Raw genomic sequence first — 144,179 nt, 5'->3', positions numbered from 1 at the left:
ACACACACAAAAAAAAAAAAAAAAAAAAAAAAAAAAAAAAAAAAAAAAAAAACACACACAATTTAGAACATAAGAAAATAAAAAATAGAACATAACTTATTAGCTCTAATTTGTACTTTTGTAGTGAATATATGCTAAAACCTATAAGCTCAATTGGTAGAGCACTATGCAAATGCATAGAGGATGTAGGTTCGATTCCTACATAGATTATCTCTAAAAAAAACTAAAAAAAAGTTTAAAAAAATGTTCTAAAGTGTATTTATTATGTGCGAAAGTATGTTTCTTATGTTCTAAAGTATGTTTACTATGTTCAAAGAAGTCTAATATGCTAAAAAAAAAAGTCTAGTTTGTTCTAAAGTATATCTAATCCATTATGCTTCTTATATTATAAAATTATGATCTTACGTTATGTTCTAAAGTAGGGGAAAAATTTAGAACATATGTAGAAAAAATTTAGAACATAGGTTAAAATTTAGAACATAAGAAAAACATATAGAACATAGGAAAGAAATTAGAACAGATGAAAAAAAAAATGAAAAATAGGGTTAGAATATAGGAAAAAATTAGTACATAGATAAAAAAAAAAAAAAAATTAGGAAATAGGAAATTAATTTAGAACATAGTAAAATAAAATTTAACTTAGGCTAATATTTAGAACACGAAAAAAAAGACTAAATGTATAAAATATATATATATATATATATATATATATATATATATATATATATATATATATATATATATATATATATATATATATATATATATATATATATATATATATATATATATATATATATATATATATATATATTAGCTTGTGTTTTAAATTTTTTAGCTAAATTTTTTTAGCTGACGTTCTAATTTATTTTTTTTCTTTATATGTTCTAAAAATTTTACCTTATGTTCTAATTTTTTTTTTGGAAAATTTGTCAGAAACAACCTTTTAAAGTGTCCATTTTATTTAAAACAACCTTTTAAATTTTTTTTTGCAATTTCAGACCACATTATAAATTTTTTTTATCAAAGACAACCAAATGCTACTTTCTGGCGTTTGACTCTATTTGTCCCGATGTTAACCACTAGTGTGCAACGCACATGAACTCGTATATTGCTTAATACACCAATTTTCACTCCAATTCACTCGTACTAAAAGAGGGCTGAAAGAGAAGCAGAAGTTTTAATAGGAGTTAATTGGAGGAAAAAAGGGGTATATTAAGCAATGTAGGAGGTCACGTGACTCGCACACTCGTGGTCAACATCGGCAAAAATTGAGTCAACGCCGGAAAGTAACATTTGGTTATCTTTGATAAAAAAATTTTATAATGTGGTCTTAAATTGCAAAAAAAAATTTAAAAGGTTGTTTTAAATAAAGTGGACACTTTAAAAGGTTGTTTTTGACAAATTTTCCTTTTTTTTTCTATGTTCTAAATATTTTTAGATATTTTTCTAAACGTTTGTCCAGTGTTCTAATTTTTTTTTCCTTATGTTCTAAATTTTTGTTCCTATGTTCTAAAATTTTTTAGCTTATGCTCTTAAGTTTTGTCCAATGTTCTAAATTTTTTTCCTTATGTTTTAAATGTTTCATGCTTATGGTCGAATACTTTTGTTTCCCTATGTTCTAATTTTTTTCTGTTTATGTTCAATATATTCCTATGTAAAAAAGGCTTAAATGATTAATGAATATGTGACAATTTTATTACAACTAAACTCTCATGCAAACTCTTGTCTCCAATTCTCCAAATTACACAAATAATGAACTTACATGGGATTCGAACCCACATCTTTTGTGCATTTGCACAGTGCTCTACCCGTTGAGCTAGTAGGCTAATAAAATATACAAAAGAATATAAAACTCGAATTTACCTACTATATAAAATATAAACACATAAATTAGTTCCCATAAGATTGTCATATGTTGAATCCCAAAGGAATTACAATACGCACACGAAACACATAACATACATCAGTTAGTGGTAAAAGCATCCATTGAATACCAAAAGTAAATAATATACATCAAGTGCAGGAAAAAAAATAGATGAAATCAAATAATTTCCCCATCTTAAGCTCAAAAATACTTCAGACTATCATGCATCGATCTTTTGTTTCCATTCCACATTCATCAGATTCCTTAGTAGTGAGCTGGTGACTGGTGAGTGGAAAGAGAGGCATAATAATAATTACACCAGCAATGTAGCATGCATCTTAAATCTTTATACTTAAATCACATTTATTAAAGAATCACTATTAGTTACTAATTAAAGGATGACACACTCTGCACAAGTCCATAATTTTTGCAAATATACAAAGATGGAATTGGAGTGAATTGAATGATGGCATCAGTCCAATTATATCTAACCGCTGACAAAGCTCCTATGTCATCTTACTTGTACAATTACACAGATAAATTTACCAAATTTTCTACTTATATCCCTGTTTATTTTAGCATTTGAAAAATCTGCTCATGTTCTAATTAAAGCTATTTCTCCTCAAACACAACCCAAACAAGTTAAATTGAACAATTTATATAGAAAAAAAAACATACATCAGCCCTAGATTTCACAATACTAAATGGTTGCAGCTGATTCAAACAAATCAACTTTTGACATGAAAACATTCATTTAGTTAATGCAAAGAGCACTATATTAAGGACTCGACTTCGGAATCAATACTACGTAGTACGTACTACGTAGTCCACTAGTCCTTGCTAGAAAATGCTTAACAACCACAGAGCTAGATAAATATTTATAACATAAAGATCAAACTTTTAAACATGGAGAGAAATTTTAGAACATTCTTAATAAACTTTGGAACATACATAATAAACTTTGGAACATACATGTACAATTACATTCCTCAGATACGAAGAAAACAAGAGCCGAGAACAAACTAGCATCAAAATCGTATCAAAATTGCATAAATAATCGATCAAAATAACATCAAAATCGCAAAAGAAAATCAAACAAAACAAAATCAAAATTAGAGCAGAAAAATCGAACAATCAAACTGATAAATAATCGAACAAAATAAATATAAATCGAATAGAAATCGCCAAAAAAAAAAAATCGATCGAAAATCGAACCAAAAATCGCCAAAAAAATCGTTAAATATCGCAAAATGATTGACGAAAACCTTAATTTATGAAGAATTCGCACAAAATTCGTGAGTTTAAGCAAATTTAAATGAACAATTTGATGAATCTTGCTTTAAAAGCTTTGAATAATCAAAAAAGAGTTGTAAAATTGGAGAAGAACTTTAGAGAGAGGAAAAGGTTGCACTAAAGAGAGAGAAAGAGCTAACTAATTTTCTAAAGTATCTATTATACCATAAAAAGTTCATTAATTTACAATACTGCCATTATTTTGATCCGGGTAAATGTAGAGCGTTAGATCTAAATTGATCCAATGGCTGAAAATGTTTCTTATATATAATGGGTTCTTATATAAAGGAGGGTTATTATATACTTCCCCCGTTTTCTTTTACTTGCAACACACCTTTTAGGCATGCAGTTTTAGGAGATGATTAGTGAGGGTAAACGAGCGATTTTATCAATATGATTTTTACACGAAGATTAGAATAGGGTTAAGTATCATTAGTAAAAATTATAATTAATAATTTATCTGTTTACATTACATAAACCCGACCTCAAAACACGTGCCACAAGGCTGTGTTGCAAGTAAATAGAAACGGAGGAAGTATATCGAAGAGTGTCCCACAACATTCCTAATTCCTTCTATCAAGTGCAATATGCTCCGATAAAATATACTACAATACCTCTGTTTTACATTAATTGCAAACCAAACGGACATTTTTACAAGATATAAAAAATTTCTTTATTGCAATGACAAATGTGAAACGGATAAAGTAATATATTTTTCATATCATTCTCACTTCCTTCTATCCAAGTAAGCTAACTTAATTATTGATTTTCCATTAGTTTATCCTTACTAATCACTATAGGTAATTATAATTTTTCTCCTAATTGTCTTTTTTGGTTGTACATCTGTCGCTGTTGTACATCTGTCTTTGACTCTATTCTTGGTACAGAAGTAGTGGTTTTGGCTCATTTGGGGAAGGGCTATTCTTGTGGACACCTCCTGAAACCACTTCTTATATAAGTGTAATTATAGGTAGTTTATTACAATTATTAATCAGATATTCGTTGATCTAGATATGGGACAATGCATTTAGCACAAAGTACATAAAAAACTTGTACTATAAATAATAATATTACGGAGTGATCAAATTTTTATTAGTGTTATACTTCCTAATGTTGTTAGAGAAAACACTATCACATGATACGTATTATATTCGTCTAATTATAAACTTGATCAATTTTTATTTATTTTTCAAAGAAATTAAATACATTGAAATTCATATACGGAGTAGTAAATTAGTAACTAGCTCAATTGTATTGATAATTTTTTCTTCCTACTTACAAAAAGTATCTCATACATAATCTGAAATTTGTAATTAAAAAATTACTCTCTCCGTCCTAAAATACATGAGACATTGAACTTTTTTCACTATTCATACATTAGCTTTAACCATAATTTTTTTACTAATATAATAAAATATATTTTATCATAAAATATATTGTTAGATAGATATAATATAAAGTTTCATAATATAATTTTTTTAAAAAAAATTATTAATATTTAATTACGTAATATATAAAAATAAAATCAAACTAGTACATTGACATATGTGTAAATGTATAATGTTAACTGTGTCATGTATCGTGGGACAGGGAAAATACAATTTTTACAAGACTAAGAAATGGGTTGGGCAGTTGGGCCCATGGTTGTTCAACTGTATAGCATAGTTTGTTTTTTTCGTCGACCACTCTGTAAATTGCAACTTGCATAATTTGTGGGACGTAAAACTATGACAAGTCGGTAGTCTCTCGGTACATGTTACCTTTGTTTTTCAAGTTGTCATATAATACCATACAGTATATTAGTATTATTCTTTGTATTATACTTCGTACTCCGTACTATTAGCAGTACCAATAACCATCAATTCAGTGTACTCCCTCATTTGGCAAATAGTTCATATTTCTTGATCATGTCATTGACCATTAATTTACAAATTACTCCAAGTATAATCATTAATTAGTTGGTAAATGTGAGGGTAAAAGTTATCTAGACGACTTGTGTTTCTTTCTTTCTCAAAATGATTAGTTATTTGGTTTAACTCAAATGTAAATTCATGCATGAGACATTTTAATATCATTGAGATGGAAAATGTCATATCATCTCTCATAAGTAGGTCAAAGTTACATCTGGCTTTTTTTTTTTTTTTTAAAAAAAAAACCCGTTAAGGTGTCATTATATTGATAATTTGTCCATCAATACATACGGAGAAACCTCACAAGGGCTATGGTTCTCCCAAATTTGTTATATACCAAAAGGCGTTAAACGGGCTAAATTATGAGCAATAACATTACCGTCCTGTTTAACATGACACCAAATAACGAAATTAAAAGCACAACAAGAAGCTAAAATATCATCAAGAACATTATCAAGATCAGTGAAGAAAATCGAAGCCTTGGATAGTCGGTTAATGAACATTATAAAGTTACATCTGGTTAGTTGTATGTAAATTTACATGATACCGGGTAAACAAACAACCTAATTTAAAGTGCTTTTTATCACATTACAATGTCGTGCTTTTATTTCTTTTCGATTGTTGTTTATGTGTTTCTATCTATTATCAATGTGCTTTTATGATAATATTTATGCTTATATTATAAATATCATGTTCTTTGTTCTGTAAATGTGTGCTTTTATTGCAACAAAGTGCATGCAATTGGATGTATATTCTGGTATAAGTCATTCGTATTTTGTATGTCTGAGATTGATCAATTTCATGTTAAGATATACCTATCTCAAATGTTAAGATATACCTTAACATCATTTTAGGAGTACAAGTACAATCGAGCGTCAATAATATACATTAAAGAGCTCAAATAGTTAGTCTACAATTAATGACATTTTGTAATTCCTCTATATATCTATTTAAAACTAAATATTGTAATGATTGTTAAGTTTTTTTCACATTAATTTGCACAGCAATAATATTGAATAAATTAATTATACAATCAATGCAAAAAAAAAAAAAAAAAAAAAAAAAACTCAAGTTGTCTAAAGTAAATAAAAATCACTATCAATTATCAAACCATATGTCAGTGTATTGATATCAATATATATGCTGCATATATCGCGTGCATATAGAACTAGCCAGCTAGCTTAATATTCATTAATAAAAATTGTCATTAGATTCTTTAATTTTAAGGTACTAGAAATCGTAATAAATAAGTGGTCATTTTTATTGTTACCTAAGAACAATTCTAACCCAATGTGATTTTTACTAGTTTTAATATAAATAAGATAAATTCTTCATACCCAACTACAATAATTGGGTAGCCATTATATTTCAAAGATAAATTCTTCATAATTTAATTTTATACATGGCATTAAATTGATTTTCACTACTCGTAAAATTTACGGATTAAGATTGACTTGGTTGAATATTATTTGTAGAGTGGATAGGGTTTAGCCATATTATATTATTACCCTTTGCAAATTAAATGATTCTTTGCACCTGAAAATGTAATCCATGTAGAACATAAAAAATAAAATAATAAATAAATTAAATAAAAAGCCTCCTTTTTCAGTCATAAGTACATGATTTATATCAAATTGGAGATTGTGGGCAAAAGGTATTTTAATGTCTGCTATGGAGTACTTCCTAAAGTTCCTAAGGATAAGGTGAAATTGTGAAATTTTCTGAAAATGCCCACTGTTTTTCTAGACAACTTATGACCAGCCAATGTATTTTATTTGGAGCCCCTAGATTTACAATTATATATCCTCGATTGTATAAAATAAAATTTAATAAAATTATTTTAATAATAATTTCATATCACATAAGAATATAAGATAAGGTAAAGCCGAACTAAACATAGTCTCATAATTACTCATGTAAGTATAAATATTCGTCTAGATTAAAGACTATTAATCTAAATCAAGGTTAATGTATTAGGATATAAATCATACTTGTACTGTAATTATTAAATATATTGACTGATTGCTTAACTATAATTAATATTCATATCATACTTTAATATCTTCAACTCAACATAAGATAAACTTACAAGTTTATTTAAAGCTAAGATTAATAGATAGAGATCAGACAAGTAGGTTTTGATTAATTTTATCATATTATGGATACCAATAAGCTCTATTAAAAGTCCTGTCATTTTACATTAATATTTTGTACAGTGCACTAGCTGCTGGCTAGCTGCCATGGTGTCCCTCCAATTTATCAAGAGTTGGAATAAGGAGTTCGTGTCTCTTTTACATGACCCAACAATCCAACCAACTTGTACACTTCTTGACTCCTCATTCTCCAACCTTTTAGGCTTTAGAAAGTTCTGTATTTTCCTTCACAAAAATATGAGAAAATAAGACAAAATTAATTAAGATTATGATTTTTTTTTTATTTTTCTTTTTCTTTTTGGTGCTCATTGTAACATAATAATACATTGGTGAGAATTTGGATTTTTGTCCTACATTGAAGTGATGAATTACTTACTTTATTTATTAATTTTTCGCTATTGCATATAATTTTAGATGTTTATTAGACTTACACGGAGTATGTAGTTAAATATGTAGTCAATATAATTCGATCCCGAATCTTGAAAATTAACCCTAGAACTTTTAACTAACCCACTTGACATCGAGTATTCTTAATTTCTTATACAAGTATTCTATATTACAAATTTTAACAACATTTGTCGCTTCTTTCAAGTTTTAATAACATCAAAATTCCGATATTTTGAAAGTGGTTGATATGACAAACAATAATAGTCTATATAATTATTGCTCCATAAATTTTGTACGGAGTATTATTTGTCTCTATGGATAATGCTAATCGATGCACTTAAAGCTTTTAAAGTAACACGTTAAAGGGTAATCATGATAAAACTAGGTGTACAATAGAAATTTAAATTACTCTTCATTGAGACTTGGATTATTTTTAATACAACAAAACATTAAATAATACAGTAATACTTTAAGTGATTAAAAATATGAAATGAAATTAGCTAGTTAAGTGGTGAGATAATTTAGAATGAAGTACACTTAATTCTTTGAAAAATATTATTAACTTATATTCAAAGTAAGTAATTATTGTATATAAAAAAAAAAAAAAAAAAAAAAAAAAAAAAAAAAAAAAAAAAAAAAATTAAAAAAAAAAAAAAAACAAAGTAATATACAAGTCAAAAGCTTCTATATAAAGCTTAAAATATCTATTCTTGAATCTTCTTGATAAAGATGGAAACCAATGACCACATCATGGTGATCATGTGATACTTCCAAGTTCTCAGAAGTGCGCTGTTTAATGCTAATAATATATTAAGATAGAAAGATTATGTCTTATTAGTTTAACAATGTATCAATCTCAAAGCTCAAGTTGATGTATGTAAATCATATTACTAATTAAGTAATTAAAGATTAAAACAATGACAACATTGTCTTCTCCAATGCAGTGTAAATGACATTAGAAATATCAACTTGAATAGCTTATTAGTAGAAAACCTTATCCATATCTAATGTGCAACAAAGTGCATGCTAAGATAATGAAGAATAATTATAACAACAAAGATTATTACTTCAATTAACCAAAAGATGGATCACCTAATATGTACATTACACTAGAATATATACAATATTCCAAGCTTTGAGGTACACTTTTTATTCATTTCCTCTATTATAAGAAAAAGTAAAGCTTGGAAAAATCCTAATCTAATCAAACTAAAGTTAATTAGCTTGGTGTTTTGTAGACAATCTCTTAAGCAACTCATAGGTAGTGACCATAGTAGCAGCAGACATAGACATTGAAGCCCATCTTGGACCCAACCCTCTATAACAAGCTGCAAACCCTCCTTCCTTGACCAAATCCCTAACCGTCTGCGCCACCGTAGGCGGCCGGCCTCGGCTGTTTCGGTCGGCTTCCAAGACTTGCAACCTAGTCTTGATGGTGTCAAGTGGCATGGTAAACAATGCTGAAAACCCACTAGCTAATGCAGCGCTTACACCTTGAACACCTACCATACACAAAGGATTTGGGTCTAAAATCTTGCCATTTTCACAATTTTTCTCATCATTTTTCCACTTACATTTGTAACAACTAATTCCATCCCAAATTAACCTGTAAGAAACAGAGTAAGAACCCCACCAAACTGCACTAGAAGGTGCATATGTTAGAGCAGATATACCAAATCCTCTGTATAACCCTCTAATTCCATCAACACTTAAAATTTTTCTAAATGCATCTAACCCATTTGAGTAATTTGAAGTGGGTGAACATGAAAACCCATTTTTGGGAAATTTTCCTTGAACCATGAGTCTTTGGCTCACAACATCAACTGGGGTCCAAACTAGTTGAGCAGCCATTGATGCACTTAAACCAGCTGCAGCATTAGCAATAGTAGCTGATGAAGTTTCAGAGAATCCAACTCTAATACTTGCTTTCCCAATATTACTCTTGGTTACTTCAAGGGCAGCCATGTATAAAGCTCGAGCCGGGATCGTACCCATTAGAGAGGTTCCAAACCCCCTGTAGAATGATCGAGGGCCTTCCTGTCTAAACATCAGGAAGGCCATCTTTGAACATGGTATCGGAGCCAGATTGACCTGCTGTCGGGTTTTTAACACGACAGCAGGATACAGAGCCGCTGATACCCCTGAAAAAAGGGCGGCTCCTAAAACGAAGAACCTAGATTTGTCAAGCATGTGCCAATCTACATCAGCTGGCAAGCGGATTTCCCTAGATTCCTCTTCAACTGCTCCTAAACTCATCTTTGAAAATACCCCACTTAGCTCAATTCAAGTAAACCAAGAATAAATCAAATCTCAATCTCACGATGCTTGAAATCAACAAATTTTGAATAAATCTGAACTGGGTATTGGAAAAAAAAAAAATTCTTTGAGGAAATTTATCAAACAATTGGAAGGCAATAAGATTAAACACTAAAAACACCCCAGAAAATCAAGAATGAAACGAGAAAAAAGAAATTTGATTCAAATTAATCTCATTTTTTAGATGAATGATATGCTAATTTGGGGATCTGAGTATTGAAGGTTGAATCTGAGGAGAGAGAAAGTGATGATTGAAGAAAGAAAGGAAGATGATAAGGAATTGGCGTCAGCTGAGAGCATGAAAGTGAGCTGAAAAAAGTGGCTTTCAAGGAAGGATTTTATAGAAAGTGGATAAATACGTGTAGGTTGATGTTTGGAAATACTTCACTACTCTGTAATTAAAAAATTAAAATTAAAATAAATCCAAAATTTGCCTGTGGAATGGGAAGACCTGTGGTACCAAGTTTTAGTGGTTTTTTAGTTCTCAATTATGAACCATTGGGCAGAGCAATTGGGTATTTAAATTCATAAATACTACCTCCGTTACATATTAGTTGCAACTTTCAGCTTGGCACGGATTCTAAGACAAAATTTCATAATAGTGGATTAATGAATTAAAGAATAGGTAATTAAGTAAGGGAGGAGAGAGAAAGTGAAGGTAATTAATAAATTACCCACCACCATCAACAACACCTACCCCACCACCGTCGGCCAGCAGCAGCCATCCCACCACCGTCGGCCAGCAACAGCCACCCCACTGCCATTGGCCAGCAACAGCCACCCCACCACCGTCGGCCAGTTGCAGCCACCCTGAAACCACCCAATCTCAACCCGAACCACCTGAAACCATCCTATTTCAACCCTAACCACTCTAAAACAAACCCCCTTCTCAGGCCGACCACCCATAAACCACCCTCCAGCACCCCCGAACAACCCTAAAACCACCGCTGCAGCCCTGAACAACCCCTAAACCAACCCAAAATCACCCACACTCAACCCAAACGACACCAAAACCACCCCTACAGCCCGTAAAACCCCTAAAACCACCCCTGCAGCCCGAACAACCCCAAATGACACCGAAATCACCCCCTCTCAACTCTAACCACACCGAACCATCCTTACCTTGAATCACACCAAAACCACCCAGAACCAACCTTAAACCACCCCAAACTAGCCCAATCAGCCCTCAAACCATCAGATCTAAACGATTCAAAAAGAGAAAGAAGAGTGAGAAAGGAATTCTGGAGAAGGAGGCGATGACGACTCAAATATGGTGGTTAGATGAGCAGCGTCGATGATGACGGTGGTGGTAGATGAGCAAGTCGATGATGACGGTGGTGGTATATGCGACGGCGACGTTGACAATGGTGGTTAGATGCGCCGGCGATGTTGAGAAGTGCGGTGTTCTTACAATTCGTGGGAGTTGATTTAGTTGAATGATTTTTAGAAATGAATTGTTTTTTTAAATTAAGTTTTAGATGAGTTATATTAGGTGAAAATATTATCTTAATAAGTTAGATTAGGAATTTAATTAAATCTGATATAGGTTGATAATTGTGTTTATGAGTTCTTAAGTAAGGGTATTTTTGTACTTTCATTTAAAAAAACTTACTAAAATAGGAAAAAAAGGGAAAGTTGCAACTAATATGTAGCACCCCGTTTTGGCAAAAGTTGCAACTAATATGTAACGGAGGTAGTAAATGTTTTGGATTTTAACTATCACCATTATATGCACTTTTTTTTAAATAAAATAAAATAATTACTTCCTCCATTTTTAAATGCTCCCTCCGTTGGTTTCATTTTTTTTTTTTTTTTTTTTTTTGTATTACTTTGGATTACACAAATTTTTAGGAGAGTAATATAATACTGTGAGTGGATGAATAAATTATTATAATAAAAGTAAGATAGGGACCATGAAAGAGAAAATATGTGAGAGAAGATAGATATTTTTATTATTTTATAGTGGGGCCATTAAAGAGAAAGAAATGATAAAATAAATTTAGTAGAGTTTAAAGTAAGAGAGAGAAATGATAAAATATAGTATGAAGTTACCAAATATAAAAGTGATGCATTTAAAAAAAAACCCAATACAAAAGTGATGCAAATAAAAAAAATGTAGGGAGTACTTGTTTCATTTCTCTATGCGCGAAATTTTAGGAAAAAAGTTGAAGAAAGTAATAAAATATGGAGATAGTGGGGTTGGTGAAAGAATAAAAAATTGTAAAAAGCAAAAGTAGGGGAGAGAATTGAAGGAGAAAGAATATAAAATTAATAAAATATAATTTATGTTGAGTTCTTAGTTGAGAGCAATGAATTAAATATTGTAAAAGCTTTCTACCTAAGGAAATAGAACAAGTATTTAAAAATGGCTGAAAATAAAAAGTAGAGGCTAGAGCAAGTATTTAAAAACAGAAGGAGTAATAGAGTGCTTCGTATAAGGAGTGAATATACGGTACGTAAAATTCTTTGTCATAATTTACTTGCAATTTTTTTTAGAGTAGCAATTGCTGACATGGTACAACAACACAATTAAATATCAAGACTATAAGCACGAAATTATTGAAAGAAAACATGAAGATAATATAATACAAAATCAACTTGAACAAGACCTGTTTTGATAACTTATTCAAATTATGCAATTATCTTACTTTTTACAACGAAATTTTAGACTAAATTTGTTTAGGAGGAAAATCTTTTTTTTTTTTTTTTTTTTTTGCATGTGCATCTAGTGATCTAGACGATCACATGTTCTTTCCTCCCTTATGTTCCTCTCATTTTAACAACCCTCATTTTTCATTTCACTCTGATTAACGATGACAATAGGTCGTGTTGGCAAGTTGGTTAGTAATAGAACACTCAATTTCTTAATTTCCGAAATTCCCGTAAAATATTAAAAATGAGCACGTTAATAAGGGACGGAGGAAGACACCATAGTGAAATGGTGTCATATTGGGTTATAGCGTTGAATTTGCCTTATCAAGTTATATAGAGCCAAAGGCATGGCTCAAGTTTTGCTTGTGCTTTCTTAACCTGATAAAAATATGGAACAAGCACAACCTTAGCCTCAAGGCCCTCAACACATGCAATGTGCTAATGTCATGCCTAAGCCAAGCCAAACCAAATTCATATTCATCTCAATGCCTTATCGCACGATTGATGCTATGATGTTATATTTTAGAAATGGATCCTAATAGAGCTAATAACAAAATCCTAGCATGAACTCTACATATGCAGCTCAACTGCAGCAACAGTGCCAATCAGGAGATGTTGGTGCTAACATTGTAGTTTATGGATCATAATAGGCCCGCAATTTCAAACTTCGGATGCTACAGTGAGTGCTCTATTAAGCGAAGATTATCTTAATTTCAAATACTACACTCTCATCTGAAAACTATTCTTAAAAGACACGAACAAAAACAACCTTTTCGTGATTTGAACCACAATGAGTTCTCTCTTGAGTTAGTAACATTATCATGAATTCAAAAACCACAACCTTGTCTAAATAATCGACTTACACAACCAAACTTGTGATCTTACTAAACTCCAAGAACTAATCTCATCAACATGAACACTTCGAATGAAGCTGGTATATAATTTATCAAATTCAATTTTCTAAATATGACCTATTTAACAAACTTTATCTTAGACTAACAATTGAGAGTTCGAATTCCATATAGTTAATCATGCATAGCTAATAGTGGAAGACACAATTACCATGACCCTGAAACACTGAGGAAAACAGAAACAAACAATCAAGTACCCTTTTGGATTATTGACTTATCGTACGATAGATGCTATGATGTTATATTTTAGAAATTGATCCTAATAAAGCTAATAACAAAATCCCAGCATGAACTCTGCATATGCAGCTCAACTGCAGCAGTAGTGCCAATCAGGAGATGCTTGTGCTAACATTGTAGTTTAATGGATCCTAATAGGCCCACAATTTCAAACTTCGGATGCTACTGGGACATCCTCAACAACCATGGTTTGTTCTCTTCAGACCAATTACAAACTTCTCTATCATTCAGAGCATTCACATAATTATAGCATTAATATTTCACTACAAACAAAGAGCATTCACACAAGTATAGCATTAATATTTCACTACAAACAAAGAGCATTCACATAATTATAGCATAATATTTCAATACACAGAACAAATACTCAATCACTACAAGAAATAAGATCAAAGAGGGCAACTTTAATCGCCCTCTTAGAGCCAAATTTTGCCATTTGCAAAGAGGGCGACTTTTAAATTGTCGTAAAGTCGCCCTCTTAGCCTGTTTCAACACTCATCTGCATAATATCTCATTAGACAAACACACATTGGTAATTTGGCTGCAGCTTGCTCATATGGCTTGCCATTGTCCCAAGTCTCAAGGGCAGCTATCTCATCAGTATGCTACTCAATGACTCTAGAGCAGTTGAATATATAACACTTTAGCCTGTTCAAAAATTGCAATTTACACACATCAATTTTCAAATTCCAAGACCAATATTAACAAGAAATATGCTACTTAAATTTTAAATTGTTAAACTCAACCAAACTGATAGAAAATTGGTCATTCATAACCAATTTGTTGTATAAAAGCAGATTCACAATTATATTAAGAAAAAAAATAATTCAGCTGAACAAATCTTAGATTATAGAAATGTATAATGAAAAAAATAAACAATTAATTGAAAAAACAACAAATTATTTAAATAATACCAGAATTTAGTGACTTGACTAAGGAATTTGAGCAGCGAACCAAACTAATTGTGTTTCAAACCCTAAATTAAATATAATGAGACAATCAATTAGCAGTAAATCCTAGATTGTGAGATTGAAATTTGATAATTTAACACATTACCTAAGGTGTGTCAATAGAGGAAATTGCTTCGGCAGAGGAAAAAGCTTAAAGGCTGCTTCAATGGAGGAGAAAGCTCAGAACTCGTTGCAATCACGACAATCAAAAGCTTAACTCCATAAATTTCGCATGATATGCAACAAATTTCAAGTCATAACAACAATTTATATTCCAATAACAACAAAAATTCGAACAAATTAACTAGTGGTAAACCCTAGATTTTGAAATTGATATATTCGATAATTTAAGAAATACTACTTGATTAACTGATTTGATGGATGAGCTACTTCAATTGGAGGAGAAAGCTCATAAGGTGCTTCAATGGAGAAGAGAGCATGAAAATCGCTTCAATGAAGAAGAACCCTAATTTGACTAAACCGACAATTAAATCAACGATAGAGTGAAACTAAACCCTACGATTTTTGACCAATAAAACTATCATAATAGACATTAAAAATAATTTTAATATTTACAAAAGCTTTAAATTGTCGCAAATTACGACAGTTTAAAAAACCGTCGTAATTTGCGACAGTTTAAAGCTGTCGCAGCAAAAAAAAAACATACGGGTATTTAAATACCCCAAAATCCCACACCAAACCCTAATAATGTATTGTCCGCTGTTTCATTTCTCCTCTCCCTATTATTTTCTCTCTCCTCTTTCATTTCCTTTCTCTTCTCTCTTTCTCAGATCATCTCCCTTCTTCTCCTCTCCTTTTCTTTCTCCTCTCTCTTTCTCGTCCTCCATTCTTTTCTTTCTCGTACTCCTCTTTCTTTCTTATTAATGCTGAGGTTTTTTTTTCGTAAAATTCATGTTTTTAAGGTTCAATATCGTGATGGTGAGGTTTTTTTTAGCTAAATTCGACCATAAAAATTCCAGATCTGGAGTTTCTATGGTCGAATTTGACCCTTAAAACCCAAAGAAGAGGAAACTTTTGAAGGCATGTTAATTATTTTCGTTCATCTTCATTTGATTTTTGTTTAATTTGTTTGATCTTGTTATTTTGTCATTTATTTTCGTTTGATTTTTTGTGGCATTTTTGTTTGAATTTTGTACTATTTTTGATAATTTCTGTTATTTCATTAACTTTTTTGTTTGATTTATTCTTGGTTTATGATTATATGATGTATATTTTGTATTTCTTGTTTGATGTTTATTACTTTTATGTATTTTTGTTTTATATTTTCATTTATCTTTGGTTATTATGTTGGGCTTTTTCTTTGACTTTTTGTTTGTTGGGGTTTAATTTTTAGATCTTCATGTTTTTTTTTTGGGTGCAAGGTTAGGGTGTTGTCGGTGGTGGTGCTAATTGGTAAGGGGGAATTGTTGGATTTTAGATTTTTTTGGTTTAATTTCAGATCTAGGGTTGTTTGTGGGTTTATGTGTTTTCTGGGTTTAATTTGGTGGTTTTGGGTGGCGGTGGAAAGTGTGTAGCGGCGCTAGGTAGTTTGTAATGGCTGGGCTATTGTGGGTGAAAGGGTTAAAGAAGGGATGTGGCTGGGTGGAGGGGTTTCCTTTTTTTTTTTTTTTTTTTTTTTGCGACGGCTTTTAATTGTCGTTAAAGTTGGTTTTTGCGACAGTTTTCATAGCCGTCGTAGTTTGCGACGGTTTTTAGTTGTCGCAGATTAATTATAACGACAAAAAATGAAACTGTCGCTGAAATTAGTAAAACCGTCGTAAAAAAAGGTTTACGACAGTCAAACTGTCGCAAAAATAAAATTTTACGACAACTGTGATTGCGACAAACGGTTTACGACGGTTTTTGCTATTTTTGCGACAAATTTTGGCTGTCGCAAAATAGCTTATTTCTTGTAGTGTTCTCAATTATTCAAGTAATGTTTCACACTTTCCTTTTATTTCATTGTTTATTGTATTTGTTTACAAGTTTTAGTTAAATGCAATTAACATAATTAAGGTGTAAATTAGGGATTCGGATTAGGGTTTATGGGTTTTAGTGATTCGGATTAGGTTTACCAAGTTTTAGTGGTTTTTAGCTCTCAATTATGAACCATTGGGCAGAGCAATTGGGTTTTTTTATTCATAAATGTTTTGGATTTTAACTATCACCATTATATGCATTTTAAAAAATAAAATAAAATTAATCTCTCTATTTTTAAATGCTTGCTCTAATTCTCTTTGCGTGATATTTTAGGAAAAGTCGAAGAAAGTAATAATATACTTCGTATGTAGGTAGTGGCATTGGTGCAAGAATAAAAAAAATTGTAAAAACCAAAAGTATGTGAGAGAATTGGAGGAGATAGAATATGAAATTAATAAAATATGATTTATGTTAGGACCATTAGTTAAGTAGAATTAGTGTTATAAACCTGGGTGTACAGTACACTCAGGGTTATTATTGTCATTTCACTCGTCATTGCTTGTACACGTGATACCTTGTTCACGCTTTACTCTTTTTTTTGTTCTTGTTCTTTATTTTCTCTCTCTTCCTTCTTTCTTTCTGGTCTTCAATTTCCAGAATTTTGTTTCTTAGTCTTCACTTTCTTTATCTACATTTTCCAGATTTTGCTTAGAATTGCTTCTAGTTGTTACAATGGAGGAATCTAGATAAATTCCCCCCTCTCTCTCTCTCTTTTTTCAATTTTTGTTTGTGTTTTTGGTTACATAATGATTAATTTCATGAATTTTTGTTCAATTATACTTCGAGTAATGTTTCATGTATTTTTGTGTGATTAATTATACTTCATATAAACTTTTTGTGCTCAATTTTTCAGGAATTTTTGCTCAATTATAATTCGTATAAAATTTTGTGCTCAATTTTCATTTTGTTTAATTTCATACGGAATATTAATTATACTTCTTAAGTTTCGTGTATTTTTGTTTCAATTTCTTTTTTATTTTCATAATGTGTCATTCATTGTGTTTAATTTATGTTTAAATTTCACTAATGTGTCATTAATTGCTCTTTTTGCTCATTTTTTTTGGTGGAATTGTTTTCCTTTTATGTGTGATTAATTGCTCATGTTGCTCAAATTTTTGTATAATTTCTGTTTTATGTTTGCTCATTTTTCCTATGTTTGTTCATTTTATGATTTTTTTGCTCATTTTGTGTTTTTTTGCTCATTTATATTTTTGTTCTCATTTTGTGTTTTTTTGCTCATTTATACATCTTTTTTCCTTATGCAACGACATTATATCACTAGTAGAAAGTACTAAATGGCAAGCGGTTCAAACCCCCTAATGGGAAGCGGTTTTGAACCGCATGCGCTTGGGGGCTTGCCATTGGCCTTTTAAATGGCAAACGGTTCAAAACCGCTTGTCATTTGTAGTGAAAGGGCAGCGGTTTTGGCGCCAAACCGTTGCCCATTATGGCTATAAAAAATAATTTTTTTTTCTTTTTTTTTTCTTTTTTCACTTAAATTGAAATATAAATACTAAACATACATAATAACATAAATATTTTCATTAATCAATTGTTATAATATTACATTTTCATAAAAAAAAATTTTAATAATTAAAAAAATCTGTAACTGCATAACAGCAAAAATTATACATCTCAATATAATTAAAAATTACAATTATATTTGATAAAAAAAAAAAACTAGATCTAAATTACAATAATACATCTCAAAATAATTAAAAATTACAATTATAAAATTATACATCTCAATATAAAAACATACAAGAGATTAAAATCTGAAATTTGATATAAACTTTTTTTTTAAAAAAAAAAACTAGATCTAAATACTTGGAGCGAGGAAGTGTTGTTGTTGTTGGTGGTGCTTACCACTATAATCGGACAACCACCGTAAATCAAACCAAAACCTCATGAAATCTGAAGCTAAACCCATGAAATCGAACTCCAAAAATCTGCATCAAAACCCCAAAATCTGAACCCACAAAATCGAACTCCAAAAAAACTGCATCAAAACCCCAAAAATCTGAACCCAAAAATCGAAACCCACAAAATCGAATCCATCAAAACCCCAAAAATTGAAACCCATCAAAACCCCAAAAATCTGAACCCAAAAATTGAAATCCACAAAATCGAAACCCAAAAAATTTAAATTGTTGTTGCTCGGTGAATCGGTGACAAACGGTGGTTTGCTGTGGTGGGGGTTGCTTGGTGAGTCAGTTTTGGTGGGGGTTGCTCGGTGAGTTGGTTTTGGTCGGTTTTGGTGGGGGTTGCTTGGTGGGTTTACTGTCGGTGAGAAGAAGGAGATGAGAATGGAGAGAGAAATGAGAGGTGCGTGAGAAGGAGAGGTGATGTGTGAGAAGGAGAGAGAAAGGAGAAGATGAGAAGAGAGAGTAAGGGAATGCGTGTGTAGGGAATATTGCAAACATCCCACACATGAGCCCCACTGTGATCATACACTTAAGTATAGTGGCGTCCAAAGGGAAGGAAGCTAGAGCAAAAGAGTCGCCAACAAGTTTTAGGAACTTGTAAACCGTTCACAGGGTGAAGGTTACACCCCTTCACGATCCATGAGACGCTAACTCTATAGTGGTCTGGAACCATGACTGGATATTCGGGAATGAAGGTACAAATCTAACCTAAAAAAGATTGAACCTACCCTAAAAATAGGCCTGTACTTTAATATTCTCATATTCATGTGCGCTTTCTGACTAACATACAATCAATATATTAATCCTAAACCTGTTTAATCTATGTTGGTTGAATATTAATGCACAAACAAATCTATTATTGGCGATCACTTGAATTATAATCCTATTAGCCTAAATAAGATTATTAATTATCTTATTAAGCGTGATTACAAGTACAAATTCCCTTTAATTCTGCAAGAGAGGGCGTGATCAAGCAATAACAATAAATATCAAGCAACATAATCATAACAACAATTCATCATCGTCATAACAATAATATTCTCAAAGCATAATAATATTAGCAAGATCCTAGGCATGATACTAACAAGATTAATAGCAAATCCTAGCATGTCACTAAACATTAAAGATCAAAGCTTTATTCCTAACATGATACCAACATGATAGAAGAAATAGGAAGCAACCTAAACATGATACTAGAAAGCAATAAAGACATCCTAACATGATACTAGGAATTAAAATAATCTAAGCATGATTTCTATATCAAAAGAATAATTAAGCAATTAAATTACTTACTTCGATGCCTCGTATCTCTTTCTATCAAAATAATACACACGTTAGTAACTTCAAGGAAAATATTAAATAAAACAATTAATTTAAATAATTAAAATAGGGATTTGGGACCAAACCCTCATAAATTATCAACCTTTCACGTCTGGGCGAAGGAAACTTCGAGCTTGGCTAGGTGTGTCTAGAACTCGTGAATACGGTATTTTAATTTGAAAAGGGAAAGCTTAGAAAGAGGGAGAAAGAAAAGCTATTAGCTCGAGAGAGAAAAGAAAGATGATTGTTGATGATTGTGAATGATTGTTGATGATTAAAAACGGGAAAATACGACCCTATTTATAGAGAAAATAGCCCGAAAACGATCAGAAAAAGACCGAATCCCATTAGGAGTAAAACTACCTCTGTCACAGAACGACAGATTCCAGCGCGATAAGACAGACCTGTCGCTGTGTGACAGGCTTGTCGTTCAGCGCCAGCTTTGTCGTTCCGCGTTGATTCACGCGTTTTCTAAAAAACTTGTACTGAATCCTTAATCTAATCAAATTCGATTAACAATGTCTGTACTTATCTTTAAAAATCAGATTTAATCTCCTTTACACATTTGTTCTAATCCAAATAGAATTCTTTGTTTTCATAAAAGATATAATTATTACTCCTAACCCCATTAGAATTCAAAACAACCTTCTAGATTATTCTAGAAGAATAAAATCAATCCTAATATATTTAGGAATATTAATTAATGGGCCCTCCACTGGATTATTGGGTCATAAAACCATTTCAGGCCCAATTTAGTATTTTGGCCATAACTTCCTCATTATTCATCGAAATTGGGCTTATAATATATCGTTGGAAAGCTCTTTTCGAGCCCAATCCAACTACACCATTATTGGACCCCTATCATGGACTAAACTAAATTAGACTGGACATTTTCAATAAATAGAGTTCATTTTCGAAAACAGAAAGAAAGATATTTAAAACAACCGCATCACAAGACTTTCCACACTTTCACTTCGTTCGATAATCAAATGACGTGAAAGGTACTCATCACTGGGTTTGGTTTTTAGGGAGACACAATTAGGTGTCTACAGAAGCCCCCACTTTGACTCAGTTTGGAGAAACGCATGTTTCGAAAACAAAAGTCAAAGTATCGATAGGGACGGAGAATGATTCAGAACGTTCTGCGATCCTAAATCTCTCTTGTTACGCCGATACCTGCAAACTAGCGTTAGTTAAACAGATAAAAGAGTTAAGAAACGCGTATCTTACACCGTCGAGCACACGTCTCTAGGGGTAACTGTAGGGAATATTTCAAGCATCCCACACTTGAGCCCCACTGTGATCATACACTTAAGTATGGTGGCGTCCAAAGGGAAGGAAGCTAGAGCAAAAAAGTCGCCAACAAGTTTTAGGAACTTGTAAATCGTTCACAGGGTGAAGGTTACAACCCTTCACGATCCATGAGATCGCTAACTCCATAGTGGTCTGGAACCATGACTGGATATTCGGGGATGAAGGTACAAATCCAACCTAAAAGTGATTGAACCTGCCCTAAAAATAGGCCTGTAATTTATTCTTCTCATATTCATGTGCGCTTTCTGACTAACATACAATCAATATATTAATCCTAAACTTGTTTAATCTATGTTGGTTGAATATTAATGCACAAACAAAACTATTATTGGCGATCACTTGAATTATAATCTGTAGGGAATATTTTAAGCATTATCCCAAACTTGAACCCCACTGTGATCATACACTTAAGCATGGTGGCGTCCAAAGGGAAAGAAGCTAGAGCAAAAGAGTCGGCAACAAGTTTAAGGAACTTGTAAACCGTTCACAAGGTGAAGATTACACCACTTAACGATACATGAGATCGTCAACTTCAAAAGGTCTTGAACCAAATAGGGTTCGGGGATGAAGGTACAAATCCAACCTAAAAGAGATTGAACCTGCCCTAAAAAGGCCTCTACTTCATTCTTCCCGTATTCATGTGCGCTTCTGACTAACATGCAATCAACAGATTAACCCTAAACCTGTTTATCTATGTTGGTTGAATTGTTGATGATTGATGATTGAAAACGGAGGTTTAGGAGCCTATTTATAAGAAAACAGTCCGGAAATAGGTAGAATTTGATAAGGAATAAAACTCCACGCTGTCGCCGCAAAACTGACCTTGTTGCCAGGCGACAGGGTTTGTCGCATGGCGACATGCCTATCGTTTGGCGACAGCCTGGATTCCTACGCGCTTTCAAACACGGAGTCCACATACGAATCAAAATCGATTTGTAAATTCCGTATGAAAACTGAAATCGTATTTTTCATAAAATAATATTTTATTCCAAATAAAACTTATCAAAATATGATTATTAATTCTAATTCTATTAGGACTAAAGAGAACCTTCTAGAGAACTCTAGAAGACTATAATTAATTATAATAACTTTAGGAATAATAATTATCATTGGGCCCTCCCCTAGATCATTGGGCCGCATGTAAAGATCAAACCGGGCCTAGTTTAGTATTTTGGCCATAACTTCCTCATTATTCATCGAAATTGGGCTTATAACATATCGTTGGAAAGCTCTTTGCAAGCCCCATCCAACTACACTTTTATTGGATCCTTTTCGTGGACCAAACTAAGCTATATTGGCTGTTTTCATAAAATAGAGTTGTTTTTCGAAAACAGAAAGAAAGAATTTTTAATAAAAACCAACCGCAACACTAGATCTTTCACACTTTCACCTTGTTCGATTATCATTCGACGCAAAAGGTATTTATCACTGGGTTTGGTTTTGGGGAGACACATTTGGGTGTCTACAGAAGCCCCCACTTTGACTGAGTTTGGAGAAACGCAAGTTTCGAAAACGAAAGTCAAAGTAGCGATAGGGACGGAGAATGATTCAGAACGTTTTGCGATCCTAAATCATTCTTGTAACGCCGATACCTGCAAACTAGCGTTAGTTAAAACAGATAAGAGAGTTAAGAAACACGTATCTTGCACCGTCGAGCACACGTCTCTGAAGTAACCGGTTTGCTGCATTTTGTTGAAGTTCGCTCTACTTGTAGCTGCCTCCTATTTCATCGAAGATGACTCTGCTTGTAGTCATTCTCCACCGCTTGTGACCATCTTCCACATCCTAGGGAACATCGTCGAAAATAACTCTGCTTGTAGCCATCTTTAGTTGTTTGTGACAACCCTCCACAAGCTAGGGAACGCCATCTTGCTGTTTTGAAGTTCACTCGTCTCTGAACAATAGAGCTTTTTTTGACATGTTCACGCGCCTCTGAACAAAGAGCTTTGATAGAAATGTCCACGCGTCTCTAAACAAAAGAGCTTGAAAAGAAATGTTCACGCGTCTCTGAACAAGAGAGCTTGAAAAGGATACTTGAATGTTTGTTGCGATAATTTTCCGAAGAAAACTTCCGAAGACCAACACTTGTCGATCTTTAAAGCTCGCTTGAACTTTGCTTCCGCTATGCCAGTACGTCGGCGCTTTTGCTGCTTGTGAACCATTATGTCGGTGCCTCTGTTGTTTATGAACCAGTATGTCGGTGTCTTGCGATGAGCCAATGTTTAGGCGCTTTAAGCTAAGTGAGACAATCTTTCGTCAGGTCGATCACTTATTGCGATTGTAATCAAGCCGACTACTTAATCATGTCAAATTGCTTATAGGGGCTAACCGGCGTACCAAGGAACCCGAAATTGCTGAAAGAGGTTGAAATAATTGCTCTGAGTGGTTGAGCGTTCTGTCGCCGCTGCAATGCCTCTGGCGCCGCGATTTGGCTCTGTCGCCAGGCGTTGTGATCTAGCGCCAGGCGCTGAAATCTGTTGCCAGACGCTAGATGTTGTCGTCTGGCGCCGGAGTAGGGTCTTCCCTATTCTGCTCTTGCTGCCGCTGGGATGCACCTGTATTTATCTTTGACTATAGGACTTTGCTAATTTCTTTAATTATTTTAGGGTTGACCTAAGGTTTAATGTCGCTTGACTCATTGACTTGGCACGACCCAAGTTATAAACTTGACTCGCTGTGATTGACTCGAGGTTGACTCGACTCGAAGTGAAATGACACGTGTGACTCATGACCCGTGTGTGCATTGTATTGTGAAAAGCAAAAATTTTCCGTCATTTTTGTGGAGGGTACTGACTTTCTCCTGAAAAAGAAAGACGCGAAAAATAATCGAAGTGAAGTTTTTAAAGGTGCATGTTGAATGAGCTTAATCCGTTAATGTTGTCTCTCACAGTACAAGGATTGTAACATCTTAGACTATCCTACTTGACTCGATAATGAAAGTATTTAGGTAACTTAGGCGCGGAAGCTAAGTGATTTATACTTTGTGATGTAATGATGATTATGATTGATGAGTGATGTTGATATGAAAAGGCATGCTTCAGCATTGTGTTAAGATTTTATGACAAAGGGTTCCTAAAGGTAGGATTATTTGGTCATGTATCTGTAATGTGTGTGATAGTGACACTAAAGTTAGGCCACAAGGGCTAAGTGTGTGGAAAAATATATTGAAAAGAGTCAAATGGTGGTGACTCTTAGGCTAGGTAGGCTAATAATGTAAGGATCAAGCCCCCAAGTCTAGCTCTAAATGGAAAAGGATGAGCATTGGAAATTCCTTGATATGATCATGGTGTGAGTGTGTGAATGTGAATATGAATGCATGTTTATTGCGGCCGCACCCCAATGTGAGGTTGCCTACGTATCCGTTAGGAATCAGGCCGAACGTAGCTCTAGCCGAACCTCGCACAAGTATGTGTATACCTCAAAGAGGTCTTTTGAGGGTTGTAACGTGGTTAGGCTAAAGGTTAAAGAAGAAAGGGATAAAGGCTCAAGACCCTAGGTAAGCCCCCAAGGTGTGCAACCTTGCTTTTGAATCTTTGTATTTTTATGCTTGAGTGTTTTAACTCTTTTTTCTTTTTTTTTGCTTTTGCATTTTTTTATTTTTATAAATGTGGGCAATCCCGATCATGCGGTCTATCACTCACTTGGCATTCATGTTTCTCAGGCACGGTACCGAGCACTCGATAAGAAACGCAATCCGAGACGTGTTCATATCAAAGACATTGGAACACTTGCCCTTTTGTACACTTTTATTGTTTTTGCTATTTTAATCTTTTGATTCACTCAAGCTTTTGTTCTTTGAAAATTGCATAAGTTGCACACCATCCCATCCCAAGGTTAGGTAGATATGGGTTGAAAAATGAAGGTCTATCGTTAGACGAGGCTCAAAGTGGCTTGTCAAGAAAGGATTATTTATTTGAAGGGTGAAAGGTGATATGATGTGGCTACAAGGGGTGCCTCAAATCATTGGTATATCTTGTGCTTAGTTTGACATGAATTTTTTTTTTTATTTTTTTTAATGTGATGTAATGAAATGATCATATGCAAGAAAATAAATGCTTATTTTATTATAGGGAAAAAGAAAAAACCTACAAAATAAATCTAAGAAAGGGGCCTATGCTAGACTTATTGGGGAAAGGAAAAAATGAAAAAGAAATAGAAAAAGAGGTCATGAAATCTTGTCGTTGACGTTCGCCCTTTGTCTTGTGTTGTTTGCTTCAACATCACCCAGTCTTCTCGCTAGCTAGAGGCAATGGGATCTTGTTTGCTTCTATGAGATCTTGAATGAGATTTTGAAATCTGTAGCATTCATCGGTGGTATGACCATTTCCTTGATGGTACTTACAATAGGAATTGGGATCCCATCTTGAAGATCGCTTTTCTGGCGTTGGATCCTCGGTAGGGCCAATGGGTTTGATTAATCCTCGATCGTAGAGACGATCGAAAGCAGCATCGTAGGTCATTCCAATGGGTGTGAACTCTCTCCTGGGTTTCTTTTTATATCCTTGATTATCCATAGCTAAGACACCGTTATTGTCAAAGGTGCTAACATTGTTACTAGAGTGGGCGTTTCCTGAAGAAAAAGGATTGTCGTTCTTCTTTCCTTTCCAGCCACTGTGGTTACTATTGTTAGTAGCTTTTTTTCTTTGCGAGGTCATCTTTGATTTCAATATTGATATCATAGACGGCCTAGAAAGTATTTATGTTCATACTTTAAATGTTTTGAATACTTCTCTTGGAGGTTCTTGATAAACATCCTCACAGATTCTTTTTCGGAGGGCACCTCAATCATCTTAGCGGAAGTTTTCCTCCACTTATTAAAGAAAGAAGTAAAGCCTTCATTCTCTTTTTGTCTTAGCATCTCAAGTTGTCTATAATCGGTTTCGACTTGAATATTACATTTATATCTATTAATGAAAGCGCTTACAATAGCATCCCAATTAGAGGTTTTCTCTTTATCAAGAGAAAAGTACCATTGCTGACAAACAGTTTCTAAATATAGGGAAAACACAGAATGAAAAGCTTTCTTATCTATTCCCTTAATATTCATTACAGTTTCAAAGGCTCTTAAATGAAAATAAGGGTTATTCATTGCCTTGAATTTCAGGGTGTCGTTGCCATTGAACTTCTGCGGAAGAAGATCCTTGTCCAGCGAGACCCCTTGTGAGCTAATGCCCTGGAATCTATAGTCATTGGATAATTTGCTCAAATTTTCCTGGATGAGCTCCATTTGCTATTGTCTCACAGGGTCATTGATTTGGAAAGTCAGATTCTTCAACATTTCAGCAATGTTATCCACTTGTCCCTTGAGTTCGTTGACTTCTTCCTGACTTGCCATTATCTTCTTGGCTTTCCTTTTTCGACCGATTGGCTTATCAAAAAGTTGAACTTGAATAAAGGTGTTGTCTTTGATTAATCGTCCTTCTCTCCTTGACCAAGTACTGTGGAAAGGGAAATTAAGGGATATTCATTGTTAATTATTTGACTCAACTCTATTCAATATGCAATGGATGGAAGAAGGTAGGAAGAATGAATATTGTGACATGGGGAAAGCATGTAGAGAATGGAAAGATGATGTAGATGGAGAGATATGAAAAAATTAGGAATAGAATGTACCCCCAATTCAAATGACGAAAAAAACCGACTCATGCATGAACCTAAGACATGGTCATGGTGACATATACAAAGTGTGTGCTAAGACTAGTGAGTGTAGGTGACATGTTAAGACTCGTGTCATGACCATGTGGCCAAACTATGTGACTAGACTCAAGCAAAACTAAGTTAAGACCTCACATATATGCATTAAACTGGACAGGCTGTGGTATTTTAGTAATAACTTTTGATCTGTGACTTTGATTGGGACGAAACCAACGGAAAATGAAAGATAAAACTCGGGGCTACAGATCCATAGTTTATACGACTCGTAACTCTTCCTAGAACTCTGGCTATGACCAAAAAAAGTTGACGTTTGTGCAGTATACGGGAATAAAAATCCGAGTTGACTTAAAGGAACTATGACTCGATTTTGGACATATTTATTAGCCAAATTAATTAACTAATTAATTAAGCAAAGTCTTTTAGTCTTTGGTTAGTTTATTTAGACTTAAACGCAAGTCAAACAAACGGTTAGCACATATAGGGTATGCACAAGCAAAGAATGCACAAATAGTTCAAATAGTCACAATATGATGCAATGAATTTGCAACCTAACCATGGCTCTAGTTCTCTAAAGTTCAAGGATATGGGTTAGTCAAATAGGGTCCATGGTTATGAGTCTGGATGCATCGCGCGGAAGCCTTACCTTTGGAAGGATTGGCGCGTATGGATGGGACCCTGCAAGTTAAAAACTTGCTTCCACGGTTTGGTGGATTCACAAACTCGGATGTACCCGTCGTTGCCAGGAGCGTTCGATTGGGTAGATGGAGCGTGAACTCCCAGAGGGTTATGTCCATATGTAGAACACATATGGGTTTCAGAAAAGTGAGAAAAACTCAATCAGGAAATAGAATCGAGCCAACAGTGCTAGAAACGGTCAAAACAAGAAGGTAGAGTTCTGGCTCTGTATTGGAAGAACTTGGCGCCAGACTAAAGGGACTGTTGCCGCAAAAGTACCCCTGTCGCCAAGCGACAGAACTGTCGCCAGGCGATAGAAGCACTTTACAAGCGACAAGCCCTGTTTTCTAGACGCTAGTTCCTACATGCCTCAGCAGGTATCTACGTTCTTAGAATTTTCCAGATTTCGCAGTATTGTTTCAATTCTAGTTGTGAAAGATATTTCTCAAGTTTCCTACGTGTAAAAATCCTATGTTTTTGACTCATTTCGGATGGTCTATCCAATGAGGACCTTTTTTATGCATATGACAATAATGCTAATCAAAATTACGCACATGAAATACTTAGAACTTTTCGAGTCTCATCCACTCATTCTAAATCATTGCCGAAATAAATTTCAGGAATTAAAATAGAAATCCTCCCTAGTGGAGTCGCTAAAAACTGTAGGGAACATTTCAATCATTACCCTAAACTTGAACCCCACTGTGATCATACACTTAAGCATGGTGGCGTCCAAAGGGAAAGAAGCTAGAGCAAAAGAGTCGCCAACAAGTTTAAGGAACTTGTAAACCGTTCACAAGGTGAAGATTACACCCCTTAACGATACATGAGATCGTCAACTCCAAAAGGTCTTGAACCAAATAGGGTTCGGGGATGAAGGTACAAATCCAACCTAAAAGAGATTGAACCTGCCCTAAAAAGGCCTCTACTTCATTCTTCCCGTATTCATGTGCGCTTCTGACTAACATGCAATCAACAGATTAACCCTAAACCTGTTTATCTATGTTGGTTGAATTGTTGATGATTGATGATTGAAAACGGAGGTTTAGGACCCTATTTATAAGAAAACAGTCCGGAAATAGGTAGAATTTGATAAGGAATAAAACTCCACGCTGTCGCCGCAAAACCGACCTTGTCGCCAGGGTTAATAGGCGACAGGGTCTGTCGCGTGGCGACAGCTTAGATTCCTACGCGCTTTCAAACACGGAGTCCACATACGAATCAAAATCGATTTGTAAATTCCGTATGAAAACTTAAATCGTATTTTTCATAAAATAATATTTTATTCCAAATAAAACTTATTAATTCTAATTCTATTAGGACTAAAGAGAACCTTCTAGAGAACTCTAGAAGACTATAATTAATTCTAATAACTTTAGGAATAATAATTATAATTGGGCCCTCCCCTATATCATTGGGCCGCATGTAAAGATCAAACCGGGCCTAGTTTAGTATTTTGGCCATAACTTCCTCATTATTCATCGGAATTGGGCTTATAACATGTCGTTGGAAGGCTCTTTGCAAGCCCCATCCAACTACGCTATTATTGGATCCTTGTCGTGGACCAAACTAAGCTAGATTGACTGTTTTCATAAAATAGAGTTGTTTTTCGAAAACAGAAAGAAAGAATTTTTAATAAAAATCAACCGCAACACTAGATCTTTCACACTTTCACCTTGTTCGATTATCATTCGACGCAAAAGGTATTCATCACTGGGTTTGGTTTTGGGGAGACATATTTGGGTGTCTACATAATCACATTAGCCTAAACAAGATTATTAATGATCTTATTAAGCGTGATTACAAGTACAAATTCCCTTTAATCCTGCAAGAGAGGGCGTGATCAAGCAATAACAATAAATATCAAGCAACATAATAACAACAATCATCATCATCAAGATCTCAATCTCATGAAAGCATAATAATATTAGCAAGATCCTAGGCATGATACTAACAAGATTAATAACAAATCCTAGCATGTCACTAAACAATAAAGATCAAAGCTTTAGCCCTAACATGATAGTAACATGGTAGAAGAGAATAGGAAGCAACCTAAACATGATACTAGAAACATGCATGATATTAGAAATATTAGTTATTACCCTAAACATGATACTAGGATTCATAAAGAAATCCTAACATGATACTAGGAATTAAAATAATATAAACATGATTTCTATATCAAAAGAATAAACAATTAAATTACTTACTTTGATGCCTCGTATCTCTTTCTATCAAAACAATACACACGTTAGTAACTTCAAGGAAAATATTAAATAATAAATCTAATTAAAGAATTGAAATAAGATTTGGGACCAAACCCTCAGAAATTATCAACCTTTCATGTCTAGGGCGAAGGCAACTTCGAGCTTGGCTAGGTGTGTCTAGAACTCGTGAATGCGGTATTGTATTTGTAAAAGGTTAGGCTTAGAAAAAGGGAAAAAGAAAAGCTATTAGCTTGAGAGAGAAGAAAGATGATTATTGTTGATGATTGTTAATGATTGTTGATCAATAAAAATGGGGAAATACGACCCTACTTATAGAGAAAACAGCCTGAAAACGATCAGAAAAGACCGACTCCTATTAGGAGTAAAACTACCTCTATCGCCGAATGAAAAAGTCCGGCGCGATGCGACAAACCTGTCGCTTGTGCGACAGACTTGTCGTTCAGCGCTGGTGTTGTCATTTCGTGCTGATTCACGCGTTTTCTAAAAACTCGTACGGAATCCTTAATCTAATTAAATTCTATTGACAATATCCGTACTTATCTTTGAAGATCAGATTTAATCTTTTGAAAAACACTTGTTTTAATCCAAATAGAATTCTTATTTTGATAAAAGATATAATTATTAATCCTAATCCTATTAGAACAACAACCTCCTAGATTATTCTAGAAGATTAAAATCAATCCTAATAAATTTAGGAATATTAATTAATGGGCCCTCCACTAGATCATTGGTCCATAAAACCATTTGAGGCTCAATTTAGTATTTTAGCCATAACTTCCTCATTATTCATCGGAATTGTGCTTATAATATATCGTTGGAAAGCTCTTTTCGAGCCCAACCCAACTACACCATTATTGAACCTTTATCATGGACCAAACTAAATTAGACTGGACATTTTCAATAAATAAGGTACATTTTTGAAAACAGGAAGAAGAGTTATTTTACTAAAACAACCACATCACAAGACTTTTCACATTTTCACTTCGTTCGAATAATCAAATGACGCGAAAGATACTCATCACTGGGTTTAGTTTTGGGGAGACACACTTAGGTGTCTACAGTAACCGATTTTGTTGATGCATTTGTGACGACCTCCACAAGCTAGGGGACATCGCCTGAAGGCTGCTCTGCTTGTAGCTGCCTTCAATTTCCGCTGTGACAGTTCCCACAAGCTAGGGAACACCATCGAAGATTGCTCTGCTTGTAGCACTGTTCTGCCGCTTTGTGACCATCTTCCGTAAGCCAGGGAACACGATCGAAGATAACTCTCCTTGTAGTCATCCTCAGATTTTTTGACATTTCTCACATCTTAGGAAATATTATTGAAGACAGCTCTGCTTGTAACCATCTTCATCCTTTATGACGATTTTCCACATCTTAGGGATTATCGTCGAAGATTACTCTGCTTGTAGCAATCCTCTATTTGGCGTGATAACTTTCCTTAGAAAGCTATCGAACATCACTGCTTGTTGATCCTCTGTTTGCTGGTGCTTTTTTGTAATGCTTGCTGTGCTGTTGTTTGTATTTTTCTGTGCTTTTGATGTTTGCGTTTGCTATTTGCGTTTGCTGTTTGCTTTATGAACCAATATCTTGGTGCTTGCGATGACCCAATGCTTAGGCGCTTAAGTGAGACGATTGTCATCAGGTCGATCACTTACTGTGATTGTAACCGAGCCAACTACTAATCATGTCAATTTGCTTATAGGGGCTAACTAGCGCACCAAGGAACCCAAAATTGCTGCATGAGGTCCGTATAAACCAATATGGGGGCCACAAATTATGTCGCTGAGGAAAGGAATCCAGCGCGAGCCTTACGCACTATCGCAGCGTGACATGCTTGTCGTTTCGTGCTGGAGACGGGTTTTCCGGATTTAAACCCCTGCTTCTTCATTTTGTTGTTCGTGTTTATTGTTTTCGCATTTCGCTCGAAATCTTGCCTTTGCTCGTTCTCCTTTGTTTGTCAACGAAATTCACTCAAGTTTTTTGCAAATCGAAGCTTGTGTTCTCTAGTTTGCCGATCTATGTAAGTTTTGCTCAAACTCACTCTGTTTTATGCGAATTTCTTGCTTGTTTGCTCGCGGTTTTCCGGAAAAATCAAGAATTATTTCGCTCAATTTGCTTTGTTTGTCAAATTTTATGCCATGAATTTGCTTGTTTATGTTTGTATATCACCTTAGGAGTGTTTTGAGACTTGTTTGACTCAATTTGGTGGTGAAATGAGCGATTTTTCATTGTTGAAGTCCTTGAGTTCGTGAGAACAATGTGACTTGTTCTTCATATTTTTGCTAGCTATTCATGCTCAATTTGTCACAATATTTGTCCTAGTATTGCAAGAAATTGTTTGACTGCTTGAAAACGCTATTTTTCCTGAAATTGAAATCATGCTCTATTTTAGTACTACGTACTCTGTTTTTGACGAACACAGTATCATGCAGTTAGGCGAACGTTAGATACTATAGAACCTTTGATTTACTGTTTGCTTGCATAACTAGCATGTCTCGACGACGCGGTTCTGGCTCACGCTCTCGTGGGGCTCACCGAGAGGACGAGCTCATTGATGTCGATGAGGGTACTTCCACAAGTTTGGGGGAGTTCCCCGAGTGGGATGGGCGTACTTTCACATCTCGAAGCGAGTTCGCCGCGGGATAACTGACGAGCGAGTTCGTTGCCATGGCTCGAGCAACGACACTATCGGACAACTGTACGAGTCCTACTTCCTCAAAAATGAGGAGTTGTGTGGGCTGTGGGAGTCTTGTGGTCTGACTCCACTGTTGCAGGCCACTCAGGCTCTCTATTCTTCATCCTCGAGTTGTTTTCTAATTCGAGTTTTGGTGGAGTTCTTTTGGGACACCACCAACACTTTCCACTTTCCTTGGGGTGAGATGACTATCACTCCTGTCGACTTTTCTCCGATCACCGGACTCGAGTTCCAGACTGTTGCGGTTCCATTTAGCAGCGATATCATTGTTTTCTCTCCCGAGGTAGAGGAACTACTCGGTCCTATCGCTATTCGAGCTCACGGCGAGGCTCGGCCGATGCAGATTAGTAGCCGATGTATTCGGCGGTCTATGCTCGTGGAGGCCTTTCGAGATGGTGCAACCACCCCGGAGCAGCGGGTGCGCATCTTTGTTCTGATTCTTTTGTCAGGGACTTTCTCTCCTAACAAGGGTAGCCGAGTATTACTCTACTACTTGTCTGCTCTTCGCGACCTTCATATGGTCAAGACATATGATTGGGCCAGCTGGCCTATGCTGACTTCCTACTTGGATTGCGACTCGCTTGTCGCCATCGCAAGTTTGAGGAGGAGGTCACTCTTTCAAGCTTCTGGAGGGTCGTAGAGGTATACCTTGTTTCTCTTGCTAAAGCTTATTTTAGACATGTGCTAGCACTCGCTGATACTTCTCTGTCATTTATTGGTCTGGTCCTACGAGTACTTCCCGTCTCTTTCACCAGCGAGACCTTCGCCTCATGGGCTCCCCGTTGCTGCTAGTTGGGGAGGTCGTTACAATGACCAGACTGCTACTGCCTGTGTTCGAGAGTTGATTCTCTCGGTATGCCTTGCTTAACATTTTTATTTTTTGTTGTTTAGTGGGATTCTATCTCATGGATGTTCATTTTGTAGGGTCTTGAGGTCCAACTTCGGCCCTGGGCCGATTTCGACCTTCCTGTACGGGCTATCCGGTATACAGCAGCGTCGCTATTTCCAGGGGACGTATGACATTGTGGTGTATCTAGGTGAGAGATTCGCGATTCAGAACTCTACCGAGTCTTTTGTGGTTCCTGCTCGTCCCCCACGGCATATGACGGACATGAGAGTCCATTTCGGTGGGTCGCCAGCTGGTACGTATTGGCAGTGTCACATCCATTCGAGCCGGAGTTATGGCGAGAGTCACATGCCGCGTTTGGCTCCACCTCCTTGTATATCGGAGGAGGCGCAGGTACATTTCGTACCTTTGATTTATTCTCTTGATAACCCCCTAGCAAATTTTTAATCACCTAGACTTTGTTTTGATAGGCTACAGCAGCGGCTAGGGATTTTGTGCCTCCGCCGGTGTCTATATTACCTATCAGGGGTTTTTTGGCCTGGTTGAGGAGATGATTCCTCTGGCCCCTTGTGGTACCTGGTTTTTAGTGGACAAAAATTAGTCTATAAAGGTTCCACTTAAGTGTCTGATAAGACTTATAAACAAAACTTAGAGTCGCCACCTTATTTTTATCAGAATAAGGACGGATTTTAAAACAGTCAATTTTAAGAAATAAAACTAAAAAAAATCAACTGTTAACTCCATAAAGATAAATAAGGCATAGGGTTCGGGGTTTAGGTTAAGAGAATCGAACGTCTGGAACTCGTCTTCCCTTCCGTTCTAAGGAACGGGCTCTTACTATTGCGTTGTTAAAAATCAAGTTTTAAGACATGTTAATCACAAAAAAAATGATATAATAATTAATATAAGGTAGGTTTGAGCATCAAATTTGCACTACGTACCGATCATAGTGAGATTTTGAATTCACTCACGGATCAAAACCTTCGTAGTTCGGACAGATGCCATGTTTTAAATAACCAATTCCATTGGGTTTTTAATTTGGGTAGTTAACACAAACGTCATTTTGTAAGTGGGATTTTAGTGATCTTTGACAGATTCACTTATAAAAATAAAATGAACCACTTTAGTTGAGGAAAATCACCCCGATTAGTGATCACCGGAAATGTCATTTGAACAAGACAATTCAACAAATGCGTCCCAATTGATGACTTTTTAGTGGGTCAAGGTATTTTTTTTGAGTGAAGCTGTAAGGGTTCACTATATAATCTCACTTCGGGTTTAAAAACACTCAAGGGTAATTTTTGTAAGGTTTTAAGGGTTATGTGTTTAGGCTTAATGGAATTGACCAAGTAAAACACGACACATGTCAAGGTCTTACTTCCAAATAAAAGGGAACAATAAACTATTTAATTATATCCGATTGTCAATTTATCCATCGGGTAATTATAATGGGATATTATGGAGATGGATAATTGTTACAACCTTATACAACTAAATAATTAACCTTAACTTCATGTTTGGAAATGAGGCCATAACCTTATATTAACTATCATTAATTATTAGAAATAAACAAGCAATGTTACGATTCATTCTTGTGTCACAAAAGAGTTTGAAATAAGAAGGTTTACAAAATTATAAAAGAAAATAATGTTTGTTAAAACTTTTATTTTTAAGCCATCTTAAAATAAAATTAAAGTCCTTAAGACATCACTTATTTCGAAAATCATCTTTGAAATAGGATTAAAGATTTTTAAAACAACAACATTTAGAATTAAAATTTGTCAAAAACTCTTATTTCAAAAGTCATCTTTAAAATAAGATTAAAGTTTCTTAAAACAACACTTAGAATTAAAAACTCTTATTTCTAAAGTCATCTCTAGATAAAAAGAAGACATCTTAATTTAAACTCCATAAGTTAAGAAGTATAGATGTAATATAAAGTGACATGGGTTTCATACCACCATTAGCTTCTTAAAAATAAATTAATACAATTTTTTAAAAAAATTAAGAGAAAAACGTGCATATTTCATCTCTTTGATAGCTTTAACTAAAAAAATCATTAAAAATCATAGGAAAATCGAAAAAATTATTGTGAGATACGGTTGGAATGCTCTTGAAAAGTTCTATCAATTGAGCTAAAGAAATGGAACTGCTTCTGGTCGTAAGGGTTGTTTCATAGGCAATCTTTGGGACGTGGTAAGTAATTTTTTACTCTTGAACATTCTTTACACAAACTCTTAATTCATTAGGTCTTTAAGCTTAATTTAAGAAATAAATCATTCTTAAAAATACAATTTAGGCAGACACATGAATGTATTAACCTTTTAAATTTAAATGCATTAGAAAAAGATGCAATGCAAAATGCAATTACTCCCCTATTTATAACCTATCACCTCACCAATAGGCTTGGCTTTCTAATGCGGAGTAATGAAAGATTTGGGGCTAATTTAGCACCTAATATCGTCATTACCCCTATTGGTATCATCACATGGAAACAAACACATAATAATAATTAAGGAAATTAAGAAAGGAATAAAGATAATACTTTGAGCTAGATGTAGCAATTTTTTGGATAACCCTTCTTACTTATCAAGGATGAAAAGATGATCACTCCTTAATTAAAGTGCAATAACAGAGACTAAGTGATTTTTTTGGGGTTTTGAGATATTAAAAGAAATTAGTGCAAAATAAAGCTAATGAACTTTTTTTTGATTTTTGATTATAGAAAATAAACTTGAAAAATAAAAATAAATCTTAAGAAATAAACTTTTTTTTTAGTTTTAATATAGAATAGGAACACTTAAATAATTAACTAATTTTTTAACAAAGATGAAAATAACAACAATACTTGAACTTGAAATATATTTTTTTTTATAAGGAATTGAAGATAATAACAATACTTAAATAAAAATAATAATAAAAATAACAACTTAATTATATGATGCTTTTTATAAGCTAATAACTTAAAAATAAATCTAAATTAGAGAGATTTTTACTAAAGCAAAATATTAGAGGAGAATTTTTTAGAGAGAATTTTTAGAGAGAATTTGTAGGAAATTTTTTGGTGTGTTAAAATGAGAAAATTAGGGGGGTTATTTATAGGAAAATAAAGGGGTTAATTTGTAAATAAAAAAAGTAAATAAAATATAATTCAAGGATTATTTTGGTAAATATCAAGATTTTGGTAATAATGAGAATCTTGATATTAAATTCTTTCGTTTTATATGTAACAAACTTACTTCATCTGTTTTGCAACATTTAAACTGATAAAATAAAGAAAACCGTAATAAAATCAACTCTAATATTCACATAATAAAAAGGTTCTAAAATGCCATGGTATTAAAAAAAAAAAAAGAAAATATATGACCAAGTCATGTCACAACTCAAAAATAATACTCACATGGTATACGATAACAGAATGCCTAAATTTATTTAGTGACTATTATACTCACCAAGTTACTAAAACAACACTTATAAAATAAATATCAGCTCTGAGATGTCAGCTCTGAAAATTACACAAAGACATTAGGTTACAATACTAGTAGGGTTGGACATAATATTTCAGAGTTTATATAAAAAAGTAACAAAAAAAATTACCCCCGCCCTTATTAGATAGTACATATAAATTTACTCAAGAACATCTAAACATACGACAAAACCTTATAAATACGAGCATTTCAAATAATAACCCTTACTAAAAGTATAAAGTAAGGTAAATCATATAAAATCATAAGATTGGCATGGTCAAAGTGAAAATAAACCATATAAAATCATATAATATTAAGTCATACAACATAAATTTAAGGTAGTCAAGAGTAAAATATATTCCCTTAACCGAATGACCCTTAAAAAAATGAACTCTTATCTTGCCTCATTCTACTAAAACACAAATTTATACTTATCATAGTCATAAAAAAAAAAGATAAAAGATACAAAACTAGATCAAAACAACAGGAAAACAAATAAAACAGAAGACCAAATTCACGTCGGCAACGCAAATTAACGTAACGGAAAATACTATTTGAATAGTGTCAAATAGTGTTTGAATAGTGAAATGCAAAATGTGATGCATATGAAATCCATTTGTCCCAATTAGCGTCAGATAAATATTGATGCAATTGGTCCAAATTGAAATTTATTGGATACAAGATTAACCGCGGGGGATAAAAAAAAAAGATAACGTTTTTTCACTCTTGACAATGTTTATCAAAATTGACGAGGGAATACACAAACTAGACTAAATAAGCAAAACAGAATGATTGGAAAAGAAAGGAAAAAAAAAAAGAAAAAAAAAAGAATGGCAGAGCCATTATGTTGCTGTGAACGAAACAAGGGGAAGCTAACAAAACTAAAGTAAGGATAAGACAAAACATCATTGCACACAATAACAGAAACTTAAGTTAAACGCACACGATCCGAATTCTACGCCAACTTCACTATTCACACATACTTATTACTACGCGTTGTATTCACAAGTATTTCCCTTTTACTCTCGTCCATACAATACTCAATTATCCTTAGATAAATATCGATGGGTTTGGTCCGAACTTATATTTATCGGATCAAGTTTTAACTGCGGGACAAAACAAAAATATTTTAACAAGTGTACATAAAAGGAGGTTCCTTTAGCACTACAACATGTAGTACCTATTTAGATGTGGGAATGTTTGTCATTTCCTTACATTGGTTGGGCATGAGTCTTTAGAGTAGTGGAGTTTTATAGGTACACTGGTCATATAATAGGGTATTGCACAAATGGCAAGAGTCACTAGATAAAATAAAAAATAATAAAAAAAATGCTCTAACAATCTAAGTGAACATACTAATATACTTAATATACTCTAAAGGAGTAAATAATGCTTGTTTATAAAGAAAACGACATATTCCCCTGGCGAGACAAAAAAATATTGTACTTTATACTATACGATTATTATACATATACGTATAAAAATACGACCTAAAATACCTACTTTTTACTATAAAAAGAAATTACCCTTATCCAAAATCTCCACTCACCACTTAATTCTTATCTTCTGCCATCTTCCTCCTTACCCGAAAAAACCAAACAAAAAAACCACCATTAAACTCGGCCACCATGTTTCAAGAAAACCAGGAAGATCAGCCTCTCTTCACCTTTGAGGAAGACATGAGGATGATAAGGGTATACTTCATGTACATTGTGGGGCTAGTGGTCCTCCTAATGGCTGTATTAATTTACTTGCTAATCCACAAGTAAAAGCCCGAAAATTACTTCGGTGGAGCAGGGTAAAAATACATGTAGTGTTAGTTGTACTTCAATATTTTGTAATTTAGTAGTTTAGAAGTACAAATTGTAACATGTATTTTGGAAATTATAAATAAAAATCATTAGTATTACTTGTTTTCTTCGTTTTAAATAATAAAACAAGCGTCATTAAGTTTATAAAAATATTTAGCAAAATAATAATTATTATTTGCAAAAAACGATAACTATAATGATAAGAGATAATTAATAATGATAACTACAAAAGTAGGATCAAAAGTTGGTGTCTACACCCTTGAGCCCTGGCTGTTGATAGAGGAGTCGATACCTCGCCACAAGACCTGGGTAAGTCTTTCATCATTATTTTGTTCGCGTAGATGTTCTTCGATTATTTCTGACTTTATTAGTTGATAGTTCTCCCGTGAGGTGATTACGAGGATGGCGAGAGGCATGGACGCTTTTCGGTATCAGCTCGTGAGGTTGAGTCACCGAGCTAGGTGTAACACCCCCAAATCTCCCTCTACGGAAATACTAGTTTAATACGTATAATTATACCGTAGAGATAGATTTAGGCATATTACCGCCGCGTGATTACGCAAGGCTACTCAAACTTACCAACCAAACCAATACTTTGCAGCGGAAACTTCAAAACTCTTCTTTATTTAACCAAAAATAGTAACCATTGTCATGAGTACTCAAAATAAACACAAGACCAACATTTCCTAATCTAGGTGAAACCATTCCCGGGACTCCATATGCTCAATTATTGACTCCACCTGAAATTAGTCAACACTGCTTACCATTAAGGTAAACAGGGCGAACCAAAACAAAATAAGAAATACGGATTAACAAAATATGCTAAGTACGATAAGTGCAAGATAATTAAACTCAATTTATTAGCAAACATGCTTTTGAAATCAATTCCATCATTTCCAATGATTTGACCAATAATTCCAACTCAAAATTCCAAAACCAATTTCAATAACCAATATCAATAGTCAATTTAATAAAACCAATTCCTCTTTAAAATCCAATTCTTTTAAAACCAATTCCTCACCTAAGTGTGCACACCCCCCAAGCTAGTCTCCTTATATTACAAGGCTATTCTTGAGGAAAGACCCGGTCATACAAAGTCCAAGGCCTTATCAATAAACCAAATCCGCATAGTGGGATTACCAACATGCTTGTAAAGCATTAATAATAATAATTCAATAAATCCTCTTTAAATCCAATAATTCCAACCTTTAATAATAATAATAATTCAAACTCCCTTTTTATTTAAATCCATATACTTTCAAAATCAAACCCTTTAAACATGAATAATAATTTTAATTATTCAAAACATGATATAAAATCAATAATCCAATTTATTTATCAAAACCAATTTATTTAAACATGCTTTTATTTCATAAATCACAATTCAATTCAATTTAATTCAATCATCATAAAATCATTCAAATATGCTTATTCAAACCAATCACTTTCAAGGTATTTAGCTACCTAACGCACCTTGATCCTTGCTTAGCAAAATCACACAAAAAGAACCTCAAGAATCTTGATCGAACACACCCTACAAATAAATATAACCTTAATCAATATAAGGTTAACAAATAATCACAATAATTAAATTAAAACCCCTAACTACATGTACATGAACCTTTTAAATTAATTTTCATAAACATCATTAAAAATCCAATTTTATATAATTAAAACTACTCATAATAATTTTTTATAAATCCCCCATAATAATAATAATAATAATAATAATAATAATAATAATTGAATAAGAGAAGAGAAGAAGAAAAGATAAGGAACCCAGGAAAAGAGAAGAATTGGATTCACGTTGGAAAGAATAGGCAGAACTTGCAGAGGCTGTAACTCCTTCGATATAACTCTGAATTGGGTGATTCTTGAGCCTAACCTCAAGGATTTTTCGAGAGAAACAATCTTCTGTGAAATGTCAATACCCCAAAAAATGACCAGAAGTGCCCGAAAATTGGCTTCAAAGATGTGTAAAAAGAGGAGAAGAAAAGAAGAGAATTGGTGTGAAGAATGTGAGAGGTATGGAGGGGTATTTATGGGCTAGCTCATGCAAGAATTATAACAAGAGAATGTGGGAAGAATTATGGCAAGTAGGGTTTAAGGGATTTCTTGGAGAAGTGAGTAAAAGAATTAAGGAAAGTTTGGATATTAAGGTGATTGTGTATAATTGAATATGGAATGTATGTATGTCATGAAAAATAATAAGGAAATTGGAATTACTTGGGGAATAATTAAGAAGAATGAATGGCAAGAAAATATGATGATTAGATATTAAAAAGATGGAGAATTAGAATTAAGGAAAATAAGAGATTTTGGGAGATAATTAAAAATATAATTTTACCAATTAAATTCCCCCAAAATAATTCAATAGGGCCGAAAATATTGAGCTTACCATAGCTCAATTTTCGGATTCCTCTAGATATATTTAGGAAGATTTTGCTCGGTTTTTAAGGAATAAAATAATTGTGTAAATAATATAGAATAAATAATTAAATAATTAATTAATTAATTACCAATTATTTACCAATAAATAATCAAGAAAAATCAGGTTTTCCATACATGGAAAATCCGAAAATCCTAGCTAATTATTGGAAAATTTCGGCCATAATAAAATAATTAATAAAATATTATTTTGCTTTAATTAAAATATCCGAAATATGTAAATAATCTAATTTTTAAAATAAGATAAATGGATAATAAATCTTATCCAAAATAATGATTAGTTTTCAAAATACTTTTGGCGCCAAAATTCAAATATTATTTTGGCTCCAAATAATAATTTTTACTAAAATACCCTTTTATAAAATAATTCCTAATTAATTAATTAGAAAATACGTATGAAAATACGGGGTATTACACTAGGTGTCGTGGAGACGATGGCACGTAGGTATTTCTTTTGACCTTATTGCTTACTTTACTTATTTATTTTGCCATGCTTGACTTGATTTGTTCTTTCTATTTCAGCCTGTTCCTCCGGCGCGTACTCTTTTGAGACCTGAGACTCAAAGGGAGAGATCCGGATCTCGCTCGAGGTGTCGACGTACTTCGGTAGGGAGCAAAGGTGGTCGAGCGGAGTCGGACCACACCATAGCATTGGAGGATTCGGGCTCTTCGCCTGAGGGTGCTTCGAAGAGGACGACTGGCCAAGGAGGCGCGACATCAGCTCTTTCAACGGGTGGTGGGACATATGAGGTTGGCTCATCGTCGCAGCAACCATAGCAAACTCAACAATTGGGAGTGTAGCCGCAGGGTGAGGCAGGATGGACTGGCCCCATTCTTTCGATCCCGGCCACCATCGATCCTAATGTTGGCGAGGGGTTGACTCCACGGACTACACAGTTTTTTGATACATTTGGGGTTTCTCCACATTTGCGTCCTCCGCCATCATAGTTGTACCTGTATATATTTTATTTTGACTTTGTAGGACTTTGCTTATTTTGACCTGACATTCGTGTTGGACACTTTGTATATATATCCTATGATTATTATGTCTACTTTATCTCTGCATTTTTATTTTTCATTTTGTGTGCATATGAGTATGTGAAGAAATGTGACTAATTTTTGCGCAAAAATTTCCGTCATTTTTATTATTAATGGAGGGTATTCGACTTTCTCCCCTAAAAAGAAAAAAATGAAAAATAAAGTCGAATTTGATTAAAAATGAGCTTAAATTTAATTAAACTCAGAATAATCAAATATGGGATAAGTGTTTGGATAATATTTGCAAAAAAAAAAGAATAATGTTTGGATTAGGCTTTGAAAAGCATCAAAACCGTACGGTCAAAGTACAAATCCGAGTCAAGGTCGGATAACATATGGTCAACGAAATGCGTAATGTTGATGCGAGAAAAAACAAATTTGTCGCGGTGCGACAGGCTTGTCGCGGCGCGCCGACCCCTGTTGCGGCGCGCTGGATTTATTTTTCTGAATCCTTTCGGGATTCGGTTTGCATCAGCTCTGTTAATAAATAGCCCCCAAATCCGTCTATTTTCGTACAATTCGAACTGAAAATAATCTCCTCTTTAATCTTTCATCATGTCTAAGAGTTTTAGCGATTTTACTCGTGAGTTTTGCCGGACTTTGACTGCTAAAGAGAGAAAAAAGCTTGACTTTTTTTCACTTGGGGGGTTTGCTTGGGATTAAAGGGGTAGATCTTGACATAGACTTTATTCATACCGCCTTAGAGTATTGGGACCTAGACACCCATTGCTTTAGACTAGGTCATGATGAAATTTGCCCTTTACCGGAAGAATTGGCGCCATCCTTGGTTTCTTGTTTTTAAATCTTGCGGTAATTCCTAAAGTTAAAAAATATTATTATAAAGATTTTGACCGTTTCCTTAACCTTAGGGATAGGGAGTTAAAAGATATAGTGTATGGGAATGTGGTTAATTTGAAAGAATTTGCACGCTTTTATTTTGATAGACCACGCTCGGAGTCTTTTCATGTTTATAAGAGAATAGCTTTTTTTTTTTGCATGTTTAGCCAATATCTCCTCACTAGTGGTAATATTCGTGAGGGTCAAGCAATATTAGTGTCTGTCATGGAACAAATTGAATCAGGGAGAAATCCAATGCCATTAATTGTTGGAGAAAAAATGCTTAGCTTAGATGAGCTAAAAAGAGATCCAAAAGCACCTCTTCAAGGCTCTCCAATTTTATTACAGGTAGAAAATTGATATTTTTAATTGTAGAAATCAAAAATATAATTTTGTATAGTAATACTAACTATTTGTATTGAATTTTTGCAGGTATGGCTGATGGAGAGACTTGAATTAATCAGTCCTGTTGACAATATTGAAAAATATACACCAAATTGCTTTGTAAGACGGAAGAAACGCTTTTCCATAAAGATGGGCCGCCGGGAGTGGAGTAGAATCTTTGAAACCTGCGACTTTGCCATTAAGTGGGTTGTTCCTTGGTGGAAGATTGAGAAGATGGTTGGTGTCAATAGCCAACCTTTTTGTCGTCTTCCTAGCTTGTCCAAATTGACCTTTTATTACCCTTCTAAAATACGAACTTGCTTAAACCATTCCCTCCGGAGATCTTCGTCGCCCTTATGAATTCCCGGTTTCACAAGACATAGAGAGGTTTGATGACTATTGGTGTGCTAGCCCTTTGTGGGAAGTAGTTACCCAAAAGGTTCCTCCTTTATCTAGGGATGTGAAGCAATGGTTAATTGGTAGATCTCAAAAGGACAAGAACAAAGCCCGGAAGTTGAGTAAGACCAATGTGAAAGATCGCCTAGGAGACAAGAAAATTCCTCCTAAGAAGTGCTTAGGTGAGAGAGTTGAATTCAAGACCCATGTTATGCCTAAGAAGAAAAGTACTACAAGGGGCAAGGAGAAAAGAAAGACAGACTCTGCAGAAAAGAAAATATGGGTTGAAAAGAAGCAAGGTGTAATGGCTATTGGAGAAACTATCAACTCCAAGATTGTGTGCAGGTCTTCTAAGGGGTCCTTATTGGTGAAAGAGATGAATGATGAAGAAGAAGCAGAGAAAAATTGGAAGAGGGCCAGAAAAGAGAAGACAAATTAGAGCATTGCTTTTGCTATCAATTTATTAGCTACTTTTATTTTCGAGTCAATTTATTTTTAAGCCTTTATCTTTAATTTCCATCAATAATGTAATTTTATTATTATTAATGCAATTTTCAGCTTTTTAGATTAAATTGACTTTTTATTATTGAATTAATTATTTAAAGCAATGAAAACAATTTGAATAAATTTCGAAAATTGTTCGAGTATGGAAGTCGAAAATTCTCAAAATACACCGAAATTCGCCTAGATTGACGAAAAATTACTTGGCGCTGGACTTTTGAACTTGTCGCAGCGCGACGATCCTGTCGCGGTGCACTGGATCTGTCGTTGTGCGACGGATGATGTCGTGCAACGCTGAACTTAAACTCTGTGCACCGTTTGTTCTTCATTGATGTACTGATGTGGGGATGCAAGATTTGTAAAAATTAAAGTGGCCGCACCCTGTAAAGGGTTGCCTACGTATCCTTTCCTAAGGAATCAGGACAAACGTAGCTCTCTTGAGTATGTTACTCAAGTTATTATGGGTAGAACTTTTTAAGTTGGCCAAGATTTGTCATATTTGAGAATTCATTACCATCAATATTAGTTAATTTTGCCGCACCTCTTGATAGGATAGTTTTGACAATGTATGGTTCAGACCAATTAGAGCTAAATTTGCCTTTTGGGTCTAGAACATTTTTCCTTAATGCTTTTAACACCAAGTCTCCCACTTTAATGTTTCTTGTCTTGACCTTTTTGTTAAAGTGTCTAGCCATGCGAGTTTGATAGCATTGAGTATGATGTAGAGCTTCTAGTCGTTTTTCATCAAGTAGAATTAGCTCCTCATACTTTGATCTAGTCCATTCGACTTCATCGAGTTCACTTTCCAACGCAATGCGTAGAGAAGGTATTTCTAGCTCTACAGGTTGTACGTCCTCCATTCCATAGACTAGGGAGAATGGCGTATTTCTTGTGGATAAGCGAATTGACGTGCGATAACCCCAAAGAGCAAAATGGAGTTTGTCAGGCTAATCCTTGTAATTTTCTATCATTTTCTCGATGATAGTCTTTAAGTTCTTATTAAATGCTTCTACTGCACTATTTGCTTGAGGCCTATATGGGGATGAATGACGATGTTGAATACCATACTTTTGAAGCACTTCTTCACATTTCGCTTGAAAGTGAGTTCCATTGTCACTTATCATTTCACGTGGGACTCCATACCGACATATTATGTTTCTTTCGATAAAGAGTGCTACATGTTTTGCGATGAGTTTTGCATGTGATGCTGCTTCGACCCATTTTGTGAAGTAATCAATTGCCACTAAGATGTATTCATGACCTCCTGTCCCAGAGGGGTGATTTTTCCAATAATATCTATACCCCATTTTGAGAATGGCCATGGTGATGTATAGGTGTAAAGAAGTGATGGAGGAACATGTTGCAAGTTAGCATATATTTGGCATTTAGGGCATCTCTTTACATATTGATGGCAATCCCTATTCATGGTAGTCCAATAGTATCCTTGGCGCATTACTTTTTGGGCTAGCATTTTGCCACTTATATGAGTTCCACATGCTCCTTCCACTAGGTGAAAAAAGAAAATTGGCACCGCCCTAAGGCCACCGGTTTTTAAAAACCGATGGGGAAAAAACGGGAAAATAGGCGGGATTGTGAGGGAATAGTATTGCCACCGGTTCAAACTGAACCGGTGGGAAAAATATAAATCCCACCAGTTTTGAACTGGTGGCAAAAGTTAAAAGACCCACTTTATAAACCCCGGCCATAACCCTAATTAACCTCTTTCTCTCTCCCCTCTCTCCGCCTCCTTCATTCCTTACTCCTCTCCTTTCTCTCGTCTGATCTCCTTTTCTCCTCTTTTATCTCTTCGATCTCCTCTTCTACTTTTCTCTATCTTCGATCTCCTCTCTCCTTCGATCTTCTTTCATCTTCCCTTCGATCTTCTTTTATGTCCGCAACAACGACAACACAACCGCCCTCTTCTTCTTTCCCCTTAAAGCCGGCCACCACCACCGCCGCAACAACACCACCACCAAGGTCGACATCAACAGTGGCCTCGTGAACCTAATTTCGAGTTCTTGTGTGGTTTAATTAAGGTATTATCTCTTTCTTTTTTTATTTTTAATTTCATTATGTTGTTGTTTTTTCGGATCTAGAGGTTTTATTGTTTGATGTTTGGTTGAAAATTTATGGTGGTGGTGGTTATTGATGGGTGGTGGTTGGTGATGGGTTTTCGGATCTAGAGGCGATTTTTTTGGGGTTTTCATCCTTTTCGTATTAATTTTTTCGGAGTTGGAGTTCTTGTTGTTTTTTCGGATCTACAGGTGATTTTTTTTGGGTTTTCATCCTTTTCGTATTAATTTTTTATGCGATTTTTATTAGGCGATTTTCTGGGTTTTATTTTTGTTAAGCGATATTCTGGGTTTTGTTAGGCAAATTTTCTGGGTTTTATTAGGAGATTTTTTTGTGAGTTTATTAATTTCTGGGTTTTAATTGATGCAGGTGTTAATTGATGCAACAAAATTCAAGACTTTGATTTTGATTTTTTTTTTTTTTTTTTTTTTTTTTTTTTTTTTGTTGTATTGTACAATAATAATTTAAAGTTGAATTTCATTGTTGATTATAATTCATTGTAATTTTTTTTTATTGTTTTTTATATTGTACAATAATTGTTATTGTTGAATATAATGAAATTATATTTCATTGCGCTCCTATTATGTTGATTGTGAATAGTGATGTTATTTGCCTTGTATTTTACACGGTTTTTTTTATATTATTATTATTATTATTATTATTATTATTATTATTATTATTATTATTGTAGCAAAAAAAATAATCATGTATGTTATTGCCACCGGTTAACTGGTGGCATTTATATGTAATATCCAAAAAAAAAGCGAGAAGCATTTCGGTGGAAATACTTGTTTTTGCCACCGGTTTTGAACCAGTGGCTTTTTAGAAGATTATTTCCACCCCTCAAATGCCCAGCGGTTCAAAACCGGTGGCATTAGGGGGTTTTGAACCGGTGGACATTTGCCTTTTTCTACTAGTGTTCGTGGATTATTCTCATTGCTCTTTGAGCTTCCTTTTTGCATACACATAGGAGAGCTCTACCTTTAGGTACCCTTTTATGAAGCTCATCGTTTATGAGTAGATATTGGGAAGCCAAAAGCCTTAGAGCTCACTTTGCTCTCTTGTCATCATGAGGTGGATATTCACCTTTGGTGACATAATTGAGGATGTCAGTATACCAAGGTTCTTCCTTTTCATCTTGTTCTTGAGCTTCCTCATCATCTTCTATAGCTTGGATGTAAGCCGGTTTTGCCTTTTCTCTATTATTAGAGGCATTTGCTTAATTTCCTTAGGAATTCTAACCATTGAGGCTAGTCTTGCCAAGGCATCAGCAAATTGATTTTCCTCTCTTGGTAGATACATGTATTCTACCTTTTCAAGTTGATCAGTAAGAGTTTCCAGATATGTTTGATAAGGGGCTAAGCTTTCACTCCTTACTTTCCATCTTTTGGAAATCTGATTGATGATTAAAGAGGAGTCTCCGAATATTCGAAGTTTCTTCACTTCTAATGCCAAAGCAGTTTCGAGGCGTAACGTCGAAACCTAACTTTATTGGTGTTGTTTTTTCGGATCTACAGGTGCTTCATATTCCGCAGCATTGTTGGTAACGTCGAAACCTAACTTTATAGAGATTGGGACATGTTCCTCTTTAGGTGATACTAATAATACCCCTACGCTACAACCCTTTTGGTTTGAAGCTCCATCGAAGTATAATGTCCAAGTATCATCTTCTGTAAGCATCAAGTTTTCGTCTGGAAAATCATTTTCATGCATTGGCGTAGAATCTTCTATTGGGAAATTTGCTAAGAAGTCTGAGACCACTGATCCTTTGATAGCCTTTTGAGGCATAAATCTTACATCGAATTGGGCTAAGTTGACTATCAATCTTGATATTCGCCCATTAAGTGTAGATTTCTCGATGAGATACTTTAGTGGGTCCATTCGAGATATTACATAGACTGTATGAACGAGCATGTAGTCTCTTAAATTGGTTGTAGCCCACACTAGTGCGAGGCACAATTTCTCAAGTGGTGTGTAGCGCACTTCATACTCGAGCATCTTTTTACTTAAGTAGTAGATGACATTCTCTTTACCCTCTACTTCTCGCGCAAGCATAGCTCCCATGGTCTCTTTAATGACTGTTAGATATAATCGAAGAGGAATTCCCGAAAGTGCTGGCGCTAATACGGGAGGATTAGCGAGATAGGCTTTGATCTTCTCAAAGGCTTTTTGGCACTCATCGTCCCATATTACCGGTACATTCTTTTTGAGCTTCTTGAATATTGGTTCACATATCGTGGTTAGCTTAAATATGAACCTACTTATGTATTGCAACCGGCCTATGAATCCTCGAATTTGCTTCTCGATTTTGGGCGGTGACATTGACATGATTGCTTTAATCTTAGTTGGGTCTATCTCTATTCCTCTAGAGCTAATGACATAGCCCAAGAGTTTTCCTGAGGTGACTCCAAAAGCGCACTTAGATGGGTTTAGCCTCATATTATATTTCCTTAACCTTTCGAAGAATTTCCGTAAGGCTATTGGATGTCATGGATGATCTTTTGATTTTACAATCATATCATCCACATAAACTTCTACCTCTTTGTGCATCATGTCATGGAGTAAGGCAGTCGCTGCTCTTTGGTAAGTGGCACCCGCGTTTTTCAACCCGAATGGCATTACCGTGTAATAGTAAGTGCCCCATGGTGTTATGAATGTAGTCTTCTCCATGTCTTCTTCTGCCATGAGAATCTGGTTGTACCCTGCGTATCCATCCATAAAGGAGAGAAGCGCGTGATTTGCTGTATTATCTACCAAAATGTCGATGTGTGGTAAAGGGAAGTCGTCCTTTGGACTTGCCTTATTTAGATCTCTATAGTCGACACACATTCTTACCCTTCCGTCTTTCTTGGGGACTGGTACCACATTTGCGACCCATTCGGGGATTTGGATACCTTTATAAAACCTGTTGTTGTTTGTTTTTGAACTTCTTCTTTTATTTTTAGAGCTACGTTGGGTTTCATTCGACGTAACTTTTGTTTTACAGGTTTCATTCTTGGGATTAGTGGTATTGTGTGTTGAGCTATTTCTCTATTTATACCTGGCATATCTTCGTATGACCAAGCAAACACATCTATAATTTCCTTTCGTAGATTTATCAAATTGGTTCTTTCTTCTTTATTAAGAGTTAGACCAATTTTAATTTCTCTTTTAATGGTTGTATCTTTTGAGATATCAACCGTTTTAGTATCTTCAATTACCAGTGTTTTATTCTCAAGTGTTTCCATTGCTTTAATTATTTCTTTGTCATTTTCATTGTTAGCCAAGAAATGCTCATCATTTTGAGTAAGGGAATAGCACGAGTAGTAAGCGGAAGAAGACATATTATTAAATTCGGAAATCATTACATCAAATAAAGATATGTCCGTTGGGACTTGACTACTAACTATCCTAGGGGTAGATTTTGAAGTAGAAGGGAGAGAAGGAGATACTACTATAGAAGGTTTAGAAGACTCGACTAAGGAAGACTTGAATTCAGACTCAGACTCTAACTCAGACTCAGATGACTTAGACTCGTCGAACATTGATCCTTGTCCTGTTGTTATGGAGATCCTTCTTCCACTTGGTGTAGTCACCTTCACGGTCTTTCTCCATCCTTGGACTAGTCCTTCTGTCAGAGTAATGAGCTTTGTAGGATCGAAGTCTTCGCTTTGCAAGACTGTTTGAATAAGCGCCGAATTGTCATTGATGCGCTTAGGCTCGCTTTTCTCGTAGCCAAAGAGTAATCCCATGACATTAAAGTCAAAGCATGGCTGTACTTTTTCTTTATGGATGGGAGTTGGGATATCATCCAGGAAGCTGCAATCCAAGAAGATCTCGAACCCAGGTTGTCTTATCCTATCCTTGACAAAGGGTTTAGGAATTTCATAACAAGGATAGTCCTCACCCTCTCTTATGAATTGTCCGTTTAGAGTGAGAGGATATTGGTCCATTGGGATTGCTTTCTTTTGGGCACGAGCATTCCTCTGTGAATTAATCTTTTCCCGGGCTTGCTTATAGTCTTTTTGGAGTCGCTTCAAAACCAAGTCCAAAAGTATCTAATTTAGGAAGGCCAGTCGATCCCATTTGTGTTGCTATTTTTTTCTTCTTTCCTAGAGTCATTCCAGAAAAATGTCCTTATTTTCAGAGTATACCATTAACTATCATGTTCGAATGGAGGTCGTAGTGAAGAGGGGTCTTTTCATCTTTGTCAATAAAAGAGACCTCTTCTTTGCATTAAAACCCCATAGGTCTTCATCATTTTTATCGTGCTCCACATTTATAATTGGCTTATCAATCGCCTTAATTCTTATTGTAGAAACATCGATAGTGACAAGAATTCCTCTAACTATAGCCTTCACTTATTGATGAAGGGATGAAGGGACGGCCTTGAGGTCATGAAGCCAAGGGCGTCCTAGCAACAAATTGAAAGAAGCTTTGATGTCTACCACTTGAAAAGTAGTAACATGTTCAATGACACCTACCGTGACATTCATAGTGATGGTTCAAAGAGCTAGGCGACGAGTGTTGTCATTAGCCCTTATTCCTTGTGTAGATGGAGACAAATCTTCATCTTTTATCCCTAACATCCTCGTAGTTCGTAGTGGGCAAACATTGATTGCTGACCCATTGTCTACAAGAGTCATTGGGACATTCATTCTCTTGCAGATCACTGTGAGGTTTAAGGCCTTATTATGGTTATCACCCTCTAGAGGTAGATCCTTGTCGGAAAAGGTGATTAGGTTGATGGGACTTGGTAAACTCAAGGTATTGGTTCCAAAATATTAGTTAAACTCAAGGTAATTTTTTTTCATTTTGTATTTAAACATAACTCGAGGCATCGCCCGAGCCCCAAACTAGTTTCAATTTTGATATAGAGGAAATGAAGTTTAGATTTTGTTTTACTCCGTAAATCATATTCTATTTGAAACAAATTAAGCTTAGAATGTTTTCACTTAAAATAAGCAGAAGCTAGCTTACATTATTTTATACGAAAACTTCACCATGTCTTTTAATATGACAAAAAAAATCCTTAAACTACCATTAAAGGCCTATTCAGATTTACTGAACTAAAATGCCGAATTGAATTGAATTGAATTGTTTATGAGAGAAGAAAATTAGGAACTGAACTGAACAGAGCTGAATTGAGTTGAAGTGGAGTGAACTGAATTGTTTATGAGAGAAGAAATTAGAAGCTGAGTTAAACTGAACTGAACAAAAATTAAGCTGAAGATAACAGGTCCTAAAATTGAGTTAAATTTGGACTTTGTACGTGTATTTATAATTTTTTTTTTTTTTTTTTTTTTTTTTTTTTTTTTTTTTTGCCATGAAGCACCTTTTATGACTCATATGAGGGATGTAATTGACCCTCCAATTTGGCTCCTTAAAATGAAATCCAACATCTTTTGGAGATAGTGATGGATTATATTTATGCACCACACAATTTTTTATTTTTTTTTAAATGAAATAACCAAAAATTTGAACTAGAATATGAAAAAGAAAGTAGTTAACAAAACTAAAAAGAGTAAAATCTAAATACATACGAAGTAGAAGCAAAGAGGGAATTTCCACCCCAAAGTATCTATAATATTTTATTCCACAAGTGCACAACCAGTACGAGATAACAAATTAATATGCTAGACCAAACGTGCATGGTAGCAAGGAAATTATTAAGTAATACATCCTCTGTTTCTTTAGTTGCATCACTTTTGTTTCCGTAAACTTTTACGCATTTTTTTTTGGAGTACATACAAATAGAAAGAAAAAATAAATGGAGCTCATGTGGTTAGGGGGTAATTTAAGAGTTAAGCAACCAAAAAAAAAGGAGGAATTATATATAATTTGAAAAAAAAATAATATAAAAATTAATAATAATAAATATGGATGGAATATTCTCGAGATATTTTTTTGGTGACCGACGTACCATTTTACACATATAATACAAAAGGTGGTACCGCTGATAACAAAAACTGAGGTCTAATTATTTTGCACACACCAGTACACCACTAATAGTCTTGATAATTTTATCCAATTTTTCTATTCTTATCTTAATTGTGAATTTAATTGTTTTTATATTGGATTTATGGTTATTAATTGAAATTATTAAGAATATTACGAATAGCTGAGTTTAATTGATATGTATAAATTGGTTTGAATAGCTCTTTGATGTCATAAAGATTTTTTTTTCTTTTTTTTTTTAATAGGAAACTGACGTCCTAAAGAATTCTACTCCACCATTCTATTTTTATCGCAAAATTGAATTAAAATATGTGAATCCAGGCAATTTAGGGGTTTTATTCAAATGAAAATTTTGAGATAAAGTATCAAAGCAATTAGTTTAAGACTTTAAGTGAATTTGTGTTTGGTACGGAGTACATTGAAATTGAACTAGCTTTCCATCCCAAGTGATTGACTTGGTACATGAACTTCTGCGTAGATACACTTGAAAGTACCATACACTTTCAAGTTTCAAGTGCTCAACACTTGTTTTTTTTTCAAAGTACCAAGGAAAGTAAAACACTAAACAAAAAATTTTGCATACACCCGGTGTACAGTTTTTTTTACTGTACATCGGGCTATTTGCGCGTGTGAACAGTTTTTTTTTTTTTTTTTGTTTGTTTTCAGAAATTCCAGAATTCTAATTACTTCTCCTCACAACCGTTGAACACAACAACAATGGAGGAGAGAGGAAATGAAAAGATGAATTGCGAGAAAGAAATAGGAGATGATCTTACCTCCAATTTTCGATCATCAATTCCAAAAACATTTAATTTCTCAAATTGTGAATACCTAATTCAAGATTTTCTGCTATACAAATTCAACCACCATTAATTGAAAATCTGGAGAACTTGAAGCATACAATGAGTTTCGACATAAATCGCACAACCATATATAGAAGATGAAGCAGAGAATTTTGTTGATGAATTCGATCAATTTTAAGATGACGATGGGAAGTTTCTCTGTGTTGTTGCGCGACGACAATGGGGGGTCTCTTCTGTTAAGATGGCTGAGTCTATGGCTGTTAGATGTGGTCTATATGCTGTTGTTCACCTTGGATGCAGGATGGTGGAGCTCGAATGCGACTCTCTTGCTGTGGTAAACTTGATTCAACAATGTAATGGTAGTTGTGCACAGCACCTATTGATCTGATTATTGAGGATATCCGTGAGTTGGGCAAGAGCTTTGATTCTTTTGTTTGCTTGCACATTAAACGGAATGGGAATGGGGCTGCTCATCTAGATGCTAGGATAGAACCTAGTGATGGGGTTTATCAAGTTTTTACAATTCTTTTCCGCAAGGTGTCATGGCCTGGATATTTATATGATGTAATTTGTTTCTGTTGCTTTAATAATATTGCCCCTCCCGTTTGTGTTCAAATAAAAACAAAGTAATAGTATTAGGGAAGCACAAATTATTAAAAAAAAAATTGGCTACATTAATTGAAAAGTTGTTCTAAAATGATCAAAAGTTACCCTGAATTAAATAAAAGTTACCCTAATGTAAAAGAAAGTTACTCTGGTTTAAATAAAAGTGACCCTAATTAAAGATAAAGTGACCCTATTTCAGAGCAAAAGTGACCTTATTCAAGGGCAAAAATGACCCTAATTAAGGACCAAAGTGACCCTAATCAAGGCCAAAAGTGACTAATCAAAACAAAAGTGACCCTAATTAAGGATAAAGTGACCCTATTTCAAAGCAAAAGTGACCTTAATCAAGGACCAAAGTGACTCTACTCAAGGGCAAAAGTGACCCAAATCAAGGATCAAAGTAACTCTAATCAAGGGCAAAAGTGACCCTAACAAAGGAAAAAAGTGACCCTAACGAAGGAAAAAAGTGACCCTACCTCAGTACAAAAGTGACTTTAATCAAAGTGAGCGCTATGCCCATTAGAAATTATAACGACGACCGTTAGTACACCAAAAATGGTGATAAACGACACATACCAATAAACATGTGTTATGTAGGCTATGCGGGGCTTGAACCTACACCATGTACCCTATTGTGCATTGCTCTACCAATTGAGCTAATAGCCTTGAATAAAATACTTTCATATTTCATAGATGCAATGCTCCACCAGTCACCACATCCACCCACCAATGTCAAAATAAAACACAAATGCATTGCTTCTAAAACTTGATTTAATCATTTTGAAATAAAAGGCAAAAGTGACCCTAATCAAGAGCAAAAGTGACCCTTTCTAGAGAGAAAAAGTGACCTTACTCGAAAGAAAAAGTGATCCCAAATGAGTACAAAAGTGACTTTAATTAAAAAGTTACCCTGACGAATAGGGCTATGCTTAGTAATTAGAAGTTACTTATAATAACTAACAATGGTGAAACACAAAATAAACCTTATTAGCATAAAAGTAACCCTGATTAAGGATATAAGTGACCCTAAGTACCTAAGCGAGGAAAACTGCAACGTAACTCAAGGGAAAAAGTGATCCTAGTCGAGGATAACAACAACCTTAATTAACTTAAAAAGTATCTCAATCTAGCTAAGGACGACAACAATCTTAATAATGGGAAAATGTTACCTTAACTATGGACAAAGTGACCTAATTGAGGGAATAAGTGACCTAATTCGAGGAAAAATGTTACCTTAATTAAGACAAAAGTGACCCTAATTGAGGGAAAAAGTTACCCTAATCAAGGAAAAACGTGATCTTAACTGAGGAAAAAAGTTACCCTAATCAAAGACAAAAATGACCTTAACCAAGGGAAAAAGTTACCCTAACCGAGAACAAAAGTGATCTTTACCGAGTGTTAGTTGAGACGAACACTACAAGAGGGGGGGGGGTGAATTGTATGTGAGTTCCTAAAGCTACTTTTTGCGGAATATGAATAAACAGTAAAGGAACTTGCAATGCACACAGATTTTTACGAGGAAACCTTCCAGGGCCCAATTGGAAGTAAAACCTCGACCCTTCTCAAGAGATTTCCAAAATCAAATCACTTCGCTATAATAGGGCAATCCCAAATTACAACCTATTATACTCAGACCTTTACTCACAAGTTCCACCACGGACACTTGCTACCTGATAGGACCCTATCCTACCCAACCTAAGCACCACACTTAGATTCACTCGTACTCTCTAAGTACTACCTCTCAGCTTCACACTAGAAGCTTACACACTGTATGCAAAGTATAATTCACACACTTACCCAATAACACCAACCAATACAAAATATATGACACTAGTATATGATAGGCAAGCTACGCATGAAACCCGAAACTAATATGACAAAGATTATAAGCTTGGCAAACTTACACAATTAAGCACAATTCGATTCCTTCATGCATAGACTTACAGAAAACTGAGATACGAAATTTCTACTATTTATACAAAGCTAGCTCGTATAGCAAGTAGGGTATTCAAAAGATAAGTATGTTAAATTAACAAAACCTCATAACACGGTTTTAAGTAAATCTAGTTTAAAGAAAATCTTTTTGGAAAACTTATTAAAGATAGATCATCAATCAAATAAATATCTTTTGATAATCAGTTTTTAAGAAATAAATCTTTTTAGAAAATCTTTTCTTAAAAACTTATCTGTAACACCCCCAAATCTCCCTCTACGGAAATACTAGTATAATACGTATAATTATACCATAGAGATAGACTTAGGCGTATTACCGCCGCGTGATTACGCAAGGTTACTCACACTTACTAAATAAATCAATACTTTGTAGCGGAAACTTCAAAACTCTTCTTTATTAATAATAACTATAAATAGAAACCAATGTCATGAGTACACAAATTAAATACAAGACCCAAAACTCCTAATTTAGATGAAACCAAATCCCGAGACTCCAATGCATCAATTTATTCACTCCACCTGAAATAACACTGCTTACCATTACGGTAAACAGGGGGAACCAAAACAAATAAGAAGTACGGGTTAGCAAAATATGCTAAGTACGGTAAGTGTAAGATAGTTAAACTCAATTTATTTGCAAACATGCTTTTGAAATCAATTCCAACAGTTAATCCAATAATTCCAAACTCATGATTCAAAACCGATTCTCAATATTCCAATATCAATAATCAATAAAACCAATACCAATTATTTTAAAACCAATTCCTCATATTAAAAACCAGTTCCTCAATAATAAACCAATTAAACCAATTCCTCTCCCAAGTGTGCACACCCCCAAGCTAGTCTCCTTATGTTACAAGGCTATTATTGAGGAAAGACCCGATCATACAAAGTCCAAGGCCTTATCAATAAACCAAATCCGCATAGTGAGATTACTAACATGCTTATAAAGTATTAATAATAAATTTAATTCAATGATTCAATAAATTCTCTTTTAAATCCAATAATTCCAATTAATTCAAACTCCTTTATTAAATTCAACATGCTTTCAATATCAAACCTTTTTGAACATGAATAATAATTTTAATTATTAAAAACATGATAGAAATCAATACTCCAATTTATTTATCAAAAATCAATTTATTTAAACATGCTTTTATTTCATAATCATAATTCAATTCAATTTAATTCAATCATCACAAGAAATCATTCAAACATGCTCATTCAAACCAATCTTTTTCAAGGTATCTAACCACCTAACGTACCTTGATTCTTGCTTAGCCAAAAACACCTCAAAAGAACCCTCAAGTAGCTTGATCAAAAACACCCTACAAATAAATATAACCTTAATCAATATAAGGTTAACAAATAATCACAAATATTTAAATTAAAACCTCCCAACTATATGTACATGAACCTTAAAATTATTTTCTCAAGAATATAATTAAAAATCTGATTTTTATTTAATTAAAACCATTTATTATAATTTTATAAACTCCCCATAATATAATTAATTAATTAAATAAGAAGAAAGGAGAAAAGAAAATAAAAACCGAAGAAGAGAAGAGCAAGGAGGGGTGGCGGCAGCAGGTGCCTGCCGCGACTGGTGGTGGTCGGAGGCGGCGGCAGGTGGCGCCGGAGGGGTGGCTGGGGTGGTGGCGTAAAGGAGGAGAAAGAAAATAAGAAAAAGAGAAAAGAAAAGAAGAGAAAATGATGAGAGAATTTGAGAGAAAATTATGAGAATTGTATGAGTGTTTGGTCATGAAATAAAGGGGTATTTATAGGCTAGCATGTGTATGAATTATGGTAGGAAAATGTAGGAAGAATTATGGTAAGTAGGGTTTAAGAGATTACTTGGAGAGGTGAATAAAAGAATTAAGGAAAGTTTTAATATTAGGGTGATTGTGTTTAATTGAATATGGAAGGTATGTATGTCATGAAAATTAATATGGTAAGAGGGATTACTTGGAGAATAATCAAGGAGGATATAAGGTAGGAAAATAAGATGGCTAAATATTTAAGAGATGGAAAAATAGGATTAAGGAAAATAAAAGATTTTAAGGGAATAATTAAAAATGCAAATTACCAAAACAATTTTGAGAAAATCCACTTGGGGTGGCCGAAATTTTTGAGCTTTCCTAAGCTCATATTTTCGACCCTCCTCTTTAGTATTTAGGAAATTATTTTGCTAGTTTTAAGGAATTAAAAATAATTGTATAAATAATATTTATCGTATAAAATAATTAATTAATCAAATACCAATTATTCACCAAATAATTTAACTAATAAAATCATATTTGCACACTAGGAAATCCGAAATTATTAGTCCATTAAATGGGATTTTCGGACCTTATTAAAATAATAATAAAATATAGCTTTTGCCTTAATTAAAATATCCGAAATATATAAATAATCCGGTTTTTAAAATAAATAAATGAATAATAAATCTTATCCAAAATAATAATTTATTTTTAAAATACTTTTGGCGTCAAAATTCAAATATCATTTTGGCTCCAAGATTTAAATAGTAAGTTTGAATTACTAAAATAACCTTTTTAGAAAATAATAATTAATTAATTAATTAATTAGGAAATACGTATGAAAATAAGGGGTATTACATTATCTTTTTAATCTTTCCTATTTTAATTAGGTTTGCCACGCTTCTAATAGGTTTTACACGTAATCTTACTTAACATATTTACAGCAAATCTAAAAGATAAAATATTAACTAAATAAATCTGCTGCGCCAATATTCTGTAAACATAGGATGCTTGGGCTTCACGCAGTCCAGGACCAAGTTCCTGTTGTCACTTGTACTCCAGTACCAAACTGGAACTTCGCAGGCCAAGTTCCTCCAGAACTTGTTGTCTTCAACGCAGACCAAGTCAACACCTTAACTTGATGTCTTCAACGCAGACCAAGTCAATACTTTAACTTGCTGTCTTCAAGTTCCTGTTAGGGAACTTAGATAGTTCTTGTTAGAGAACTAAGTTCCTATTAGGGAACTCTTCTTCTATCTTGTTTAACCTTTCTATGGAATCTCCTCATGTCTTCTTAGATTAGGTTACTCTTCCACTTCCAAAGTGTACTTCACCTGTTCTAATCACACACTTAGAAAAACCATTATTAGACGAAGTTTGCTTGAGTTTAAGTTCATATCATCAAAACCTTTAAACTTCAACACCGAGGGAAAAATTTACCTAATTAAAGACAAAAGTGACCCTTACTAAGGCAAACGTTATCCTGATCAAGAACAAAAGAGACCCTCACTACAGCAAAAGTAACCTTAGCCAAACGTACTTTTTTTATCCTAAACAAGAGTTTTATGCTCGATACAAGTTATAAATATGACCATAATAAACCAACGATAGGAATGCACTAATAAACAAGGTGGTATTTAGGCTATGTGGGGCTCGAAGCCACACCATGTAAGCAGTAGCACATTGCTCTACCATTTGAGATAATAGCCTTAAAATTAGACTCATTTCAATTCTATCATAACAATGGGAACAACATAACACAGTCACAAATTTAAGGAAAATGACTTAAAAATTTTAGCTAGAGAGGTGGGAGGGGGGGAGAGGAAATGAAACTTCATCAACACTAACCTATCACTATAGCTTTATCAGAGTTTATTCTTTGCCAAAAGATCCTAGAGTAGTAGTACAGAGTAGCGTTCATTGTATTAGTGATATGGGTTCACTTAAATTTTCTCACAGAAATATGAGTAAGGGAAGTAGTCAATGCAACTACCAGCAGTGCCATACTTCCATTTTTTTTTTCTTTTTTTTTTTTTGAGAAATGGCATACTTACATATGAATGACAAGAAACCACCAACCTACTGATTAAAATTAAATAACTATCAAATCTTCAAACAATCAAACTCAGAGTTAATTCAACCAGCGAAAAAATTAATATAAAAAATATAAAACACATTTTTAAAAATTAGAGGAAAAAAATATACAAAAACAACAATTAAACAATCATTATGTAAAATCTAAAAATACACTTTTCTCAAAAAAAAAAAAAAAAAAAAAATGAAAAAAAAAAAACTTCTAGATCGGCATCATCTAACAAATAAAAGAATATCACCTGCATTTGGATTGAATTCTTCAAAAGTTGAATTTATAATATTCTTCTACATCGAAGTGTTAGCAAATAGCAAGTAACAAACAATTAAAAACGATAATACTTTTTAAAAATGAAAACTCTAAATTAAAGTATAGTAATTTAAGGAAAATGTATAAATAATTTGATATTACAAACCTAGAAATCCATTGATGAAGAACGCTAAAAACCCTTAAATCAAAGAAGAAATTAGAGAAGAAGAAGACAGAGAAAATTTGAGTACATGAAAAAGAAACAAAATGAAGAAGAGAGTGAAAATTTTCTGAAAAAAAAAAGAAAAATAAATGAGGAGAGATAATTTTCCTAAAGCAGTTTATTACGGAGTAGGTAGCAATAGAATGACACGTGTGAAAACACGCCACACAGTAAATTTAGTGTAAATCCGATTTAATTAAACATTTGTAAACACTACAACACCCAACGCGGCAACTCTTAATTTTTGAAATATTTTTATTTGTTAGAAAAAAAAAATAGATAGTTTAGGAAAATTCTCATTATTTTTTTAGGCAAGTAAGAGTATAACACAATCTGGACTAAAATTATCTAAACTTAACTTATACGAGTACTCCGTAGGAAAGAACAGAAAACCCTCCACCGTACTACAACTCTACAAGCGCTGGAAGTCTATCCTATATTCTTTTCCCTCTTTTGAGAGCGTTTTCACTTTTCACGTTCTCCATTGAAAGCGTTTTCAGAATTCTCCATTGAAGCGGCTTTTGAGCTTTCTCTTCATCCTCCATTGAAACGGCTTCTCAGGTAACACATTGCAATTTTATCATCGAATATCAATTTCACAGTATATGCAGTTTAGGGATCATCCATTGAAACATTAGTTATGATTAAATACGGTTGTTAAAATACTGCAATTCAGAGTTTTGATGATTTGGTTTAGAGAGCCCTTTAAGGCTTTAAATTTAAGGTTCTTTGAAATATAAATACTCATGATGCGATCTGGCTAATGTAAGAAGTATAAGGTATTTTTGGTAGTTTGGTTTATATAACCCTTTAATTAGATAATCTGGCCAATTTTGAGGTAAGATGTTAGTTTTAATCCATCGAATATCAATTTCACGATATAGTATTGATTGATTGATTTATAGTCGTCTGTATACTTAGTTAGGGATCTTCATTGAAATATTGATTCTAATTAATTATGATTATTGTTTTGATTATATGTCTGTATTGTTGATTTTGGTGGTAAATGTGATGGTTTCCTAGTGGAGTTGGGTGGCTTTGAGGAGGGTGGGTTTTATCGGGTGGTTTCTATTCGGTGGTAGAGGGTGGTTTGAGGGTTGGGTGGGTTAGTTTTTTTGTCGAGTGGATTTAGAGTGAAGTTGGGTTTATGGTGGTGGTTTCGGCGGCTGAGGAGTGGTTCTGGTGCCATAGGTAGCAATATTGGGGAAGTTTTTTCGGTGTGGCCCTATATCACAAAAGTTGCTACTAGCATTAATGAGGGAAAACACCTAAAAAATATTATTTGAGATTAAATATCCATTCACTATTTTTAAGAGTTTAAAAAAAGAGTTAATTAGCATTAATAGGGACAATTATATAAATAAATATTTTAGAGGGTATAATTGTTTAAACACTATTTATAAGGTTACTCTCTCAGACTTTTTAAAGGGTAGGAATAGAATTTACCTTTGGTAGAAATTTTGCATTGATGACATATTTGACATGTGTCTAGCCTATTGTAGACTTTAGTAAAAACAAAAAGAGTACTTTATGCTTGGTATCTTTTACCTAGTGAGAATGTTACTTATCTTGCTTTTAAACATTAGGCTTAAATGATTTCCCTAAAAATTGTTCAAATATAAATTTATTTCCTATATGCAGTGGTTTAAAAAGTTATTCCCACAATATTGTCCACGTAGGATTGGTTAGAGCTTCGTAATTTTTTTTTTCTAGTTCAACATAGAATCGCTAATGGTGATGGCGGTTCTATACATTAAAACCGCTAACACCGTTAGCGGTTCTAATAATTAAATAACATTACACTATAATTTCTTTTCCACTTTTTTTTGTCTATTAGACATCTAACGGTGTTAGTGGTTTTAATGTATGGAACCGCTATCACCGTTAGCGGTTCTATGTTGAAACAAAAAAAAAAATACGAAACTCTATCCAATCCTACGTGGACAACATCATGGGAATAAGTTTTTAAACCAATGCATATAGGGAATAAATTTACCTTTAAGCAATTTTCAGGGAAATCGTTCCATTAGGTTCTGTTCACTTTGCTTTATTTTTTATGAAATGAAATTATTTATACCGATTTTCTATTACAAAATATATTTCTTCTTTGAAGTTATTGTTTTTTATTGAATTGATGAACTTGGTTTTATAAAACTGAAATTATTTTTACGAAGCTCAACTTTTTTTTTACTGATATAAACTTATTTTTAATGAATATTCTGTATTTTATTTGTAAGGGGAAGTGAACAAACCCTATCTTTAAACATTTTGGCTATTTTTGTGCATATTAATATTAAAATATAACTAATGTTTTGGTTGAATGTTTCTAATTATATGTGTTAATGCTGATTAGATGGCTGATTGGTCTAAGTTGCCCCATGACATTCTCGGTTTGATTGCATTGGAATTGGAGTCAATTGAAGACTGTATTTATTTCTCTGCGGTATGTCATTCATGGAATTGTGCCTTTGCTATGGTTAAACTCCAATGGAGTCGTTCATATAGACCAACAACACCATGGTTGCTGCTAGGTGAGCCTAATAATAACAATAGTGATGGTAATAGGAAAATCTCAAGTATTGACAGAAATAAGTGTTATGAATTAAGTCTCCCAGAGACTTTTGGGGCGAGATGTTGGGGCTCACCATAGGGTTGGATCTTGATGCTACACCGTGACAAGAAAATCGAATTATATAATCCAATTACGAAAGCTCAATTAAACCTCCCATCTATGTGTGCGCAGAAACTTTGAGGATGAATATATAGACGATCTTGAGTATTGGCAGAAACTTTGTGTGCGCAGGTTCATCATTTTAAAGATGCCTCGAATTGATGATGTTGAGGAGTTTGTTGTAATGGCAATCCATTGGAGGCATGACGATTTAGCATTTGCTCGGCCCGGAGACTAAGCATGGACCTCGATACACACTCCTTGCGGTGGATATTATCACGTAATTGATGTGTGTTTTTGGGTCAGAGTATTACTCATTTTATATCAAGATGGAACACTTAATTATTGTGATATGGAGAAAACTGATAAATGTAACCTTCAACCTCCCTCTTATACGGCCAAGCTTTATTTACCTATTCCCTGCGACGTGTTGAAATATGCAGTTATTGGGATAGGAGAGATGTATATGTTGGTGTTTGATGGTCATTTGCACGCAGTCTCTCGAATGAGGATCATGGGCGTCCGGGCTACCATACTAGTGGTTTTCTAGTCCACAAACTTGACGTTGTTTTTAAAATTGTGGGACAAACCTTTTGTTGTGGGTTGTGGTTTGTCATAGAGAGGTTTGTGTAGACAAATCGGTTTGTACTTGCTTAGTTGGCAAAAATTTTAAGCTTTTCTCTTTTTTTTTTTTTTTCTTTACTTTTGTTTTGATGAATTTAATGAGTTGTATTAATAGTGGGTCCCCTACATAAACCTGTAAATAGGTTTATCTATTGTTGGTGAAAGGTTTGTTAGGGAAGAGGTTTGTGTAATGATGACGTGTGAGGTTTGTTCTATTGTGGATGCCCTAACACATCAATTGTTGCTAATATATCAAAGGCTACTAATTGTAAACGGAATGCTATCTACTTTACCGATGATGAAGAAGATTATTGGAATGCAGATGAATGTATCAGATTTCGTGTACATGATATGGCATTTCCAAATAATATTGGTGACCCATTATATGATAAAAAGCCCTACAATGGTAACGGTGACCCATTACATGATAGGCGTGGATATAAGATGACATTTTCAAGATACAATAAATTTTATGAAGGTGATGATGCGCTTTGTGAGAATTCATCTCCTACATGGTTTATACCCAAGTTTTAGATATTTTGTACCAGTTTTCTGGTCTGATCTCCTATTCTTGAAATTTAAAATTTCAGTTTGATCCAGTCCAGTCTTAGATTGGTGAACAACTCTAGTTGTATTAGTGCCCCTAATCTAATATAAAGTTGTTGCTTTAATCCCATCTTTTCACATATAAAGTATAAGCCATCATATATTCAAAAACTTTTATTGTGTACACCTAGTTTACACTAATGTTAGGCTCTGTTTACTTTACCTTAAAAAAAAAAAATATTCAGTAAAAATAATTTCAGTTCAGCAAAAATAAGGTGAAGAGAACAGGACTTTAGTGTACATCGAATAGTATAAGGGTAACTTTTGGCCAATTTGAGGTAATCTTTTACCTTTTTTTTGGTAACTTTGAACCTGATACAAATTTTATATAAATAGATTATAAGAAAAGTTTTATAAGAGTAATATAATTACTTTCAATCACTATATGTAATTTTTAGTCATTTAAAATGTGATTTTTTACAAATAAAGTATAGATAACTTATATTTGTATTGTATTACTTTTATACATAGTAGGGTAACTTTTATTTATTTCAGGGGTAACTTTTGATCACATTAGGGTAGCTTTAATTTTATAACGAATGTACAATAATTATTGTACACCAGATTTTTTTTTTTTTTTTTAAAGTTTGTACCGTATATTAGGCTACTAGTTTAGTTCCCATGCGATGCACGGTTTTAAACAAAATACATTGTAAGATTTGTTTATATACTCTGTAACTTTTTTAATGCATAGTAAGTAATTTCTAGTGTAGGCATATTAATATACCTGTAAAAAAAAGGACTCGGTAGGGACAAAGGAAAAAGCATAAGAAAAGTTTATAAGATAAAAAAAAAAAAAAGGTAAGAGTAAAAAATAAAAATAGAAACTAATGACATGGAATGATGTCAGCAATGTTTTGTTTTAATACTAGTTAACAGATAATCTAATTCTACGGTAATAAAAGGATTGTTACGTTAGCTCTTTTTTTACCGTCGCATTTGGTAAAAAGTAATCAATTTAAAATAAGATTTTGATATATTTTAGTCAATTAATTAGATAAATAATGAGTAAAATTTATTGCTAAACTATTTACTTATAACTTTCAACATTAGCTTTGTTATGCATCGCAAATTTAATTAACTATTATTATATAAAAATTCTACAATGTCATTTTTCAAGAAAAGCACCACAATATAATGACGTGGCGAATCTGATTGGCCCATATTTTGTATTTTAATTTTAATTTTAAATTATTTTTAGTATCCAAAATGTATTAAAATTGTATTTATATTGCGTATTCTTTTTAATACATAATCATAAAATTTGAAAATCCCTTTATGCCCATGCCTTTTCACCGCACCAAGCCACCAACATCAACTCCCAAACCAGACTACCAGCCAACCGCAACGGCGCAACCGATCCAGCAACTCACCGCTGCACCACCTACCAGCAGAACAACCACCTCCAACCGTTGAAAATCATATCAGCCACCAGTTGCCCTCTCACTACCCCAACCACCGCACAGCTACAAGTCTACAACAACCACCAGCTTGCCGCATCCCACACTCGGGAATCAATCACCAGCCCGCTGCCCCACAATCAATCACCAGCCTACCGCCCCACAATCAATCACCACCAACGTCCAGTTCAACCCCGCAATCTATCACCAATTCACCACCGCCCTGCTCGCAAACCCATAGCAGCATAATTTTCTGCCACCAGCCCGCAATCACCACCACCTGTCCACCTTCAGCCTCCCACCATCAATTACATCAATTAGCTACCCAATGACAACAATCCCGGCCTCCAATCGCAGCAATAACCACTGCCTTCAATCCACGCTTCATCCACAACACCAAAACGTGACAACTAGAACCTCCAATCCACCATCAATTACAGCAATTCGCTACCCAATTACAACAATTCTGGCCACCAATCGCAACAACAATTTCGAATTATGCTCCAATTGAAGACCACGAAGGTTCGTTCATGGAAGCAGTCAAGCATATTTGAAAATAATTATAAAAAATTAAATATTATACATACATGTATAGTATAATTTGATTTTTAAAAATAAATGAAAAATTGACCAATTACAACATGCCACATCAGCATCTTATGATGTCCTTATTTAAAAAATAACACACTAGAGTCATCCATTATTATATGTGATGATTAATTTAACTACGTATATCATCTTATTAATTAATGGAACTAAAAAGTATACCTTGTGTACTCGTATACAACTATTTTTGGCTTCTAAACCCGAACAAAAAATGCAATGATTAGACTAAATTAGGAATGGATAGATGAGAAGCTACACATGAGAGATTCCCTGAACGTACTCCAACAAATCTAATACTTGTTCCGTTTTTTAAATATTGCACCACTTGTCTTTTATGGAAATTTCACAAATATTACACCATATTCATTTTAGGTAAAAAAATATTTGTGTTCACACTACAAATATCTAATATACCCTTACTTTTCAACCCTTATTTTTTATTTTGTGTACACAATCACACGGGCAATTTTGTAATTCTACCTTTCTCTCACATCTTTTTTTCCACTACCAAAAAATTTGTACCAAACCTTTATGGTGCAATAATAAAAGAACGGGGGAAGTACGTAGAAATAAAGTAAACATTTTATGGATTGTAAGAATTTTAGAATAAGTGGGAGTGGTGGCTGGTGGTAGCCTTCCTCGTGGTTCCTTTTTCAATACTAGCATGTAAATGATTTTACCAAAATACCAAACTACTCCGTAATGTTATCATAGAAATTACGTGAGTATTTAAAGTTTTGACACAGAAGAAAACTTAGTTACAATACTACTAAATCGGATATAATTATTCATTAAAAAGTAAGTCAAGAGGGTTGGCAACCCTTTGGATCAGAGCGAGTTTAGCCCCAAATTTTAAGAGTTGGATGTGACATCATTTTTGGTGGTCCCCATTGAAAATGATATCATCAAATTCTTGTTAAGACTCACTAAGACTTGTCCAAATTTATCACTTTAGCCCTAAGACATAGGGTTGTCTAACGGGTCGTGTGTCGTGTTGGGTTCGTGTTCGTGTTGATATTAAACAGGTTGAAAAACCCTTGACCCAAACCTATCCGCTTATTAAACGGCTTACCCGTGTAACCTTTTACCCATAGTATGTAATAAACTAATTAATATTCAATTAAAAAAAAACAGACATCATTAGTTCATTAAAGATACTACAATAATTTTAAGTTGGTAATTTTAATAATATATACCACAAGGGTTTAAAGTTAGTAGTTTTAATTATATAACCATACATAAGAATTGTTTCAAATTAACCACAAAATTAGATTTAATTTACAAAAGATGAAAATTATAATTTTTTCACCAAATTAACTGCCAAAAAATTACCAAAATGTATAAAAATTTTCAGTTTTTTTTTTACTACTCAATTAATAGATTAAGCGTGTCGGGTTCAAATCGACGGGTTGTCGTTCAACCCATTTATATAATCGGGTTATGCGTGTCGGTTTCGGGTTGAAAATTTCAACCCAAACCTAACCCGTTTACTTTGGTGTTGTGTCCGTGTCGACCCAATTATGTAAACGGGTTGAGAATTCTTGACCTAAACCCGCTTATTTCGTGTCGGGTTATCGTGTCGTGTCAACTTTTGACAGCCCTACTAAGACTCAAATATATGACATTTTTTTCTCTCTCTTTATATGTAGAAAAGTTTAAAAAGAAAAAAAAGAATAATACAAATAAAATTGAGATGGGTCCTAATCTCAAGTTTTAAGTTGAGTCTTGAAATTTCAAGATTCAACTTAAGACTTGCTTGAGATTTAAGAAGAAAAATGGAGAAAGTCTTAAGACTCAAAATAATGATGTCACCCTAAGACTTGGGGCTAAACTTGCTCTTAGTTAAACATTGTCCATTTGTCCGTCTAGATTTGTCTCCGCATGTTGTTGCGCGCGATGTGGGTTGATGATGGGGAATCTATTTATGTCTCATCCATCTTTAACATGTTATTTTCATTTTCACACATTAATTTTCCCCATTTGTCCAATGCTTTTTTTTCTTTTTTTTTTTTGGTGGTGCAAAAGGGGGCTAAAAGGCTCAAAAATTACAAAATAACTAAGCAATTAAACGAGGGGTAGTAACTCCTAAGACGTCCTCCTTGAGCAGCTCCTTTATTTCGATCAGAGGTACATCGAAATAAAGGGGACCCTCCTCTTGAACGACACCTAGATTAGCTAATCTATCAGCCACCTTATTCCCCTCACAAAAACAATGAAAAATACGAAAAATTACTGTAGAAATTATGATTAATAGCAATTAATAATAGAACAAACTTATCTGATTTAATGTCGTGGCGTGATATAGCGTCACTGCCCTAAAGTCAATTTTGCCCCGTACTTGTACACACAGACTCATAGCAATCGACCTCCAGGGTTACACGACTCTAACTCTTTAGTGTACTACGGAGAGCTAAATTGAGAACACATTCATCAATGCCCAAACAAGAAACTATTTTGTGTAATATTTTTGGAATAAAGAAGAGAAGAATATCTTTTTTTTTTTTTTTTTTTTTTTTTTTTGCGTGTGTGTACTTGTGAAGTAGAGGATACTTCAATTTATAGTGGAGTAGTATGTAATCTTTTGTGTGTCCAAAAAGAAGTGGAGGAGCTTCATTTATATAGTAGTTTCACTAAGCTCAAATCAAAGGAAGGGAATTAATACGGAAACCATGCATAAGAAATCAATCAAAACCCTTTAATTATGCATGTATACTAATTAGTCTTCCATCTATGTATCAAACGGCTAGTGAGGAGGAAATATATGATGATCAAAGTCAACTAATTGCTATAATCATGGTATCAATCAAGCAAATTTGAATTTTGATCTTTTGAAGCAAAATCAATGAACCTAGACTTGGAGTTGCACTATGGGAATAAGTGAATAACTCCAACAATTACAACCAAAAGAACTAATGATATCATGACAGACTAGGAGCATATGCACGCCTTCCCCTCAATGGAGTTGATAACTTTTTAGAGCCTCAATGCAAGCTTTGTATTCCATTTGAACTTCAAGTTTTGAGATACCCAAGTTCACTGCCATCTTGAGTCCTAGTTCCACAGCCATCAATTCGGCCCTGTAAGCCTGGCAAACATCAAAACTGGCTGCAAACCCTCGAATAAAACTGGCTGCATCCCTTATCAACAAGAAATAGGAAATTTTGATTTATACTATAAAAAAAAAAAAAAAAAAAAAAAAAAAAAAAAAAAAAAAAAAAAAAAAAAACAAACAAACAAACAAAATTGTTTTTGACCACTATTTCTAAAAGTTTTATTTCACCACCAAATAGTATTCCTTCACCACATGCCGTCAAAATGATCATTAAATCTAATAGAATTAATTAGTTTTTTCGATTTAAAAATGCTCTTTAAAGATTTTGGGCTTATTTTGGCCTTTTGAGTCTGATTTTGAGGTCAGAATTGATACATAATTATCACAAATGCTTTACAACCCAAATCAAAAATCAAAATAAATTTGTGAGCCAAGATTAATTCCAAGTGGAGATCTAAATCATCTAATCAATGGATATCAAATTGGATAATGTGCCCAATATTTCCTTAAGATAAAATTGATGACCTGATATGTCAAGCAATCCCAACAACACAAGTCAATGCTTAAGAGGAGAAGGGGAAGGGTAAAGAAATCCATCTACTCCATAGCAAATGTAGTACGAAGTAGATGTTATTGCTCGAACTTATAAGTTTAAACTTACCAACTCCACCTAACTTGCTTGGTTAAGATACAAATTTTACATGCATTACTCAAATTACAACATTTTTTTTTAATATAATTTTCAGCTTAAACATGGAGTATTCGATTAATTTATGTGGCGTTTCAGTATATTCTCCTTATAGTTTTAGAATACTATTTTACAAAAAGAATATCTTTATAATGTTTTGTTTCAAGAGCACCTACATTTGTTATTTGTCGGATTCCATGTCCAACGTGACCGAAATGAGAGATTTCACATATTATATTGGTGAATATGGTGATTGATAGGACAGACCAAAATTTGGGTTGGTGGGGACTGGGAAGCATAAACATTAAAGTATAATTTGATATCCTTAAAAAATTCCAAAACCATTAAATAAGAGTATAAGACCATTAAAGTATAATTTGATATCCTTAAAAAATTCCAAAACCGTGTCATCCTCATTCATGAAGCATAAACATGTTATTAAGGAAGCTTTTAATTGTGAAAAAAATTCTACGTATTACAACTTGTATTATTTAACCTATTTATGAAATTAATTTGTTTAGGAAAAGGAGAGAGAGTAGAGATGACAGCCTTGGGTGCATTCAGAGCAACGGGGAAAGTGGAGTAGCACACTAGCACATAATGGAAACACACTTTTTAGAAGCTTCGGAGCTTCCCATATCATTAACCGCACTTTTCTTTTTAGTACGAGATTATTATTATTATTATACTACCTTCGTTTTTTTAGTTGACATGTTTTGATTTTAGTACTATTCATACATTTTTCTTTGACCGTATTTTGTGATTTATACATAATATAAAATATAGTCATGTGGGGTTTTGTTAGATTTGTCACGGTATATAATTTCAAAATATAAATTTTTTATAATTTTTGCTTATCGGTAATTAAAGATATTAACGTTTAAATTTGTGCATTGACAAACGTGACTAAAAAAAACGTGTCAACTAAAAAGAAACGGGGGAAATAATAATTATTATTATTTTAAAACATTATGTTATTAATTATTATTATTATTATTTTGTAACATTATGTTATTAATTATTATAATTATTATTATTATAATTATAGTATGATTATTTTTTTGAAACAATTATGTTATTGTTATTATTATTATTATAGTATGATTACTTATCCTAAAATTTGAAAGACCGTAGTAAACGCACGCTTCTTTTCCAAACTTTAGCTGGCCGGTGGACTCCTCGTATTAGTCTTTTTATATTGATAGACCGCAGTCAGCTTGCTTTTTCCCGTTAAATCCGTATGTCAGCTCAATTTGCATAAAAAAGTTATGTTTTCATTGCTTTTGGTTGTAAAGCTCACAATGACATAGTTTTTTAAACCAACTACGTTACTACAGTACAGCCCAAATCATTATTGTATGGTAGTTGATCCTCTTGTAACCTAGTATTAATTGGATTAGTTCAATCTCTCAATTACATTCATTTTATTTCCTTTCTCAAATTTCTATACATCATATTAACTCATTGAAAGACAGGCTAAGCTACTGAAATCAAAGTATGGCTAATCCTAATCCTAATCCTAATCCTAATCCTGATGGCCATTATAATACTGTTAATCCTGCCCGTGTTAATATTACTTATTCTGCTCCTAACGATGCTAATAATCATGCTGCTGCCGCCGCCGCCGATGCTATTGCTAATCCTGATACTTTTAATATTGTTAATCCTGCCTGTGTTGCTATTACTTTTGCTGCTCTTGTTCCTCCTCCTGCTCCTCCTCCTCCTCCTCCCCCCACTCCTCCTGATGATAATGCCCTTGCTCCTAATAATAATATTATTCATCCTCATGTTCCTATTTTCCCTCCTATTCCTCCTCCTGTTGTTCTTGATCTTACCAGTTCGAATCAAGGAGAAATAGACAGAACAAGGGGCTCAGCAGGAGTACCAGTAGAAACGGTGCAAGAACCACAACAATGTCCAATGAAGAACCGAGGCAAGCATCCAGTGTAGATGCAGGTTTAGAAGGTGGACAAGTTTCTCACGAAGAAAATGTTGGTAACAATCTTCAATCATCTGAAATTCCTGACGCTCCTGGTAGTTCGACTCAAGGTCAAATCAACCGAACAAGTTGCTCAACAGGAACACCAGAAGAAACAGTGCAAGGCGGAACAATGTCCATCAGTGAAGAAACGAGGCAAGAAATAATAGAAGTATCATCTTCTTCTAGTAACTTGCCTGGAGATGATCCTCCTCCAGGATCACCGTCTAATGGCAATAATGAGAGGCACATCCCAGCAAAGTTGTACAAGGCTGCATTGCAAGGAGAATTAGACCGTGCTACTGCTTGTATAGAAAACGAGCGGCAGCTGAACTACTCCAGATTAACGACTAACGTAATAACACCCAAAGGAAATTCTATTCTCCATATCCATGTGGCAGTCCCAGTTGATGTACAACCTGTTAGTGTTAAGTTCTTGAATCACTTCCTTGAAAAGAATTGTAACCTTCTGACATTCAAGAATGATAGGCAAGAGACTGCACTTCATCTTGCTGCTAGTTTCGGACAACTAAAAGCTGTCAAATTATTCTTAGACGAAGATGATACTCTGTTCACTTTAATTAATGACGATGGAGACTCGGCCTTGCATATGGCGGCCCGGAACAAGCACACTAGCGTCGTGAGATACATGTGTACTCTACAACAGTCTTTGGGAATTATCAATTCTAAAAATAAAGCGGGTGAAACTCCATTTTACCTTGGAGTGCAGAGTGGATCCGAAGATCTGGTAAAAGTTATACGTGATGGCATTTATAAACAGAACGGAGATATTCCGGCGACAGAGTCAATTTTGCATACGGCAATTATATGGGGAAATAAAGGTCAGTACTTTCTACTTCAGTAACCTTTTCATGTTCACTCCAAAGTTCTCATTTTACCAAGCATATATGCGTTGGACATTGAGCAACACGTTCAATTGGACTGTATACTTAAACTCGTATAATTATACTTCTCCGTGTTTTAATAAGTGTTACACTTTCACTGGCATATAGTTTTAGACAAATTAATTAACTTAAATAAAATAAGAGGTAAGTGGGGTTATTGGAATATTAAAAAATTGATAGTGGGATTAATAGTTTATTGAAAAGTATTTAATTTAAGAAGAGAAAAATAATAATAATAATAATAATAATAATAATAATAATAATAATAATAATAATAATAATAATAATAATAATAATAATAAAATAAAAAAAGGTAGTAGTGGGTTTAGGTTGGGACCATGAGAGGAGATAGATATAATACTTAAATACAGTTTTTTTTTGCCAAAATGAAAGTGTAACACTTATTTAAACACGAACGCATTTAATAAGTATAACACTTATTAAAATACTTATTAAAATACGGAGGGAGTACCTTAAGTCATTTTTAAGGGTTGCATATCATAGGCCATAAGCTGGATAAGTCTGACCGTGCTAGAAAACCCAATGTTGTATTCCCCCGTCTTATATTTTATTTTTTCTCTTTTTCCTATGTGTCCCAAAACAAAATATATATATATATATATATATATATATATATATATATATATATATATATATATATATATATATATATATATATATATATATATATATATATATATATATATATATATATATATATATATATATATATATATATATATATATATATATATATATATATATATATATATATAATTTTTTCTCATTTTAGATAATATGAAAAGAGCAAGTTGTCTTCATTTTTTGTTTTTATTTATTCACTTAACTACATAAAATACTATAATACTCAATAATAAGGCAATAATCATACTTAAAAAACTTAATTTACAAAATATAAAAATTTATATAATATAAACATTATTCGTACTTCCATAATAGAAGGTCTTATCTTTATGGCAATTGGTGTTGGGTTGGATCATTCGGTGTCAAATTAAGTTTAGATCGAGCTAAGTTTGGATCAACTTTAGATCGAGTTAAGTTGTCAGAGTAATTTGTAACTTATGAAGTTTGGATCTTGAATTTTTTGAGTCAAACCAGGTTGGTAACAATTCTTTTTTTTTTTTTTTAAAAAAAAAAAATCAGGTTGTTTTTTACACCTCAGTTGTTAGACCAAGTAAACATAGCCTTGTTAAAAGTGCTCCTATTGACAAATGTTTCAAAAAATTGGGTGTATTGTATGGTGGGAAAAAAAGAACCAAAGAAAGATGGGTAACTTTTGGATAATTATGGGTAACTTTACTTCCTCGATGCGGTCTCAGACAAGGGATCCTCTTTCCCCATATCTTTTTGTCCTTTGCATGGAGATTTTTTCTTTAAGGATTAGTCGTGCTGAGGCTTTTGGGTTAGTTCGAGGACTTTAGATTTTCCGTAAGGCCCCGCCTGTCTCCTATCTCTTCTTTGCTGATGATGCCTTGCTTTTCTTCCGTGTTTGGCCTTCTGCTTGCGACAACTTGATGGTTGTCATTAATAAATTCTGCTCTATCTTGGGCCAAATGGTTAATCTCCAAAAATCGTTTGTGAAATTCAGTTCTAATACTCCATCGGATTATCGGGATTATTTGGCTTCTGCGTTGCGTATGGATTCTCGGAGGTCCTTAGGTACTTATCTGGGTATGCCTGTTGATACGGGCAGGGGAAGTGTCAGGTTTTCCAGCCTATGATTGATAAACTGGTTCAGCGTCTTTCATCCTTTGCTTCTTTGCGCCTTTTAGCGGCTGCAAAGTTGGTTATTATCAATTTTATATGTGTCGCTTCCTTCAACCATATCCTCTCAATGTTTAAAGTGCCTTCTACGGTTTGTAATCGGCTTGATAATCTCCTAGCTCATTTTTGGTGGCGCTCTTCTCCTTCTTCTAAGGGAGTAGCGTTATCTCCTTCGTCTGCTCTTTATTTGCCTCGAGGGCTGGAAGGTTTGGGTATTCAGAAATTTAGTTGCTTTAATACTGCTCTTCTTGCTAAACAGTCTTGGCGGTTTATGCATAATTCTCAGCTTCTTGTTTCCAGGGTGTTCCGAGCAAAGTATCGTATCCGTCTTTGCTAGCTTCTCATCGTACTGCCAAGACGGTCAGGCCATCTTGGGGATGTCGTAGTGTGTTACAGGGTTTTCAAACCCTTCGTCATGGTTTGATGTGGAAGGTGGGGTCTGGTACCAACATTAGTATTCTTGATGATAGTTGGGTGTCTGGGGTCCAGGTTTAGTTTAAGGATTCTGTGAATAGGATGGGTGCCCCATCCTTTGTTTCTGATCTAATTAATGTGCATTCGAATGCATGGAATACGGGTATGATTCATCGGTTGTTTCCTCCTTGTATGGTTGGCCTTATTTTGGGCCTTGAACGACCTAAGGAAAGAATTGATGATTTTGTTTATTGGAAATTTATTTTGGGCCTTGAACGACCTAAGGAAAGAATGGATGTTCTCCATGAAGATTGCGTATGTATGCTCCTTGTGTTACGAGAATGGTGACCAGCAGTCACCTTTGGTTCTTGACACACGTTGGTGGAGGCAATTCTGGGCTTCACCTTTACTTTCGAAGTGAAAATTTTTTGCTTGGAAGATTATCCATAATGCGTTGCCTTCTGCTTCATTGCTTGCTCGAAAGGGTTTACCTGTGGATTCCAGATGTGGGTTCTGTCATTAGGATGTGGAGACTCTTTCTCATCTTTTCCGAGATTGTCCTTTTACTTGGAGTTTATGGGAGGACCGGCCTTGTGGATCGGCCATGAATATGCCCCAATATTAATCTTTTGAACAGTGTTTTCCTAAGGTTCCTTGTAGGTTTCTTCATGACAAGGACTAATTGATGCTAGATCATTTTTGTAGTCTATTATGGGCCCTCTGGCTTACTCAGAACTCTATGAGGTTTCGTTTTGCAGTTTATTCTCCTGATTCTATTATGGATTTAGTTTCTAGTTGGGTGGATAGGTGTTATGAGGCTAGATCGTTCAAATATGATATTACATCTGCGTTTCCTCCTGGGTTTTCTTGTACTATGTCTTCTGTAGTTTTTCGAGGGAATACTTCGGATGTTTGCACTGTCAGTCTTACTTTTGATGGGGCCTGGAGTTCTAGCAGTCATAATGCGGGTACTGGATGGGTATTCTTGGATTTGGCTTCTGATGTTCAAATCAGGGGTGGGGCATAGGCTTGTAGCTCTAATTCTGCGTTTCAGTCAGAAATGATGGCTTGTCTGTTTACTTTACGCCATGCCAGGCAGCGTGGGTATTCCTTTTTACAGATTCTTACTGATTGTTCTTTGATAGTGGATCTGATTCGGTCTCAGTTTCTCAAGGATATTTCTATCCGTTGGATTCAGCAGGAGCTTCTAGAAGTTATTGGGGCTCTGGTTGTGTGTCATGTTCAAAAGGTTCCAAGGTCTAAGGTTGCTCAAGCTCATTATTTGGCAGGGATGGCATGTCGGCATGCTGATTTACTTTGTTTCTGTCTTTAGTTTGTTTGTAAGTTCTTTTGTCCAAAAAAAAAAAAAAAAAAAAAAAAAAAAAAAAAAAAAAAAAAAAAAAAAAACTTTTGGATAATTTTGTGACAATATAGGTAACTAGATAATATGGATAACTTTTGATAGTTTAAGAGTAATTTTGTGGGATTAAAGGTAACTCGGTAATATGGGTACTTTTAATAGTTTAAGAGTAATATTGTGATAATAAAAGTACCTAAATAATATCTTTCAAAAAAAAAAAAAAAAAAAAAAAAAAAAAAAAAAAAAAAAAAAAACCTAGATAGTAAGGGTAATTTTAACACGACAAGATTAACCATGTCTTGTCTTAAGATTTTAAGTGCTCCTATGACAATTATATAGACGCTTTTAGATTCAACTTAATTTAGACTTTCATTCTTCAGACTCATTTACGATTTCTTTAATACATGTATAATTTTTATATTCCTTTATATATATATATATATATATATATATATGATAGCTGAAAAATAATATCAAACCACTAGATACATAATTATGAATAGTTATGAAATATACATGAATATTGTGATATATATACATAATACATAGCCGTATATACAATTTACATTTTTTTTATTGTAATTTAAATTTGTTGATGAAAACAATAGCAAATACTCCATAATAGAATACTTTAGATTGAAATACAACGAAAAAGTAGGAAATAATAGAATACTTTATATCAAAATACAGCAAACAATCTTATCAATAAAAATAAATACTCCCTCCGTTCCCTTTTATTTGTCACTTTGGGTGCCCCTAAAAGTTAGATGATATCATCTATTGGCTCATTGGCTAGATGATATCCTCTATTGGTTACATGATATCATGGTTGGATGATATCCTCTATTGGCTATATGATATCATGGTTGGATGATATCCTCTATTGGCTATATGATTATATTTATGATTGTGTCTATGATATCCTTTATTGGCTGGATGATATCCTCTATTGGCTATGAAATCATGGTTGATATTATATAACCAATAGAGGATATCATCCGGCCAGTAAAGGATATCATTCAGCCAATAGCAGCCAATAGAGGATATCAAAAATCTGCTGGACGTCGGTTTAGACTGACGCAATACCTTCTCTTATTATATTACACTATTACATAATTAATGCAAAATCACAAACTTGGTAACATGAAATTACTTGTATGCGTATGTTATTCTTTATATTGGTAGAGATATGTAAGGAGTATTTCAAGAAATTTATTCGAGACTTAAAAATGTGCAAATAGTGGAATAGGCCCAAGGGAAAAAAAAAATTAAAAAAAAAAAAAAAAAAAAAACTTAATGAAATTATTTTGTTCCTTGTCAAAAAAAAATGAAATTATTTTGTAAAAACAAGTCGAAAGAAAATTTATAAAATACCACCTACTATTGTACCCATTATTTACAATAGCACGGTAGCACCAACAATTTATTTTATTTTATTTTACCACCATCTTTTTTTCAAATCCTTATAAATTACCACCAGCTATTTTTTAAAACAGTTATAACTACCTTATGATGACATTGCGGTCCCCATCAACTACCTTATTCTTATTGAATATACCTTCTTGATAACCCTAATTGAACATACCTTCTTGATAACATGATTACACACTCGATTTTGCATTTTCGATTGCCTTGAAGAACAAATTACATATTTAAAACCTAATTATTGCCTATGAAATTTGCAAAAGAAAAAGAAAAGAGGAGAGAGTGGAGTAATGGCGGAGAGAACATGGGAGAGAATTGTGAAATTAGAGAGGGAGAAGGAGGGAAAATAAGAAGGTAGTTTTGTGGACTTATAGTGACGTCATGGTGGTAATTTTTTAAGGATTTGAAAAAAAGATGGTGGTAAAATAAAATAAAATAAAAATTGTTGGTGGTATTGTGAAAAATGGGTACAATATTAGGTGGTATTTTACAAATTTTCCTAAGTCGAATAATAGAACAAATTGTGTTCTTAATATAGTATGTACATACTTACTGAGTTTAAGATAGAATTTGTAGTATTATCATCATTAATGAACTTTCTTTGTGTGTGATTTTTAGACATGGTAACAAAGCTCAATTACGGTAATAAGCGGCTACTACAGACAATAGATAAACATGGACAGAGACCAATTCATTATGCAGCTGGCATTGACAATGCAGTATTGAAGGCAGTATTGGAGGCAGTATTAGAGGCGGCTCTTTCAGAACCCAAATCTCGTACTGTAGTATACATTCAAGACAACCAGGGGCGGACAGCAGCTCATGTAGCAGCGCAAATGAACAATGTTGATGGTTTGAAGCTTCTAATGAAACACTTTCCAGATATTTGCGAAATTACAGATAATCAAGGCCGGAACATTGTCCACTATTCGGCCTTTTTAGGCCATTTTGAAGCACTCGATTATTTTCTGAGTCAGATTCAATTTTCTAATCTTGTCAACGAAATAGACAAGGATGGAAATACGCCACTTCACCTGCTTGTCAAAGCACTCCAAGAGAAGCTTCCTGTTCGTCTTAGCTCTTTAAAACGCTTAAGGAGCCTGATTCCTAAGTCATCTAAACTGCAAGTCATGAGTTATAATGGTGAACATAAAACACCAGGTGATATAGCCAGTTCAATCAAATTCACCACCGAATCAGGGTCGGCTATAAGGAAGGTACATACATTATTACCTAGTAGTAGTACAGTGTTAATCAATAGTCAAAACTAGTTACGTTTAAATTGAAAAAATCAGATAGAATGAACAACATATATGACACCATGCTAGCTGCTTTTTACGGATTACATAGTAATCGCAGGATGTCGTGAGAGAAATCAGAATGATAGCCCCAAAAGGCGGGCGTGTAAAGCAATGGATACCACCTCTACAGGAGTACAAAAAAGATATCGAGGCTCAACCAGAGGCCTATGTCACGAATGGTATGAGTACAGCAGCCGGAAGTCATATGGTGGTTGTCGCTCTAATAGCAACTGTATCATTTACAGCAGGTCTCGCGGTACCTGGTGGATTTGATTCAGACACAAAGACTAAAGGGGAAGAAGGTACTGCCATGTTAAGCCACAGCAAAGCATTTCAAGCGTTCCTCTTCACAGACTGTTTCGCTTTAGTCTCTTCTCTTACGGCCATTCTATGTTACTTTTTTTTTTGTTGTTATTCCCGCTGGGAAAAGATACAGACAATACCTCTTTACTTGGGGCTTCAGAGCTACTTTCATTTCTATTTTCATGCTCATGGCTGCATTTTTAACTGGCACATATTCTTTTTTCAAGCCTTCCCAGAAAATTGTTGTTTTTATCTTCTTTTTGGTCGTTCCAGTGATTGCCTCTATTTTCATCACGTTTGTCCTCTCAAAGATTGTCGTCTCAATTCCTGGAAATCAACCAAGATGGCAGAATAACAAATTAAAGTGGCAACTGTTGCATGGACATGTATGTGTTATTCCATTTTCTTTCCTGTTTTTTATATTCACTATTTCATTCAGACTGATCAAAATGTTTTTTTCACTTCATTCAGGTTACTGACACCACAACAATATTAGGTGCATCGTCTACTATTCGCTCATGGATAATCGCTGCAATCATAACTTTACTAATTATTGTTGGGGTATTTATAATCCTTTACCATTACAAAGTACTAGTCTGGGTCGAGAAGTCTTGAGTAGTGATGCGATTTCAAGGCATCAATATTATCGTTTTACTATTTGTATTTATTTTTGTTGAGTCATCTATTAACCATGAGGTTGAGTGGCGTCAATCCAAAGTTAGGCGGGATTAATCAAATTAGGGCCGTTGTAATAGAATTAGTAGATTGATAAGATATTATTTTCTTTTAATTAGAATATACATTTTGTTATAATCTTTATATTCATTAATAAAGGTAGAGAAATTTTGAATTACATTTGATCAATTCGTATAAATTGTTTTAGCAAGAGAATTGCATATGATATTTGCTGGAAAAAAAAATATCAATTTAATCGTTATTTAGTCTTCGTTAGATTAAATAGCTTTATATTCCTGAAATTCTTGAAATTCACTATTTCATTCAGATCAATCGCAATGCTTATTCCACTTCATTCAAATTATTGATAGTTAGGAATGACAACATATTGGATTCGGGTCGAACACTACTAAAATCCGAGTAAATAACAACAATTTTTCTACAACAACTAGCAAAACCCGCCACCCGCTCAATCCATCTGCTCCACTCGATACACTCGCCACCCACAAAACTCATCACCCGCATTCGATCCATCCGTCATCTGCTGGTGATGAAACTGGTGGATCGGATGTTTAGCAAGTGATGATCATAATTTCTTATTTTATGAATGCATAAAATTATTGATGTTAATATTACAAGTGATGGCTATATTTTCAACTAATATATTAAAATTATCGATGTTACCCTTATAAAAATAATAACAAAATCAAATCTAATAATTTTAAGACATAAATTATTTTATAAATATTATTAAGTAGTACTGTAATAAATATAAGGTCACAAAAAAATTTGGAAAAAAATAAGTTCTTATAAGGAGTATAATTTAGGACATTTTGTCATAAACTATCTAATTAAAAACCGTTTTTTTTTTTTTTTTTGAGAAACTAAATAATAAAAAAAATGTTGTAATTAATTATTAAAATTAAAATGTTGTAAAAAACTACCTTCACCGAATTTTCACCGTTGACTAATTTCTCAAGCGTTGACCACCGTACCCAAGTGTCGATCACGTGACCTTTTAAACCTTTTTTTTTCCATGCCCCATCAGCAGTGCCACCTTCCTTACCACCATCCCACCACCTTACCATTTTGATCCACCACCACAACATCCCCAACCTGCCTCAAAACACCCCCAAAACCGCCCTCACGCATCCCTAAAACCAACACAGTACAAGTCTTCACTCCTTCGCAATTTCTCAATGCACTTTCGACCCAAAACCATCTCTCACCTCACCTAATACCCAGCCACCACCAAAGTCGACATTCCAACAACGCTACACCTAAAAACAATAGCTAGCATAGCTTGGAAGCAACCCACGACATTAATTCTAGCAATTTCAGTCCAAAAAATTAGCCCAAACTAAGAAACCCAAAACACATATTATCAAATAGCTGGGTTGGAATCTCTTTCTCTACCTGGAGCTTTGGACCTGTCTGTCATGAGTTCCTTGAGGTATCTTTTCTTCAATAGGGGAGCGACTTCCTTTTTGAGTGTCATGCATTTAACTGTAGTGTGCCCGATTTTTTAATGGAAATCACATTATCTTGAGGGATCTTTTTTCTCCCCTTGTCTCTCACTCTTTCTGGACCACTGCACAGTGTTTCCCATTTTAATCAAGGTCCTATTCACACTTGCCGGCGGGTTAACATTGAAACAATATTCATGTAATTTAGGGAGGAGTTTAGGATCTTCCCTCCAATATGTGAATTCTCCTTCGACAGCATGACAATATATAAATAAGTTCTTAGCGTTGTAGTGGTGGGAGGCATTGTAATTCTTGTCAAAGATCATGGCCTCATGGGTTTGATACCCAAGGGGGGCAGTTTCATTAGTGACTTGTCATTATCCGTTATAAATCCTTCTCCTCACCCATCAGATATTTAATATCTTTGAAATGCCTTTTTTTTAACTAACTTTTAGAATATTTATGCATTAATTATGATTGGTATGCGGTCGATGGGTAATGGTGACCTAGCACTCGTAAAATTCTGGATCCGCCACTGAGTAAGGAAATTCCACCCCCTAAGACCCTGTTTTCTTCACTGTAAAAAAATAATATTAAGTAAAAATAATTTCAGTTCAGTAAAAAAATAAGGTGAAGAGAACGGGGCCTAATTATCTCTTGTGACTTTGTTAGGATTGAACCTCTAATCTCATGATTAAAAAACGCTCTTCTTTCCACTACACTAAACTTAGCTTGATGATCTAACTAGATTAGGTCATGTGTCATGCACGGTAATTTTCACTATTTAATTAGTTTAATACTATACTTATTTACAATAATTATCAAATTGCAAAATAAGATAAAAATTCATTATTACAAAAATAAACAATTAATTATATCTTACTATCAAAAATAGTGTGAGTATTACATGCACAACTAATATAATAATTATGGATTACGTCACAAAGTTATATGTAGGAAAATATTACTCCATATTGATAAATAAACAAATAATATTTTGTTGTTATAAATGAAATATAATTACCAAATAGTAAGGATATTATTGCATGCATAGTATAAAATATTCTCTAAGAAGAAGCTTTGGCAAAAAAAAAAAAAAAAAAAAAAAAAGGCGCCGAATTATTTATAAAAGAGATAACACATGTCATTCCTGATTTCACCTTTATTATAATACATAGTTATAGTTATAGAATTATGTGCTAAAGTCAATTTGATGCAATATAAAGTTTTTTTTTCCGTACTATAAATAAAATCCATGTGATTGTAAATTTGTAATGTATAAGGAAAAAAAATTGCATATAATATTAATATTAGTAATTAGAATATTTAATTTTGATTATAATATATAAATAAAATATATACATAGTATAATTTTATTGACTTAAATAAGTTGTCAATCAATAAGATATAAAAAGAAAACTAAAGTTAGAAAATATTTATTTTTAGAAAATGGTTTTTGGAGGGGAAAAACGACACCAGGAAGTGACATGTGTCATCGCGGTGTCCGTTTTAGTATTATGTTAATTAATATTATTGATTAAAAATAATGAATAGAGTACATATTTTGGAATAAATAATAAACCGTACCATATATATTAGGGGCATACTAGGCCAGCCCATAGAAGTGATATGAATAATTATTATTAGACTGTGACACCTCATTGATATCAATCAAAGATTGACTACATTAAGAATCCTTAAATACTGTGACAAAATAATTATCATATCACATTGACTAATTATATCCTGTGTATTATTATTATCTTTTATTAGAATCTCTTAAGATACATTAATCTGTATATAAAAGCTCACCACATTCATTCATAACATTAATAGGTTTTTAAAATTAAGTTTACGGCTTAATGTTTGTAATTAAGCCTAAACAAGCAATGGAGTCCATCCCAGGTTTAAGGAACACGATGAAAATTTGTCTTTTATTCATCCTCTTTTCAATTTTTAATTCCGCCTTTGCGGCGAAACAGGCATGTAAAGTTGTTATATTTTGATTTTTGACATGAATATGAATATTATACTATATGAGAACTATTGTTATTGATATTATTTTTTCCTATTGTTAAATTTAGTCTTATGTCGTGTATATGGGAGCACATACTCATGGTCCAGACGTTACACAACAAGATTTGAAATTGGTAGAGAATTCTCATCATAATTTTCTGGCTTCATTTGTTGGAAGGTAATTAATCGATAATAAATAATAATATTAATAATTGTATTATTTGATTTTATATATTGTTTTGTCGTCGGATTACAAAAATATTGTATTTTATTGGATGACCAAAATGTTGTATTATAATTTTAATTGAAATGTGGTATATAGTCCAGACAAAGCAAAGGAAGCAATATTTTACTCATACCAGATGAATATTAATGGTTTTGCGGCAATTCTTGATGATGAGCAAGCAGCAGAGATTGCAAGTAATAATTTGATTTTTCATGCTTCAACATAATTTTAATTTTATTGTCATGTGATTTTTTATTTATTTTTTTTAATAAATAACCTAAATTACAATTGAGTCATGCTAGGTTCATTGAATAGGTGCAAGCAAAAGTATAAAATGGAACGGATGGATTAATTATTTTTTAAAAAAGAAACAATTACAAATTTAATGTTGATTATCATATTCCATTATTCGTCATAATCTACATATACATAGTAGTACAATGTTTTAAACCTTGAAACTTGACAACATAACATGACTACTCAGTATTATTGATCATTAATAGACTATATTTGTACAATTACAACATAACATCGTAATATAATCATATGCATAGGATAGTAGACTTTCTAAAAATCTTAAACTTTTTAATAAGATACGGAGTACTTTGTATTATTCTACGGAGTAATATTATTAATCCGTACTCAGTTGTGCTCTAATTTAAATAGCATGAACAATAATTAATGCTTATTTTTATTATCCTAATTAAATACGGAGTACAATCTTGTAGATGAATTATTAATTTATTAGGCCTTAGTATTGCTGGTTATTTCATTTAATTATATAAGGTGGTTACAAAGAATAAATAATGTTGATAAGCAAATTAAAATGTAATTAAGGTTATAATATGTTTAATTTTGTAAGATTAAGATTGGTTTAATTAGTTTGGTTGTTTTGAAAATGAATCAGAACACCCGGAAGTTGTTTCTGTGTTCCCGAATAAAGCGAGGAAATTACAAACAACAAGGTCTTGGGATTTTATGTTGCTTGAAAACAATGGTGAAATCCATACGGATTCAGCGTGGAAAAAGGCTAGATTTGGGGAAGATACTATCATTGCAAACCTTGATACTGGTATTTGCTTAAACTCATTTGTGTTTGTCAATTATTTCGTCTTTCTACCGTTATACTTGAGACCTTGTTTGATTCATCTCAATATATAGATTTTGACAATATGTTATAATATGAATTTGAATATGCATTAAGAAATTTACAAAAAGTGAAACAAAGCAATAAAAGTGTTGTTCAACTAGTCTAATATCTATAAAAGATAATTAAGATATTTATATTCAAAACTGTTATTGACAAATGTGAAAGTCAAAGTTGTACAATTATATCTAAACGGAAGAGTAAATTGTACAAACTTAGTTAATTCTCTTTCATACAATGAATGAATAGGGGTTTGGCCTGAATCAAAGAGCTTTAGTGATGAAGGATATGGACCTGTTCCTTCCAGATGGAAAGGTGGTTGTGACAGTCAGAATGGCGGAGTCCGTTGCAATAGGTTTGTTACATTTCTATGATTGTACACATTTTGATAGAAAATACACGCAAAATATTCTCCTCTAAGGGTTAGGACATACGAAGTATTAATTGTGTACCGATCATCTTGTAGGAAGCTTATTGGAGCAAGGTACTTCAACAGAGGATTCATTGCTGCTGGTGGAAATGTCACGGAAGCAATAAGCTCTCCACGTGATGTCGCTGGCCACGGAACTCACACACTGTCGACTGCTGGTGGCAACTTTGTTCCAGGAGCATCCGTGTTAGGCTTAGTCAATGGAACAGCTAAAGGTGGATCACCAAAGGCGCGAGTAGCTGCTTACAAGATCTGCTGGGGTAACTGCTTCGATGCTGATTTACTAGCAGGCTTTGATATGGCTATTCATGATGGTGTTGATGTCCTGTCTATCTCGGTTGGTGGAGAAGCTGGAGATTATTTTAGTGATGCAATCGCCATTGGATCCTTTCATGCTAGTCAAAGTGGTATCGTCGTAGTTTGTTCTGCTGGCAATTCTGGACCTGAAGTGGCGTCTGTTGCGAATGTTGCACCATGGATTGTTACTGTTGGTGCAAGTACTATGGATAGGGAGTTTCAAGCTTTTGTTGAGCTTCGAAATGGGCAGAGATTTAAGGTATCAGTCTGCATCTAACAGTCTTATGATCTTAGAAGATTGTCTGTTTTTCTGAAAGTTTTTTGCTGTGTTCAGGGTTCGAGCTTATCAAAACCTTTGCCAGATGACAAGCTTTATCCACTCATATCTGGTGCTCAGGCGAAAACTGCCAATGCTTCTGCTGCAGACGCGTAATTTAACCCTTTCTTTACCCTCAAAGCTTGTTCTGACTGATATGTTGCAAATCTGATATTAGTCTGTTTCTGCAGTATGCTCTGCCTAGCAGGCACATTGGATAAAACTAAAGCACAGGGGAAAATCGTGGCATGTCTTCGTGGTGGTAATGCAAGAGTGGAGAAAGGTGTGCAAGCATTACTTGCAGGAGCTGTAGGGATGATCCTTTGCAACGACAAAGATAGCGGCAATGAGATAATAGCTGACCTTCGTGTCCTTCCAGCAACACAACTAACCTATACAGATGGAGCTGCTGTTCTGGCCTATATCAATTCCACGGCGTATGTGTATAACTATTCTTCAGTTTGTTCATACATTTCTTTTTGCTTATATTTCTTAAAATCGTTGAATTTATTTCTTTTTTTAATCTGAAATGAAAATTTTTGTTTACAGTGAACCTTATGGTTACATCACTCATCCAGCAGTTGTCCTAGGTACCAAGCCAGCTCCTTATATGGCTGCATTTTCATCCAGAGGTCCAAATCCTGTTACACCTGAGATTTTAAAAGTAAGTTGTGGCACTTTAAATCTTCAGTCTGCTTGAAATTGGACCTATGCATAAATTTAATTCCTCGGCTTTTATGTTTGGTTGATATGTTACTTGGACTCGAGTATTAATGTCTAACAAAGTAACAATGACACGAGTTTTCTAGTGTCATACTTCAATTTGATATAAATATTTCATGTTTTTTTTTATAAATTGAACTTCAATTTCAAGTCAAGTAATGATGTTCTTGTGCTCTGCAGCCTGACATCACAGCACCAGGAGTGAATGTCTTAGCTGCATACTCTGGAGCAGTAAGTCCAACAGAAGAACCATGGGATAAGCGTAGAGTTTCCTTTATGTTAGACTCGGGTACTTCTATGTCTTGCCCTCATATATCTGGGGTTGCTGGCCTTCTCAAGACTCTTCACCCTACATGGAGCCCTGCTGCAATAAGATCTGCTATAATGACTACCGGTAACTAACCCTACAACTCTTTCTGATCCACTTATCATTCGAATGAAGTCATTAACATATGAAACATTTCTAGACAAAATCTAGATAATATATGACATTTTACATTTTATGTTGTTGCAGCTAGAGTCAAAGATAACACAGAGAAACCAATGCTGGATGCATCTTTCACTACAGCCGATCCATTCGCCTATGGAGCAGGACATGTTAGACCAAACCGTGCCATGGATCCAGGGCTAGTCTATGACTTAACCACACGCGATTATTTAGAGTTCCTTTGCTCTCTTGGCTATAACCAAACCATGCTCCAGTCCTTTGATCCTTCCCACAAATGTCAAGCATCAAACACAACCAACAGTGGCCTATTGAACTTCAACTACCCTTCAATCACAGTGCCTAAACTATCTGGCTCAGTCACTGTCACTCGAACAGTTAAGAATGTGGCAGAGGCCTCAACTTATGAAGCTCGTGTGAACCAACCAAACGGCGTTGAGGTCACTGTGGAACCGAAGTCTTTGCAGTTTACGAAAGCTGGAGAAGAGAAGAGTTATAAGGTGACCTTAAAAGCTCAAGCTGGTGGCTTGCCTGCAGGGTACGTTTTTGGAGAGTTGATATGGTCAGATGGAAATCACTTTGTTAGGAGCCCCATTGCAGTTGCTGCAACAGCAGCTGCTGCTTCTCCTGCTACTAATAAATCAAACTTTGTAAGCTAGTTCATTTAAATTCTCTAGGATATTATACAGAGTATTTCTTATAATTTCATTGTTAAATATATTTGGTGTTCATTTGTTTTAGACAATTACATTAATTTTATTTGCAATTTCTTAGAAGAAATTATACAATTGACCAAATAATGCAAAATAGTTCAAGAACTAGCAGGTTCTTATCAGTTTATTATGAGGGGAATTACTTGTAATTTTTAATCTTCACACTATGTTCACAATTAAAGTCATTTACATTACTAATGAATGTTCGGAAAATTAGAGCTTTCCTCCCGGTTCTAGGAGATCCTGGGATCGATTCTCACCCCAGCTCTTGTGGCTCTCTAAACACCAAAACAAACAACTAATTATGATCGATGGGAAACCTGTTTGATTTGTAAGGCCAATACCAATGTGTGCCTTAATTCTTTTACTTTATTGATTGATTGATCCTCATTTGCAATAAACAATCACTAGTTTTTAAGAATTTCTTCTTTTTTAAAATATAAACAATCAAGTAAAAAACTGTACAACTTTTGCTTGATCATTCCAGAATTTCTTCTTTTTTAAAAAACAATTCTAGAACTTAAATAAACAAATCACTTTCTCGAAACATTACTTCCATTTTACTCACCAAACATCACTAGAACTCTCTCAATATTTTCTCTTTTCCCTCTTATAAAACCAAAACCCAAAACTCCCTTAAAAAAAACAAAAAACAAAACACAACAAACAACAAAACTCTCTTACAAATATAGTTACATTCATCTTTGCTTAGTCTAATTTCTTTCGCAACAACAACAAAAAGAAGCAAAATGGACGTGAGATTTCCTGGATTCGTCGACAACATCTTCCTCAACAACATCCAAGACATGCTAGACCAATTCACAGATGAAGTATCCGACACAAAACAACAACCGAACAACCCTTCTCGAGTATACGTACGTGACACCAAGGCCATGGCACGTACCCCAGCCGACATCAAAGACCTACCTAATGCATACCAGTACATTGTTGACATGCCCGGGGTTAAACCCTCAGAGGTAAAGGTGCAGCTAGAGGATGACAATGTGCTCATGGTGAGCGGTGAGAGGAGGAGGGACAAAGAGAAGGATGAGAAGGAAGGAGTGAAGTATGTGAAGATGGAAAGAAGAATTGGGAAGTTTATGAGGAAGTTTGAGTTGCCTGAAAATGCAAATATGGAGAAAATTAGTGCAGTTTGTCAAGATGGTGTGTTGACTGTTACTGTTGAGAAGGTGCCTCCTCCTAAGCCTAAGGTTCCTAAGACTATTGAAGTTAAAGGTGCTTAATTAATTAAGTTGTATTAATTTTAAAAAATTATGTTTGATGAATGCTTTTTTATGTAAGATGTGGAGTTTGTTGTATTTGAGTTTTTGTCAACTGAACTTTGCAGTATGTTGCACTAATCAAGTTTCAACCATGATTTGATGGTATATACTATACACCTTGTGTTTTCTCTATTATTTTATGGTTTTGCTTTTTCAATCCACTAATTTGACAATTATTCTGCAATACATCAATAAAGTATATATTTCACTCGTTTATAATTAACTAGTTTTGTGCCCGTGCGATGCTCGGGTTGTTTATTGAATTTTATGATAAATTTTTAATTTAAATGTCAAATTTTAAAATATATCATTGATACAAAATTAGTTAGGAATTGATGTGTTTTTATGACGATTTGTTATCTAGTAGGTATGTAATAACTAATAATAATGTTGGTTGAAGGGTTCGATTTAACACATTACAAAAATAAAAAATTAGCAAAACATAAATTAAATAAAGTAAATGTTCAAAGCCCGTTGGGTTGAACCGAACCCAAAACTTTGGGCAAGGGTTGAACATTTCTTAACTCGTAACCTGAAGTGACCCAATTCGAGATGATTCATGACCCGACCCTAATTGACAGGTCTACATAGTAATAAAATTCTATTGGATTGTAAAGTATAGTATTTTAACCGATTAGTATATATTATAAATGGATGTTTTACGCTTTGAATTAATTCCTTCGCTCCAAAAAATATCATGATATAAAAAATAAATTTATATGATAATTTTTAAGAATTATAATCTAATAATTTTTAAAATAAAATAATAATTTAATTTGTACATCTGAAATATTGGTATTTTATCGAAGATATTGAATAAAATAATAATTCAAGTTGGAACGTCAAATATCTTTGCCTCGTGACCTGACTAAAAGTTTAGCTTTATATATTAGTTATATGATTGTATTTTTGGAAGCATCAATTACATAATACTAAAAGCGAATAAAAAAAGACACTTGTCAATATTGCATTAAAAATTTTCCCTCCAAAAGTACCTTCTTAAAATAAAAAAATAAATCAAAAATTGTATCTAAATTATGATATTTGTTTTATATAAAATATAATTCCTTTCCAAAAATATTAAACTATCCATTGTAAATGTTACATGTAATTTAAATATTTTCTCTTACAGGTTTTTATTAATAATATACACCTTTTAATATGTGAGTCTTTCTATTTATATAATTTTTATAATATTATTTTCAAAAGTATTTAACAACCGTGCATTGCACGAGATTTAAGCTAGTTTATAACTATTCTAAATTAAAAGTTGATATCATAACTAAACACATGCCACTTCCTCATCCATTCGCTGTATAAGCTGTACAAGCTTAGAATTACAAGTATTTAAATTACGAATAAAAATATTTAATTCCTATAAACATGCATCACACAAGACTAATAAGCTACTAATTAAATTAATCCCCCTATTGCCTAAAAAGAACAAAGGAAGTACTATACAAGTAAAAATTGTCAAAATAGAATAAATATTTTCAAACTAAACACTGTTATAATTTTAACAAAATCCTACAAATTTATTAAGAATACTAGATGAAGCCCGTGCGATGCACGGTTCGGTCTATTTTTTTTTAAAAAAAAATATTTTTCATATTTATGTGATTACATTTGTTATTTTATTAGTTGTACGTAATATTTCATTTTCTCCGTATTTGTTTTAAAATATTAGATAAAATTCCTAATCTCAAAAGATAATATTTCGTATATAATTAATGTAACCATTTAAATCTCATTGGTTAATTATGCTTATGTGGCACTTGAATTATTTATTGGATATAACTATAATTTATAATCCTACGTGGCACGTTAACTAATCTTATATTAGGTGGCATAATCCTATTGTAGCGTTTTAAAAATATTAATCCTATGTGGCGCTCTAATAATTTTTTAAAAATAAAAATCCTACGTGGCGCTCTAAAATCTCGAGAAAAAACTCCCCTTTATATATATATATATTAGATTGGGTATTTGTAATGTGTAAGGAAATACATAATATGGTGTAACATTTGTAAAACTTGCTTAGGGGGCGTTTGGTTCACAAAGTGGTATGGGGTTGGAATCAGGAATGGGGTTAAGGTGGTATCGGGTTGGAACTTGATACTTAATACCATGTGTTTGGTTTAATTCTGGAATGGAATATCTCATTATTCTCTCCTTTTATTTGATACCTAAGGGAATGGAATGAGCCAAACCCACCTCCCCCCCAAGGTTTCTAAACCCCATACCTCATGGGTTTAAGGTATGGGTTTGAAATTCATATTTTTGTCAACCAAACATATGGTATGGGTTTTAGTCATTCTAAACCCATACCTCATACCTATATTTCGTGAACCAAACGCCCCCTTAAAAGTTAAATAGTGCAATATATAAGGAATGGAAGAATAGGTATATTAATGTTTAAAGATGTACATTGAAAATTATGAAAAATAAAAAGAAGGGTAACTTTTTTTTGAGGGGATAAACAAGGATAATTTTTGTATAGGACTATTTCTTTTCCTTAAAAGAAATAAAACAATGTAGAAAATAAATTATAATTTTACATTCATTTATACAAAAAAGTAAGAATTTGAAAGAAACAGAATAAAGGTACCAAAGATTCAAAGTATAATTCTACATGAAGCAAGTTGAAAGGGGTGAGGAGTACAATTATGCAAGTAATATGTAAGACATTTTCTCTCAGTTACACTAAGATTATAATGTCAAATTTAACCTTTTATTGTATTGGACGTTAATAGCATCGATCAATAATCAGTTTGGTGTAGAAAATTAGAACCGATCAACCTCAGACCAAACTAGAGAGAACCGCCCACTCTCTAAGTCAAAAAATATACAAAGTAGTTTATTTTATTTCAGGTCCAAAATCCCATAGAAATTGGTCTTTAAATCAATTTTTAGTTAAATACTATGCATAAAACTCTATAATGATTCTTTCTCCTTTAATGATGAGTAATTATATACTAGTACATTAATAGATTTTTTTTTTAATGAAGGTTAGTTTAACGGAGGTCTCAAGTTCGAGACTTGAGGAAGTCATGAACATTAGTTGAGAGAGTTTTAATTTCCCTCTACTTAAGACAGTTTGAATTCACATTAGTTGGAATCGAATAGGTTAAATTATCAGACATAATTGCATCAAAAAAAAGATAATGCTAAGGGCTACATATAAGTATTAAACACATTTTTTAAAATTTTACAAATTTAAAAATTCATGCCTAAAACACGCGTAGAACAATGTAATTAATGCTTGATAATTGATCCAATTTAGGTTGTATTAGTTTGATCCCCCAATAGCAATTTCATTTTAATTTTCAAAAGAAATTTTGGGCTTGATTGTTGCAATTCGGTCCATGGTCCATGGCCTATATGGGTCAGTCCATTTCCCATCTTTTTCTCCATTGTACTAGTAGCTTCTAAAATCATCTGAAAACTCCAAAATTAGTAAACCCCAACTTTAAATTTTTGACACCATATCCATAACATTCTACCACCTTCTCGACACTTTTCAAAAATCAATGCCACGTGAAACTCACACAACAACCAACATTCAAGAACACCCCAGAAAAATATCAAACTCTTCCATTCTCTCTCTAGAAACTTCTCTCTACACCCTTTATAAATTCCCCCCTTCAAACTTCTAATTCATCCGCAAAAATTCACTCAAGCATTTTCACAAACACTTTGCAATCACATCAAAAAACAAACCATAACAAAAAACCCACTTCAAAAATCAACCAAAATTCAGCTCCCAAGAAAAAGAAAGATGGATTTCCGCTTCACAGGCTTAGACACCCCCATCATCCACGCCCTCTCACACTTCCTCGACGCAGACGACTTCACAACCCCCTCGGCAACCGACAAATCAACCACAGGATCAACCGCCCCATCAAACGCCTACGTCCGTGACGCGCGTGCGATGGCGCGAACCCCAGCTGACGTCAAGGAGTACCCAAATTCGTACCAGTTCATCATCGATATGCCGGGGTTGAAGAGCGGGGACATTAAAGTTCAGGTTGAGGACGACAACGTGCTGGTGATCAGTGGGGAGCGAAAGAGGGAAGAGGAAAAAGATGGGGTCAGGTATTTGAGAATGGAGAGGAGAATTGGGAAATTTATGAGGAAATTTGTGTTGCCTGAAAATGCAAATATGGAGAAGATTAGTGCAGTTTGTCAAGATGGTGTGTTGACTGTTTCTGTTGAGAAGTTGCCTCCTCCTGAACCTAAGAAGCCTAAGACTATTGAGGTTAAGGTTGCTTAATTCTGGGTTTTCTTCATCATCTATCAATAATTAGTCTTGATTAGTGGTGGACTGGTGGTAATTAGAATGCTAATGTTTTTTTTTTTTTTTTTTTTTTTTTTTTTTTTTTTTTTTTTTGGGGTGAGGTTGAGAGTTGTGGTGATTGGTAGGATTGTGTGAGCTTTTCTATGTGTGATGTAATGGATGGGAATGATGATGTAATGTTGGAATGAAATTATGAGTAAAATGAAATGATCTTGTTTTTTTCTTATTCCGTAGTACATGGTCTATTTTTGTTTAGTTTAGTATTTTCTTTTGACTTCTATTTTCTAATACAATAAACTAATCTGGCTCACAAAATATACGTTCTTTTGTGTAATTCTTTTTGTGAACTGCTATTTGACGCCCGCAAATTACTCAAAACGCCCGCAAAATTACAACGAAATTACCACTCTACCCTTGAACCACTCTACCCTAAACCATTCTCTTCAACTCCCTTCAAACCAAAAAAACAAAAAACCACCACCACTTTCACCAACACCCAACCCCCTTACCACCACCACCACAAGCACCCAAAAACACCACCGGAGAACCGCCAAGATGCCGAGGACGAAGAACGTCGGACGGTCGAGGGAGGAAGACGGCGTGCCGGAGGAGCAGGTTCGGTTTTTTTTTAACGCTTGACCGAATCGCCCAAAATAGGCGGTTTAACCATGGTCAAATCGCTCAAGATATCCGGTTTGACCACGGTAAACCGCCCAGTGAAAACGGTTTGACCATGGCCAAACCGGATTCCCTGGGCGGTTTGACCGTGGTCGAAACGGATTTCATGGGCGTTTTAACCATGGTCAAACCGCCCAGGAAATCCGGTTTGGCCACGGTCAACCGTTTTCACTGGGCGGTTTGACCATGGTCAAACCGGATATCTTGAGCGGTTTGAGCACTAGAATTTAAATTATTATTTTTTTTTTAATTTAAATTTATACTAATAATATATTTGTTTATTAATTGTTTAGATTAATTTTAATATTTGTTTAGTAAAAAAAAAAATATTTATTTGAAGTTCACGTTTTATGTATAATTTAAAAAAATATTAATTATATATATTTGTTTAATTTAAGTTCACGTTTTATGTATAAGAAATTAAATAATATGTTCGTATATGTTTAGCTTTATTAATTATATGTTTAGGAAAAAAATGATATTGTATATGTTTGTTTTTTTATATGTGTAGCTTTATTAAATTTATGTTTAGAAATAAAATAATGTATTTGTGTATTTGAATTTTAAAATAATTAGGTGTATGTTTAGATAATCAACTAATATAGTTTTATATTTTACGTTGAGTTTAATTAATATATTTGGTATACCAATTACATTTATTAATTAAATAACAGCCACGAAACATGAGGAGGTTAAACATCGAGTTCACACATGTCGAAGGATCAGGTCCTCGACATACACGATCTCGAGGTGTTGATGCTTCTGTTAGGAGGGAGAGGGCAGCTTCTCGAGCGGCGGATGATGACATGTACGATTATGATCCTGATCATGACTACATGGAGGATGCCTCGACTTCCGCAGGAGGCGAGCACGAGGAGGCGCCATCAGGGGTTTTCGTCATGCAAGGTAGAGGAGGGAGGTTTGTGGCTTCTAGTAGTGCGAGTACGAGCACTGGCCGTACTCGTAGGTCTCGTGCTGCTCGAGACGCGGATACGACTTGGCTTGTTCAGGAGGCGATGCCGGGGGGTCCAGTTGATGGGAGTCTTATTCCCAGCTACGCGGCTCATATTGCGTCACGTATTTGGGTCGGACAGGATCGTGAGCCGTTGAGGTGCCACAGTAGGATTCAGTGGTGCAAGTCGCTGCAGGAGTGGGAGACAGAGTTGAGTGCTGATTTACGTGAGCGCGTTAGTGTCACTGGACTACGACACTTGCCGTCTATCATGCATTCCCACATTGATTGGCTTCTGATCTCTGCGTTCGTTGAACGGTGGCAGCCGGATACGAACACTTTTCACCTCCCTTTTGGTGAGATGACCATCATGCTACACGACATCGCTTACATTCTTGGGATCCCCGTTGACGGGGACTTGGTGGACATGGTCAGCGACAGTGCGTCTCTCCAGGATGATTTTCAGGAGTTGCTGCAGTTTGGGAAAACGGTGTTGTTGCGGTGACTACCATTTATGAGCGGTGCAAGTTGTTGGATCGGGTTCCCGACGTTCAGTTCATGGCTTTCTTTGTTACACTCTTCGGTAGCACCTTATTCGTTGACAAGAGTGGTAACCGCCTTCTTCCCTCCTGCATTTTGGAGTTGAAGAAGTCTACTGACGATCTTGACCGTTACTCTTGGGGGTCAGCTGCACTTGCTTTCCTTTATCGTCAGTTGGGTATCGCCTCCCGTGTTGAGTGTAAGGCCATTGGTGGTTGTCTCACGCTTCTCCAGGCATGGATATATGAGTACTTCCCATCCTTTCGGCCATGTCAGGGAGCTTTGGTGGTACAGCCTGGTGAGGCTCGTGCCTCGATGTGGGATACTAGAGCACAGTCCAGGGATGAGCACCGACTCGCATCATTTCGGGCCCGACTTGATCAGATGACTGATGCTGAGGTATGGTTATTGTTTTATTAAATGTGTAATATTGTTTAACGTGTTGTCATGTAACGTAACATTCTTATTGTTATTGCATATGCAGGTTAACTGGCGGCCCTACTCTCTCACCCCTACGCAGGACGTCCCGAGGACCACTTACATGGGCTGTATACAGTGTCGGGACATCGTCGAGCCGTATAACCCAGACAGGGTCTTACGGCAACTTGGTCACGTGCAGGGGATACCGCTCCCTGGTTTTGTCCCTGACGAGGCGTATAGACCTGCTAATGTCCGGTCGTACAGCGTCACTTTTCGGGGTCAGGTCTTATGGAAGAAGTTCGGTCCTGGGAGCTGCTGTCTCGGCTTGCATGTCCATCCACCTCTACTAGATGAGATTCCCACATGCTCACCTGACTATTTGCCATGGTTTTTTACGTACTCCCATCCTCGGCTTATCTGCGATACTGCGGAACTAGCCCCTCCGGCAGTTCTAGAGAGGACGAACACTGATTACGTAAGTATTTTATGAAGTGCATCATTGTATTATTTTATTATTGTACAAAATATTATACGTTATGATTATTTGCTTTGTATTTTGCAGTGGATGGGTCGTTCCATGCATGTGATTCGGCGATTCATTGCAGACACGGGCGGTGAGGTCACCCCAACAGTGGTTGAGGCCCAGGAGCTTATTGCGGCGTGGGATGCAATGATGAGAATGTAATAGAATTTAATGTAATTTTTAATTATAACTAAAATTGTAATTAAAAACTAATTAAAACTGGAATTTAAATTGCGTTTTTAATTACAAGTAGAATTTCTATTAATATTATGCCATGTTGCTATCCTACTTGCATATCGTTGGGCCCAATCTTGGACGCTAAATTCACAAACGTCATACCAAAATCCGGCTATTGGGGGAACAGGGAAATTAGGAGACATTTGCAACCGCACGTAGTGATAGTTCCCCACCGTTAGTAGTGCAAGCTCCCTACTCGGGCCCGTGGAAGTGGACGGGGCACTCCACGGTAACACAGTGATGCATGGATACACACCTACACCATCAATGCCTGTACCGAATAGCATAATGACAGCGTTGAACAGATTTGCGATCGGGAACAAGTCTTGAAACACTGCCATCCAATGGTCGCCTGTGCACCTACCACCAGTCCACGTGATACGACGAACCTCATTTTCCAATTGATCACCGTAAATGTGAGAGTAGACGTTAGGATGCCTGGTTATCTCATTCGCAATCACAGTCCTGGCCAATATCCATTCCTCCTGGTTACCCCAAAAGAATTCTGCAACACAACGAAATCCGCAGTTGCCATCACCGATAGGGTCTACCCATCCTTCCAAATACGGCAACATGACATTTGGAAACCAATCGACGTACAAAAACTCGTCGATGTTCATCTGATTACCTGTAAATACATCATCAACGCATTAATTACATATTCGCCATTCATTACGTAATGTACAAAAATATTAATAATAATAACAATTTATACCAGGTGGCGTCCTCATGTTTACAGATTCATTTGATATTCCACGACCGGAGCTGGATGTAGAACGACCCCTGCTTCTACCACGACTTCGCCCACGAGCACGACCACGACTACGACTGCTCGGAATGTGCTCGAACCCACTTGTATCCCGTCTAGTAGACGAGGACCACTGCTGGCCTTGTGGTCGACCCCTGGTTGTCTCGTTTATCTCAGGTTCTTCGTAATCTCCTTCTTCAGGGTGAAGCTCCGCAATCAACACTCGGTTCACACTCCGCACAAAACCGGGGTCGCGTTGTAGAACCTCATCAACTAGGGATCTAAATTGTGCAGTGTCCTGTTCCGACTCATCAGCAAAAGTATGAATGCCTACACCATCCCCAATGACGAGAGTCTTCCAAAAAGGATGGACCTGATCCAAATATAAACCCGTGCCACCCTGAATCGAGGTATATATGGTACAAGCACATGGTAGGCCGTGTGTCATCAACAACGCACAACCACATCGCTCGTACACATCATCAGATAACTCTCTCATCCTGGTCACCTCATGCTTCATAATTTTGAGACCGTGGAAGGACATATGGCCACTGAGATTGTGCAACGGCATGCCCCTATACTCCACTCCAATTCGTCGTCTGGAGTCCTCCAAATGATGACGAATTCCAATAAGCAGACCCTCTGTGGCGCGGTGCACACGACTGAATATTGAATCCAATGACCCTCTGGAACTACCGAGCCATTGTTTAAGCACAGAATGTTGGCTCTCCACCCTACACGTGTTCACGTTGCCAAAGTGCAACACCTGATTCGTCCATGCCAAGATAAACTTCTCCTTGTGTACAAGCCAAGTTTTTTCCACATAATCCACAACGGTACGCCATGATCTTCCCCAAGTATCCCTCATTTGACGCAACTCAAATTCATACTCAGCCTCAGTTGTTGCATTCATGAGTTTTGACCACCTCCCATTTCTAAATTTCTCAGCTAACACCATATCTTTCTTACACAAATGATATACCTTGGCCAACACATCTTTGTTGATATGCCATCTACATAACAAGTGAGCTGTGTCTGGGAATACCTCTTTCACCGCCTTCAACAGTCCCAACTCTCGATCAGTTAGAATCGCAGTAGGAGTCACTTCAAAACCCATATACAGCTTCAATTTCTCCAACACCCACTTGTAACTCTCATAAGACTCTGTCTTCATTAAAGCATACCCGATCAAAAAGTTTTGGTTTGTCGGTGTGACCCCAACAATCTCGAAGAACGCCATGTTGTACCTGTTTGTCTTGTATGTGGAATCCATCCCTATGACATGTGGATAAGTCCGCAACATATTCGCCATCTCTGGATGTGCCATAAAGGCATGGGTGACAACACGTGTGTCGGGGTCAGCAGCTACCCAACTAACGTACTTGTGCTCGTTGGCCAAGTGAAGAAACTGGTTTACGACATCTCTCCCTTCACTATCATCAACCCTTAAACGACTTCTGAAATTATAGATGTGCCTCATGTTAGGGTTCTCATTGGGATACGCATCTTTCACAGCTGCCATTATGTTACTAGGTTTTGCACATGCTGAACTCATTTGTCGAACCAATTGCTTCGCAGCCGGACTTAAACCACTCACTTGTCTATGACCCTCTCGATAAACCATCATAGGGTGGTTGTGCATGCCATGCAAACCAGATACAGGAATTATTTGCCACCCAAGATCATCTACCACACATGTGATCTTGATCCGAAAAGGACATTTGATACCCTTTCTTTTTGTGTTTTTTCGTACAGCATTCTCCATATCCCTGTCTTCGGCTGTATTTCTATGGGCACGATCGCACTTCAGATACTTGACCGGCCGACCATCTCGTTGTGTCTTATACGAAGACTTTGTAAGGAAAAAGCCGCAACCAATAGAGATGTTTTGAGCCCATTCAAAGGCCTCTTCAAAAGTTGGGAACATCGTTGACGTTATAAAGACTGCACTGTAGTCAACTCCATCACCCCCATAATCCGGCAATGACGCCTAAACAAAGAAATAACATGAAATTTAGCATAATAACCATGATAATAATGGAAATAAAAAACATAATAATCACAACAATAATCACAACTTAATTCTACTTATCATAAAAATAACAATAATAGTAGTAGAAATAATAACAATAATAATAATAATAATAATAATAATAATAATAATAATAATAATAGAAATAATAATAATAAAAATATTAGAAATAATAATAATAATAGTAATAATAATAATAATAGAAATAATAATAATAGAAATAATAATAATAATAATAATAATAATAATAGTAATTAAAGCAAAGATTTTTTTTTTAAAAAAAAGTACAAAACCGCCCTAGAAAACCGGTTTGACCATGGTCAAAATGCCCAGGAAAAGCGGTTTGACCATGGTCAAAACGCCCAGAAAAAGCGGTTTGACCATGGTCAAAACGCCCAGAAAAAGCGGTTTGACCATGGTCAAACCGCCTAGAAAACCCGTTTTGACCACGGTAAACCGGTTGTCCTAGGCGGTTTGACCATGGTCAAACCGCTTTTCCTAGGCGTTTTGACCATGGTCAAACCGGTTTTTTCGGGCGGTTTTGTACATTTTCGGCGAGAAAAATTAAAAATTTACCTCACCAAGTGGGTCCGGCGGGGTGGACACCCTGCTTTCCGCCTCCGACATGTAACCGGGTGGCGATAGTGGTGGTGCTGGTGGTGGTGGTGGTGGTGGTGGTGGTGATAGTGGTGGTAGTGGTGTTGGGTGTTGGTGGTACTGGCGGTGGTGTTGATGCTGGTAACCGTGGCGGTGTTCGGTGGTGGTAGAGTTTACTTTAGCTCGGTTTTAAGAGTTAGAGTTATGAAAGGGATGGAAGATAAGAAATAGAGTTGAAGAGGGTAAGAAATAGAGTCAAGGGTAATATCGTAATTATTTTGTAATTTTGCGGGCGTTTTGAGTAATTTGTGGGCGTTAAATAACAACCCCCTTGTTTTAATTACAATAAAAATCTTTAACAAAATAATTCTCCATATAATAGACTAAAATCAGTTTTTTTTTTTTTTAATAATTTTTTTCGATAAAGTAAAAGGATGATTTAGGCCTTGTTTGGTTGTTGGCTGGTTTGACTGGTTGTTTGTATTGTCTTTTTTGTTGACTGTTTGACTTTTTATTAGTCTAAAAACATGTTTGATAAAATTGACCGTTGGATGTTATTAGTAACTTAGGTAGTCAAAAACTACTCCAAGTTTTTCATTTTGGCTTAAAAGTTAATTTTTCAGCTGGCTGAAAAGACCATTTACCAAATACAAATTTTGGATATTTGACCAAATGAAAAAGCCAATAAAAAAGTCAATGAAAAGTCATTTACCAAATAAGCCCTTAAATTATACGAGCTAAAAGATGCAAAATTCGTAAGTAATCAATCAAAATCAATTCTCTGTTTTTTTACTCAGATTGATTTTTTTGTTAAATGTTTTTTTTAGGACAAATATGAGAGGGTTAGCTATGAATTATGATAGGATAGGTTTTACTCCCTCCGTTTTTTTTTTAAAATACATCACTTGAGAATTTGCACTATTCATATGTTACATTTGACTTAATTTTTTCACTACTATATAATTTATAAACACGGTTATGTAATATATTGTTGGATTTGTTACAATGTCTACTATCATAATATAAATTTGTTATAATTTTTACTAATATCTAATTAAAGATATTAATGGTCAAAGTTGTATCTCGACAAGAGTGAAAACTCAAGTGATGCATTAAAAAAAAACAGAGAGTATTTTTAATTGCACTTATTTCTGGTAAAAATGTAATTTTTAAAATATAAAAGGGTATTTTAGAAAAAGTAAAATTTATCAATCAAAAGGCTTTTTCTCTTTATATAGTACTATAGATTTAAAATATAATTAATTAAAAAGAAAATTAAAGTGCTATAACCTTTAATGGAAGAATAACCTTAAACAACCTTAAACCGTCACATTAGATGATGACTTGTTGAGCTGGCTATTTGGCAAATATTGCCATGTCATCGACCTTACAAATTTAATTTGAAAAAGTTAATATTGCCTTCTTAGTTTTTGTCTGATTAATAATCTTTCAATCCTATGTCATGGGGTTCAAGCTTGCTCAAAAAGGTTGATTTTCTCATGATAATGTTTTGCTATTCTGAGAAGAGATCTTAATTGCTTATCGAATAATCTTGAACCTCTAGACGAAAAATTCGGATGATCTAGCAACTATGTAAGAGTCTAAGAGACAACGAGACTAATGTCTAAATTAAGAAACATAAAATAAAATTAGAGGGAATGGGGTTCCATTAAAAACAAAATTTTCAAGTTGCTTAACTTGTAGGGTGACAAACAGATTCTTCTCCGGGACAACAGCCACCATCAGCACAACAGCCACCTCCATGTGGCGAAGACAACATCAGAGAGAGAAGCCACATCTTTGAAAGCCTGGTGAAAGGCACGGGCATTTCAGGTTTTCGTTTCTTTAGATTTCTTGACTGGTTTGGTTTGCATTCTTCTTGTTTCCTCACAAACAAAGCAATGAAGAAGCCTTCTTTGTCCTCAACAGGATCCATCCGAAGTACGTGTTCAGCTGCCATACAAGATAAAGGCATTAATCAAACATAAACCTGAAGGCAATGGGGGTGTTTTACCCTGAGACAGTGACACCTCACAGATAGTCAGATTAGTATCATCAAGAGGCAAAAAGAAATGGACAACATGAAGCAAACATTACTACTGGTACATGAACTATCTTCCCAAACTCTTCCTATTCCTATTCCTATGCAAGACATCTCCATCTCACTAGCCACTACTCCCATTCCCATTCCCATTCCCATTACTACGTACCATCCTGGCATCTGGTAATCCTTGGCTGAGTATCGATCAAGTACTCCGTATAGTGATATAGATTGGTCCGCAGCATATGATATAGGACATGCTAAGGTACTACCCTTCTAGCAATGAGCAACTTCAGCACTGCCACATTTCTGAGCAGAAAATGAAGCCAAATGAAGATTATTCATCTTCATTTTCACTGACATATGAGAATAAACATAATCATTTGGATCTTGTTAAATTCATTTCAATGTGCATCTTCAAAAAATCAACATTTTACACTTCTAGCATCCCTAAATAAGCCACAAGTGATTAAATGTCACTTCTAAAAAAAAAAACATTTTACACTTCTACGATCCTTAAATAAGCCCCACCCGCAAGTGATTGAATATCACTTTATAAAGAAAATCCAAATAGAAATGTGACCTATATTTATGGACAAAGGGGGTATATTTTATTACATAATTATGGGTACTGAAGGAAAACAAATGGATCTTGGAGATAGCAGGGTTAAAAAAAAAGGTAAACTTTTTGGGGATAGAGGCAGTACCGGTTAATCCAGACTGCATCAGGGATTAGAAGCATCGAATATCAAATGATTAAATCTTGGTGCTCTTATCACCCTCCCTCCCAACCCTCTGATTTGTGCAGAAGTACTTTTTGATTTGAACTTTCTCTAGTGAAGTGAAGAAAAATTATCATTTGTCCCCAGGAGGTACATAGTGCATAACGATACATGTGTGAGTTAGGCTCTTTGTGAATTATGTAACCATAAGCAGCATCAGTCTTTACAGGTCCCCACAAGATCTTAAGGCCAGCCTCCAAAGTCCCAACAGTCTCTCTAAATTGTAATCTTACCAGCTTATACTCATCTCGAGCATTAATTAAGCATATCTCCCAAGCTAAGTCCACTTTAAACTCTCATCTCATTTAGGTAAAGTAATACAGATTACAGTACTGCAAGCTCTATTCCCATAAGAAAACAAAACTAAGAAGTTTTTAAATAACAGCAAGTCAACAGGTGATATAAATAACTTCTGTCTTATCAGCACTTACATCCTTCAAAGACTGGCAAACCTCGACGAGGCCATTGGGGGAAGGGCGTTGCCAGCTCAAAACCATTCTTTAAAGCCGTGGGTAAGACTGATTTTATAACATCTTCATTTTCAAGTTGGTGGATAGAACATGTACTGTAAACAATCCTCTCAACTGTTGGGACTGCAAATTAGAGCAAGAATTATTATAAGGTGGATACTATCTCCCCATTATACACAAACTGCTTCTGAAAAAACCAAGAAGTAACGGGAATCCGTAAAAAAAATTATTCAAGTAGTGAAAAACCAAAATGAAGTGATACAGTATTCTTACAGGATAATGCATGCTTTAGAGCCTTCTTCTGAAAAGCTGAAAGGTTCGTCAGCCGGATTACATCAGACACACCTGCTTTATCTACCCAGCAACAATTTCAAAAGATGAGTCAAAACAGAAATTGTCTTTTATTGAGCTCATTAAATTTCATGAATACAGGCTGATATAACATACTCAGTGCCGTCTTAAACATTTTTGGGGTCTGGAGCAGAAACTAAAAAAGGGCCCTAAACAATAGAGTCATATTTCATAACTAAGGACAAAGTTATATCTACTCACCGGATAAACTACCCATTACTAGTACATGATTAAAATACGAAACAAAGTATCATTAATCTTGCTAATTTGTATTCGACTATTACTACTCTTTATAAGAAGTGGGTAATTGTAGTTTATTCATCCGGTGGGTAGACAAAGAATTTTCCCATAAAAATACATAGCATGAATTTTATACTTTGTATTAAAAAGTTCAGCAAAATTACTAATAACATAACATGAATGCAAGATATGCACTTAGATTGGGCAAAACTATTCTTTACTGGAGTATTTTTTTCTTTTGTGGCTTAATTTGCATTATGACTCATCTTTACTCTTAACTAGCCTTCTAGCCCGTGCAATACACGGGATTGTTTATAGGTATACAATATATATTATTATTTCATAAAATATGTTTTAATTGGAAAATGAATAGTTATAAAGAGAAGGGGTGAAAATAAAATGTAATTGCAGAAAATATTAAGTTGGGGGAAAGTGAATCAAATAACATTCATACATGTATTGAATTATAGTTAGTGATTTTTTTTTTAATAAAATATGAGAAAGGGGATTAATTAATGAAAAGATGAGATGAACATGTTGCATCAGTGAAACATAAAGATTACATATGGCATGATGGACATGATGGTTTGTGTTTTTAAATATTATAAGTATAGAAAAATAATTAAGAATTTTAAGTGAAGAATACATGGTAATTTTAAATATGAGTATTTTTTAAATATTTTCATAATAATTAGAAAAATAATTAAGAATTTTAAGTGAAGAATTTTAACTTATATAGTAATAATTGAGAAGAAAATAAAATGAGAGAATTCGAGAAAAAGGCTTGAACGACAATAGAGTAGTACAGTACTTTGTAAATATTTTAGCTTTGGTTTTGTTTTTATATTTTTATTTTTATGTAAATCAGATTTTATTTTTATTTTTTTGTAAATCAGATTTTTTTTTTCAAAAAAAAAAAATGATATGGGCCCCTCAAAGTGGGGCCCTGAGCCATTGCTCAACCTGCTCCCCCTATGAGCCAGCCCTGAACATACTTAGTATTTTTTCTTTCAATTACCAAAATAAACTGACCACACACATTAACATGATTCATGTCAGTCTGAAATAGTGGAATCTGGATGTCAAGCTAGAACGATGATCATGTAGATGTTAAGACAGTGCATTAACACTAGAGCACCACACTGATTGAGGTTATACAAGGATGATGTCGACAATATTATTTATTTCTTTGTATGTTCCCTTTGTGTTCATTTCAAGGATTAGAGCAAATAATATCACCATGCTTGTAGCTGGCCACACTTTATAGTATGATGAAAATATTTTTAAAAAAAACAGAACCCTGTCCTCCCAGAATAACATCAAGATACACTAAGTTCACCAATAATAGATTGAACCACATCAGTTGTCAACAATCCAACCCTCTAATCAGCAACCCATCATAGAAGGCAGGTCAAAACTTGAGAGAGATGCAGATGGAGAAAAGAAGGAAAAGTGGCTAGGTAAAACTTATTGGGATGATAATGACGTTTGCAGAGTGTTTGGCACCATTTCCAATGCATTAATAACATTTACTTCCTCTGCTTTCTTTTAATCACAACGTGACCTTTTTTGACAAGTTGCAAAATAATGCAACATTACTTAATTTGGCCAATGATTCTCTCTATCTCCCTTTTCATCACATGGGTTCCCCTTTTAACTCTCTGTATCTCCCTCCTTAATCTACATACCCCTCACCAATGTTAACCTTGAACTGGCATAGTAGTAACAATTAAGTATGAAGTAATAAAATTCTACATTGTTTTCTGGCAAGTTAATTTGGATCCAGTATATATAACCACATACATGCCTCCATCATTATTAATTTCACATAAAATATTTACAAAAAGACAAGGAGCTGAGAGATCTGGAATTTAGAACGATATACAATAAGTGGATAATCCTGGAGACAGAAATTTATCACACTGCTTACAGAGACAGATTGATATGTCATAACCACCTAAGGAGACAATTGCCAAGAATCAGATTGATCCTTAGCAATGCTAACTTGGAACGTTAAAAGTAACAAGAGGAAATTAAACAGAAATTAAGAAGATAAGGAAATAAAACGAGATTGAATTGGGGGAAGGAAAAGCAATGGGATAAGACTGTATTGATGAAACAAGGGTGAATCGCCATTTACAGCCTAATCAACATTCGAGTGGTTGGTGCTCTGACTGCTCTCTCTAGTGACACTTTTTCTTTCCATGTATCTGAATGAACCTAACATTGACCCTCTATTTCTATGTTATTACATGACCATTCCCTGATTCACACATCACAGCATTCTTTAACCCAATATTTTATGATTTCCCTTAACACCATTCTGTGGCATTCTCTAATCCAGTAAACTTTGATTTGTCTACATTCCCGACATAATCCATTTTTGACACAAGTGACATTTACAATGTTAGTTATGTTACCCTTTTACCTAGAATAGGCAACGAGACGGGGGTTTATGATGATTCGCTGCAACAACTTCATAGAAAGAAGCATCCAGCAATAAAATGATACCTATTGGACCCTTCAACTTTAAAAGTAAAGCAGTAGCTTATCACATCTAAATTAAACTAGCATTTCTTCTCTTATGAAAGTATCTATATTACTAAAGGATAGGAGGATGGTACATCACTTTTCTGTAACTAATAAAAAAGGAAAATCAAAAGCCTAGTCACTTACTATTTGTATGTGAAGGGAGCAAATGATCCAATCTTTCAGCTGCAGTCCCTGATCCAGAGCAGGAGGGATCCAAGAGTATAGCACGAAGCTGTTACAAAGCATTTTAATATACATTAGGGAAGAAACAAAGGAGAGTATTTAGGCCTCTAGGTAATAAGAGTACTAAAATTACATAACATGACCAGCACAAGTACCCTTCTGTATGCAACGGAAAATACAAAGCGGTGTTTAAAAGTAATTGTGTGATATATATAGGTTCACAGCAAGTTATCCAGTTCCTTGGTCTTAAAAGCAAAGATTCATAAGCGTGAAAAGAAGAAAAGAAAAAAAGAAAAAAAAAAGGAAAAAAGGAAAAAAAAAAAAAAAAAAAAGGGCTTTCATGATCATAGGAGCTGTAGTAGCCATTCAAATCGTATTTGAGAATCGACAATAAATTCAGAAGCAAAAAACAAGCACAGTTGCCATCAATTTTACGTTGGCAGCATCATTAAATTTGAGCTTTCACCACTTCATAACAGAATCGCTATTGCAGTAACTAATAACTAACATCCAAAAAACAAGCACAGTTGCCATCATATTTGAGAATCGACAATAAATTCAGACCAAAAAAACAAGCACAGTTGCCATCAATTTTACGTTGGCAGAATCATTCCAGATTAAGAAATGCCAATAAACAAATTTGAGCTTTCACCACTACATAACAGAATCACTTTTGCAGTAACCAATAACTACATCCAAAAAAATTCACCTTTGAGTAGGCTGGATCCTCTGGGTCTATGTTCAGAAAATTCCCATGATGAACTTCCACATCTGTTGTCTAGGTCAAGGTTACAAATAACCATAAATGTAAAATTAAAGAGAGCAATGCAATGAATTATTAATTTTATCTTTCATATCACACTTTAGATTTTTAAATCGAACAACAATAATCAGACACCAACACAAACGTGAGACCCCTAAACAAAAGAACAGCAGCCAACAGTAAAAACAGAGAAAAAAAAAGGATACTTTTTGCCCCAGCTACGTTGATAGTTTTCTGAAGTAGTTCAACCCGATCCGCATTCAACTCACATGCTACAATTTTTCCCTTGCCTTTCATGAGAGCAGCAAGATGTGCAGTTTTGTTCCCTGGAGCAGAGCAAGCATCAAGGACCTTCAAAATAGCAACAAGTTACTACAAAGGGGAAAAAAAAAAAACTGAGCAAGTGTGCATCCAATCTACACCCTGCAACGAAATTTTCCACTAGGAATATTCAAATACATTGGCTACACGCGTTTCAAGTTAAAATATAAACTAAAACAACATAAATTATTGTATAATAAGTTACGATTTCACTAGCATTTATTAAACCTTTTAAATAATTATTAAAACTTTAAAAAATGACATTATACCAGAAAAAGAAAGAAATCATAAAGAGTATTTCTTCCTATCCAATGCCTTTTCATCTTCCCTCTTCCCACCATTGCCTCTTTCTTTCCACACCACAATTATTATACCTATGCCCCTCTACTTTCTCTACACACATCTTCATATTCATTTGCATAACCATGCAAGTATGTGACTATCCCAGCTCCCTCTTACGACCACAAACTGCCACTCAATGTTCTCTAACCACCATCACCATGCTTTGCCTCTCACCCCACTTAGAACCACATCTATCTTCCCAATCAGTCAGCTCTGCAGAAGCACTGGTATTGTGATAGATTGGTGGGCTACAACATTTATATGAAAGGGAAGGAGCAAAAGAGGGAAGAATATGCTATGAACTGGGTATTGAACAGACAGGAGAATAATAAAACAAAACAGAGAGAATAATGATAAAGCTCGGATCTTGATTGATATTCAACAGATGGCTACAATGGAGAAAGATTCAACGGTTGATGTTCATTCGCAATTATTCATCCAACACCAAGTCCCTTTCCTTCAACCCATCTTCTAAGCTTTTCACCATGGTTGCACCGTCTGTCACCCGTAGACTACCTTGAATGGGGTCATCTTGGCTGAGGTATGTGGTAAAATGTTGTATGAATACTCGGCCCAAGGTAGCCATTGAGCCCAAGTCTTGGGTTGGCTAGCCACAAAGCACCGCAAGTATGTCTCGAGGCACTTGTTGACCACCTTTGTTTGGCCGTCAGTTTGTGGATGGTATGAGGTGCTGCGTTTGAGGTGGGTGCCCTGCAACCTAAACAATTCCTTCCAAAACACGCTCATAAACACCTTATCACGATCGGACACAATGGATGAGGGTAAACCATGTAAGCGCACCACCTCCCTTACAAAAATGTCGACCACCTTCAAAGCGTTGAAAGGGTGCTTAAGTCCGAAGAAGTGGTTGTACTTGGACAGCCGGTCCACTACCACCACGATCACATTCACTCCCTTAGAGAACGGTAGACCTTCAATGAAGTCCATTGAGAGGTCGTCCCATATCACTTCCGGCACCGGTAATGGTTGTAACAACCCTGCTGCCCCTTGGTGGGAGGTTTTACTTCTCTGGCACACCTCACAACCACTCACATATTCTCCCACTCGCTTCCTCATGCCGGGCCAAAACCAATCTGCCGCCATTCGAAGGTAAGTTTTCACCTCCCCTTCATGACCTGCTGTGGGGGTATCATGATATTCCTTAAGTAATACCAAAATGAATTTCGAGTTTTTTGGTACTACTACTCTACCTTTGTACAGAACCTTGCTGCCAGCCAATGTAAAACCCTTAATTTCTCCCTGATTTCCTTCCAGCTTTCTTCTGATCTCACTAAGCCATGGGTCTTGGGCTATTTCTTGCTCAAGCTCGGCCCAATCTATCCCTTGTGAAGAAATTAAGGCCCCTAGCTGGACTGCTCCCTCTCCCTTGCGTGCCAAAGCATCAGCCACTCGGTTTGAAGGGCTCGGTTTGTACTGGATTTCAAAATCCATACCCATTAACTTGCGCATCCACCTCTGATATTCTCCCCCAACCTCTCTTTGCTGTGTCAAGAACCTTAAACACTGCTGGTCTGTGCGAATGACAAACCGTCTTCCCAAGAGATAATGCCTCCACTTCATCACAGCTAAGCTTATAGCCATAAGCTCCTTTTCGTAGATAGATTTTGCTTGGTTCCTAACCCCAAGAAGCTTACTAAAGTACGCGATTGGCCTCCCTTGTTGCATCATCACCGCCCCTAACCCGTAACCCGAGGCGTCGGTTTCGATCACAAACTCAAGCTCAAAATTCGGCATAGCCAAAGCAGGGGTTGTTGTCATGGCAACCTTGAGTTCTCTAAAGGCTTAGGCAGCCTCCAAATTCCATCCAAAGTTGTCCTTTAACTGAGAGGTCAATGGGGCGGCAATTTGGGCATAGTGTGCCACAAATTTCCGATAGTAGCCGGTGAGGCCCAAGAATCCCCTTAGCTCCTTCAAGTTTTTTGGTTCCACCCATTCCATAATAGCTCTTACCTTCTCCATATCCATAGCTACTCTTCTCTCTGATATCACGTGCCCAAATAGGCTACTTCCTCCTTCCCAAATTCACACTTCTTCCAATTAGCATACAAATTATGCTTAGCTAGAGTCTCCAACACTATCCTCACATGCTCCTTATGTCCTCCCTCCTCTCTACTATACACGAGAATATCATCGAAAAACACCAAAACAAATTTCCTCAAGTAAGGCTTAAAAATCTCATTCATTAGAGATTGGAAGGTCGTCGGGGCATTAGTCAATCCGAAGGGCATTACAAGGAACTCGTAGTGTCCCTCGTGAGTACGAAATGTCGTTTTGTGCACATCTTCCGATTTCACTCTTATTTGATGATATCCGGATTTCAAGTCCAACTTGGAAAACCACCTAGCTCATTGCAACTCGTCAATAACCGGAATAGGAAATTTATCCGGCACGGTTTCCTTGTTCAATGCCCGATAATCCACACAAAAACGCCAACTTCCATCCTTTTTCTTCACAAGGATCACCGGGCTAGAAAAAGGGCTCATGGAAGGTCGAATGATTCCGGCTTGCAACATTTCATGAATCAATTTCTCAATTTCATCCTTTTGAATTTGAGGATAATGGTACGACCTCACACTAATCGAATCGCTTCCACCTTTTAACACAATCGAGTGTTCGTGTACTCGTTAGGAGGAAAACCGCCGGCATTTCGTAGACCTGCTGGAACTCTTGCAGCAAGGCTGCCAAGAATGGAGGTGGTTGCTGCCCTCCTTGCTACCCTTCTGCCTCCCCATCTTCCAGCCTACTCAGCTCCACCAATAACCCTCCTTCTTGCTTACACAAGGTCCAAACCATGGCCTTTAATGAAATCTGTGTTTTCTCAAGCGTCGGGTCCCCTGTGATAACCACCGGCAGCCCTTTCACACAGAATTTCATAACGTGTGTTTTCCAATTAGTCACCACCGAGCCTAATTTCTCCAACCATTGCACACCTAATATTATATCAGCGTTTCCCCAATTCAAGAGGTAGAAAGTCCTCTTTAATGGCCACTCCTCCCCCCCAACTTCAACTCGACTCCCCTGCACACCCCTTTTCCTTTTACAGTCTCTCCGTTTCCCAATGCCACCGAAAAATCAGTCCCTCTGGACACCGGAACCACTGCGTCAGCCACCAATTGAAGGGCAACGAAGTTGTGTGTGGCCCCCGGATCAATCATCCCCACCACACTCTTCCCCGCAACTTCCCCTTTCAATTTCATCGTCTTTGGATTCGATATTCCGATTACCGAGCAAAGAGATACTCCAACTTCCGCTTCCTCCTCCGCGCCTTCCTCCAATTCCACTGCTTCTTCTTCGTCATCCACCATGAGAACACTCATCTCTTTCCTTCTACAACGATGGCCGATGCTCCATTTCTCATCACAACAAAAACAGAGGTTTTTTGCCCGGCGCTCTTGTAATTCGGAGTCCGTCAGTCGACGGGTGTAGGAGGAATTTCGATTTTGGGAACCACCAGGGGTGTTTGCCATGTTCACCGATGCTTGAGAAGCAGAAGCTTGGGATTCGTTGGGTTTGAATCCTGATTTCGGTGGAGTAGATATGTGGCTGGTTGGTTAAGGGCTGCTATTAAAGTTTTGGGCCGGCCCAACCTTTATCCCACCTGATTGAAATTTCTTAATTTGGGCGACCCGGTTCTTTTCTTCAATCCGACCCGCCAACTCCATAGCACCTTCCAAATGGAATGGATTCAACATCCGGAGCTCCGTTTAAATATCCCCTTTAAGCCCATTTAAAAATTGAGCCAGCATAATATTTTCAGGGATCCCTTCTAATGGCGCTGCTAGCTCAATATACCTCCTCCGATATTCTTCCACCGTTCCCACCTGTTCCACAGCTAACCATTGCTCGTATAACGACCCTGAATGCGAAGGTCGGAATTCATGCAACAGCCTTTGTCTTAGATCCAACCACCCTACAATCGACCGCCTCTTTTTCTCCCATTGCAACCACTTGAGAGTTGCACCATCCACGGCTACCACCGCGGCTTCAAGCTTCTCCCTTTCTTGCAAATGGTAGAAATCGAAAAACATTTCGGCTCTTAGTATCCAGTTAACGGGGTCGGTGCTTCCAGTGGCCGCCGCTGCCGCCGCCACCAGCCCAAGATCTGAACTCATGCTGCTCCCCCTCTCCATGACCGTCGCCTCTTCCCCCTCTTCTCAGTGGAACACGCACTTCATTTTCGCCCTGGCCTTGGGCTTGACTGGCTTCGGCCTTAAGGTGGAGCACTGGCTGAAAGATGGGTGTCGGTCGATTTCCCTGACCACCAGCTGCGATTTTTTTTAGTTTTTCCCTGAATTTCTGGTTGTTCTCCTTCTCAACCGCTGCTAGTCTCTCGTGGTCAGACCGAAATCGATCAATCCTCCCTTCTAATCGCACCCTATCCTCCTCTTGTTTCTTCCTTTCCGCTTCAAATAGCACTAAGAAATGGTTGGTGATAGCCTTCTGGGTCTCAGCATCGCCCGACTCACTGCCTCCGCTACGGCTAGACTAAGGGCTGACTGCTAGTCTGTGAGTTTCCCTTCCATGGCCTGCAACCTGGAGTCCACCTCCTCGAGCTTTCCATCCACCGCGTCGGCACGTTGAGACAGCGTTAGGGTCACCATGATCAACCGCTCTGATACCAATTGCTATGAACTGGGTATTAAACAGAGAGAATAATGATAAAGCTTGGATCTTGATTGATATTTAACTGATGGCTACAATGGAGAAAGATTCTACCTTGGAGGCTACTCTCCTATTCTACGGCTACTTAATATTACTTCACTCAACATGAGAAACACTGTTACATTGCTCCTCCTATTTATACCAAGCTCTACCCTGCTCCTAATACCCTAATCATTCTCACTTTTTGTCCTGTTGTGTGACCAAATGACACCAAATCATATTTGTTTGTCTTTTGGCTGCATTGGTTGTTGTATTGGTTGCATTGGCTGTTGGCCTTGATTTTTGTTTTGTTGCTTGTGCCTCCTCTCATATACTCGAACAACAGCTGGCTGAGTTGGTTCAACCGGATTCACAGCAGAATATAAAAGAGAGAGATGTCAAAGGGAAAGGGATGATGGTGTTGGAAGAGCTAACATTGGCAAAGAGGGTCTTTTCTACGGGTGAATGATGGAAGTGGTCAATACTTGTGGCGGGTGGCAGTGTACTTGAAGATGGCATCTGAAAAGGAAGAGGGGGAGAAGAAAAAGGGGGAGGGGGGATTTCATTTTCTTTTTCTCTTTTCTCAACTTCAAAAATGTTTCCCATCACTGAATGTTAACTCCATTCTTCCCTAGATAATAATCACAAATAAATCAATTCACACTAGGATGTCCACAAAAAATCTTCACGTTCTGTGTAGATAACTTTCTTACTCATTCCATGTGTATTGAACCTCTCCACTAAATCTCTTTCTCTGACATTCTCACCCCACCCTACTAAATTCCTTAATAGGCGTGCCAAAGCCTAACATGAAGATTTCTCTTTCAACCCATGTGAATTGGACTTCTCCATTAACTCTCTTTCTCTCACACTCTCACCCCACCCTACAAAATTTCTTAATATGCATGCCCAACAGCCCAAGTCTAACAAGAAGATTATTCATGAATGAAGGAGCATAAAGTATGCACATAAATCCAACACTTATTCTAAACCCAATTTCTGTCAAAAATTTTTTAATAGCTTCAACCTTATTCCTCGAGAACTCCATGCCAGATACTTTCATAAGTATCATTGACAAAGGCAATACACGAACTTGAGGTTAAATACATACCAATTGAAAGAATAACTCTACTTCTAATCTCAAACACAATTTGGATATAAAATTTATTTGATTATTGCTTCCCCTTAACGTATTTCATCCTCCAAAAGTCTAAATATAACTCAGTTGTTTATCTTATTACTACCATATTTGGCTTCTTTTACATTGTTTTGGGCTTATTGCACCGCACTCTTCCAAGAGCACATCAGATAAAGAATTAACGTATAGTACACAAATCGACACTAGTAAACACAAAAGTTGCAACGGGTAAAGGTACCTACAAATTTAGCTTATTTTAATCTCTAAAACCTCAATTGGGAGCAAAACTAAGGCTCTATATACAGCTACTTGTATGCTTTGTCAAAAAAAAAAAAAATTAAAAAAAAAAAAAATATTAGGAAACATTGTGAATTAGAATAAAAATATAAACAAATTATCCCAAAATACTGATAAACTTTATTATGAGGTTGGTTACACACCTAAAGGAACTAAGGAAGCATTGGAAACAGAGAAGTGTACAAGAGCCGCAGACTTAACAGTAAAAGATTCTGCGGTAAGGGTTTCTAAGATTTAAAGCCTTGCAAACTCAACATATTGACAATGTCACAGAGGATGCTGTTAGAAACTCTAATGTAAAACCTTTCATTCTCAGTAATACAGTATTACTATCTTACTGAGAACAATTGCGTTTGAATGCAGACACAAGACTGCCTCCTTTTCCACAAGTTAAAAATTACAGCACCAGCTCAGTTCATAAGCAGATTTACAGATAGCTAATCAAATTATTAACTAACCTGCCAACCTGGTTGAGGCCCAAGGGCAACTGCTACCATAGAACTTGCCTTACCCTAGCAAATTGTAAAATCAAATAGAAGTTTGTTATTGTCAATTTACTAACTTATCAACATACTAAAGCAACAAATAAAGATAAGAATGCATACTTGTAGAAAGACACTTCCACTTGTCACTAGTGGATGATCATGCAAATCAACACCAGGTGGAAGAATCAACAGATTTGGAACTAAGTCATCCTTCTGAACCTATAAAATGAACAATTTGGAAGCCACTCACATAAACGTAAAACGCCAAAACTATCAAGAACTTAAGGAACAATCAAATGATGTCTCAAAACTTCAAAGGATTGCTTATGCCCAATACCCCCTGCCTCCAACCAAAAGAGGAAAAAGGATGAAAAAAAATCTAGAAAACTTACTGTGCATTTCTTTCCAAGTTCTTTGATAGCAGAGTTAACATCCAGTTTCAAAGTATTTACACGGACATATCGAGGTTTTGGAACATCTGAAAAGAAATTTGGTAAGCCTGGTATTCTAAACGAATCCAATCAGCAGACACTGTAAGAACAGATGAGTGATTACAATACTAAAACTAAAGACTCCACACATGATATACTGATATCACATGAATATCTCAAAAAAAAAAAAAAAAAAAAAAAAAAAAAAGTAGTAATATAAAGAAGGATTACTTCTATTGATACATGCAACATCTCAGAGCCTAAAACCATCCTTTAACTATGAAAACATTAGTTCATGTCCAAGAATATAAAGAAGAGTCCACCATTATTGCCAATATTTAAAAGGGCAAAACAAACCTGGGGTCTTGTCTTGTGATAGCAGGTCTTCAACTCGTTTAACCTTCTCTTTAGCTAGTATCTTTGCCAAAGTAGACTCAAGGACAGCTTTTCGTTGAAATAGAAATTTTTCAGCATCGCCCCATGTTGAAATTTCCTGAACATTTACATTCAGTTTATTAAGAAAAAGGTCAGATGAAAGGGGCAAAACTTAAATACAATGGACTCAACTTTGTCCGAGATAAGTTCTCTATCTTACTAATTTCTCTTAGTCAGAGTTTTAACAATGCATGAGACACAGTGAAGAAATAGGGTTCTAAAGCCTTGAAATAAGGTAAGATGCAAAGGTGAGCACCTCATAGAGATAAGCCATAAATTCACCAATAATTTACACACATGTAAATTTTTTGAATAATCAAATACTGTCATACATATATAATAAATACATAAATAAAACATCATAATACATGAATTTGAGTTTCCATATGAAACTTGAAGAGACAAAGACATTACAAGATTCCAGAGGCAACAAATGTTAGAACCCAGACCTGAGGTCTCAAACGAACTTTTTAAAAAGGCAAGGCTTTGAGTAAGGAATCATGCCAGATTTTGAAATACTTTAGCCTATTATGGTCTTCAACCACTCTTTGGTTATAAGCTTAATTGGAAGAACCAAGAACCTAGTCAACCTACAGCATCTCACAGAATATACTACCAAGAGGTACACGTAACACTACCACTAGAGCTCCCAGCTGCATCCCTATCACATTGGAGCCTGAATCTAGCTATATCAAGCCTTCACACTTTGACTTCCCCTCATCCCTTATAGCAAAAGGTCAATCTTGGTATAATTCATGTCCTACTTGGTACAAGAATTTATATTTCAAGGAAATGAAAGAGTGATATGATACCGAAACACAAAGTTGAATATTACCTTGCCGAAGAGCAAGTCGTAGGTTGTTATGTATATTAGCTCCTCCTGTCTCTACAACAGAGATAAAAGACCATAATTAATTCACAAATTACACCTTCCAGCCCACTGCCATTAATTGATTATTATGGAGTATTATAAATTCGAAAATCGTACTTTAGGCTCATGTTACTGGATCAAGTATGCAAGTTGATTAAAAATAACATGTGATTAAAAGTAACTATTTACCTTCCATTTGCTGTTTAATACAGCAGAAGTATCCAAGACTTCTTTAATAATAGGAAGATCTGAAAGCAATCAAAGCCAAAATGATGTCACTTAAAAATCTAATTCATCTACTTATATTCTTTTAAATATAATAATGGGAGAATGATCTGAAACTTGTACATTCAATTGTTTGTTGTGTCTGTGTAATCGCAATAAAGCATACAACATGAGATAATCCTACAGCATTAACACAACGGATAATATGATTTCAACATCTCCTAATTCTACCAGTAAACACAATAAATTGCATGAGCAATCTGTATCAACATTCTCATGCATAACTAATAAGAAAGACATAAGACAAATATAGATATAATAATTCCCCCGGAAAAACATTTTTCAGGGTATACCCCTAAACTGAATCATAATTCAGAGTGTGCTTTAATAGATTTTATTCATTCACAAACCACGCAATCTAGAATTACAAGATACAGACAGAGTAATTCACAGCACGCAACGAAAAGTAAAGTTTCATAGACTATATTAGCTTCTTGCCTATAAAGCAGCATACAAAGTTAACAAACTATAATACATACTCGAAATTGGCACCGACAGTGCCTATAAAACTGCCATTGATCACAACACTCATACTTCGCCGCGCAATGGCATGCTAGCTAACAAAAACTAATGAAAACAACAGCACATGGCAGGTTGGCACATCACATGTCGGTAAGTGTGAATTATGTTCAACTTTGTAATGGTAAGTATAGCACATAATTGAAATTATAAAACACATTGAAAATTATGTTAAAATTCATTCAATCATTAATATAAATGGAGAAAATTCCCTCATTCTATCACATTCATTTTATACATACAACAAAAGTTCCATGCAACAATTGAAGCGAACATCAATATAAACACCTCCAATTTCAAATTAAAATTTACAATTCTAAATATAAATTAACAAAAACTAATCCAAAAAATTAACAACTAAAACTCCATAATCAGCATTAAAAAACAACATAATCAACAAATTAATACTTAGAAACACATACATTTAAGAGTTTGGCAAATGAGAGCAAAAGTAGCCTTCTTATTACGAACAGAAGGTTTAAAAACCAGGGTTTTGATAGAACCAACAGCACGACGATGAGCGTCGCCTTGAAGGATTACTCGTAGGATTTTGGCGGCTTCTCTTCGGCCGAAGTGCGCCGACTTTTCAGCGTTGAGCTGCTTCCGGTCCTTCTTCTCCGGCGGAGTTTTCGGCGGTGGTGGCGTTTTCGGCGGCGGTTGCTTGTTGATTTTGTCGGTGTTGGAGGGTTTAAGTTTTTTAAGAGTTTGCTTCTTCCGGCGTACCATTTTGGTTTTTTCAAGCTTTAGGCTCTGTCACGGCGGGTTGGTAGTAATGTTGTGAGAGTTATTTCATTTTGACAAAATTGTAGGTGTAGTGGACTGGTGTTGTTTGCAGGGCTCGTTTGTGTTTGTGTTTGTGTTTGTGTTCAGGTTCGTACTTGTTTTCAGGTTTAGATTAAAGGTTTGTTCATATTTATTGAGCTGAACTGAATTGAATTGAGCTGAGCTGAAATGAATATTTTATGAGAAAGGGAAATTAGGAGCTGAATTGAACTGAAATTAAGCTGAAGTGAATAGACACTAAGAGGTAAGAGGAATACTAACGTAATATGGAGTAGTTATATACTTATTGTTACATAACATGGCAAATATGTACTGTAAATAGTTTGACCACTTTGATGTTAACATTAGTACCACTAAGTTGTGAAATTAACCTTAATAGTGGAATAATAATATACTATGTATATGGTTACAATGGTATACTTCACAATTAGGTTATAAAATTGTCATTGGTACAGCCCTGTTCTTTTGAGCAGAACTCAGCAGACTAGAGCAGAGCAGCTCTAAAGAACAGGGCCGTAGTGTATAATTGGTTGCAAAGGTGTTATAAAAAATTGTAATGGTACTAAAATGATTACAACGGTACACTAAAATTAGTGACAAATTAAAATGTAGTTTCATCACCTTTTATTATTGTATTAAATCACCACTATACCTTTGTTATGTACCAACAAATTAAATACATAACAATACTTTCTTTATAATTCGCTAGAGGGTCGAAATAGATTAGTTGAGTCTGTCACTTTATTTGAATAAGTTGAAAATCTATCTCAACCTTAACCTACTATTTTAGGGTTAGTATGATTGAATAATTTTTCTACACTATTTATGAAACCTCAAAGGATTGTAATACTATAGGTGGGATTATATATCAATCTTAGAGACCAACGTCCAAAAACTGAACAATTAGCCAAGATGATAATTACATGAAATTGATCAAAATATTTCACAAAATATGCATGCATGCATCCTTACATGAACCACCCCCTTAAGAAGGGTACACATCATGCTAAGGTGATCCATTGCCTCTGCACATTTTTAAGAGCATAGTTAATGTGTGGTCTAAACGAAACATTGAATGTTATCTTCAATAAGTCGATAACATATTGTCATGTTCATATGTTAGTAAAAATAAATAAATAAATAAATAATATACTATGTACCAATAATACCTAGTAAACGTAAGCGATGCAAACTACATAAAAATCATTGTAAGAAATAAATTTGTACTTGATCCAACTTAGAAAGTATAACTGATCGTTTTAAAAAAAGACCATTTGTTTTTCATGATTTATTACAAAAAAACATTAAGAGGTTTCTTTTCCGAAAAATACAAATCATTTATATATATGATTTACTCTTAAGGGAAAATTGTAGGCTAGGGTTCATCAAGAAATTTATCACCTTTCACCTTAGAGTCAATTTGTTGGTAAAGATTTGGGAGGAATCACAAAGGTTGTCAAATTTTCAAATACATTCATACGATGAATCAAATGAAAATCTTCTTCTTGGCTACAAAAAATCATTAGAACGTATCTCCAAAAAAGTTGTATATTCTAGTGGTGTGTTCGAGAGACGTATTATATTGCAAGGTTTACTCAATAATGGTAGCTTCAATAAAGGAATCCTTCAATTCGGTGTTTTTACGTATTTAATTTGTCACATTTAGATTTCATATGTAAATTTCGTATGACTTTTTATTGATAAATTGATTATTTTAATAAAAAAAACACTAATAATACTCTGTTAATTAAATTGACCACTAAATTTGAACTTTTATATTATTCATACACCCATTTAACCATTGTGATATGTAATTAAAGAAAAATATAGTTATACGAGATTATATTATATTCAGCTTGATGCATAAAAATATTAATCTTTTGTAACTTTCACTATAAATGATTAATAATATAAGTTTTTTTAATGGTCAAAATTGTGCATTAACAAATTAAACAAAAATTTCATATATATCACATGGATCACTTTTAATTAAAATTTTGGTGGTAGGTTGAAAAGTAAAACCTATCTATTACAAGTAATTAAGAAGAAGCTAAGGTAATTAACTTGTATTGCTAAAAACAATAGTTGAGTCTTGAGTGTAAGAAAGATCAAAGGAAAAGTATTACACCATGTGTGATAAAGTGAATGCAATAGAAGAATAAAGGGTGAATTGAGTCAAATGGAGGGAGTGCCAATACTAATGATTAAGTAGCTTAGTTAAGTGGTAAAACAATTTGAAAATTCTTCCTTAGGAAGGTACATACGGCATTTCTCTACTAGAATTTTAGTATGCTATCAATCAAGTACTTCCCACCACTAATTTACCATTTTGGTCTAATACCACTAAACTGCCACACCACATTATAAAAAATAATAACTCGAAATATTATCTAGAAATTCTAACTTTCTTTCTTCCTTCCTTTCTTTTGTTCACGACTTGATTTGAGAACTCTGTAATTAGATATATAGCACTCCTTGTAATTTAGGTTGAAATGGACATATGCCTACAAGAAAATATAAAGATTCATCGAGATATGGGTTTAAATCTTATCTCCTCAAATCTTATCTCCTCATGCGTAGTTCTTTGTGACTAAATTATATTGAAAGAAATCAGTATTTGTTAACATGCTCGTGTAAAATGTCCTTAATTTTTTTTATTGTTCGACGGAAATTAGACATGTCTCTTATATACAAGTGCAATATATATAGTTATAAGCAAATGTAGAATAAATTTGTTCCAAGGATGAATCGGTTTTTCGAGAAAATATGGTGACTTTAATTTAATGAGTTATTATTATGTCAACAAATATCTCTCATGAGATTTTCTTTCAATAGATCTTATAATGAGAAATTAGTGTTGTGACTCAATATCTCAGATTTTTACTTCAATTTTTTTTTTAATTATATTTGAGTTTGAAAATAAAAAACTACGCCATGAAAATTAGCAAGCAATATGTTGAGAACTTTTTTTTTATTTTTTTTAATTTTTTTTAAAAAGGCAGAATATGAACACCGTACCCTTAATCCATGTTGGGTTATTTGAATTGAGTATGAAATAATGAAAGCATAATAAAAAGTATCAAATGGTGATATATATGTGTCATATATATTTCTCTTTTCGGTATATTAATATAGATATTGCTAATTAGATATAGTTACTTTAGCGGTCTTTTCAAAAATGACTTGATAAAATTTGTGTAACATATGCCACCCTTGATGATACGTTTTGGAAATCCTCTACTATTTGTTCGATGATTCTGCTTGACTGCCTTTTGATGTCATGAAAATGAGTTAAGATTCAAATGCATGTGTACAGAATATTAAGCAAAGCTTTCAAAACATATAAGCATTCAGCTCATTTGGACACAATTTTTTAGTTGTCTTTAGTCATTAGTCATTGGTCAGCACCAGTCAAAAAGTCTTTTACAGCCTAATATTGCATCTTATATTAGCGACATCATCTAACTTTTTATGGAGTTTTATCAAAGGGAAAAACTAGCTAACACATGCTCTATATAATAATACCACTAATAATAAATTAATTATAATATAAATAAGATAAGCTCTTCTAGAAAGTAAAATGATCATAAGATAATAATAAGTGTGATTGTGTGAGTAATTTATATGTAATATATAATGATATGCTAAGTATGTTATATTATGTACGTATTTGAGTTTTAAGTTGTTATATTAGTTGACAAACTAGCTTATGTTTGTATTAGTCATTAACCTTACTCGCTCAAGCTTTATCGAGTGACTTTAATAAGGTAATAAACTTAATTGTTAACTCGTGTTTTTAGTAGTTAAAGAGAGACTTTAAGTTTGATTCACTTTATTTAATTTTCTCTTTTATTTAAGAACAAGTTTAGATAAAAGGTAGTCAATTAAAATAAGCTTAGAGGAAAAAAAAATAGTAGTAGTAAAAGTTGATAAGGAACAATTTGCTAATGTGGTGTTGAAAAATAAAAAAATTACTAGAATAGTGTTCACCTAAAAATATTTCTCAATTTAGTGTCCATGTAGGTTAGGAAATTACGAATCTAGGTTATAGTTAAAAAAACAATGAAAGAACTTTTTTCTAATAAAATCCTAATAAATATGTATACCATCATATTATTTTTTATTTTATTTTATTTTTACCCGAAGAGGGTTTTTTTCTATTAGTTAATCAAACCTTAATCAAGGAGAACATCAGAGATTACAGTAGGTAGGATTTCTTCAAGCCAAACTTTCATTTATGCATATAAGATATATCTTTATCAAGTCAAACATCAAATTGTTTATCTTAAATAATGTTTACAATATCTTAATTTTACTTAGTATTGAGCCTCATCATTAATGCTTTTGTATTTTATTAATTGTAAAAATGGATATAAGCACTATGGAGTATGAATATGATGTAGTAATATAAATGTTTAAAAATTTTCTAGCATTTTTTTTTCTTTGACAGCAAGTAACCAAGAATATTATTAAGCTAAGCTAAAAATATCTAGCAAAATAGCAGAGCTAGTAATCAAGAATTTTATTAAGCTAAACTAGAAATATCTAGCAAAATAGCAAAGCTAATACAAGAAGGATAGTCTTCCACCCAAACTCTCAAATCCTCATAGTTTCTACTATTTTGAGCAAGTTTGTGGGCAGCCACATTCCCACATTGCTGACTTGCGAGTAATCAATAAAGGAGCACAAAGCAGCTAGCTTAAGGATGTCCCTAATAATAATATGATCAAAGCTAGACATTTTATGCTTCCCCTGCTTCAAATAAGTGAATTGATTACTGCAGTCCATTTGTAGCATATTTGTTATGGACATAAATTCTCAAAAAAAAAATATTTAACATGAAACATCAATGTTTGGAACAATGGTGAATTAAAGATTGTAAAAAAAAAAAAAATGGTGAATTATAACCCTTAGAGAATAGTATTGAGACTCCAATTATTTTTTTTATTTAGACTTTAAATACAAAGCGATAAAAATTAGGTTTAGAGTTTTCCAATCCTACGTGAACACTACTTTGAGAAATATTTTAAACTGAACACTATTTTAGTAATTCAACGACATACTACTAAGTAACATTTAATTTTTATAAACCAATAAGAAAATATAGTCAAAGCTATATTTCTTCATATTCATATCTATATCCTATAGTAAATTAAAGTTTTTTTTGGAGGGAATTTTCCCTTTTTTTTTTTTTTTTTTGGCAAAATCATTAATTTATTTACAAACTTCATTATTTATTTATTTATGGTTGAATATTGACTTATACTAAATAGAGACTTCTATAATTCAATTACTACTGTGTAATTCTAAAAACCTAGAATAATTGGAGCATTATCTAGTATGAATATAAATATTGTAAAAGTTTAACTGTTGTAGGAATTCGAAAATTGTGAGAGTACGTCACGAAATCAACCCCAAAAATATTATTAAACCAAAAGTCTACTCACAAGTCATCCATAGCAAAATGGTATGTCCCATCTAGATCTATGATTCTCTGGCCTTCCCTTTCTATTTCATCAGTCCTTTTCCCTTTCAAATATTAAACTTTTACCATTGCACACTTCAACAGGCCCCCCTTAGTTACTTTCCTATATAGCCATCACTTAATCCAGAGAACCAACCTATGAAACTTCCCTTGTAACTTAAATGTCAATGGAAGCTCCTAGGAAGGTTTCACTGATGTATTAAGCGCGAATATCTTGCACATTATATGTATGCTGCTACTTATGTTGTTTGACAATGGCAAGCAACGTATACGTTTCGTGTTTCGTTCCTTATCCGACCCTCCCATCCTTTGCATACCTCAACAACAACAACAACAACAACCACCTAATGACAACTACTACTAACACTTTCAGTTCACTTGAGTCCTCAGGAAGTGATCATTTTTTTGAGCAGAGTACTGATTTCGAGGTTTCAGACTTCTTTTCCTTTGAAGGTTGGGGGAACGAGCAGCAGTCCATGGATTTTGGTTCACAGGGTACTCAGAATTATGGGTATCAAGGAACTGAGTTGTATGATATTGGGGGAAGCAGCAACATCCAAAATGAGGGGGAGAACAGCAGTAAGCGAGTTCAACTATACCGCCTTTTCCCTCTTTTTATGATTGTTTGGCTATACTTGGACGATATAGCATGCATAAATATATGGAAAATTTGTTACAAAGGACCTTTTATGTCCACTATTTTGTGAGAAAGGACCTTTTAAAAAAAAGGTGGCAAGGAGGGACCAAAAATGAGTTTTTATTTGTGAGGAGGGACCTATGCCCGGGAACCACCTTAGCCCCACCCCTTTCACGGCAGCCTCCTCTTTCCTCCACCCGACCACCCCCACCCCCACCGCCTCCCTCTTCCTGCTCCCCTTTCACGACAAACTTACCAACCCTAACCACTCCCTCTACCTCTCCACTGCTAGCACTGACCTCACACCTACCACCCCTTTCACGACAGCCTGCTCCTCCCCTTTCCCCACCCTCACTCCCTTTCCTCCACCCTGATTACTATAAAAATTCATGCGATTTCCTCCACCCTAATCCTAGAATTTAGGGACTTAGAGAATCGAGCAACGAGAGGCATGGAATCAAATTTCTGAATGAGTTAATGAAGGGTATGGAATTGGATGAGTTTTTGAAGAAATTGGGTTCAATTAAATGAGTTCAGAAGTTTTGAAAGCAAATTGGATGTAAAATTGTGCAAAATTTGTAGAAACGAAGATCGATCTTCGCGCAAAAGCAGAGAAATGAGAGGAGAAAATTAAAGAGAGGGAAAGACGGTGGGGATTGGAGGGTCACCGGCATGGGGAGGCTTGGGTGCCACGGTCGGCACCGACAGCGGCAAGGGAGAGGGGGTGGTGGGGTTGTGGGAAAGGCTAGGACGCTAGGCTACCTTAAAAGAGAAGGGTTTTTGGGGTAGAGGAAGGGATTGCTGCCATGAAAGGGGTGGGGCTAAGGTGGTCAACGCCGGAGTTGACGGGTCAAATCCTGCTTTCCGGGCAATGGTCCCTTCTCACAAATAAAAACTCATTTTTGGTCCCTCCTTGCCACCTTTTTTTTAAAAGGTCCTTTCTTACAAAATAGTGGACATAAAAGGTCCTTTGTGACAAATTTTCCTAAATATATTCATTCTGAATTTTAATTTTTTCACTCACTATTATTAGCAGGATCGGTTAGAAATGGCAAAGAGAAGAAGGAAAGGGTTGCATTCAGAATGAAATCGGAGATTGATGTCGTTGATGATGGTTACAAATGGAGAAAGTATGGCAAGAAGATGGTCAAAAACAGCCCAAACCCAAGGTAACTTAACTCCCACAAAGCCTATTTTCAGCATAATAATATGAACAACACATTACCAAGTTTAATGTACCAGTTTACTGCTACTAGCCTATTCCTGCAGCTGATCTTTCTTCGAAACTTATATGCAGGAACTACTACAGGTGTGCTGTAGACGGTTGTCCTGTAAAGAAGAGAGTAGAGCGAGACAGGGATGACATGAAATACGTAATAACAACATATGAAGGCAATCATATCCATGACGCCCCAAAGTAGTTAACTTCAAGGATGTTGTCAGAGCTCTATGCTCTGCAAGTACTTGTCAGCTGCAAGGAATTTCAGTTTCCTCCTTCAGAGCTTGGTGGGTTGGTTGCAGACCACATGGGATCAGCAAAAGTTTTTTCTCCACATACTTTCATGTGTTTCACTTTTGTCCGGAGTCCCGATTTGTAAATTAATACTGCAGTAACAAATTGAACACAATAAACACTAGTCATCTTAGGCTTGTTAGATGTAGTGTGCCATTTTCTGTTTTAACAGCAGTAGTATATAAAGAGTTTACTTTGTTTCATATATATTTTTCAGTCACAAATATTATGGTGTTGTCTTGACTGTAAAGAGAAAAATAAACAGTGAGGCAACCCCATTGAACTATGTAAATCAGAAACTACAGCTGAATCTGGCAGTCTGAAATCATATTTCTAGTCCGGAACAGCTTGTAAGATAATTATCCATTTGAATGAAGTCGAATATTCAGATACATATCCTTTGAATGTAGCAGAACAAGTACTTATAATTGGACCTATTTTGACAGAATAATTGCATGTTGTCAAGAATGTGTACTCAGTACGATTCTTTCTACGCTTAGGCTAACCTAACAATATACGCCAATTATCCCAGGGTGAGGAGTCTATCATACCCTCCTTTCCTTAAGCAAAAGCTAGATGTAGTTTGGTTCATAAAGGACTATTTGGTAAATACATCCCTTGTTCAAAGCGTAACTTGTTAGACAAACACGATGTAAACATCAGGTACATGATTCAGTTTTGGGATTAGAGAAAAACATTTGACTAGATGTACTCAGAAAGATGATCAGGAATCAGAAACCAAGAACTTAGTTAACCAAGTTAACTCTATACAAGCAGCAGAATCAATTGTCTGACATACGTTTGAAAGTTTGAATAACTGTTAGGATAAGCAATGAGTGAACATTAAGGCGTTCTTCATTGTAAAGAAGATGATAGGTTTGGAAGCCGCGGAAAATTACAGCTTCTACCAAAGAAGGAAGTTTCTTTCCCACTGCAAATAAGATGGTCTTCAAAGTATGACATGATAAACATGACAGCAAAGTTCTACAACTTTTCTGCCAGATAATAAGCCATCTGAAGTCTAATATAAGCACATCAGCTTATACAAAATTACCTGGCAAACTTTCGTTTCTAAGCTACTACTTCTGCCCAAAAATATTTCTGATACTGTAGCAATTACCAAGCCTCATACAAAGAACTTGCCATGATTTCACCAACATACCCATGAAAATAGTCGTCGACTAGTTGTCTCATTCCCATCCTCAATCACTTGTCAGTTTTCGTAAAAATACGTTAGTAATATTTTAGTAAAACCATGCATGATTTATTCCTAATTTGAGGAAGTGTGAGACAACCTACCCTGAAATTCTAATTTCTAAACAGCTCCAACATAGTGTACATCACTATTATTTTCGAACCGAGGGACTACTACTGTCATTAGTATGGCAACCCTGCCTTCAAGTTTAGGTAAGCTGAAAGCTACTGTAGTAAACAGAACAACCAAAAAACAGAACAACCAGTGTTAGCACGAAAACTCACCTACGCTACCTAGGTGGCTGGGTCCCTTAAGAATGAGATTCTGAGAACCTTAACTTTTCTTTTTCCTTATTGTCAAAAAAAAAAAAAAAAAAAAAAAAGCTTTTCTTTTTCCTTAAGTATGATTTAAGCTTAAGCAGTGAAACATTACAAAGCGTTGTTACATCATCAACAAAAAATGAGTGTACGTCATGTAGGGTAAAATAAGTTACATTTAAATCCACAAAACAAAAAATCTAATGGTATTTAGAGTCACAAAAAAGCTATATGATTGGCCTAAAAAGAAATCAAAACACTCCAATATGTACCACTAAAGTTTCATTGACTAATTACAAACCATGACCCTGTTTAGAGCAAAAACAAGTCACCTTCCTTAAGCAATATACAGCAAAAACAGTTGAACAAAACGTAATTCTAGTATCGTATCATAGTTACAAAACAACTGTAAAAGACGCAAAAATATGATTTGATATACTTGCGCTTCAAGTTCCTAAAGGAGGTAATAGTAGTCTCTTCAAGGTAACATGTTTCTTACCATGGGATTCAAACAGTCATTTGAGGGAATATAACGTCAGCGTTGCGAGTGAGTGGGTTCAGAGGGTCAGCTTCAACTTCATGAATGGGGTGTGAAAGGCTCCAAATGAAGTTTCGTGTCCATGGTTTTCTAAGCACTTGTGAGGAGATTCTTATTATTGACTTTGACTTTGAAAACCGAGAATTACAGTTCTTGGTCAAACCACTAGCAAGCAACCACCGAGATCCTGATTGTTTACGTCTCCTAGAAGACCATGCTTCTAGATGGTCGGATTCAATATTCAATCCTGCAACATGAGCTTTGTCTAATCTGAACCTGGAAACCATGCCTTCTCCCTCTTTGTCATCTTCCAGTGCTAGAGTCACAGGTTCAATTAGTCTCTTGACTTGAATTAAACAGAGCATTGGGCCACCAACTGGTTCATAGTTTCGGAATGGATCTCTGAGCTGCATCATCATAACTAGTGTAAGATTATCTCCCAAAATCCCGCAATTTCTCGATTCTTTCTCTGTGTTATTTTCTCCCGCTGATTTGTTGTTAAAATTGCTAGGCTTGGCATGATGAGCTCTTCGCACATTCATTGTACTCTTACCATCCTGATTTTCATCACCTGACATTCCAGCATCCAGCCTTAACCACTCAGCTAATGAAATAGAAAGATCCAACAATCCATTAACATAGTCGGAAGAGTCATCATAGTCTATCCAGGGTTGATATCTGACCTCTTTTACAGATTTTACCCTGATGCTGGAAGGTGCATCGTGATCAGGCATGCCTGACTGTATTTTCAACCCTTCAATCATGAGGGCTTCTATCCTGTCAAGTGCCAACAAGGCCAGATCTTTAGCGGCCACATATTCTGACCTGATATCACTGCCAGTTGACCTTGAACTAAAGTAATTACAACCCTGAACATATGGAGGACTCTCAACCTCAATCTTGACATTAGATTCATACTGAGAAGAGGGAGACCTATGGCAGCAATTGGAAACAAGTTAGCAATTAAAACAAGATAAGATAGCATTTCTAGGCCTTGTGTGGCTCAATCCCAGTAGTAAGAATAAATGTTAATCCATCAAACTTGTTCTTTCCATCCCCTACCAACAAGTTAAGTATACTGAAATAAAAATTCATGTATCATAGATGTGTAGCTTCATGAAAAGTCATGTCACAAAGTAGATTCGTTTGGTTCATAACACAACTTCCACATTATAAATGTAAAAAGCTAATTATTGGCAAAAAAAAAAAAAAAAAAAAAAAAAAAAAAAAAAAAAAAGAAGGGTATCAATTTTGAGGGGAAAAACTTTTGTTAAGAGATATCATGGGAAGTCCAGCTTACCAACCCTCTCTTGGTAAGCAGCTTTCCATGTTCTAAAGCAACTAACTTCAGAAACACAGGAATTATTAAGTTCCATGGAAGCTAACCAAATAAATGAACTTGAAGTTTTATGGGAATTTCACAAGCCTCCCAAACCAAACAAGGCCTAGATACATGTAATGAGCAAGCAAAGCATCAACAAGCATTTCACAAACCTTTCGGACACCTCAGCATAGCAAGAAGCCTCCCAAGCTATTTGCTGCATAATTTTTCCAGAGAGATCTTCCATAGGCAGTAAACTATGCATTTTCTTGGACAGTCTCTCATAGCCAACCGATGCCAGATACTGCAATATCTCCATGATATCAGAACCCAATTCTGTGGGTAGCACGAGAGTCTTTGAGGTTTGCATGATCAAGCTCCCACAATTATTAGCATTTTTGAAAAGCAAAGGGCTCATAGACCGCAAATACCCCCCATCCTTTAAGTGAAGCGATGATTCCAAGCCTTCGGCAAGAGGAGGCAATCCTATTGGTTCTTCAGGTGGTACAAAAACAGGACTCCCAAATCCACCAGTGCTATAACAAGGGGAGCTCTGGAAAGCTTCCTCATTCAAACCCCACCTTTGCATCAAGGTCTGAGTTTCCAAGCGTTCAAGGCTTTTTGCTTTCAGTTTATTTCTCAATGACTGTTGAAAACTTTCATTCGCTTCAAGTCCCACAGTATCAATGAAAGGCGAGAGATCTACACTCTCAACATTATATTCTGAAGAGGATACACCAGAAGCTGCAAAGTCATAATCAGACACATCATCTTGTACATCAGCACCCAAGAAGAGGCTACCTGAAGTCATCATATCTTCTTCAAACTGTCTTAAAAGGCGTTCTCGAGGAGATTCAAGCCCGCCATTGAAACTCCGGTTTGAGGGAGTACGCAAGTCTTGCAACAGATTACAGAAATCATCTGCCACAGTTCTTTCAAAGTCATTTAAGCTCAATGATTTTACCAGATTACTTCCTTTATGCTTGGCCTTAATCTCAACAGACATATCATCCTCTGACATTTCTAATTCATCAGACTGTGAAATAAACATCTTAAGCAAATCTAAAGCCTCTTCTTCAAGATCTGACTCTTTAATATCAACACTGTATTTATCTATAGGAGCCTCTTCTGAAACACAATTCAAGGCTTCATCCCAATGATCAACCTTTGTCTCCTCCTCTGAGCATACCTCTTCACCCTTGAAAATCTCAGCCACATCAATTATTTCTACAGCTGAGGCTTCCAAGTCTGCAGGGATACATTCATCCAACTTTTTCGCTTCCTTGGGGGAGCACTCTGATTCTACTCCCTTTTCTATCACTATAAACTCTGCATCATCATGTTTGGTTCCACAAAAATCTTTTACAGAACTAGATAATGAGTTTGGACTCAACTGAATTGACTCCAGCTGTTCAATAACCTTGTCAAACTTTGTCAGACTATCAACCCTCCCTTCCTCAAGCTTACCATATAGCATATCAATGGAATTTGAGAAATCATATTCATCCTTCGGCCCACCAATCTTTACATCCAGGCATTGAGATGAATAGCAAGAAGCATTATTTAAGCTACTCGGAACACTCCCCACCCGCTTAAGTGAGGTATTGCCTCTGACAGAACCAGAATCAACAGAGCTCATCCTGTTAAATTCATTTCCCTCCAAGCTAAGAGCAAGCGGTGGTTTTATGCAACTACCTGATTCAGCTAATCCATCCTTTGTAACCAAAAACCCAAAACTAACATGCAAAGTAGCACCATTCGCCTTACCTGCAAGCTTAAAGCTCGTCGACCATTTCCCTGAACATCTATCTTGCTCCAACTCCTCCAGAGTAAGAGGAAGCAATCTTGTAAGATCAACCCAATGCTTCCCAATTTCTAACCCTTCTGCCCCAACGATCGACACATAGAGCAGAAAATGCTTAGGCTCATACTTCACAAAACCCCCATGCCCATTTTTAGAACCACTAACAGTACATTTACTCATCAATGTCTCCTCAAACTCAACCATCCCATTCGAAACCCTCGACGGACGGGTCTTAAGCACAACATCCTTCCTCCTCCAATGCACACTCATACAAATATCCTTGAAATCCAGCATCAAATTCTCAATACAATGAACATGACAAAAGAAATAACAAGTAAATTTCCTCTGCCTAATAATGTGGGACAATGCTTTAAAGGGTTTCCAACCCCAAATTGATGAATGTTGCTTATGCTCCTCTTTCAACCATTCGTTCTCTCTATCAAACCCCGGTTTTGGGTTCGGTTTTGGTACACTAAAATGCGATTTAGGTCCATAATTAGAGTAAGAAATCACAGAATTTTCATGGGTTTTGTTCATTGAATAAAGGGCATTACTAATCTCTTCGATATCACGCAACAATTCACCATCACTTGAATCATTATGTATAGAAAACCCAGATTCAAACATGTTTTCTCCCATGAAACAAAATCTTTAAACTACCCAGAAAAGCATACATGTAATTATCAATCAAATCTTCAAAGTACTACATAAAATATGTACAAAAACTTTGGATTATACAGTGAAAAAGAGAGAAAAAGATGCTTACTTGAAATGGGTCCAAATTTGAGAGCAAATTTAGAATGAGAGAGACTTTTTTGGAGTAAGGTAGGTGGAAGGTTCCGATTCTTCTAGCTTTGGGGGCTTTAATCTAGGTGGATGATTTAATTTATTGAAGAAGCTTTAATGTCATGTTTTATGTGATTAAATCCAGGAATTAGTGCTTAAGTTCATAGAATTAATTACAGTATTTTTTTTTTGCCAAGTAGCAAGATCAGTGATTCAGTATACTGCTACAGAATAGAAGTTTTGTCTTTGCTTTATCTTTTATTTCTTTCTTTATAATGAATATTATTACTCCATCCGTCCTTTTTTTACATTTCTATTTGTAAAATTACACGGAAATTAAAGAATTTAAACAATAAAATAAAGTACAATGGGAATTACAAGATATTAATTGATGTCTTTGAGTAAAACAAAAATAGAATAATATTTAATGTTGCAGATGTCATCAATCCTTTGAAAAGAAAAGGACTAATAATATTTTATGGTGAAAAAAAAAAAGGACCAATTATATTCATCTAAATTGATGCACATGGATTCTAAAAATAAGAGTGAGAATTAGAAAATAAGAGTGAGAAAATAGAGAAAGTATTAATTACAAAACAGAAAAATAGAGATAATTTGGGATATTTGGTAAAAATTTACTTACTAAAAAAGAAAAGTAGGAATGTAATTTTGAAATACCCAAAAAAGAAAGCAAAAATGTAAAAAAGAATGGAGGGAGTATATCATTTTGAAAGTTTTTTGATTATTTAATTAGGAGTAATTTGATAGTTTTTGGTTAAGCTAAGTGGATGGTCGGCAATCAACACCTATTTTTTATTTCTTTTCCTTTTCATTTGGGACATGAAAATGTCAATAGTCGATATTAATTTACTTAATCAAGCTTTAAAACATCCAAATTAAACTAACATCATACCTAATACCTTATGGCACCTCTTAAATCCAAATTCTCACTCAATCAATAGTGAATTATGGATACCGAATGGTTTTCTTATAATCGTTTAAAGCAGGGGCGGCGGAAAAGGGCGTGCAAGTTGAGCGACTGCACAGGGCCCCGAAAGAAATGGAGCCCAAAATTAGATATATAATTAGTATGATGTGATAAGTATTATAAATTTGTTCCATGGCTCAGCGGTAAGAGTATTAGCCCATATTCTGTAGGTTTGAGGTTTGAACCCTCTTTGTCATAATTTTTTTTTTACTAGTAGTAGTTGTTGCCGGCTGTACTACCCAACATAAAGTCTACACTCTAGAGTATACTTTTTTTTCTCATTTGTACAGTACCCAACCTAAAATCTAGAGTACACTTTTTTCTTCTTCCAAATACACTTAACATATACTCTCTCTCTCCTCATATCAACTTTCTCACTCTTTATTTAAACTGACTACAATTTCTTCCTATCAACTAAAATAAATGTAAGAAAAGTTTTAGTTGTTCTTAAGTGTTACGGAGAATAACCTTGTAGATGAGATTTATCAAAAATATTTGAGAAAAGTGACCATTTTCTAAGTGAATTTGTTAAAATATTTTTATGTCATTCATATATTTTACTGTGTAATTAACTATATTAACGAAATTTTTTGGTGTTTGAACTGAATATTTCTTTCAATTATGGGTATAAGGGTCCAATTTTAAGAACTCGCACCGAGTCCCGTATTTGTTTGCCCCGCCCCTGGTTTAAAGAAATGTCAAGTTCATAACAATTAGTATAAAAGTTTAAGGACGGTTTGGTATGTAGGAAACTAAGAATTTGGTGGGAGTGGGGGGGGGGGGGGTTGGAAAGTAGTATAATTGTAATTCTTAATTCCTTATTAATTGCAATCGTGGCACAACTCATGTTTAGTATTTGTACAAAATATGTAGTAGGAGTTTCAAATTTTATTTCAAACTTGACCGAAAGCAATTATTATGAATTTATGGTATTTCCTCAAAAAATAAAAAATAAAAAAATAAAAAAATTATTATGGTATTTGGGTTTATGATTTTAACTTAATGATCTCCGGTCTAATCTAATCCAAAACGTTTTAAAATCGAAATGATTTTTGGGCGGGCCCAAAAGAAGGGCTAGAAAAGGGAGGTTTATTACATTGACAAATGCCAATAACGTGGCCTGGTACATCACCACACTTATCTATCCAAACTAGAGGTGTCAATTCGGATAACCGGATGGAGTTTGGGTCGGGTCTGTTCGGGTCGGATCTGTTCGGATCGGATATGTTCGGATCAAAATTATCCTTTTAACTCGGGTCGGGTCGGATCGGATCAAATTCGGGTCGGGTCAAATTCGGGTCATGGTCTATCGAGTCCGGGTCGGATATGGGTCGGGTCAACTCCAGATCGGTTCACTTTCGGATCGGATAAATTTGGATCGGGTTTAAAACGGATTTAACCGGATAACTTCGGGTCGGATGAATTTGGGTCGGGTTGATTACGGTTCGGATGATTTCGGTTCGGTCAAGTTCGGTTTGATTAAGATAAGGTTGATCCGTTGATTCATTAAATGGTCAGTTTCAATTCAATTCCTTTTTGTGTTTGGCTGGATTTTGGTCGAGCTGACCAAATTCATATCCAAATAAGGTTATTTTTAATCTAGAGATATTATTGAGTTTTTACCTTATTATTGGTTCAATATGATTATTAATTACGAAGCACGAAGTTTTAGTTTTCTCATTTGATCAAGTTATGTATAATTTTTATCTTAAAGAAAAATTGAGATTGAATAATTATTGATAACTTATCATACTTATATAAGTGAGACCAAGCTAGTGATATATTAAGTTATTAACGAGTAATAGTTACATATGGTGATATATACAAAAAAGAATATCAATTTTTTAAGGTTATTACAAGGTTACAACTATTCATCAATTGTACAATCTTACGAGGTTATGAGTACTGTACTATTAGTTTAGTTTATTACTAGTTCAATTTGTATAAGATATTTGTTAGAGTTGTTAGAATTACTTTATTACTAATTCAATTTTTATATTAAAAACTTGACTTTATACATATTGATAGTTAATTGTTACTATGTACATTCTTTTTATTTGAGCATAAATTATTGCATATGTATGTAGTGTGTATATAACCGTACGATGTATAATGCCTATAATTCTATGATAATGCACAGTTGTAGAGGAAGTAGTAATGAAGGAATGTTGTGTATTTGTAAATACATAACAATGATTAAAATGTTCTAAAAAACACATGGTAGAGAGAGGAAAAAGGAGAGAGATAGGAAGAAAGAGCTCTTTATATGGACCCCATCTACTTTTTGGTCAGATTGTCTCACGTGATGGGTTTGTAGTAGATTTAAGACTTCAGACTATTTTTTTTTAGTAAAAAAGTTAACTTATTAATAATTAGTAAATATATTTTATAAGAACTTGAATAAAAAGGTCAATAATCAATTATGGTCGGGTTAAATTTGGATCGGGTAAAATCAAATCGAGTTAAAATCGGGCCGGGTTAATATCAGTTCGGGTCAAAACAGATCGGATCTGATCGGTTATTTGTCGGGTCAATTTCGGATCGGGTTGAGCTCAGGTCGGGTCAAATCGGTTCGGGTGGAGTTCAGGTCGGGTCAAATCGGATTCGGGTTGAGTTCAGGTCGGATCAAATCGGTGTCGGGTTAAGTACAGATCGGGTCAAGTTCGGATTCGGGTTGAGTTCAGTTCGGTTACAGTTCGGGTTTGGGTCTTGAATTTCTCGGATAAAATCGGATCGGTTACAGTTCGAAACGGATAATTTTTTTCGGGTCGGTTCGGGTTTGACACCTCTAATCCAAACACCCCAATTCTAAGTTTCATTCAGGCAACAAAAGATAAGAGATACAGAGAAACAAAGCAGTGAAAATACAGGAGAAAAAAAAAATGGAGGAAATGAAGCAAATGGCATACAAAGCAACTGCCAAGCTAATGCTAGGCGCACATGAAAGAAACTTGTTGCCTGATGCTCTTATTAGACGCCTTACTCGCCTTCTCTTAGCCAGTCGCCTTCGTTCTTCCTACAAATCTTCTTCTCAACTTCAACTCTCTGATCTTCTTCACTTTGTTCACTGTATTGTTTTCTTATCTCTTTTTTATTTATAATTTTGTAATAGCGGTTTAAATTACACTGTCAACGTGACTATTAATAATAGACCGGAAATTTTTTTAAAAAAAAAATGGAAAATGGTTGTCTAGCATATGTTTTTTGTATGGTATGAGTTGTTTGAATGATACTAATAATCATGTAGTATTATACTGGTACATTTTCCAAATGATGGAGCTTTTGGTTATCTAACTGTATTTTGGAATGTGGGTGTTATGGATCTTTGGACGGTTAATCATGTAATCGAGGTAGTTAACAATTTTTGGATGATTGAATGGCTAACTATGAAAATAATATCTCCATACTTCATTTCTTGTAGAAATAAGGCTAATGTGAGTATTGTCCATTCATATCTTCTTTTGCAGCTTTAAGAGAAATGCCAATAGCAATTCAGACTGATAAGGCGAAATCTCAACACTATGAGCTGCCTACTTCTTTCTTCAAGCTTGTTCTAGGAAAGCATCTCAAATACAGGTAAAGATAAAATAAAAGTTGTATTCTTTTTGACAATGTAGTATGGTGGTAGCACTACAAAGATGTGCATCTTTGAATTGATGATTGTCGGTACTAATCTTTTCTGCCTCTTGGTTGCAGTTGCTGTTATTTTTCTGACAAGCAGACAAACCTAGATGATGCAGAGAAAGCAATGTTAGAATTATATTGTGAGAGGTCAGGGATACAAGATGGTCATACTGTTCTTGATGTTGGATGTGGCTGGGGGTCGCTCGCTTTGTACATTGCACAAAAGTACAGTAACTGCAGGGTTACCGGAATTTGCAATTCAGTAACGCAGAAAGCACACATTGAGGGTAGGTGCAGGTGCGTCTTTCATTCATCTTCATCTCACATACACATTTTCCTTGCAAATCTTTGTCCTGCAATTAAGTTAACATCTCTAAACAGTACAGATTAGATGTTAACAGGACAGAGGAGGGTATATAACTAGAACAAGTTCTAAGGCGTGCATATTCTTATGTTTCAGGGATCTTCAGCTGAAAAACGTTGAGATCATAGTAGCAGATATAAGCACATTTGACATGGAGGGATCTTATGATCGGATACTGTCTATTGAAATGTTTGAGGTATGACTTGTAATATTCATCAGGAAGTTGGATATTTCAGAATAGCAATGTTTAGGATTTAATATGATTTGTTGATGATTAATTTTACAGCACATGAAGAATTACAGAGATCTTCTAAAGAAGATATCCAATTGGATGAAACATGATGGCCTTCTATTTGTGCATTATTTCTGTCATAAAGCTTTTGCATACCACTTTGAGGTACTTTCATCTTGTCTAGACAGACTGTTCTTTCCTGTATATACTTACTTGCTGAGTTTCAATGAGCTACTGCATGTTTGAGTCGGCTATGAAGTATTGAGAACTTTGTTCACACACTTGTATGCAGGATATTAATGATGATGACTGGATTACTCGGTATTTCTTCACCGGAGGCACAATGCCTGCTGCAAATCTGCTCCTGTACTTTCAGGTTAGCCTGTGGAAACCATACTTACTGTTACTGCGACACAAAGTCTCTTATTTGCAACATTTCTTTCGTTTAGAATGCTCATTAGTTTCATTACTACTCGTATGATCATATTTTACTACCTTCCAGATTTTATTGTCAGATTGCTAAGTTGCCGACTTATATTACACTGTTATAACCGAGGGAACAATGATTTTCGGGAAAAGAGAGTATTAAGCATGAACTGATCTGTCTGATTAATGCCAATCCCTTGTCTCTCAATTGGAAATTATAATCAAATTACTTTTCGTCATTCAAACACCTCAATTTGTCTGGTTTCTGTCTGGAATTGCCATCTACCATCATTTTAGCAACAGCAACCACCTAATACAGAGCTGTGCAGTCTTGAGACTTTGCAAACAATCCATTATGAATTCCAATATCCCATAGTCTCATCTTTCTAAAACATTACACTGAGTCAATTATGTCTAGTTGCTTATGGGTGATCTCATTGCAGGATGATGTCTCTATTGTCAACCACTGGCTTGTAAATGGGAAGCATTACGCGCAAACAAGGTGAGAAAGCAAGATTGACAATATTTAACCACAGGTTAAGCCTACCAAGAAATTTAACTTACCAAGTTTCATCACGAGTTGGCTATAAAATTAAGATAAGTAGAGAGAAGCATGTTGATAAACCTTTTTATCATATTTTTTTTTACAGCGAGGAGTGGCTTAAAAGAATGGACCGTAACTTGGCTTACATAAGGCCAATAATGGAGTCGACTTATGGCAGAGACTCAGCTCTAAAGTGGATAGTATATTGGAGAACCTTCTTCATAGCAGTGGCTGAGTTATTTGGGTACAACAATGGGGAAGAATGGATGGTTGCTCATTTCCTATTTAAGAAGAAATGAGATTGATCTTGCAGCTTTTATTCTCATCCCAGCAGCATCAATGAGCAATCATCGGAAAGGGAAGATAAAGCTGTTTTTTTTTCCTTAACGTTGTAGTAAGATTTAACTTTCCTAAGAGTTCTCACAGTGATGAGTCGCAGTGTATGGGGTCTGGGAAAGGACCGGGGGTAGAAACAAGCGACCGGGGATGCATCCAACCAACCGACTTTATCAAGTATGGGGCTGCAAGTTTGTAACAGGTGTTAGTAATGCTGCTCACTGTCAATGATTACCTCTTGAAGTTTGATTAGTGAATTAATCTCAGATATTTCTAGAAAGCATTCTTCATCTACTCTGTTAATTGTTTAATTTGTCGTTTCTAAATAAAAAGAATGCAGACAATCCGTAGACGTCAATTGAGTTGTTTGGCAGATTAAGGCCACAGATTTGAGTTGTGACAGCCCATGCTTTTGAATAATGATTGAATCAACTCAAATGAAGTGAATGGTACCTTCTAGCTATAACTCAGTTCCTGTAAATGCAATTTATAGGATGATTAACAGAGAATATAGAACGATGTATGACTCTAGCATATGAATGTAGAACAAACAATGGACAAATAGCTTTAAATTAGGCTGTGTTTTGGTCCTGTAAAGTACATCTTTGCTCCAGTTTCACTATGTTCGGTATAATTTTCCAGAATCCTGTAAAAAATATATAGAACAAAGTCGGATAATAGCTAATGAAATACTATTAGACATCTATCTTCCAGACTTCCATAATGAATATAATGAATAACCAAATTAAAAGAAGTGATTTCATCTTCAGAAATCCCCTTAACATCTAATCTACTACCATCTGCAGATCTGAATAGCTGGTTATGCTCCTCTGTAGACAAACAGTATAAAATAATTGATATCCCAGTGATAAAATACCCTCAAAAAAGAGCAGCAGCAAATAATTCTAATCAAGCTATGAGTTTTTTTTTACTGCTCCCTATCTGCAAGTCATGCACCTCACATTCATCAGTCTTCCGCATCTACCAAAAACGTACTGGCCACTTTTGCCAAAACAAGGAATCGGAAATCTGTCAAAACATTTTGCACCTTCAATCCTTCAAAAAGATGAACTCTGTTTGATTGCAGCTTCACAATTCCCAAGAATTTCAAGAAAACATTTGTTCATATTGCAATGGTGCACATGCCTAATCATACATGGCCTCTAAAGACCCAAATCACAGACAGACATTTAGACCCTGTGTATAGAAGTAATAGTTCAGCTTAAGTAGCTGGTCAGTCTAGCCATCAACATAGAATCATATCGTCTTTTGTTAAAGCTTCTTAGAATTATTTCAGCCCAAGATTTCTCATCAACAAGCACATGCATAACTGACAAACATTGGAAATTAAGCTCAAGAAGATTATCAATGGGAAAAGAGAATTGTTGACACATATACTTTTCTCTTTGAAATGCAAGGCAATGCATTACAATATAGAATACTGTTGTGATTCACATCCTTATGCCAAATCCTATTACCATGATTGAGCCCACCTCAAACTCCAAGACCAAAACACTGCTAAAGTGCCTAAGAAACACAGAAAAGAAAGTAATATTTCTGCCTACCTCAAACTGCTCGAATAAAAAGGCCAGAACCCAAATCTATGTAGAAGACTTGCTTCGCCAAGGCTACACTCTAACATGACATATGGTGGTTAGAAAATGCAATTGCTTCTCTTTCCACACATTAGACTTTGACAAGCTCTGGATGAAAAATGAGCTCAAGAACATACACAGGTTGGAGAAAGTGGACAAAGAATTTTCTAATCCCAAATCCACTGGTGATTTCAGGATTCCATAAACAGAATCTTAGACGAAAAGGAATTAATACGCTTCTCCAAATGTATGACTTGATAGTGCAAGATTGTTAACTCAAAAGTTACACTATTACCATCAGTTATCTCTTTCAAGATTATGATATTTGTCCATCAGAATTTTTCTAGTAGCAAGTCACTTCATTAATGTGTAGTATCTTCCTCAACATGTTCGATTGTTCTGCTCAAGTTATTTTTTTACCAAATCACTTGGAAAACATACAATGAAACAACAATATAACCAGAACAAGATTCCATAATTGCGAAATTAGAAGTGTATCACATATATTTTCTCGAAAAACAACAGGTATAACTAAAACTTGACTATCAAAGTTGTTAGCAACTGCATCAGTATATACAACAAGAAATTACAACATTACTTGGTGCTGGCACCACCCATTGAAGCACCATCAACTGAACTCTTTCTATTAATTCGATCCACCGAAAACGGATTTTTATTAGCTTCAACTTCCAGAAACCTACTTAACTGCTTATCTTCCAAATGTTGCTGTCAATTAACAAGACAAACATCAAACCCCTAGACTATTTATCACATTTCATGAGCAAAAACAGTCTAAAAATCAACATAAATTTGAACAATTTCCCCAAAAACAATATCATAAAATCAACCATGTAATAAAGATGATAAGATCAAATGAACATACAGAAAGGCATTCCCTGTATTTCTCCCACTCAACAACACATTCTTCCTTTTGCCATTGACCCTTCACAAATTTCTCTGCATACCACCTGAAAATTTTACATACCCACATCATAAAAACTGAAAATTAATTGAAATAAAGCAAATTTTATCATTCATTTACATAAATATGTAAAGGGGTTCTAAATTTGACCCCAATTTGATTAGCTAATATACAGTTATACACTTAAATTGTTCTATATTAGGTAATTAGAAGAAATAGATGAGCAAGAAAATAATCACCTGTTGAAGCAATTGTTGTAGGCATTTCTGAGATCAGCACAAGGAGAAGTTGAAGTGGGAGAAGAAGATGGGGAAGTTCGCTTGTCTCTCAGAATCCCCATTTTTTTACAAGTTCTAAGCTCCAAAATTCCAACCAAAACTTAGCAAAAACCCAGATGACTTGAAATCCAATGGGTTTGGGGCTTTGGGCCAATAATTGGTCTGGATCTTGCCAGGTTTGGGCACATATTTTTCACCTTTTTTAAGAAGGGAAGATACAAGAAATTAGGCTAGTATTTTCTCAAGAGTCAAGACTATAACCCAACTTAGGGCTTGTTCACATTTACTTAATTTTAATTCAGTTCAGTTCAACTCCAATCAGTTCAGCTCCAATTAATTCAGTTCAGTAAATGTAAACAGGCCCTTATATTAAATAATAAAAAAAAATAGAAAATTCTATCTAAAAAGGGATTAATATCCTGGTGCGTTTTGATGCGTTTATACCCAAACGCTGAAGTGTTTTTTTTTTTTGGTCAATGTTAAACTCAAACGGAGCTAACACGAACCTATGCAAGATTTTGATCAATCGGATCAAAACCAAGCTTGCTCAATCAAACGGATCGAACAAACAAACTTAATTCATAAGTCTGCAGTAATAAACTCAAGAAAACTATTATTTCAACTATGAATAAAAATTACAAACTAATAGCCTTTTATAGACTAGAGTAACCAACACAAGATTCCTACTTCTAATAGGACAACTAGACTAAACACTAATTATAAACCCAATATAACTAGGACCCTATAGCTAGTAGGCAACAAACTGCCAAGGTGTTACTAAGAAACCAAATAGGAATTAACTTTCTATATTTCTTAAATAATTAATTAAATGTAAGCTAAAACTACTACTCTAATTTAGTCTACCTTCTCGCCAATGTCATCCCATTGGAGTACTACCAAATTAAGTTCCGTTCCTGCTTTAGCCCCAAAACGACCCTCCGAGTAGGCCACGATTCAATCCAACGATAATAGAAGCCTACTTGGATGACATGTAAGAGATATTGCTTTATCGACTGCTTGACTAACTTAACCCTCTAAAACTCCCGCATCATTCTCCCCTTCTTCGAAAGGAATTGTCCTCAATTCCGAGAATACGTCATCACTAAGATATGGAGATAGGTAACCAACATTAAAAGTGTCACTAACACCATAGTCACCTGGTAAGTCTAACTTGTAAGCACTACTTCCAATTTTCTCAATAACTTGAAAAGGACCTTCAGCTCTAGGCATTAACTTATTCTTACGCTTGTTAGGGAAACGCTCCTTCCTCAAATGCAACCAAACAAGATCACCAACTTGGAAAGTGGGTTGTTTTCTGTGCTTGTTTACTCTTTTTTTATAAGTTTCATTAACTTGCTCAATTCTTTTTTCTGACTTGTTGATGTAGCTTAATCATTGCCTCCAATTTCTTTTGTGCATCAATATTAGTAATCTCCTCTTTTGAAAAAGGAATCAGATCAATTAGAAACATTGGATTTGTACCATAAACCACCTCAAATGGAGAACGCTTTGTAGCAAAAGACGGTGACCTATTATAAGCAAACTATGCATGTGCTAGCTTCAAATCCCAATCCTTTTGAGTCTTACTCACTAACCCTCTCAGTAATGTACCAAGTATTCTATTTGTCACCTCGGTTTGTCCATCGATTTGTGGATGATGAGAAGTACTAAAAAGCAATTTAGTCCCTATTAATTTCCATTAAGTCCTCCAAAAATGACCAAAAAACTTACTATCTCTATCGGAAACAATAGTTTTAGGAACTCCATGTAGACGAACTATCTCCCTAATATACAAATCGGCCACGTGAGTCGCATCATCCGTTTTGTGACAAGAAATAAAGTGTGCCATCTTTGAGAAACGATCCACCACAACCATGATTGCATCCTTTCCCCTTTGAGTTCTCGGCAATGCCACAATAAAATCCATGGATACATCTTCCCAAGGTCTTTCTGGAATAGGTAGAGGAGTATACAAACCCTTTTGAAAAGAACTCTTTGCCTTTTGGCAAGACGCACAACGAACAACAATATTTTGAACATCTCTAAACATTTTTGGCCAATAAAAATGTTCTTGTAATACCTTAAGGGTTTTATTAATACCAAAATGTCCTGCTATTCCTCCTCCATGTGCCTCTCTGACTAACAACTCCCGCATATTACATTTAGGAATACATAAGTGGTTTCCCCAAAAAAGGAAACCATCTTGTATGACATAGCCACCATGTGCACCCCTTTTGCAAGAATCAATGACATGAGAAAAAACAGGATCAGTGGCATAATATTCTTTAATCATATCAAATCCAAGTAGTTGAGAATCCATAATAGAGATCAAAGAATGCCTCCTAGAAAGAGCATCTGCAACAATGTTACTTTTCCCATCTTTGTACTTGCAAGAAAAGTGAAATGACTGTAGGAACTCAACCCATTTAGCATGTCTAGGATTAAGCTTGTGTTGCCCATGAATGTATTTAAGAGCCTCATGATCTGAATGAAGAACAAAATGACTAGGCCTCAAATAATGGCTCCAATGATCTAAAACAAAAATTATTGCATAAAACTCCTTGTCATAAGTAGAATAGTTGAGTTTAGCACCACCCAACTTTTCACTAAAATAAGCAATTGGTCGTTTGTTCTGTAATAATACGGCACCGATACCAACTCCATTAGCATCACACTCTACCTCAAAAGGTTGACTAAAATCAGGTAATGCAAGAACCGGAGTCTCACAAAGCTTTTGTTTTATTAATTCAAATGCTCTTTGTGTTGTTCCATACCATTCAAATTTTCCCTTCTTCAAGCATTCAGTTATAGGAGCAGTAATAGTACTAAAATTTTTTATGAACCTTCTATAAAATGAAGCTAAACCATGAAAAGATCGTACCTCAATAACAGTAGTAGGGGTAGGCCACGACTTGATGGCTTCGATCTTTGTAGGATCCACACTATACCTTCACCAGATATAATGTAGCCAAGAATTGTAACTGAAGGAACCATAAAAGAGCATTTTTCCATCTTTCCGAACAACTTTTGTTCCCTCAATTTATCAAATAATTGCCTTAAATGACCCACATGCTCTTCTTCACTCTTACTATAAACAAGAATACCATCGAGGTACACCACCACGAACTTTCTGAGAAAGGATTTTAGCACCTCATTCATCAATCTCATGAAAGTGCTTGGGGCATTTGTAAGTCCAAAAGGCATCACCATTCACTCATATAGCCCGTGTTTAGTCTTAAAAGTTGTTTTCCATTCATCTCCTTCACGCATGCAAATTTGATGATATCCACTTCTCAAATCAAATTTTGAAAATATAGTAGCACCATGCAACTCATCAATTATATCATCCAATTGAAGAATAGGAAAACGATACTTAATAGTTATATTATTTACCGCCCTACTATCAATGCACATACGCCATGTACCATCTTTTTTCGACACTAATAATACAGGAACAACACATGGACTTATACTCTCTCACACATAACCTCTCCCCATCAACTCTTCAATTTTTCTTTGTAATTCTTTAGTTTCCTCGGGATTGCACCTATAGGCTGGTTTGTTAGGA

General features: G+C 34.9%; 12 protein-coding genes across 13 annotated transcripts; 6 read left to right on the top strand and 6 right to left on the bottom strand.

The window, feature by feature from the left end:
• Positions 1-8,655: 8,655 nt before the first annotated feature.
• LOC145593074 (uncharacterized) lies at positions 8,656-10,254 on the bottom strand. The gene has a single exon (XM_081649582.1). It carries the CDS (start codon positions 9,864-9,866, stop codon positions 8,826-8,828), a length of 1,041 nt encoding a protein of 346 aa, XP_081505708.1. The 5' UTR covers positions 9,867-10,254; the 3' UTR covers positions 8,656-8,825.
• A 67,776-nt stretch (positions 10,255-78,030) lies between these two features.
• LOC145591803 (subtilisin-like protease SBT5.4) lies at positions 78,031-87,414 on the top strand. The gene is made up of 15 exons (XM_081648298.1): positions 78,031-78,627; positions 78,770-79,013; positions 79,288-79,400; positions 79,486-79,575; positions 83,033-83,137; positions 83,240-83,349; positions 83,494-83,591; positions 84,305-84,469; positions 84,794-84,899; positions 85,011-85,530; positions 85,606-85,700; positions 85,779-86,024; positions 86,137-86,251; positions 86,491-86,704; positions 86,825-87,414. Exons 1-15 carry the CDS (start codon positions 78,031-78,033, stop codon positions 87,412-87,414), a joined length of 3,408 nt encoding a protein of 1,135 aa, XP_081504424.1.
• An 803-nt stretch (positions 87,415-88,217) lies between these two features.
• On the top strand, positions 88,218-88,745 carry LOC145593073 (17.1 kDa class II heat shock protein-like). The gene has a single exon (XM_081649581.1). The coding sequence runs from the start codon at positions 88,218-88,220 to the stop codon at positions 88,710-88,712; it is 495 nt and encodes a 164-aa protein (XP_081505707.1). The 3' UTR covers positions 88,713-88,745.
• A 3,571-nt stretch (positions 88,746-92,316) lies between these two features.
• Positions 92,317-93,121, top strand: LOC145593072 (17.3 kDa class II heat shock protein-like). Its single transcript, XM_081649580.1, has one exon. The coding sequence runs from the start codon at positions 92,530-92,532 to the stop codon at positions 93,022-93,024; it is 495 nt and encodes a 164-aa protein (XP_081505706.1). The 5' UTR covers positions 92,317-92,529; the 3' UTR covers positions 93,025-93,121.
• Positions 93,122-93,401: 280 nt separating this feature from the next.
• Positions 93,402-95,183, top strand: LOC145591802 (uncharacterized). The gene is made up of 2 exons (XM_081648297.1): positions 93,402-93,663; positions 94,401-95,183. The coding sequence occupies exons 1-2, from the start codon at positions 93,604-93,606 to the stop codon at positions 95,181-95,183; spliced, it is 843 nt and encodes a 280-aa protein (XP_081504423.1). The 5' UTR covers positions 93,402-93,603.
• A 1,101-nt stretch (positions 95,184-96,284) lies between these two features.
• On the bottom strand, positions 96,285-97,656 carry LOC145591467 (uncharacterized). Its single transcript, XM_081647929.1, has 2 exons — positions 97,114-97,656; positions 96,285-97,026 (listed from the first exon to the last, which is right to left on the bottom strand). Exons 1-2 carry the CDS (start codon positions 97,643-97,645, stop codon positions 96,401-96,403), a joined length of 1,158 nt encoding a protein of 385 aa, XP_081504055.1. The 5' UTR covers positions 97,646-97,656; the 3' UTR covers positions 96,285-96,400.
• A 6-nt stretch (positions 97,657-97,662) lies between these two features.
• Positions 97,663-99,073, bottom strand: LOC145591801 (protein FAR1-RELATED SEQUENCE 5-like). Its single transcript, XM_081648296.1, has 2 exons — positions 97,843-99,073; positions 97,663-97,745 (listed from the first exon to the last, which is right to left on the bottom strand). Exons 1-2 carry the CDS (start codon positions 99,071-99,073, stop codon positions 97,663-97,665), a joined length of 1,314 nt encoding a protein of 437 aa, XP_081504422.1.
• LOC145591466 (25S rRNA (cytosine-C(5))-methyltransferase NSUN5-like) lies at positions 98,976-117,782 on the bottom strand. Its single transcript, XM_081647928.1, has 14 exons — positions 117,346-117,782; positions 116,309-116,367; positions 116,084-116,134; positions 115,171-115,306; positions 114,775-114,860; positions 114,503-114,601; positions 114,356-114,409; positions 107,344-107,488; positions 107,084-107,145; positions 106,336-106,423; positions 103,342-103,422; positions 103,030-103,191; positions 101,474-101,728; positions 98,976-99,136 (listed from the first exon to the last, which is right to left on the bottom strand). Exons 1-14 carry the CDS (start codon positions 117,647-117,649, stop codon positions 99,111-99,113), a joined length of 1,608 nt encoding a protein of 535 aa, XP_081504054.1. The 5' UTR covers positions 117,650-117,782; the 3' UTR covers positions 98,976-99,110.
• Positions 117,783-123,286: 5,504 nt separating this feature from the next.
• LOC145593071 (putative WRKY transcription factor 75) lies at positions 123,287-125,546 on the top strand. 2 transcript variants are annotated; one of them, XM_081649578.1, is made up of 3 exons: positions 123,287-123,770; positions 124,862-124,997; positions 125,126-125,546. In XM_081649578.1, the coding sequence occupies exons 1-3, from the start codon at positions 123,446-123,448 to the stop codon at positions 125,247-125,249; spliced, it is 585 nt and encodes a 194-aa protein (XP_081505704.1). In that variant the 5' UTR covers positions 123,287-123,445; the 3' UTR covers positions 125,250-125,546. The 2 variants fall into 2 exon arrangements, with proteins under 2 accessions (XP_081505704.1, XP_081505705.1); XM_081649579.1 differs by having other exon boundaries at positions 123,288-123,770; positions 124,865-124,997.
• A 1,574-nt stretch (positions 125,547-127,120) lies between these two features.
• Positions 127,121-131,378, bottom strand: LOC145593070 (protein PLASTID MOVEMENT IMPAIRED 1-RELATED 1-like). The gene is made up of 2 exons (XM_081649577.1): positions 128,886-131,378; positions 127,121-128,324 (listed from the first exon to the last, which is right to left on the bottom strand). The coding sequence occupies exons 1-2, from the start codon at positions 131,153-131,155 to the stop codon at positions 127,361-127,363; spliced, it is 3,234 nt and encodes a 1,077-aa protein (XP_081505703.1). The 5' UTR covers positions 131,156-131,378; the 3' UTR covers positions 127,121-127,360.
• Positions 131,379-135,099: 3,721 nt separating this feature from the next.
• Positions 135,100-137,974, top strand: LOC145593069 ((S)-coclaurine N-methyltransferase-like). Its single transcript, XM_081649576.1, has 8 exons — positions 135,100-135,359; positions 135,758-135,866; positions 135,987-136,211; positions 136,375-136,474; positions 136,565-136,675; positions 136,803-136,886; positions 137,380-137,438; positions 137,587-137,974. The coding sequence occupies exons 1-8, from the start codon at positions 135,173-135,175 to the stop codon at positions 137,777-137,779; spliced, it is 1,068 nt and encodes a 355-aa protein (XP_081505702.1). The 5' UTR covers positions 135,100-135,172; the 3' UTR covers positions 137,780-137,974.
• Positions 137,975-139,867: 1,893 nt separating this feature from the next.
• On the bottom strand, positions 139,868-140,793 carry LOC145593067 (uncharacterized protein At4g33100-like). Its single transcript, XM_081649574.1, has 3 exons — positions 140,573-140,793; positions 140,295-140,379; positions 139,868-140,137 (listed from the first exon to the last, which is right to left on the bottom strand). Exons 1-3 carry the CDS (start codon positions 140,671-140,673, stop codon positions 140,006-140,008), a joined length of 318 nt encoding a protein of 105 aa, XP_081505700.1. The 5' UTR covers positions 140,674-140,793; the 3' UTR covers positions 139,868-140,005.
• Between the last annotated feature and the right edge of the window lie 3,386 nt (positions 140,794-144,179).

The sequence above is a fragment of the Chenopodium album genome, chromosome 18 (genome assembly GCF_948465745.1).
Source record: "Chenopodium album chromosome 18, dcCheAlbu1.1, whole genome shotgun sequence".
NCBI lineage: Eukaryota > Viridiplantae > Streptophyta > Magnoliopsida > Caryophyllales > Amaranthaceae > Chenopodium > Chenopodium album.
The sequence above is the reverse complement of the archived record's forward strand: the minus strand, read 5'-3'. Positions and strand labels throughout refer to the sequence as shown.

Excerpts from the sequence above, each read along its gene's own strand:
- LOC145593074 (XM_081649582.1), bottom strand. The coding sequence starts at position 9,866 with ATGAGTTTAGGAGCAGTTGAAGAGGAATCTAGGGAAATCCGCTTGCCA.
- LOC145591803 (XM_081648298.1), top strand. The coding sequence starts at position 78,031 with ATGGTAACAAAGCTCAATTACGGTAATAAGCGGCTACTACAGACAATA. Across the intron at positions 84,470-84,793 it reads CATTGCAAACCTTGATACTG|GGGTTTGGCCTGAATCAAAG; the intron begins GTATTTGCTTAA and ends ATGAATGAATAG. Across the intron at positions 86,252-86,490 it reads TTACACCTGAGATTTTAAAA|CCTGACATCACAGCACCAGG; the intron begins GTAAGTTGTGGC and ends TGTGCTCTGCAG.
- LOC145593073 (XM_081649581.1), top strand. The coding sequence starts at position 88,218 with ATGGACGTGAGATTTCCTGGATTCGTCGACAACATCTTCCTCAACAAC.
- LOC145593072 (XM_081649580.1), top strand. The coding sequence starts at position 92,530 with ATGGATTTCCGCTTCACAGGCTTAGACACCCCCATCATCCACGCCCTC.
- LOC145591802 (XM_081648297.1), top strand. The coding sequence starts at position 93,604 with ATGCCGAGGACGAAGAACGTCGGACGGTCGAGGGAGGAAGACGGCGTG. Across the intron at positions 93,664-94,400 it reads ACGGCGTGCCGGAGGAGCAG|CCACGAAACATGAGGAGGTT; the intron begins GTTCGGTTTTTT and ends ATTAAATAACAG.
- LOC145591467 (XM_081647929.1), bottom strand. The coding sequence starts at position 97,645 with ATGAGAGAGTTATCTGATGATGTGTACGAGCGATGTGGTTGTGCGTTG. Across the intron at positions 97,027-97,113 it reads AAACATGAGGACGCCACCTG|GTAATCAGATGAACATCGAC; the intron begins GTATAAATTGTT and ends ATGTATTTACAG.
- LOC145591801 (XM_081648296.1), bottom strand. The coding sequence starts at position 99,073 with ATGTTCCCAACTTTTGAAGAGGCCTTTGAATGGGCTCAAAACATCTCT. Across the intron at positions 97,746-97,842 it reads TGTGCTTAAACAATGGCTCG|ACGACGAATTGGAGTGGAGT; the intron begins GTAGTTCCAGAG and ends GGAGGACTCCAG.
- LOC145591466 (XM_081647928.1), bottom strand. The coding sequence starts at position 117,649 with ATGGTACGCCGGAAGAAGCAAACTCTTAAAAAACTTAAACCCTCCAAC. Across the intron at positions 106,424-107,083 it reads AGGATCCAGCCTACTCAAAG|CTTCGTGCTATACTCTTGGA; the intron begins GTGAATTTTTTT and ends GCTTTGTAACAG. Across the intron at positions 101,729-103,029 it reads TTTGCCAGTCTTTGAAGGAT|CTGAACACGTACTTCGGATG; the intron begins GTAAGTGCTGAT and ends CTTGTATGGCAG.
- LOC145593071 (XM_081649578.1), top strand. The coding sequence starts at position 123,446 with ATGGCAAGCAACGTATACGTTTCGTGTTTCGTTCCTTATCCGACCCTC. Across the intron at positions 123,771-124,861 it reads AAATGAGGGGGAGAACAGCA|CAGGATCGGTTAGAAATGGC; the intron begins GTAAGCGAGTTC and ends CACTATTATTAG. Across the intron at positions 124,998-125,125 it reads AAAAACAGCCCAAACCCAAG|GAACTACTACAGGTGTGCTG; the intron begins GTAACTTAACTC and ends ACTTATATGCAG.
- LOC145593070 (XM_081649577.1), bottom strand. The coding sequence starts at position 131,155 with ATGGGAGAAAACATGTTTGAATCTGGGTTTTCTATACATAATGATTCA. Across the intron at positions 128,325-128,885 it reads TATGCTGAGGTGTCCGAAAG|GTCTCCCTCTTCTCAGTATG; the intron begins GTTTGTGAAATG and ends TTGCTGCCATAG.
- LOC145593069 (XM_081649576.1), top strand. The coding sequence starts at position 135,173 with ATGGAGGAAATGAAGCAAATGGCATACAAAGCAACTGCCAAGCTAATG. Across the intron at positions 136,212-136,374 it reads CACATTGAGGGTAGGTGCAG|GGATCTTCAGCTGAAAAACG; the intron begins GTGCGTCTTTCA and ends CTTATGTTTCAG. Across the intron at positions 136,676-136,802 it reads CTTTTGCATACCACTTTGAG|GATATTAATGATGATGACTG; the intron begins GTACTTTCATCT and ends ACTTGTATGCAG.
- LOC145593067 (XM_081649574.1), bottom strand. The coding sequence starts at position 140,673 with ATGGGGATTCTGAGAGACAAGCGAACTTCCCCATCTTCTTCTCCCACT. Across the intron at positions 140,380-140,572 it reads TACAACAATTGCTTCAACAG|GTGGTATGCAGAGAAATTTG; the intron begins GTGATTATTTTC and ends TAAAATTTTCAG. Across the intron at positions 140,138-140,294 it reads AATACAGGGAATGCCTTTCT|CAACATTTGGAAGATAAGCA; the intron begins GTATGTTCATTT and ends GTTAATTGACAG.